At 43.1% G+C, this 121,896-nt stretch overlaps 4 protein-coding genes across 7 annotated transcripts in view; 1 reads left to right on the forward strand and 3 right to left on the reverse strand.

Annotated features, from left to right (window-relative positions):
* The window catches only part of spg11 (SPG11 vesicle trafficking associated, spatacsin), a 57,509-nt gene extending 21,898 nt beyond the window's left edge, over positions 1–35,611 (reverse strand). The window contains exons 1-25 of the mRNA XM_062963181.1: positions 35,365–35,611; positions 33,305–33,489; positions 32,555–32,785; positions 31,148–31,343; positions 30,527–30,664; positions 25,767–26,215; positions 24,416–24,561; positions 24,058–24,190; positions 22,966–23,121; positions 21,372–21,550; positions 20,539–20,715; positions 19,618–19,689; positions 18,872–18,999; positions 18,391–18,563; positions 16,582–16,780; positions 16,287–16,490; positions 15,914–16,020; positions 14,079–14,224; positions 11,117–11,269; positions 9,454–9,520; positions 7,059–7,224; positions 4,352–4,557; positions 3,009–3,117; positions 1,414–1,573; positions 578–832 (exon numbers count right to left, since the gene is read on the reverse strand). Coding sequence (XP_062819251.1) covers positions 578–832; positions 1,414–1,573; positions 3,009–3,117; positions 4,352–4,557; positions 7,059–7,224; positions 9,454–9,520; positions 11,117–11,269; positions 14,079–14,224; positions 15,914–16,020; positions 16,287–16,490; positions 16,582–16,780; positions 18,391–18,563; positions 18,872–18,999; positions 19,618–19,689; positions 20,539–20,715; positions 21,372–21,550; positions 22,966–23,121; positions 24,058–24,190; positions 24,416–24,561; positions 25,767–26,215; positions 30,527–30,664; positions 31,148–31,343; positions 32,555–32,785; positions 33,305–33,489; positions 35,365–35,534 — 4,305 coding nt within the window. The 5' untranslated portion in view covers positions 35,535–35,611. The remainder of the gene's footprint in view (positions 1–577; positions 833–1,413; positions 1,574–3,008; positions 3,118–4,351; positions 4,558–7,058; positions 7,225–9,453; positions 9,521–11,116; positions 11,270–14,078; positions 14,225–15,913; positions 16,021–16,286; positions 16,491–16,581; positions 16,781–18,390; positions 18,564–18,871; positions 19,000–19,617; positions 19,690–20,538; positions 20,716–21,371; positions 21,551–22,965; positions 23,122–24,057; positions 24,191–24,415; positions 24,562–25,766; positions 26,216–30,526; positions 30,665–31,147; positions 31,344–32,554; positions 32,786–33,304; positions 33,490–35,364) is intronic.
* On the reverse strand, positions 26,368–29,751 carry LOC134293938 (uncharacterized). Its single transcript, XM_062963162.1, has 2 exons — positions 27,984–29,751; positions 26,368–26,647 (listed from the first exon to the last, which is right to left on the reverse strand). Exons 1-2 carry the CDS (start codon positions 29,529–29,531, stop codon positions 26,606–26,608), a joined length of 1,590 nt encoding a protein of 529 aa, XP_062819232.1. The 5' UTR covers positions 29,532–29,751; the 3' UTR covers positions 26,368–26,605.
* Positions 35,612–35,642: 31 nt separating the features above from the next.
* ciao2a (cytosolic iron-sulfur assembly component 2A) lies at positions 35,643–46,299 on the forward strand. 4 transcript variants are annotated; one of them, XM_062963179.1, is made up of 5 exons: positions 35,648–35,928; positions 39,263–39,427; positions 40,079–40,128; positions 40,774–40,819; positions 45,237–46,299. In XM_062963179.1, the coding sequence occupies exons 1-5, from the start codon at positions 35,784–35,786 to the stop codon at positions 45,242–45,244; spliced, it is 414 nt and encodes a 137-aa protein (XP_062819249.1). In that variant the 5' UTR covers positions 35,648–35,783; the 3' UTR covers positions 45,245–46,299. The 4 variants fall into 4 exon arrangements, with proteins under 4 accessions (XP_062819248.1, XP_062819249.1, XP_008120271.1 ...); XM_003228417.4 differs by lacking the exon at positions 45,237–46,299 and adding an exon at positions 42,859–43,356 and having other exon boundaries at positions 35,653–35,928; XM_062963178.1 differs by lacking the exon at positions 40,774–40,819 and having other exon boundaries at positions 35,643–35,928.
* A 6,421-nt stretch (positions 46,300–52,720) lies between these two features.
* On the reverse strand, positions 52,721–121,007 carry adamts7 (ADAM metallopeptidase with thrombospondin type 1 motif 7). Its single transcript, XM_062963154.1, has 24 exons — positions 120,806–121,007; positions 118,296–118,675; positions 117,028–117,214; positions 114,306–114,493; positions 111,837–111,920; positions 109,699–109,823; positions 107,567–107,716; positions 106,405–106,548; positions 101,430–101,574; positions 95,916–96,008; positions 93,946–94,091; positions 90,647–90,816; positions 90,281–90,414; positions 88,327–88,447; positions 87,206–87,450; positions 77,841–77,982; positions 68,741–68,867; positions 67,582–67,795; positions 62,120–63,538; positions 60,497–60,649; positions 59,647–59,820; positions 58,125–58,271; positions 56,733–56,892; positions 52,721–55,486 (listed from the first exon to the last, which is right to left on the reverse strand). The coding sequence occupies exons 1-24, from the start codon at positions 120,867–120,869 to the stop codon at positions 55,329–55,331; spliced, it is 5,070 nt and encodes a 1,689-aa protein (XP_062819224.1). The 5' UTR covers positions 120,870–121,007; the 3' UTR covers positions 52,721–55,328.
* Positions 121,008–121,896: the final 889 nt, after the last annotated feature.

The following is a 121,896-nucleotide window of genomic DNA, read 5'->3' on the forward strand; positions in this document are numbered from 1 at the left end:
GCTGCCACAAACTAGGTTGAAGTGTAATAAATGTAATAGTAGCAACAATAATAGAGTACAATAATAAATATAATAATAATAGAGTAAAATAATAAATGTAATAATACCAATAATAATAACAGCAGAATTGCAATATGAATATATGACTCATTGACAGACCCCCACCTCGACATGAAATATGCGCCTGAAATGTATATTTAGATGTATAATTATGCTGGTTTTTAATTTATATTTTAATTTTTATTGTAATTTTTAATCTTGGATGATTTTTAACTGTGTTTCCGATGTATATTGTAAGCCGCCCTGAGTCCCCTGATGGGTGAGAAGGGCGGGGTAGAAATGATGTAATAAAATAAATAAATAAATAAATAATAGAGAAAAATAATAAATGTACCATATATTCTCAAGTATAAGCTGACCCAAATATAAGCCAACCAGGATCCTCACCCGAGTACAAGCCGAGGAGGGCTTTTTTTAGTCTTAAAAAAGGGCTGAAAAACTAGGCTTATATTCGAGTATATACAGTACTTACTTTCTAATGGCACGTTGCACTGCCTTAGCAAGAGGGAAGACATACCTGGAAGCATGCGGCCAGCGTACTCAGGACGGGCGCATGGTGCTCCACGGCTTCTCCCAGAAGGTAGCGCCAGGGCTGCGCCTGTTCCTGGCACTGCAGCAAAATGTGGAAGAGCTCCCCACAGCTGGGCTTGGGCTCCTGCTTGAGTGGGTTGGCACTGCCTGCTTGGCTTCCGTCCGAGGGTCGCAGAGACTCCAGGGCCAGCCGCACGTGATCCTGCAGAGGACGGGGGAACTCCCCGAGGAGGGGGCTGACCTGGAGGTGGGAAGAACCCCAATTCAAGAGGGAGACTGACTCTATTATTATTATTATTATTATTATTATTATTATTATTATTAAACTTTATTTGTACCCCGCTAGCATCTCCCGAAGGACTCGATGCGGCTTACAAAGGCCAAGGCCTCAACACACAATATAACAATACAAACAAAGGCAAATTAAAAGAATTAAAACAGTATAAACCACAAGCAATAACAATACGCTAAAACACAATAGAACTGGGCCGGGCCAGAGTAATGGGTACAAGATTAAAAGTGCTGATGTGACAGGTGATATATAAGGCTTATAGGGCAAGTGCAGAGTGCGATATGCGATCTTAATTCTAATAAAGTGCTTATAGGACTTGGTATTGGAGATTTCCTATTAATCTAGGAAGGCACATTGGAACAGCCAGGTCTTCAAGTTTTTTCTGAAGACTGCCAGTGTAGGGGCCTGTCTGAGATCCTTGGGGAGGGTGTTCCAGAGTCGAATCAAAACAGGATCGTGTGGCACAACTCCCTTTGATTTGGACACTATGTAGGATCAATATCTCCGTCCCCTCCCAAATAGCTCCTCACCTCACTTGGGGGGTAACTGTACATCTGAGCCTCAATGAGAAACTGCAGCCACTCGTTGGCCCTGGCGCATACTTTCAGGTACGACGTGCTCAGCTTGATGTCGTGGAGCCTGCAGAACTGGATCACCAAAGACCACTGCTCTCTGGCATCACTGGACGTCCTGCGAAGGAAAGCTGCACTCAGGTCGGGCTGTGGCGCAGGCTGGTTAGCAGCCAGCTGCAACAAATCACTCATGAGTTCGAGACCAGCCAGTGTCTGTGTCTGTCTCTGTTCTATGTTATGGCATTGAATGTTTGCCTTATATGTGTGCACTGTGATCCGCCCCGAGTCCCCTTCGGTGTGAGAAAGAAGGGCGGAATATAAATACAGTAGAGTCTCACTTATCCAACACTCGCTTATCCAATGTTCTGGATTATCCAACGCATTTTTGTAGTCAATATTTTCAATACATCGTGATATTTTGGTGCTAAATTCGTAAATATCGTAATTACTACATAGCATTACTGCGTATTGAACTACCTTTTCTGTCAAATTTGTTGTACAGTAGAGTCTCACTTATCCAACATAAACGGGCCGGCAGAACGTTGGATAAGCGAAAATGTTGGATAATAAGGAGAGATTAAGAAAAAACCTATTAAACATCAAAATAGATTATGATTTTACAAATTAAGCACCAAATCATCATGTTATACAACAAATTTGACAGAAAAAAGTAGTTCATTACACATTAATGCTATGTAGTAATTACTGTATTTATGAATTTAGCACCAAAATATCACAATGCATTGAAAACATTGACTATAAAAATGCGTTGGATAATCCAGAACGTTGGATAAGTGAGACTCTACTGTATAACATGATGTTTTGGTGCTTAATTTGTAAAATCATAACCTAATTTGATGTTTAATAGGCTTTTCCTTAATCTCTCCTTATTATCCAACATATTCGCTTATCCAACATTCCGCCGGCCCGTTTATGTTGGATAAGTGAGACTCTACTGTACTGTAAATAAATACATTGCCTAATTTCCAACAGACTTCACCTCTGAGGATGCCTGCCATAGGTGTGAGCAAAACATCAGGACAAAATGCTTCTGGAACATGGCCATACAGCCCAAAAAACTCACAGCAACCCAGTGATTCTGGCCGTGAAAGCCTTCGACAACACAAAGTATCCCAGACTGATGGTCATCCAGCCTCTGTTTAAAAGCCTCCAAAGAAGGATTTTCCCAAGGCAGAGAGTTCCACTGCTGAAGCTACACAGTTAACATGATGCTCCACCGCTTTACCCCCATCAGGAAGTTGTTCTTAATTAATCTTCCGGTGGGATCTCCTTCCCTGCCATTTGAAGCCATGGCTCAACTGAGTCCTACTCTTCAGGGCAGCAGGAAACAAGCCTTGCCCCCTTCTCAACATGGCATCCTTTCCAAATATTTAAACATAACTATCAGCCTTCTCTACTTAAGGCTAACCAGACCGAGATCTTTAGGCCGCTCCTCCTCAGAGGGATCCATGGTTTCCAGACCTCTGACCTTTTTAGTCACCCTCATTGTGCTATGAATCTAACTTTCTGGCAAGCTCTACTTGGCCACTTACTTTTCTATCTCCTGGTGCTCAATTTTATCCCAGACAGCTTCCTCTAAGCACAGAAGGAGCTCCTCCGCTGCAGTCTTCTGTCCACTAGCGAGCTCTGCTAGCTTTTCAACTGCAAAGAGAAAGCATTTCAGTGCTGCTGCATTGGTAAAACAGACATTGGAAGCGGTCCTTTCTTCAAGCAGACCTATAGCAGTTCTGACCCCATTTGTTGTTGTTTTGTTTGTTGTTTTGCACAGAGGCTCCACACACAACAACAGGACAGTGGGGTCTTGTGTGGTTTCCGGGCTGTATGGTCATGTTCTCTCAGCGTCTTCTCCTGACATTTCGCCTGCATCTGTGGCTGGTATCTTAAGAGGACCCGATGGCAGTCAAGCAAGTGGAGTATATATACTTGCGGAATGTCCAAGGTGTCAGAAAGAGCAAGTATTGAAAAACCAGAATCAAGGCATATTTAATGAACGCCACCCAGACACAGGAGGTCTCCAGACAGGAAGCAATCAAGGGCCAGTGAACACCATCCAGACAAAGAATGTGTCAAAAATATTACAAATTAATGGGGCACACTCGAAATGAACCTAAATGTATATTTATATGTGTATTTTATGAATGTTTCAATGTAATCTAATTTTTAAATGAATTGAAATGTTACTGGGCTTTGGCGCAGACGGGAGAGCAAGCCAGTGCAATTAACTGCTATGAATCACTGACCAGGAGGTCATAAGTTTGAGGCCCACTTGGAGCTATGTTGTTGTTTGTCTTTGTCCTATGTTAAAAGGCATTGAATGTTTGCCTAATATGTGTAATGTGATCCGCCCTGAGTCCCCTTCGGGGTGAGAGGGGCGAAATATAAATGCTGTAAATAAAATACTGTAATTGTTATATAAGGTAAAGGTAAAGGTTTCCCCTGATGTTAAGTCCAGTCGTGTCTGACTCTGGGGGTTGGTGCTCATCTCCAATTCTAAGACAAAGAGCCAGCGTTGTCAGTAGACACCTCCAAGGTCATGTGGCCATTGGCATGACTGCATGGAGTGCCGTTACCTTCCCGCTCTATTGATTTACTCACATGTTTTCGAACTGCTAGGTTGGCAGAAGCTGGAGCTAACAGTGGGCGCTCAAGCCGCTCCCGGGATTTGAACCTGGGACCTTTCGGTCTGCAAGTTCAGCAGCTCAGTGCTTTAACACACTGCGCCACTGGGGGCTCATTCTGTCAGCCATAGATGCACTCAAAATGAAAAAAAAAGAGAAAATGCTGCTAGAACACAGCCCAGAAACCACACAACGACACCCCAGGACAACCACAAAATACAAAGCTTGCAAGATAAAAACAAGAGAGGAAGGGCTACCCAAGGACTGTCGGATGGAGTTGTGTTGAGGTTCCTCCCTTCTGGACATGAAGCTCAAGATGACCCCGGCCGCCTTGACATCCACCCGTAGTTTGAGGCTCTCCAGGCCCAGCAGCTCCAGGAAGCAGGCGCAGGACGCAGCAACCGAAGGGACGTAGAAGGAAGAGAGGGCCAACGCGTAGGCCTCAGCACCTGCTTGCTGGATACTAAGGAAGGAAGGAAGGAAGGAAGGAAGGAAGGAAGGAAGGAAGGAAAGAAAGAAAGAAAGAAAGAAAGAAAGAAAGAAAGAGAGAGACATAAGGAAGCAAGTAAAGTAAGGTAAAGGTTTCCCCTGACGTTAAGTCCAGTTCTGTCCCACTCTGGGGGTTGGTGTTCATCTCCATTTCTAAGACCAAGAGCCGGCGTTGTCCATAGACACCTCCAAGGTCATGTGGCCAATGCCATGACTGCATGGAGCGCCATTACCTTCCCGCCGGAGCAGTACCTATTGATCTACTCACATTTGCATGTTTTCAAACTGCTAGGTTGGCAGAAGCTGGAGCTAACAGCAGGCGCTCACTCCACTCCCCGGATTTGAACCTGGGACCTTTTGGTTTGCAAGTTTTAACCTAGTGTTCATGTGGCCCACCCTTGGTTTTATTGTTCTTTTGATCTTGTTTAATGTAATGTATATTATTATTTATTGTATTGTTCATTGTGTTGTGATGTGTTGTTCTATTATATTTTGTTATATTGTATTGTTCTAGGCATGGCCCCATGTAAGCCGCCCCGAGTCCCCGTTGGGGAGATGGTGGCGGGGTATAAATAAAGTTTATTATTATTATTATTAAGTTCAGCAGCTCAGCGCTTTAACACACTGAGACTGAAACCCAAGAGCCCAACTGAGCACATACTTGAAATCCCAGTCATCATTATTATTATGTTTATTTATACCCCACCTTTTCTCTCCACAAGGAGATTCAAAGTGGTTTACATTAAAAGCATTTCAATCCAGTTTGACAGCTATAAATAAACAAAAATTAAAACAGAATTAAATATCAATGTGTTTTCGAAGGATTTCATGGCCAGAATCACTGGGCTGCTGTGAGTTTTCCAGGCTGTATGGACATGTTCCAGAAACATTCTCTCTTGACGTTTCACCCACATCTATGGTAGGCATTCTGTGTTTTAACTGTAATTGAATTATTTAATTGTTTATTTTATTAATTGTTGTGTTGACAATGATTTTAGTTATTGATACTTGTTTTAACTTATGTTTTGTTTCTATTCTGGGCTTGGCCCCATGTTAGCCACCTTGAGTCCCTTTGGGGAGATGGTGGCGGGATAGAAAAATAATTTATTATTATTATTATTGGGAGGTATATTGGAAACTAGGCAAGTGGGATTTATATATCTGTGGAATGGGAGAATGTTGCAATTGATCACCTTGATTAGCATTGAATGGCCTTGCTGATTCAAAGCCTGGCTGCTTCCTGCCTGAGGGAATCCTTTGTTGGGAGGTGTTAGCTGGCCCTGATTGTTCCCCTATTTTCAGAGAGTTGTTCCTTATTTACTGCCCTGATTTTAGAATTTTTTTAAATACTGGGAGTCAGATTCTGTTCATTTTCATGGTTTCCTCCTTTCTGTTGAAATTGTCCACATGGATTCCCTCAGGCAGGGAGCAGCCAGGCTTTGAATCTGCAAGGCCATTAAATGCCAATCAAGCTGGCCAATTGCAACATTAACACTTGCCTCCAACAGACGAGAGTTCTTTCTCCCAACCTGGACATTATTCCAGATATCAACCCCTCTTGCTTAGTTTCCAACAGACCTCACAACCTCGGAGGATGCCTGCAATAGACGTGGGTGAAACATCAGAAGATAATGCTTCTCGAACATGGCCATGAAGCCTGGAAAACTCACAGCAACCCAGAACAAAATGTAGCTGGGGTATTTTTGAAAAAGACTTTATAGAAATACATTTTTAATATGTGTATTTGTGGTATTTTTACAGTGCTTACAATTATTCTATAACCCGCCTCGAGCCACGAGGAGAGGCGGGTAAGAAATAAAATTATTATTATTATTATTATTATTATTATTATTATTATTATTATTATTATTATAAAAACATTAAAACCTAAAAACCATAGCAGCTCCTGACTTGATCTTAAAAACTTTCTTCTTTAAAAGGCTGCCTGAATATTTTTTTTATATTCAGCTATTTATTTTATATTCAGTTATTTTATAGCTTTATATCCAGTCATTCTTGCTAACTCTTTAGGTCAGAGCTTTACGAACTGTGCATTGCGACACATTTGTGTGTCGGCTGCAGCGCGTAGGTGTGTCATGCAAACGTAACAATAAACCTCTGAATCTATGTGAAATAGCAATAAGCCATATATATATATATATATATATTGAAAAAATAAATGGAAGTTTTTCATGACACACAATATGTCCCCAGGCATTTTGTTATTGCAATGTTTGTATTCTAAAGGGTTGGACTTAATATTTGGTTTGCTAGTAAAGCTGGATGACTGTGTTGCGAAATCATGCACGCTTTGGTTTACAAATGTGCAAAGCAATTAAACAGGTTTATCCATCAAAATATTCCCCTTTTAACGGAAAAACTGGTGATATTGGTCCCCTTTTAACTTAAAATGCTGCCTGTGCTGCTGAGGTTGTGCATGCCTTTCCCGACCCTCGGTGTCTTCAAGATACTCACAGCTGCTTTGGGGTCTTGCTCTTCGCCAGCTGCTGAACTATAAGAGTCCCGAAAGCGAAAGAGGGGCGTTCGTGGCACAAGTAGTAGGAGAAATCCAGACGTTCGATAACGGCATATTTGTTGACGAGAGCCGGGCAGGAGAAGTGGGGGAGATCACTGCCAATATCTAGGCAGAAGAAACAGTGAGGCACATGCACCACTCTCCCCCAGGACCAATATATTTTTGTCATTTTCTGGGTGACAACTAGACTTCTCCTGTATCAAATGCCTTCTCTGCTTCTTGGGGAATATTCTACTCTAAGTCACTAGGGCTGGATCTACACTGCCACATATGTAGTGAATGTTGGAGATAGCAACCTTCTCAAGCCCCCTCTATTTGATGTTTTGTCTGTTTTATAATGTGTCAGTTTATTTCCTGAAGTGAATGTCTTCTTTGGTTTGCAGTTTTCCTAGCTCTATGTACTTGAAGCAGTGGGAGCATCTGCAGACCATGTGACTGGTTCAGTGACTGTTTAGAATGCAGGTTAAAAGCAATGATAGTTGAGGCTTGGGTCTGTTTGAGTACAAAAGCCAGTGTTAGGAATTAGAAGCCAGTTGAGGCTTGGGTCTGTTTGAGTACAAAAGCCAGTGTTAGGAATTAGAAGACAGTTGAGGCTTGGGACTGTTTGAGTACAGAAGTCAGTGTTAGGAATTAGAAGCCAGTTGATGCTTGGGTCTGTTTGAGTACAGAAGTCAGTATTGGGAGTTAGAAGACAGTTGAGGCTTGAGTCTGTTTGAGTACAGAAGCCAGTGTTAGGAATTAGAAGACAGTTGAGGCTTGGGTCTGTTTAAGTACAAAAGCCAGTATTAGGAATTAGAAGACAGTTGAGGCTTGGGGCTGTTTGAGTACAGAAGTCAGTGTTAGGAATGAGAAGACAGTTGAGGCTTTGGTCTGTTTGAGTACAGAAGTCAGTGTTAGGAATGAGAAGACAGTTGAGGCTTGTGTCTGTTTGAGTACAGAAGTCAGTGTTAGGAGTTAGAAGACAGTTGAGGCTTGGGTCTGTTTGAGTACAGAAGCCAGTGCTAGAAATTAGAAGAGAGTTGAGGCTTGGGTCTGTTTGAGTACAGAAGCCAGTGTTAGAAATTAGAAGAGAGTTGAGGCTTTGGTCTGAGTTTGGTTTGAGTACAGAAGCCAAAGTTAGGAGTTAGAAGACAGTTGAGGCTTGGGTCTGTTTGAGTACAGAAGCCAGTGCTAGAAATTAGAAGAGAGTTGAGGCTTGGGTCTGTTTGAGTACAGAAGCCAGTGTTAGAAATTAGAAGAGAGTTGAGGCTTTGGTCTGAGTTTGGTTTGAGTACAGAAGCCAAAGTTAGGAGTTAGAAGACAGTTGAAGCTTGGGACTGTTTGAGTACAGAACCAGTGTTAGGAATAAGAAGACAACTGAGGCTTGAGTCCCTTGGAAGTAGACTGTTATGAAAGACAGCTGTACAGAGCAATATAGTTTTGAAGAGACTATTAAAGACTATAAGGTAAAGATACAAACTAAAAAATTTAAAGTTTAACCTGACAAGAAATGTATCTGTATATTTAAATACATGAAGTTATGAGTAAGACAAACACATTATTTTAAAGAAGTCTACTTGAATCTTTGTCTGCTGAGAGCGTTAAATAGATGTTTATGTGCCCAGTGATCTTCCATTACCCAATAAACTAAAGGAACACTTCGGAAACACTGCTACCCAAAAGGTTATGATCCTAACAGGTCATAATCCCCATTAGGTTGTGATCCTAACAGGTCATAATCCAATAGTCCAATAGTGATCCCAATTATATGGCAGTGTAGAGTCATATAATCCAGTTCAATGCAATTAATCTGCATTCTGAAACTGCAGTGTAGTTAAGTCTTTCATGGGAATAGGCCAGGAAAATCATAGAATCATATAGAAGAGATTGTGCAGGAAAAGCACAATCAAAACCCTTCTGAACGCTGGCGTATTCCAAAGCCTCCAAGGAACGAGGTTCCACTGGATTCCAAAGCAGAGAGTTCCACTGCTGAATAGCAATTACACTCAGGAATTTCCTTTCCTCTCATTTGAACCCATGGCTCCATTGAGTCCTGGTCTCCAAGGCAGCAGAAAACGAGGTCTGCTCCCTCTTCCTTGTGGCATCCTTTCAAATACCATGGTGTTAAAGGGAAGTTCAGCTAGGATTATGCCACTCCTGGGCTCATCCTTTACAACAGCCCTGATGCTGAATGCTGCACACCACCAAGGTCATCTCTCAAGCGTCACCAACTCAAAGTTTGGACCAAAGAACCTTTTCCTTAAGCACCTTGAGTCTATTTACAGGGAAGTGATTCCCACTCTGTATGATCACCCGCCATGCATTTCATTGAGACACTGTGCGTTGGATACTTACCAGGAATGGCAAGCGCATTGGTTGACTGCCATCCAAACAATTTTGCAGGGTCAAACGGAGCTAACGACTGAAAAAAATGAAAGCAAGGCATTAACATTCCAGGGAGTTTAAAAACATAACAAGCAGGTGATAAGCCTCGATAGCACGGAGCTTCTGGCCCATCCTTGCTGTGTGCTGCTGTAAAGTCTAGGTCTCTCACACAAGAAGGAGGCCCACTGTGGGCTTAGCCCCAGGAGACCAGAAATACTCAGGGTTTTTGTCTCAAATTGAGTTATTTTGGAACTGCTCTCTGCTCCTAGTTTTAAATTGTTATTTCCTGTTTAATTGTGCGGTCCTTACTTTGAAAGTAGTTGTTATCCTCCAGAAACTTTATTTTTGTGGCTGCCACAAGCTAGGTTGAATTGGTTGAGACCCTATGAGATATTCATTGAAAAGCTATAGCAAAATATGCTGCAGGATGTCCCTCCCACAAATAAACTTTCCCCATATTTTCATGATAGAATAATTTAGGAAGTGACATTTATAACCCAGAACAAAAATCGTGTTGACAGCGTGGTGGAGGTCAGGGTGCGTGTAGGGTGGGTTTCTTCAAAACACCACTAATCATCTTCTCCAGCACCCTGATGAATTGGTTGCAATCGTCTGCCACACCAATTCCTCTGTTCAAATGTCAGACTCAAACAAATCCGTAGTCTGAAGTCCAAACATTTATTTCAACATCTATAAACATATTTACAAAGCATAGCAAAAGCCATCGCTCGGAGCTAGCATTTCTCTTTAGCCTCTCGCCTCGGCAAGCACAGCTCAACACACACAAAGATAAGAAGGTACATTCCTCAGTACGAAGGAAGTTGCCGACCTCCAAGGCTGGAAATCATGCCTGATAGGTCAACAGCAGTCACAACAGGCTGTCAGTCAAAACTAGCCTGCTGTTAACTGTTTCATTGCTAAAACACACACTCTTGCACAACAGCAGAAAAAACACTTGATTTACATTTCATACACATACAACCATAATCCAACATGTGTTACATAATGCTATTAAGTGTGTCATAAAATGTGTTGTCGAAGGCTTTCATGGCCAGGATCACAGGGTTGTTGTATGTATTCCGGGCTGTATGGCCATGTTCCTGACGTTTCGCCCACATCTATGGCAAGCATCCTCAGAGAGATCTGGACCACACTTGGTACACAGACCCAACATGGCCAATTGTGCATACAGGCCTGCTTTGGGGGTGATTCTCCTGGGTATCTGGAAGTTTTAGTTCACCCTTATCCAGACACCACTGAACCCAGCCAACGACGGATCTGGACCAAACTTAAGTGATATTTCCTAACATCCCAAAACAAACAGTGCCTTCTTCTAATAATCCGGGCACTGCCAGGTCCCCGAGCTAGTATTGCTATATAAGAGACCTCCTAATATTTCAAAACTGTGGCAGAACGGAGGAGTTTGGTCACCCGCTATGCTCTACTGGAAGAGATGGTGTACCTTGGGAGTGTCAGATCTGCTGTGGGAAAGCAGGAGTCTGGTCATTTGCTCCTTTTTTCAGGGGAAGATAAAGAAGTGTGATTTTGGGGTCATGATTTGTTTACAGGAAGTCAGTATCTGCTGTAGGGAAAACAGTGGAAGGCAGGGTATACATGATGATGATGACGATACCTGAAGAAGGTGGTAGAGGGAGATGTCTGACGGGAGGAGTCCATGCGCAGCGCACTGGGGAAAGAGGGCCGCCCGGAGCTTTGGATACGGAGCAAGGGCCATCCGGAACAGCTGCGTGTCCACCTTCTCCCCTCGGTCTCCATTCTGAACCACCTGCAACAAAGAAGAGAGAGGAAATGCCATTGAAGCAAAGTGTGTAAGGGTATAATGAAGCTCTGTATGTGTTAACGAAAAAACTGCACTGCTGATAATAACATGCAGAAGCTAATCTAGGCCAGCAGGCAAACAATTAAGTTTGGACCACACCCGGTGGAGTGTAACTGTGTGTGTGTGTATTAGTTTCTTGTCCTGCTTTTGGGTTCGCTTTTGCTTTTTGGATCTCTCTCTTGGAAGAAGAGGCCGGAGAAGCCATGCTCTTTGTTTTGCAATGCTTTGCATCTTAAAATTTATTTATTTATTTATTTGTTTTTCTTTACAGTATTTATATTCCTCCCTTCTTTCTCATCCCGAAGGGGACTCAGGGTCACATTGTACACATATAAGGCAAACATTCAATGCCATTTAACATAGAACAGAGACAGACGCAGAGGCAATTTAAACCTTCTTCAGCTTCCAGCTTCCTGAGGGGATGCTTGATTCCAGCCGTATCTGCTTCATCATCCACTGCAACGGCAACTTCCTTATCCAACGGTGACTGGGTGATATTTATGGTGTTGTAAATTAGCCTCCCCACATATAAGTGGTACCTAAATTTCCTACTTGATAGATGCAACTATCTTTCAGGTTGCATAGGTCAACAACGAGCAGGGGCTATTTTTTATTTTAATTGTTGGGTGCTCACCCCGACACGGGCTGGTCTCGAACTCATGACCTCTTGGTCAGAGTGATTTATTGTAGCTGGCTGCTAACCAGCCTGCACCACAGCCCAGCCCCAGTGCTTCCAAGGACTATGTAAGTTTGTTTTACTATAAGATTTATGTTTTGATGCAACACTGCAAGTTTATTTTTGGACTCTGCTGTAAAGGAAAACGTTTATTTTATTTTCCTTTTGCAACTGTGCAAAGTTATTGTGTCTTTGCTGGATTAGACTGAATTCCGCTTGAAGCGCAACTGCAACAAAGTGTGTGACACAAGGACCAGGATTTAACACACAGATTAAACCAGCAGCTGGAGTAAATATTGTCAGTCGAAAGGTTGACAGTTCGAAGCCTGGGTCACGGTAAGCTCAAGGCCTTTAGCAGTTCGAAAGCAAATGTGAGTAGATAAATAGGTACCGCTTAAAAGCAGGAAGGTATTTTAAGGCACCCATAAGGAAATGCCGGCAATTAGATCAAGGTGGAAGATTACAAACAAAACTCTTCGTCAGAGAGATGGAGCGACAGCACTCCCGTGGCCGGACCAAGCACAAGCATCCAAGACGTCGAAAATGGGAAAAAGCCTATATATACACCTCTTTCTATGTACAGCTGTCTGTCTTGTCAGTGTATAAGCGGCATTGAATGTTTGCCACATATGTATGTTCTGTGATCCGCCCTGGGTCCCCTTCGGGGTGAGAAGGGCGGAATATAAATACTGCAAGTAAGTAAATAAATAAATAAATAAAATTGCATTTGGGATTAAGGGGACACGCTTTGTCTTTTTCAAGACAGTTGAACTGTCAGTGTAAAATATTATTATTAATACATCTATTTCTTCCTATCAATTACAAGAATTACCTAAAATACCAAAAACTCTGTTATATCAAAAAGAGGAGTAATACTGTCACCAAATCTTAAGTACAATAGCCGTTATCTTCTTCTTTGAGTCTTATCCCACAGTCTTCCAGTGTTCTCCCCAGCTCTTCCCCATTAAAAGTTCATCTTTATTATTATCGAATGATTTCTTTTAAATCCTTTATCTAATTTTAGTTACTACCAGATAAATCTAGAAATTAATCTGTTAGTAAATTAGTATTGTATAAAGCAGTGGTTCCCAACCTCTGGTCCATGGACCACCAGTGGTCTGCAAGAAATAAAATATGGTCCGCAGCCTCACCATTATTACCAAAAAAAATTTTCTTGGTGTCTTCATTTTTAGGCCTGTTCCTGGGGTTATCTGGGGTGCTAATTCAGAAAATTGCATTGGATAGACCTCATCAGCTCTAGATTATTAAATATGGTTTTCTGTGGGCAAGCAGATGGCGACTACTGGGTGGCATATGTTCTGTATCAGAAACTAGAGCTGATGTGGTCTATCCAATGCAGTTGTCTGAATCAGCACCCCAAATAACCAAACCAAATCTAAAGTTGACCAAAAACTGATTCGTAACAATTTTGGTCCTCAGGTTGGAGAGTGGTCCCTGGTCAAAGTGGTCCCTGGTCATAGTGATCTATAGAGTTGATGTGATCTATCCAAGGCAATTTTCTGAACCAGCACCCCAAATAATTAAACCAAACCTCTTCAAATTGCGCAGCACTGCTAGTCACAGCTGACCTCCATTCAGAGCACTCAAGGGCCTGGGCTTCCTAGTTCTCAGTGTCTCTGCCATAGTTTTTAAGGTTGGCTTGAAGCCCATTTTTAAATCTCTTTTTCTGTCCATCAACATTCTGTTTTCGTTCCCGAGTTGGGAGTATAAAAACTGCTTTGGGAGACAGTGATCGGTCATTTGGTCAACAGGACCAGTCTAGTGGAGTTAATGGAGTAGGAGCATTGCATCAATGCTGATGGTGTTTTCTTCTTTTTCCAGGATGCTGACCTTTGTTCGCCTGTCTTCCCAAGAGATTTGAAGGATTTTCTGGAGGCAACACTGATGGAATTGTTCCAGGAGTTGAGTGTGACGTCTATAGACCACCCACGTTTTGCAGACGTAGAACAGGGTTGAGAGGACAATAGCGTTATAAACAAGCACCTTGGTATCCCTACGGATGTCCCGATACTCAAACACTCTTATTTAAAAAACCACCTTTAAAAAACCACCACTCACCTGGTCGATCCCTCCAGGGCTGTACATGGTTGTGGCAAGAGCGAGCAGCGTCCGGCCCTCCAGCAGCATCGTGCTCACGCTGGCCTGGTTGCTGGGAATCAGGATCTGGGCATTTGCCAGGCTGGCCTGGAAAATCAACGCTGCATCTGGGGAAGAGAAGGAGAAATGCAACACGGGAAATGCAGACAATGAACAGAATTGGAAGAATTAAGAATACAATTAAAGCAGAATGGTACAGCTGAAGTAACAAAAGGATTAATGAGTAAAAATTATAAAATAATGACAGGAAGGGATCCAATACAATTTGGAATGAAAAATTAATGGGAAAGGGACTTGGGAATCAATATTACAATATTAAAATTTGGAAACAAAGAATTATGAAAAATATGTTGGTGAGAATTAAAAAGAACTGTTACAAAAACAATGTGGAGATGGTGCATGACTCCAATAATGTTAAGTTATTATAATAGAAACAATCTACAAAATTGTTGGAGGTGCAATAAAAAAACTGGGACTTATATACATTTATGATGGGAATGTGAAAATATGAAGGTACTGTGGTTTTTAATTTTGAATATGTTTAATGGATTTTAATTGTGAATTTTAAAATACTGTTTATATTTAATTCTGTTTTAATGTTTGCATATTTGTACATTTGTGTATCTTTCGTTCAGGAGAGATAAAGCAGGGTATAAATAAATATAATAATGTGCTGTCGAAGGCTTTCGTGGCCAGAATCACTGGGTTGCTGTGAGTTTTCCGGGCCGTATGGCCATGCTCCAGAAGCATTCTCTCCTGACATTTCACCCACATCTATGGCAGGCATCCTCAGAAGTTGTGAGGTCTGCTGGAAACTAGGCAAGTGGGGTTTATATATCTGTGGAAAGTCCAGGGTGGGAGAAAGAACTCTTGCCTGTTGGAGGCAAGTGTGAATGTTGCCATTAGGTGATTTCCAACAGGAAATAATCAGGGCCAAATAATCAGCTAACATCTCCCAACAAAGGATTCCCCTAGGCAGGAAGCAGCCAGGCTTTGAAACTGCCAGGCCATTTCATGCCAGTCAAGCTGGCCAATGGCAACATTCCCATTTGCCGCAAACAGACAAGAGTTCCTTCTTTCTCCCACTCTGGACACTATTCCACAGATAATATAAACTCCACTTGCCTGGTTTCCAACAGACTTCACAACCTCTGAGGATGCCTGACATACATGTGGGACAAAAATCAGAAGAGAATGTTTCTGGAACATGGTCATATAACCCGAAAAACTTACAACAATCCAAATATAATAATAATAATAATAATAATAATAATAATAATAATAATAATAATAATGATAATGTGGAACACTACACTTGACTATAGTGCATCATGCGTTTTATAATCCCAGATTCACAGATCAAACTTCCTTTTTCCTCTCTTTCCAGTCTGTAATTTTCCCTCAGCTTTATCCTTCAGCTCAGCATCTCTGTCTCTCTCTGTGTTATGTAAACAATCCTGTGTTCTGAAAACCATATTGTTTAGGAAAACATTTCCTGTGCATTTCCCCCTCCTAAGCAATGCTTATCTCTCCCAAATTCCTTTACTCTTCACTCATTTTTGCTTCCTCCTCCCCCCAATTTAACATCTTTTTCCTTATGAAATTCACCTTACATTTCCTGGCCCCAACACTGGTAAAAAGCTATTTCCGCTCACAAAACCCCAAAAGCAAAGGCAGTTCCAGATGAGGCGGATTTCCCTCTGGGGTGTCTGCAGACTCGCCATCCTCTCTATTCCACCAGAACTGCATTAGGAATATTTTAAAAATACAACCAAGTTACCAACGCAGTCTCCTACCTTCAGGGCTGCTGGCAATGCTCCGGCACTGCACTAGAAATTCGAACCAAGGATGAGCTTCGTGCAAGGCTTTATCATTCAAAACGGGGCAGTTTGAAGGATATAAACTAAAAAAAAATGAAGGGGAAAGCATCTGTTTTGTGCAACATAGAGAAAAACCAAACACTCTCCTTTCCCAACCAACCAGGGGACCAATGCGACTTTTTCTATGTTGAAAAGGATGGTTGTGTTAAGCCCACCAAACCCCAATTTCTGGAGCCCCTTTGGTTCTGAATTCAGCATGGAAGCTGGTTGAAGAGAGAGACACGTGAAAGGATCTTTGTTTCACAAGTTCGATGTTTTGTGTAAGAGATACACAAACATGCGTTCCTACCTATAGAAGTCCAAATAAGTGTAGAGAAGGTGATCCAGCCCATGATCTAAACAGTAGAGGATGAAACGGCCATGGAAATCCCTGCCATCCAGAGCAGTGTATCGTGGGACTGGGTGCGGATTCTGCATCACTCCTCCCACAAGGGTCAGCCTTTGCAGGAGGCATTCAAAACTGTCCAGTTCTGTCGGCACAAAAGTCCCATTTCTAAGCAAGACAAAACAGAGCGAGAGTTGCATGCAAAGTAAGTGATGGGGTGCCAAATAAGACTAATAATCTGCATGAAAAGGGCACAAACCTGGCCAGGTTATCCAAGATTTCATTTTGCATGTAGGGACTGCACAACGTGCTCTGATTTATGGTCTCGATAGTCAGCTGGGGCCATTTCGTGCTCCTCTCTTGCTGCTGAGACTCCGCCATCCATGAGCTAATATTTGCCCAGTCCTGCCAAGATGACAGATACATCCACAGCACCTCCGGATTACAGGACTTGAGTTCTGCGTTTTCAAACATCCAAGACATGTCGTCAGTGTGAACGCTTGTACTCGGCCTACCAGAAAATACCTATGTAGAATGACACTCCTTGCCACCAGAGCCAAATAAAATATTCCTAACTTGGAATCAAATATGAATACAGTAGAGTCTCAGTTATCCGAAATAAACTGGAGGGCAGAATGTCGAATCAGCGAAACTGTTGGATAATAGGGAGGGTTGCAGAAAAAGGCTCCTCCTCTTCCTCAGCAGGCTAGCCATCGAGGAAGAGGAAGAGAAGGAGGAAGAGGACAAGCGGCGGGGGCAGTGCAGTCCCCAAAGCGAGGTTTGCAGGCTGCTCCCGCCGCTGTTCCTGGTGATTTGTTTATTTATTTATTTACAGTATTTATATTCCGCCCTTTTTTCTCACCCCGAAGGGGACTCAGGGCGGATCACATTATACACACATAGGGAAACATTCAATGCCCATAAACACATCAAACAGAGACAGACAGAGACAGACGCAGAGGCAATTTAACCTTCTCCTGAGGGGATGTTCGATTCTGGCCACAGGGGGGAGCAGCTGCTTCATCATCCACTCTGACGGCACTTCCTCATTCCAAGTTGTAAATTAGTTAAACTTGCCTCCCCACTTTTATAAGTGGTACCTTATTTCCTACTTAATAGATGCAACTATCTTTCGGGTTGCTAGGTGAGCAAGAAGCAGGGGCTATTTTTTTTTTTAATTGACGGGTGCTCACCCCGCCATGGGCTGGCCTCGAACTCATGACCTCATGGTCAGAGTGATTTATTGCAGCAGGCTGCTCAACAACCTGCGCCACAGACTCTTCCTCGGCAGGCTGGCCATCGAGAAAGGGAAGAGGAGGAGGAGGAGGAGGAGGAGGAGGAGGAGGAGGAGGAAGAGGACAAGTGGCAGGGGAAGTGCAGCCCCCAAGCGAGGTTTGCAGACTACCCCTGCCGCTGTTCCTGGTGACCCTCCCCCTCCTCTTCCTTGGCAGGCTGGCCATCGAGGAAGAGGAGGAAGCTTCTGTTGCCGCTGCTCCTTTGCTGCCCGTCAGCCCTCGCTCACTCGCTGCTCACTCACCAGGCCGGGTCTCTGCAGCAACAGCAGAACCAGGACCCAGCCCGGTGAGTGAGCGAGCAAGAGCAAGCAAAGGTGGGCCGCAAAGGCTCTCCCTCCCTCCCTTCCTCACTCACTCACTCACCAGGCCGGGTCCCGGCAGCAACGGTAGCAGTGGCAGCAGAACCAGGATCTGGCATGGTGAGTGAGCAAGGGAGCAAGGGAAAACGGCAAAGCTGGCCGCTGCCGCCACCTCTGCTGCTGAAAGGAGCAGGGTAGGGAGTCAGGGTCCGGATGAGGCAGGAAGGGGAGGACAGGCTCCTGCTTCTGCCACCGCTGCTGCCTTTGCCACCCGCCCTCCCTCGCTCACGCAGAACCAGGACCCGGATGGCCTGGGAGGGCGAGCGAGAGAGGGAGAGTGGCCCGGGCGTCGGATAATACGGTGTGTCGGATGAGCGGAAGTCGGATAAGCGGGACTCTAATGTACTATACAAGGAAAAGAGTAAAGGTTCCCTCAACGTCATCTTTAGACCAGAGTATGGAAATGCTTCCTACCTTCAAGAGATCTCTTGGGGAGAAGAATCATCTCTTGCGCAACCTGATCCCACCATTGGGCCCAGTTGAGCATCAGCTTATGTTCCCCTTTGCGCGCACTGTCTTCATTGCAAGTCAAAAGGGTGTCTAAAGCATTGGTGTGGATAGAAAGGTCTTGATCTCTCCTCCAATGCCTAGAAAAGAAAACAGAACAGCTTTGCAAATGATTTGTTTCTCGGGGGGAGGAGAGGCCTTTCAAGAAGAGAAGAAGATAAAGAAAGAGGGTCATGAGGTTTTTATGGAGGAAGCGAGAGAGAGAGAGAAGGAAATAGGCACCTGTGCTGTTGCCCTCACCCTCGCCAGGGCTTTCTCGCCCTTGCAGAGGAACCTTCAACCCCACAGAAGCCGCAGCAAGAGACAACCAGGGCCCCCACTTCTTCAAAGATAAGCTAAAATCCAGAAATCCATGCAGAAGTCATGACTTTGGATAAATATACCTTACCTGGACTGGGCTGGACTCTCTCTATTTTCCTGAACAGTTCCAGAATAAACACCTTCCACCTGATGCACAAAGTCTATCATTTCCTTCTCGGCATCAGAGAAGACCTTTTTCTCTTGAAGCCTCTCCACCTTAGGAGTCAGATCAAAACGGGATGCATTTTAAAAGCCGTAAGGTAAAGGTAAAGGTTTCCCCTGACGTTAAGTCCAGTCATGTCTAAGCCGAAGAGCCGGCGTTGTCCGTAGACACCTCCAAGGTCATGTGGCTGGCATGACTGCATGGAGCGCAGTTACCTTCCCACCAGAGCGCTACCTATTGATCTACTCACATTTGCATGTTTTCGAACTGCTAGGTTGGCAGGAGCTGGAGCTAACAGTAGGCGCTCAAGCCGCTCCTGGAATTTGAACCTGGGACCTTTCGGTCGGCAAGTTCAGCAGCTCAGCGTTTTAACACACTTCGCCACCAGGACTCCATTTAAAAGCCATAGGATAACACAAACTTTCCAAGGAGGGGTGTTATGAAATCCCAGATATGGCCAGGATAAACTAGAGCATGGAGATCTCATCCTCGCTTATTGTAACAGACACTGATATCTCCATTCAGGATTTCTGCTTTAGATACTAAAGAGAAAGCTCAGCCCTCACTGAGGCTTTGGTGAAAGCTAACAGAGTGAAACACACTAGCATCTGGCTAGACCCAAAAATTATATGTACAGACAGGAAACACACCAAGGTTTTTCCTGTACTCACCAAGTAGTCTCGGACATGCTGATCGGTCACGTAGAAGCAAATTTTGTGCAGTTGCTCCGCCACATTGAAGCCCTTACAAAGGTAAAAAGAAATTATGATGTGTCAGAGCATGTTTTTTATATAATGGTGTGTTTTGATCTATGTATTTTTTCTACTTTATATATTATTATTATTTAACATATATATTTTAGACAACATCGAGCAACAATCAGACTGTACAGAAACAGAGAGAGTAGTAAGTGTACATGTTTGCACAATTAACAGAAGATGAAAGGTTAAAGTTGAATACATTGAAACACTAAATGCTACACCTATAACACTAAGTTACTGTATATACTCGAGTATAAGCCTAGTTTTTCAGCCCTCTTTTTAAGACTGAAAAAGCCCCCCTCAGCTTATACTCAGGTGAGGGTCCTGGTTGGCTTATATTTGGGTCAGCTTATACTCGAGAATATATAGTACATTTATTATTTTTCTCTATTATTATTGGTATTATTACATTTATTATTTTTCTCTATTATTGTTGCTACTATTACATTTATTTTACTCTATTTTTATTATTATTATTATTATTAATACATTTATTTCACTCTGATTTATTATTATTATTGCATTTATTATTTTGCTCTATTTATTATTACTTGTATCATTTTCCTGTATTTATTATTATTATTATTATTATTATTATTATTATTACATGTATTATTTTACTCTATTATTATTAAAAGGATACATAAGCACATTTACATGGCCGAACAGGACAACGATACATGAAATTACAAAGTGGCTCAAGGGGCATTATGAATTTCTAAACTCGCCAGTAACTGCTTGTTTGCCTTGTGAGGACCAACCCACCCCTCGCTTTGCATGGACACAAACAGAGCAAAACACCCACTTCCAATGCAAACGTGCCCTACTCACCATGTTTCTTAAGAGCCTGGAGGCTTCCTTTATGTCGTTTTTCAGCAGGCTTTTATAAACCAGATCAAGCCCAATTCGGGTCAACTCCTTGAGCTGCTGGGCAGGGTTGCGAGTCAGACGGAAAAAAGTCTGAGCCTCTGGTAACTTGTTGTTCAGGATGGCTTCGGCAACAATGCTCTGGAAAAAAACAAAGAACATTTGCATTTTGAGAAAAATATTCTAAGAATCAAATACCTCTTCCACCTGAACATTAGGAAGAACTTCCTGACAGTACGAGCTGTTCAATAGTGGAACTCTCTGCCTTGGAGTGTGGTGGAAACTCCTTCCTTGGAAACTTTTAAACAGAGGCTAGATGGCCATCTACCAGGGATACTTTGATTGTGCTTTTCCTGCATAGCAGGGTGTTGTACTAGATGGCCCGTGTAGTCTCTTCCAACTTTATGATTCTATGATTCTTGAGGTTCAAAAAAAGGGTTAGATGGGGAATAGCATTTAGAGACCTGGCATGAGGAGCTGGACTGCTTTGGGGCAATTACATCTCAGGACTTGAAACGAAAGCTCCGGTGGTTATTATTATTATTATTATTATTATTATTATTATTATTATTATTATTTACAGTATTTATATTCCGCCCTTCTTTCTCACCCCGAAGGGGACTCAGGGCGGATCACATTACACATATAGGCAAACATTCAATGCCTTTTAACATAGAACAAAGACAAGACAAACACGGGGATCCGAGCTGGCCTCGAATTCATGACCTCTTGGTCAGAGTGATTTGTTGCACTGGCTGCAGCTGGTTGCTCAACAGCCTGCACCACAGCCCAGTTACCTCTGTATCCAATGCTTCCCACGCATGGCTTTGCTCTATTGGGGGCACATCCTCTTCCGGGTCACAAAGCAGGGTCACAGCACTGGTTGTCTTGGGAGGGAACTTCATCATGAACGTCCTGAGTCTGGTGATGTAGCTGGTTAACATATCAACACATCTGTCCAGATTGTCATCCAATTCTGGGAAGAGCAAGAGGCACATCTGGATGAAATGATGCATCATGATGTCAAGAATATATTTTGAACCTTAAAAATGTTTTTCAATCTGTTTTCAGTGGGACAGATTGCATTAGGCACTTTCAGAGAGAGAAGTAGTCTCACAGACCCAGTACTGGTTTCATAATACAGTAGAGTCTTGTTTATCCAACATAAACCGGCCGGCAGAACGTTGGCTAAGCGAAAATGTTGGATAATAAGGAGGGATTAAGGAAAAGCCTATTAAACATCAAATTAGGTTATGATTTTACAAATTAAGCACCGAAACATCATGTCATACAACAAATTTGACAGAAAAAGTAGATCAATACGCAGTAATGCTATGTAGTAATTACTGTATTTACAAATTTAGCACCAAAATATCACGATGTATTGAAAACATTGACTACAAAAATGCGTTGGATAATCCAGAATGTTGGATAAGTGAGACTCTACTGTATTACTAATAATATTATGGTATAGTGGTATAATACAATATAGTAATATCTAATGCTAATATTGTGCAATGCTAATAATATAATATATTGTATGTACATATAATATTGATACTAACATTATAATGTCATACAATACGAATAATAATGCAACATAATAATATTAATTATACATTATATATTAAATGTAATATTACTAACAGTATTACAGTACAGTAGTATAATACAATATAGTAACATATAATGCTAATATTGTGCTATGCCATTAATATAATATATTGTGTGTACATATAATATTGATACTAATATTATAATGTCATACAATACTAATAATAATAATGCAACATAATAATATTAATTATACATTATATATTAAATGTAATATTACTAACAATATTACAGTATAGTGGTATAATACAATATAGTAATATATCATGCTAATATTATGCTATGCCATTAATATAATATATTGTATATACATACAACTTGTAAGCCACTCTTGAGTCCCCTTCGGGGCAAGAGAGGGCAGGGTATAAATGTAGTAAATAAACAAATAAATAATTGTTGTTGGGAGGAGTTGTTTTGCACTACAAATAAGACATGTGCAGTGTGCATAAGAATTTGTTCGTATTTTTTTTCAAAATGATAATTCGGCCCCTCAACCATCTCAGGGACTATGAACTGGCCCTCTACTTTAAACGTTTGAGGACCCCTGCCTTAGGTAGTACCTATTTATCTACTAATAGCTGCTTTCGATCTGCTAGGTGAGCAGTGAGTTGGGCTGAAGGTCGGACGCTCAGCCCAACCCTGGCTTTGAACTGTTGCATGTAAATATTGCACATGCTGGTGAAAGGAAATGAATCAAGGAAAGGGAACATTTCATAGTGAGTGCAGACTGAAGGGCTGAGTCAAACACTATAGCTATTCACATACAAACAGATCTACCTTCTCGGTGCACAAAAATCTCACAAAGCTGTTTGTTGAGGAAAGACAGGGTGAGATTGAGCAGCTGCTCAGAGAAATGCTTGCTCTGCGCTTCTAAATCACTTTCTTGGATTGCCACGCACAACAGGTCCAAAGCCGGCCTCAACTCTTTCATGCCTGCAACAGAAGGGGCAAAAACATTAAAACAGAGAAATTACCTTTTCAAAGGTATTTTCCGAGTCTTGATCATGTCGTCCTATCTAGAAATGCCCACATAATGTGTTCTGTAAACACAGGGCACAACCCACGTCCAGCAGCCACCAAACAGAGCTCCTGTTCTTTTCAATGTGGCTTTGTGCTGAATTAATTCCATTAAAATGGTCCTGTTATAAATACATTTATTAAAAGGTCTTGTAACTACAGTAGTCTCTCACTTATCCAACATAAACGGGCCGGCAGAACGTTGGATAAGTGAATATGTTGGATAATAAAGAAGGAAAAGCCTATTAAACATCAAATTAGGTTATGATTTTACAAATTAAGCACCAAAACATCATGTTATACAACAAATTTGACAGAAAAAGTAGTTCAATACGCAATAATGTTATGTTGTAATTACTGTATTTACGAATTTAGCACCAAAATATCATGATATATTGAAAACATTGACTACAAAAATGCATTGGATAATCCAGAACATTGGATAAACGAGTGTTGGATAAGTGAGACTCTACTGTATATACTTTTGCATTTTTTGACTCGACCGCCCCCATTCTATCCATTAGTGGTGGTGTTTGTTTTATAATTTTACCATTTTATTTTTATATTATTGTGCTATATTGTATTACTGTGTTTTAATCTGTTTTATTTTATTTGATCTGTTTTGTTGATAGTGTTTGTTTATGTTTTAACTCTGTTCATGTTTTGTTTTTGGGCTTGGCCCCATGTTAGCCGCCCCGAGTCCCTTCGGGGAGATGGAGGCAGGATAGAAAAATAAAGTTATTATTATTATTATTATTATTATTATTATTATTATTATTATTATTATTATCATCTCAACCTTGCCACAGCACAATCACATTCCCAGTGTCTTACGCCCACAGTTTCACTGACTTTTCAAGTACATTTCCGACCCAACGCTTGCTGGCTGGTCTTGCGCTGAGCAAGATGGGGGAGGGCTGAAAAGGTTCTCCTTGTTCTTTAGAAAGAAGTTCACGGTGTCCAGCTGACGGTTCTCCAAACCTGCCTAAACAAAGACAGGATGCCTATCAAACAACAAAGACTCACCCAGAAGCTCTCCCTTTTCTGCTTCATATTGTGGCTGAAGCAGAGACAGAACTGCCACAGGAGGGGTTAAGTCAGTTTCAGGAGATTCTTTTTTTAAAAAGAGAGAGACTCCGGTGATTGAAAGAAGCAGTCCCACAAAAGCCAGAAAGCAGCAGAATCTGAAGGCCCAGGTTATTCAATTTACCTCCAAGGTGTGTATAGGAATGGAGCACCTTCCCCATCCATTGAGACGGCAAAGGGAATCCACGGTGCCTGCACTTCCATGGATTATCAGTCGGTTCAGAAATTCCTCTTGAGTCAAGCCAAACAGAAACAAGGAGAGACCAGGCTCTAAGGAGTCAGAGAGAATGAGAGAGAGATGCATGCTCTTCACATCTCTGCCACAATGTTTTTTGGGGGTTTTTTGCAATATATTTTATTGTGAAGTTTATAAGCAACTTCAACATTTCTTATTACAGTAAATATTTTCTTTTCTCAATATAATATATGACATCTTGACACCAAACTACCAGGGTAATTGGGGGGGGGGGGGGGGAGTGGGTATCAGGAAGATGGGAAATAGGGAGGGAATATGTGACCTTAAAACACAGAGTGACTAACAATCTTAAATAGGAAAAGAAAATATGTATATAGATATACACACACACACACAGTAGAGTCTCACTTATCCAACGTAAACGGGCCAGCAGAATGTTGGATAAGCGACTATGTTGGATAATGAGGGATTAAGGAAAAGCCTATTACACATCAAATTAGGTTATGATTTTACAAATTAAGCACCAAAACATCACGTTTAACAACAAATTTGACAGAAAAAGTAGTTCAATAGGCAGTAATGCTATCTAGTAATTACTGTATTTATGAATTTAGCACCAAAATATCACGATGTATTGAAAACATTGACTACAAAAATGCGTTGGATAAGCGAGTGTTGGATAAGTGAGATTCTACTGTATATATATAAACCGACAGCATCAACACCAAACACACGTACATGTACACACACACACACACACAAACCAGCAACAACAACTCATGATTAACATGTATACAGTTGCTATAATGTCCTTATTACTTCCAGAGCTCTGGATATGGTCCTATTATTATTATTATTATTATTATTATTATTATTATTATTATTATTTTCCCCTTCATTTCTTTTAGCTTTGTAGTTACACATATTTAACTACCTTTACTTTATATTATTTTCCCAGGAAATTTCCTTAGCCCAACTTTATATAGAAATTAATTTTCTCTTTTTCTAAGTATTCTTTCATCGGTTTCCAATCCGTTTTAATGTTTGATGCTCTATCCTGCGCTAGTTTTTGTGTTAGTAAGTCCATATTCATCACGTCCATTACTTTATTGAGCCATTTCTCCATACTGGGTATTTCTTCTGATTCCCATAGTTGTGCCACAATGCTTTGTGAAACTGAAGAAAACATCCTCGAATCACTTTCATGCCATCACTTACAAAGACCTGAAACATTCCCAGGCTGCAGCCATAGGTTATCAGTGACAGGAAAGATGCTCACCTGAAAGGATGAGGCACAACTGCTCCTCTCTGCCACATTCCACAAAACAGGCATTTTTCCCCACATGAGAACGCACCATCTCCCGAGTCTCCAAATCCCACAGCACAACAGTCAGTCCTTCGCTCTCGCTCAAGATTGTGAACAATGCGCTGAAGCCTGTCACCGATTTGCACTCCAGTTCCAACCCATCTTCTGGGTCTCCTGAATATATGTTTTTCCACTGTCTATCTACTTGGTTTCTGGTTGTCATTCCCTTCCCCCTTGAATCTGAAAGGATGTAAGCAGCATCTTGAAGAAGGGATGTCTCAGAAAGTTCACAAGTTGCACAGTCAGGCTGCTCTGGGTGCAGAAAGGACTGGTACCAAAGCAAGGAACTCTCCGGGAGCAAATAGGGAGAATAGCATTGTTCCGTTGTGTCGCGCAAAGACAACAAATGCGCCTTCCAGGACCTGGGAAAAGAAGGGAGAATTGTGCCAATGTAAACTCATTCAGGTGACTCTACTTGATGCAGTTGCATTAATACAAAGATACACGAACCAAAAATCAATAATATTATTGTCAGCTCACCACAGCCGCTCCTGAATGAACACACGAGACTCTCTGTGGTATCACCAGGAACTTTTACTGTAGGAAACATGAACATCAGAAAAGCCAAGAATGGGAGGCTCCGGCCAACCCTTCTTTATATACCCTCCCCCTCATTTGAACAGTCTCTTCCCGCTCAGTAAAACCCCGCGCAAATTCCCCGCCAAGTCCATCAGCCGTTTCTCCTCCGAGTCCTGGGACGCAGGTGTCTTATCAATGTCAGTGACCCTGAAACTCAGAGCCACATCCAGGCTCTAGTAGCAGGGTTCTGACATGGCGTCCTCCTCCCCTTCGTCCTGGAAGGAAAAGATTAAACACAACTATTGTTCTCCGCTGTCTAGAGTTCCTTTATACTTTTTTAACAGGCTGCAATGGAATACCGGGTGTACCTTTCCTAGGTCCTTTGGTAGCCTCAGCTCATAGGTCACTTCGTTTATTCTTTTTGCTACCCTGAATGGCCCTATATAGCGTGGAGCCAATTTCTTGGATGGGAACCCCAATTTCAGGTTTTTTGTGCTCAGCCAAACCAGATCTCCTTCGCCCAATTTGTCCCCCTCTCGGCGCCTACGATCCGCAAAGAGCTTGTACTTCTTTTGTGTTTCCCGCAATGCCTCTACCACGGTTTGCCACCCTTGCTTGATTTTGGCCGGCCATTCCTCGTCGGTCTGGCCCTCCCCTTCCTTCCACTCGGGTAGCCTGGGGAAAGGTGCCACCTCCTGTCCGTATACTATTTCGAATGGGGCACGACCTGTGGCCGAATGTACGGCCCCGTTAAAAGCCATCTCAGCAAACGGAAGAAGGTCCGCCCAATCATCCTGTCTATAATTGGTGTACATCCTTAAGAATTGGCACATTGTCTGTTGGGTACGTTCGACCCCCCCGTTGGTCGCGGGATGAAAGGCCGAGCTCAGGTTCCTTTCTGCTCCTAACAGCTGTAAGAATTTTCCCCAAAATTTTGCAGTAAATTGGACTCCCCGGTCACTAATTATCTTGTCGGGACACCCATGTAGGCGATATACATGCTTCACATACAAATCAGCAAGTTTTTCAGCTGAAGGGAGTTTTGGCAGAGCCACAAAGTGTGCCTGTTTTGAGAATAGGTCCAATATTGTCCAAATGTATCTGTGGCCTTTGCTGGGGGGTAGTTCGCCTACAAAATCCATGGCTACGCATTCCCATGGCCTCATGGGCTCCACCACCTTCTGCAATAGCCCCTGGGGCTTCCCCGGTGGTGTTTTTCCCTCTGCACATAATTCACACTGCGTGACGTATCCCCTGGCGTCTTTCCTCATTCCGGGCCACCAGCATTGTTTGGCCAACAGTTTAATAGTCCTGGTGGGGCCTAGATGACCCGCACCCTTGTTATCATGGTACTTCCTTAACATTTCTCGTCTTACACTTTACATCTTCGGCACTGTACTTAGCTAATGATCCCGATGCTGTGGATCCGTCCAACTGCGAAAAAGCTATTGGGGATTCTAGGTTCGTTCTTTCGCATCCCAATCCCTCGGCTAATTCAGGGGAGATGATGTTCCTGGAACATCCACAATCCACAAATGCTTTGCAGGTTGCTTGTTTGCTGCCACTTTCCAGCTGAATGGGGACCACTATCATGGCTTTGTCCTGACTTACCAACCCCCCCGAGTGGTGCCTCATCGGTGGTTCTTCCTCGGCGCGTTTCCCTGCCACGGCTCTTGGTTTGGGCGGGCCTCCGCCTTCCCCTTTTCTCTGCCAGCACTCGGCAGCCCTGTGGCCCAAACGGCCGCACACGAAGCAGCCCCTCCTGCTGGTGCTCACGTTCCCTGTCGGCTCCGTTCTCCTCCCGGCTGGGGTTGATCCCTCCTTCCGGCTCCCCTCTTTCATCTGCGGCCGCTGCTGTAGCCCTCCTCGGTGCCTCCTCGCCTGGGCCAGCGATGTCTCGATGCGCCCCGCCAGCTGAATCCATCCGCGCAGTGTGTCAGGCTCATCACGATGCACCGCCCAGGAGAGGATCTCCCGTCTGAGCCCCTCTTTGAAGAGTTCTATCTTTGTCACTGCAGACCATTCCGGCACCTTTTCAGCGAGGCATTGGAACTCCTCCGCATACTCAGATACCGACCTCTGCCCCTGGGAGACGGTCTTCAACTCCTCCCTCGCCCGGATCTGCTCCAGTGGATCTCGGAAACGGGTCTCCAGGGCCCCCATAAAGCGTCGGAGTGACCCCAGACATGGGTCGCGCCGCGCGTGTAGTTGAACGTACCAGCTGGCCGCTCCCCTCTTCAACACTGCACCAATGGCCCGTACCCGGCTGGATTCCGTTCTAAAAGTGTGGGCATTGTCCTCCATATAGCCCCTCACCGTGGTCAGGAAAAAATCCAGTTCAGAGGACTCTCCCCCAAACTCGATCCTTAGTTCCTCTCGTCTCGGTAGGGGTCCCTGTGGTGGCAATCCCCAATTCTCCGCCCGTCGCAAGCCCCCTTGCGGGCCAGTGGGCCCCGCTGCTGCTTCCCTTTGTCCTGTGCCACGCCCGGCATTCGCCAGGGGCACCAGGGTCTCAGTTGGGAGCGTAGCCGGGATTCTCGGAGGCTTTTCCCCTTCGTCGTCACTCTCCTCCACCCGCGTCAGGCTCGTTTGGATCTTGGGCCGGGCACCGGGCTCCTTTCGCATTTCCCTTCCCTTCGGTGCTGGGAGGTCTGCAAAGCCCTGGCTGCTTCCCATGCTCACGTCCCACATTGAGCTAGCCCGGAGTTCCCTTCCTCGCTCCGGCTCCGCCAAAACCGCCAGGCGCTCCATCGCCCTCGACATCACTGCCAGGGTGGTCTCCATCGCCGACATCCTCTCCTCCAGAAACACCATCTTTTGCGGGCCTGGGGAAGGTGAACCTTCCTCTCCTCCGGTGCTATCTCCCCGCACCACTCCGCGCCTCTGGGTTACCCCATTTGGCTGGGCATAAGCGGTGGATGACGCCAGGGCCGCCAGCTGGTGGAACTCAGCGTCCGTCTCGGGAGTGGCCCTTTCCGACCTTCCTCCTCCGGCGCCCAAGAGCTCTTCATCCTCCACTTGCATGTTACACCTCACCGCTACAGCGGGATGGTGTCCGTATTCTTGGCTTAGTGTCAGCTCACCACAGCCGCTCCTGAATGAACACACGAGACTCTCTGTGGTATCACCAGGAACTTTTACTGTAGGAAACATGAACATCAGAAAAGCCAAGAATGGGAGGCTCCGGCCAACCCTTCTTTATATACCCTCCCCCTCATTTGAACAGTCTCTTCCCGCTCAGTAAAACCCCGCGCAAATTCCCCGCCAAGTCCATCAGCCGTTTCTCCTCCGAGTCCTGGGACGCAGGTGTCTTATCAATGTCAGTGACCCTGAAACTCAGAGCCACATCCAGGCTCTAGTAGCAGGGTTCTGACAATTATACAGTAAGTCTCACTGAAAGTGTCCGGATACAACAGTAATGTAGCCAGTTTCACAGAAGCTGGAACAGCCCATAAATTTCATAGTTAACTTGAAACTGTTTTAAAGTAAACAAAACCTCTGAGGGCTTGGAACTATAAAGAAAGGCAAAGAGCCCACAAGCTATACACAGATACATTTAAATTAGTTAAAGGTAAAGGTTTCCCCTGACGTTAAGTCCAGTCATGTCCAACTCTAGGGGTTGGTGCTTATTTCCATTTCTAAGCCAAAGAGCCGGCGTTGTCCATAGACACCTCCAAGGTCATGTGGCCGGCATGACTGCATGGAGCGCTGTTACCTTCCTGCCAGAGCGGTACCTATTGATCTACTCACATTGGCATGTTTTCGAACTGCTAGGGTGGCAGAAGCTGGGGCTAACAGCGGGCGCTCATTCCGCTTCCCGGATTCAAACCTGCAACCTTTTGGTCCACAAGGTCAGCAGCTCAGCACTTTAAGACACTGCACCACCAGAGTGAATTACAATGAATTAATTCACAAAAACGTACAAATAACATCAAGTTATAGACTCTTAGGAACTGGGGTCTGTATTTCTTGGGGCTACGGCTGTGATATATGCACCACTTCTTGAATTTCCATACCAGGAGGCAAGCACTTCTGGTATGGAAAAGTTACTTTTCCTTTGATGGCAGAAATAATAGCTTGGACCATATAAGGGCAGCCCTATTTGCTTCCTCCAGTTTCACTTATTAGGCACAATACCCACTCTACCACCTTACCTGTCTGTTCGGAATGCTCCCTGCACAAATGCCATGCTGTACTCTGAACTTCTGAGGTCATCCTCATCTGTTCCTTCCCACGGCTTTATGGGACTGCTGTCTGTATTTCTCTTGCAAAGCAAGTGGTCAGGATACTGTCTGCGGGCAGAATCCGTTGTTTCTCATTATTCACCTCATTGCTGGCACCAACATCACTCAGAAGTATAAGTTTTACTGTCCTCCATCAGAGAGGAACATCCACTGAAACTTTCGCTGTACAATCTGATGCAAATAGCTTCTGATGCAAACAGCTAACAGGTATCGGCCACTAAGAAGACAGTTCTCTCAGCAAAAGCCAGATACCGTATAAGGCAGTACATAATTCTGGATGGTTTTGGGGTATACTCTTAGCATTCCTGAACAAAGTAAATATTTCGCTTCACAAAAAACTGTCAGAGACTTAGAACCAAGGGCAACGCTTAATTTTTTTCAAGGAAGCAACATTGGCCCAGATGAAAACCAGTCAGTGCTGCCAGCAATGGTGGGCAGTGCCAGGCCCCAGTAGGCAAGGTGGCAGTATTGTCAGAAATATTTAAAATTAACTATTTACAAAGACATGGTTCCAACCTGAGTTCAGCTTACCTGAAGTATACATTGAGGTCAACTGATGCAACAGAATGGCAGCAACTGACGATCACAGCAACACTAAGATCATGGGATACATTTAACCGGATAAGCGGAGGCAGTGTGTCTGCATTCTCCTCCTCTTGCCCTTCTGATAGGTAAAGGGAGATATCAACATAGGCCAGGTACGTTCCATCCGTAGCATCAAAGAAATCTTTGCAGCCATGTTAAAGAAAGGCACTAACTCAGATGTGTAATAGGTATACATGCATTGTACGAGAGTTATCCAGAAAGTAGATTACGTTTTGGAATTAAAAATGAACAAAGTATAGGAGAAAACATTTACCATATGGAGTTGAAAGCCACACCCAAATACCACTTCTCAACATAGTCGCCATTCAAATCTAGGCACTTATCATAGCGATGAATGAGCTTGGCAACTCCTTCCCCACAAAACTCTGCTGCTTGCATCCTCAACCAGCCGGTCACCCCTTCCTGCAGCTGCGTAACGTCGCCAAAGAGCTGCATTGAGGACGCAAGCAGCAGAGTTTGGTGGGGAAGGAGTTGCCAAGCTCATTCATCGCTATGATAAGTGCCTAGATTTGAATGGCGACTATGTTGAGAAGTGGTATTTGGGTGTGGCTTTCAACTGCATATGGTAAATGTTTCCTTCTATACTTTGTTCATTTTAAATTCCAAAACGTAATCTACTTTCTGGATAACCCTCGTATTTAGTATTACAATATAAGGCACTATGGGTCTCGTTTTAAAGCGAAACGGTGGGATAAAAATAATAAATAAATAGCAAGTACATAAATAATACATTAACAAATATTGAAGCATCCTCCCTCCACTTTGTTGTTTCCATTTAAAGCACAAGTGGGGAACATTTTCAAATAAGCACTGCTATACCGAAGGGCTGCACAGGATTCAGATGGGGCCAAGGCCAAAAACGAGTAGGACATATATCCTTTCCTACTTATGAATAGACTCTTGTTCTTTAAGCAGAGGTTGGATGGCCATCTTCTTTGGGAAGGTTTAGTCATGTATTTCTATACGGCCGAGTGTTAAAAGTTGGAAGGAACCACAAGGACCCCTTAAGTTTATGAGTCACCCTCCAACCCACCCATTCCTTTGAAATCTAGCCTCCCCAGCACAAACAGCTGAGATAAAGAAAATGTTATCTGCACTCCTTTCTTACTGGTCAGATATCTATTTTATCAGGAATGACCACAGAGAGGGTTTCCATGCAGAGCAAATAATAAAACGAGGAAGAAAAAATGATCAGTAAGTTTTAATAGAGGGAGAAGGCTATGACAAAACAGGAATAAACAGGAGCAGGTTATTAAGGGTAGTAAGTCAGACACAAATCACTTTGCCTAGACAGCTGGCCATCAGTTTCAGACACACAACTTCAAAGGATACAGATCCAACCAGACTCGTCTAACAAGAAGACAATGCCTCTGCAAAGGGTCACATCCACTATCCTCTCTGCTGCTTGTGGTGACAGATGGAGAACAAAGCAATCCTTCAGGGTTATGGCTGCCGGTTCTCCCGCAGGAAAAGAAAGACGTGCGAGAATAATTTTGTTGAGCAGCACTAAAGCTTTGCCATTTTCAAATGACAGCAGCCTCAACGAGGAGAGCGAAGAGAAACCTGCACGATTATGACAAACGGCACCTTTTCACAATCTCAGAGGGGAACAACGAAGCACACAGAGAGACAATAGGCTTTACTTTTTGTGAAAGATAAATGACAACACACAAAGGTACACCTCATTCCTGGATAAGTCATTGGACACATCTTCAGAAGAATGGAAACCGTTTTAGCAATACATATCGAAAGGAAATACCTTATATGCAGATCTGGAGACATAAAGCATTGGGATATTGACTTGTAAATATTAAAACAAACAAAAGTAAGCCATTTGCTGGACATAAAGTGGAACAAAACATGTTAAATGTATAGAGAAACCGACAAAAAAGAAGCTGGAAACCCATGTTCAAAACTAATTTCTGTATATATTGATAGTTTTAGAGTTACAGATAGAAATGTACGATTGTCAAGCTATCATTGTCGAAGTTTGTCTATGTTTATGTACTTATAAGTATTGTTGCGTTTCCTTTTGTGTGCTTCTTCTTGTCAAAATTGTAATTAAAAATATTGGCCACTCACTCTTATCCTTAGAAGCAACCAGCCTTGTCAGTCTGTCTTCGGGAAGACTTTCCCAGAGCACGGCTTCACATTTTCCAGCCTCCAGAGTTACTTCATATATGAAAAGATTGTGGCTCTTGCTGAGAGCAAGGAGCCTGGGTCCCTCCGCTGTAGGATCCTCTTCTTCGACACTCTCCCATAGAAAGCTGAAATGACAACATTTTCATAGATATGACCTTTCATATCTACCTGAACTTGTTTCAGGTAGAGGATGCAATTCTCTATTTGGTCATGGTCAAGAGACACAGGCACTGACTCCAGGTCCAAAACTTCAGCTTTTGGGTTTTCTGTCATGATGGTCAACAGAGTTGTGCATGGAATTCGTCTCTCCCGCTTCCTTCATTTAATAATACAGTAGAGTCTCACTTATCCAACATAAACGGGCCAGCAGAACGTTGGATAAGCGAATATGTTGGATAAGAAAAAGCCTATTAAACATCAAAATAGGTTATGATTTTACAAATTAAGAACCAAAACATCATGTTATACAACAAATTTGACAGAAAAAGTAGTTCAATACACATTAATGCTATGTAGTAATTACTGTATTTACGAATTTAGCACCAAAATATCACAGTATATTGAAAACATTAACTACAAAAATGCATTGGATAATCCAGAACGCTGGATAAGTGAGTGTTGGATAAGTGAGACTCTACTGTATTAGTATAGTATAACATTATTATATATTATTATATCGTTAAATTGACATAGGAGGCATGGTGGAAAGATGTCTTCCTGGTTGGGGGAAACAATCAGGGCCATCTAACAAACTCCCCAAAATGGATGCTCCCAGGCAGGAAGCAGCCAGGCTTTGAAGCTGCAAGACTAATCGATGCTAATCAGGCTGGATAATTGCAACATTCACACTTGCTTCCAATAGACAAGAGTTCTTTCTCCCAGCCTGGGCATCATTCCACAGATAGGTAAAGGTAACGGTTTCCCCTTGACATTTGGTCGTGTCTAACTCTAGGGGTTCGTGCTCATCTCCATTTCTAAACCAAAGAGCCAGCATTGTTCGTAGACACCTCAAAAGTTATGTGGCCAGCATGACTGCATGGAGCGCCATTACCTTCCCGCCAGAGCGGTATCTATTGATCTACCTACATCTGCATGTTTTCGAACTGCTAGATTGGCAGAAGCTGGTGCTAACAGCGGGCGCTCACTGCCTTTCAGGTCAGCAAGTTTCAGGTCTAACTAATGTTTTAATTGATGTGGTACTGTTTTATTGTTTATTAAGATGCCGTTGTTTTATTGAATGTATTTCGGGCAATGTAATTTGCCGACTGTTGTAAGCTGCCCTGAGTCCCTCCAGGTGAGAAGGGCGGAGTAAGAATGATGCAAATAAATAAATAAATAAATAAGTTCAACAGCTCGGCGGTTTAACCCACTGCACCAACAAGGGCTCCTCATATATTGCATAGATGTAGAGTCTCACTTATCCAACGTTCTGGATTATCCAACGCATTTTTGTAGTCAATGTTTTCAATACATCGTGATATTTGGGTGCTAAATTCGTAAATACAGCAATTACTACATAGCATTACTGCATACTGAACTACTTTTTCAGTCAAATTTGTTGTATAACATGATGTTTTGGTGCTTAATTTGTAAAATCATAATGTAATTTGATGTTTAATAGGCTTTTCCTTAATGCTACCTTATTGTCCAACATATTCGCTTATCCAACATTCTGTTGGCCCGTTTATGTTGGATAAGCGAGACTCTACTGTACTGCACAGATATATATATATATATATATATATATATATATATATACACACACCCCACTTGCATAGTTTCCAACAGTTCTCACAACCTCTGAGGATGCTTGTCATAATGTGGGCGAAACGTCAGGAGAGAATGCTTCTGGAACATGGCCAGACAGCTCGAAAGACATGCAACAACCCAAAATCCACATTGAACTGGAATATATGTCAGTGTGGACTCATATAAGCCAGATATTGTGGGATTTTGTGGTGATATGGCTGTGTGGAAGGGCCCGAATTGGGAAGGCTTACTCTTCCCAGCGGCCCGGCAGCAGCGCGGCCTCCTCCCCGGACACGCGTAGCCCCGTCCTCGTCACGCTCGCCAGCACTTCTCGGGCTCCACGGCTCAGCTTGGCCCGGCTCGTCTTCTCCTCCGGGAAGTCCCGGGACGGAAGCAGCAGCACTCTCAGCGGGGCCGCCATCCCGCTTTGATTTCCTTTCCTTCAAGAACCGGAAGCCGCCATCTTGGAAAACGTTCCCTCAGAGAGAGAGGACTCCATCTCCCGACACGCCTCGCGCGGGGGATTCCGGCCAGGCTGAAGGGCGGGCGCGTCGCGGGCGTCGCCGGGAGATGTAGTGTGAGGCTCTTTCGGGCCTTGCTGCGGCCTTGGTGAGGCAGATGGAGCCTTCGGAGCGGGCGAAGGGCAGTCGCGGGGCTCCTCGGGGGCGGGATGCTGTCGCTGGGGCTGCTGTGGCGGGCGCTGGCGGGCGGAGGCCATGAGAAGAAGGAGGAGAAGGGGAAAGAGGACGAGGAGAAGAAGCCGCCGCGGAGCCGGGCCCGGGCCATGGAGCAGGAGCGGGCGCTCGAAGTCTACGGTCAGTGGCCTTGGGACGGGGCCTAACCCTAACCTTTCCTCAGGGAGCCAGGCATGGGCAAATTTGGGCCTTCCAGGGGTTTTGGACTTCATCTCCCATCATTCCTCACAGCCTCAGGCCCCTTCCTTTTCCCCCTCAGCCGCTTAAGTGAGTACACATTGAACTAGAATATACAGTAGAGTCTCACTTATCCAACACTCGCTTATCCAACGTTCTGGATTATCCAACGCATTTTTGTAGTCAATGTTTTCAATATATCGTGATATTTTGATGCTAAATTCGTAAATACAGTAATTACTACATAGCATTACTGCATATTGAACTACTTTTTCTGTCAAATTTGTTGTATAACATGATGTTTTGGTGCTTAATTTGTAAAATCATAACCTAATTTGATGTTTAACAGGCTTTTCCTTAAACTCTCCTTATTATCCAACATATTCGCTTATCCAACGTTCTGCCGGCCCGTTTACGTTGGATAAGTGAGACTCTACTGTATATAAGTGTCGACTTAGATAAGCCAGTTCAACACATATATTGTGGGATTTTCTGCCTTGAGTACTGAAATACTGAAAACACTATACTTCTAGAATAAGACTGGAGGACAAGACGAATAAGAATAATGAATTAGAACTGAAGGAGCAATGTCATTTAACGCTAAACCTATATTTATTTATTTATTTATTCAAAACATTTATATTCCGCCCTTCTCACCCCGATGGGGACTCAGGGCAGAGCACAACATATATATGGCAAACATTCAATGCCAGGACATAAAATAATCCATAAATATACATAAACACTAAAATCAGTTACCCGTATATACTCGAGTATAAGCCGACCCGAATATAAGCCGAGGCACCTAATTTTACCACAAAAAAATTGCGAAAACATTGACTCCAGTATAAGCCAAGGGTGGTAAATTTCAGAAATAAAAATAGATACCAATAAAATTACATTAATTGAGGCATCAGTAGGTTAAATGTTTTTGAATGTTTACATAAAGCTCAGATTTAAGATAAGTGTCCAACTCTGATCAAATCATTATTCTTATCTTCAATGTAAATGTGCTTATGTATCCTTTTAATAATAATAGAGTAAAATAATACATGTAATAATAATAATAATAAATACAGGAAAATAATACATGTAATAATAAATAGAGTAAATAGAGCACCCATTTGTATTTTAGAATGTTTTTATGTATGTTGATGTACCGTAAGTTAATAATTTTAATCTGATTTTAGTGTATTGTATAATTTTTATATGTGTGTTTATTGTAAGCCGCCCTGAGTCCCCTCTCGGGTGAGAAGGGCGGGATATAAATGTTGTAATAAATTGTAATAATAAAAATAAAATAATAAATGCAATAATAAAAATAAGATCAGAGTGAAATAATAAATGTATAATAATAATAATAATAATAATAATAATAATAATAGAGTAAAATAAATGTAATAGGAGCAACAATAATAGAGTAAAATAATACATGTAATAATAATAATAATAAATACAGGAAAATAATACATGTAATAATAAATAGAGTAAATAGAGCACCCATTTGTATTTTAGAATGTTTTTATGTATGTTGATGTACCGTAAGTTAATAATTTTAATCTGATTTTAGTGTATTGTATAATTTTTATATGTGTGTTTATTGTAAGCCGCCCTGAGTCCCCTCTCGGGTGAGAAGGGCGGGATATAAATGTTGTAATAAATTGTAATAATAAAAATAAAATAATAAATGCAATAATAAAAATAAGATCAGAGTGAAATAATAAATGTATAATAATAATAATAATAATAGAGTAAAATAAATGTAATAGGAGCAACAATAATAGAGTAAAATAATACATGTAATAATAATAATAATAAATACAGGAAAATAATACATGTAATAATAAATAGAGTAAATAGAGCACCCATTTGTATTTTAGAATGTTTTTATGTATGTTGATGTACCGTAAGTTAATAATTTTAATCTGATTTTAGTGTATTGTATAATTTTTATATGTGTGTTTATTGTAAGCCGCCCTGAGTCCCCTCTCGGGTGAGAAGGGCGGGATATAAATGTTGTAATAAATTGTAATAATAAAAATAAAATAATAAATGCAATAATAAAAATAAGATCAGAGTGAAATAATAAATGTATAATAATAATAATAATAATAGAGTAAAATAAATGTAATAGGAGCAACAATAATAGAGAAAAATAATAAATGTAATAATACCAATAATAATAGAGAAAAATAATAAATGTACCAAATATTCTCGAGTATAAGCTGACCTAAATATAAGCCAACCAGGACCCTCACCCGAGTATAAGCCGAGGGGGGCTTTTTCAGTCTTAAAAAAGGGCTGAAAAACTAGGCTTATACTCGAGTATATACAGTATATTCTCTGTTTTAAGGGGGAAATGCAGAGGGCGTGTGCCTTGCTGTTGCATTGGTTGCACAATGTGCTCTGGGTTGTGCAAATTTTGCAGTTCACTAGCAAGGCCATGTTGCACAACTTAGGCTCAGACGGCCTCTTAATCTGTTAAATGATATTAGAGCAGTGATATTTGAAAGAACAAGGGGCCACTCTCCTCCTGAAACAGGCATCCACAGCTATTGTTATTAAAGGCAATTCCCAAGTTACAGACAAGATACATACAAGCATTACAACAGAATTAAATATTAACAGTATTCAAAATCAGAGTTAGAACCCTTAAAACCGATTAAGCTCTGGTCAGATCGCAAATAGGAAGGAAGCGTGGGAACCCTCCTTTATTATACTGTCACAGGGCAAGAACACAAATGTGAACGTGAAGCTTATGAAATGAGTTTGCAGAATACATGTCCACAGATGGAACAGTAAAGGTGACAGCACCACCATGCCACACAATGTGGATCCATGAAACGATCCCAAAGAGTGCTGTTTCTGCAGTGATGCCAAGGCACCACAGCACAGAAAAGCAAATCCTTGGGCTCTAGAACCAGGCTTGATCTTCCCAGTGGTTTTGCAGCTGCATAGAATCAAACTTTTTTTAATCGTGTCAAAAGCAACTTGAGAACATATTGCAAGTTGCTTCTGGTGTGAAAGAATTGGCCATCTACAGAGACGTTGCCCAGGGGACATCCGAATGTGTTATCATTCTGCTGGGAGGCTTCTCTCATGTCCCCACAAGCTAGAGCTGACAGATGGGAGCGCAACTCATCTCATGGATTCGAGACACCAACCTTCTGGTCAGCAGTTCAGTCGGCACAAGGGTTTAACCCATTGCGCCACCATGGATCGAACTTAATTTTCCACTTATAATCAAATAATTGTGATGTCTTTGCACCTGTTGTAGATATAATTCGAACCATCCGGGACCCAGAAAAGCCCAACACTTTAGAAGAGTTAGACGTGGTGACGGAAAGCTGCGTTGAAGTGCATGAAACCAGCGAAGATGAATATTTGGTTACTATCAGGTTTACGCCAACTGTACCTCATTGTTCTTTGGCCACTCTCATTGGTAAGGTCTTGGTGTATTTATGTCTGTATTTTCCTGCTGCTTGGTTCAAAATTTAGACATTGTATTCCTTAACGAAAAATAAACCTTAGAAAAGAAACAAGTAGCAAACCACGTTTAAAAATGCATGCTATTTGCCATGTTTACAAACAAAATGTATGAACAGGCTATGCAAGGCTGCTTGCTAAATAGATACAGTATATGGAAGATAGTTCCATCTTGTCTCTTGTGCCATAGCAACATGCTATGCTAATTTTATATACATATATATAAAATATAATTTATAATTTATATATATATATATATATATATATATTTATAATAATTTATAAATATATAATATATTGTATATACTAATAATATTGATAATAATATTATAATGGAACACAAAATTATACTACTAATAATACAATATAATAATATTAATTATATATTATATATTAAATGTAATATTACTAATAATATTACCATATAATGATATAGTACAATATAGTAATTTAATGCTTATATTGAGCTATTCTAATAATATATTGTATGTTCATTTGATTTGTAAGCCGCTTTGAGTCCCCTTCAGGGTGAGAAGAATGGGATATAAATATAGTAAATAAATAAATATGCAGAAAGAAATCTGAAATACTTTTTGTTAAAATGTAGGGCTGTGTTTGAGGATCAAGCTTCAGAGATGTTTACCTTTTAAACACAAGGTATGTCATTTGCACGCTTCATTTCTATATCTAAAACGTACTGTATAATGAAATCCAAAAGGCCAGTGGGTTTGTAAATCACAAAGGGAGATTCTGCTTCCCCAAATGTGAGTTAATTACAGCCAGAATTGGCTTTCCAAAGATACAATTATTGTGTGACTTCAGACACTCACAAAAATTGAAAGTGTATACACATAGAGGCCCAAGGGAGGAAAGAAATGGAAATGCTCATATTTGAGACTTACGGGGTTTTCTGGTGTTTAATTAAACACATTTGGGAGAAAGGGAACATGCTACCCCTGTTTTCTTACTCGGTTTTACCACACACAAGTGATGAGTCTGAAGGAGAAAGCCTATTTTATTCCTGTGAGCCAGAATTTGGAACATCCAGGCCTTGTGGCTTTCATGGAAAACCTTCATAGATAGAGTCTCCTCCTCCTCCTCAAACACATTTATGCACATGAGCAAAGTATGTATGAAGATGGTAAAGTTGGAATGCCGTTTTCTTACGTGGAGCAGTTGTGGTTTTTTGTCCACAACAATAGGGCCTTTTCCATCACAGATAGCTGTCCTTATAGCAGTGTGCATTTTGTTGTGATGTGGGAACGAAATATATCTAAGGGGACAATTTTGTGTCTCATTTAGCTAGAAATCTTCATATCTGAGGGAGCACATTCCATCGAGGAGGACAGTAAGTATATCTCCAGGTTATTATTTCACACAAAGGTGCGTTTCCTCATGTGGTGGATGCAGGAGGGTGGTTTTCTCCAAGGAGGATAGTACCAGATGCAAATGAGAGTGTTCTTTGTTTTTGAGAAGCTTTAGTTTGTGAACATGTGACACATTGAGGACATGGTGAAGTTAAGTCACTGCAGCTGCAAAAAAAAACTGTCTTGGAAAACAGTTCAAAATCTCTGTCCTTAGATAGCTGAGACTGAGGAGCCTGTATTTTCTGAGTTTGCAAAATGTTTTTAATGTTTTTTCATTCCTTTGGTGTATTTACATGAGGCCAAAACAAATAGAGATCACTGGGACATTTTTAAAATGGGTGTTAAGGCGCTAGACCAGGAGCATTCCTCTTTTCCCCTTGTTGCCCCTTGTTGCATGGGAAAGGTTCAGAGTTACTGCATGGGAGGCAGTTTTCCAGTTAAGACTGGTTTAAGGGTATCAATTATGGCAGGCCAGCCTATAAGATCCAGCATTTTGAACCAAGTCAGAAGTGATAGCAAGGAAGAAGACACCATGAAAGCAAAGCATGAAGGAAGACATTGGCTCATGTATTCCTGTTGAAATTATCATTTGCACCTCAGCATTGTATTTGTGCCACATTGTATTGTACTACAAATAAGCATTAGACCCAGGCTTATAATATTTCATTCCTGACAGATACTAAAACATGGGGTGGAGGAATGCAACTAGCTGGTTCCTTAAACACACATTTCAACAAGACATATACCACTACCAGCTTTTTTCTTCCAGACTAATCTACATGGAGGCATACAAATATATTTCTGTCAGTAATTTATCTACTGTATATACTCGAAGATAAGCTAAGTTTTTCAGCCCTTTTTTTTTAGCTGAAAAAGCCTCCCTCGGCTTATAATGGGGTCAAAGTCAAGGCCGGGCAACAGAACCTGGAGGCCATTGCTTGCAATATATGATATATTTCTCTCTTACCCTCCCTTATCAATGTGTTCTCCAAAGCCTCCCTCGCTCTTAACCAAGGGAATCTTTCAAAAAGATGCCCTTGCAAGTCAGGAAGAAGAAAAAATATATATCCATTAATCTTATGAAAGCATTTTCTCCTGAAATACAGTGTTCCCTCACTTATCGCTGGGGTTAGGTTCCAGGACCACCCGCAATGTGAAAATCTGCGAAGTAGGAACGCTATATTTATTTTAATATTTATACATTATTTTAGTAGTTATACACTATTTTAAGTCTTTATCAACCAATTGTGTGTTGATAAATTGCCTCTTTCTCCTGCCATTGCCGCTTGGGCTCCTTTACTCTCCCTTTGGCTTCTCCTTCTTCCCTTCCTTAGGCTGTAAATTGTACTTTTTAAAGATTTATAATAGTCTTTTAGAGTTTATTTAAAACCGCGAAACAGTGAATCCACGAAAAGTGAACCGCGAAGCAGTGAGGGAACACTGTATTTGTTAAACTCTCCTATAGATTTGCAATCCCTATGTACTTATATATCTGTATCTATATACATTAATTTTATATATGAATTTTCCCCTCGTATGTTTGCAGGTCCTTGCAAATCCTATATACATATAGATCCATGTACCTGTATATCTGTATCCATATATATACATTATTTAACCTACTGATGCCTCGATTAATGTAATTTTATTGGTATCTATTTTTATTTTGAAATTTACCCATAGCTGCTTCATTTCCCACCCTTGGCTTATACTCGGGTCAATAAGTTATCCCAGTTTTTCGCGGTAAAATTAGGTGACTCGGTTTATATTTGGGTCAGCTTATACTCGAGTATATACAGTATATACCTTATGTACCTGGTGTTGCTCAGGTTTGCATTGGTATTTTTAAGAGTATTCATTAGTAAAAGATAGTGGTTAGTCTTATGATTGAAGGGATGGTTCTATCACCAGAGTGAAACACAAGCAGGACTTTCTGCAAACCCGAGCAATGCCAGGAGCCTAAGCTGATTATTAATAAAAGCCTCCTTGTTTGTTTTCATCCCTGTCCTGCATACTGCAGTCAACAAGCAAATCAATGATAAGGAGAGAGTGGCAGCTGCCATGGAGAACCCCAATCTGCGGGAGATTGTGGAACAGTGCGTCCTGGAACCGGACTAGTTCCCATGATGGCCACCGACAAGGGACTTTGCTGGCACATGGGTATTAATGTCTTTGTATAAAAGATGGAGGCCTTGGATTTAATATTGTAGAGTACTTTATACCTCTGCATATTTTTAAAGAATCATTTTATTAAAAAACATTTAATATAAGAGAGCGAGAGAGAGCAGTGTGTGGCTCAATCGTAAGTGAACCTCAAATGATTGTGGGAAACTCACAGTCCTTATGGAAAATTGATTTTACAAAAAAAAAAAAAAGATTTATCGGCTCGGTCTGTCGTCTTCTCATGTATATAAGCATCACATTTTTAAAAGTCTGATTGTGAGTTAATTTTTGATCTTGTGGAATGTATTTGGACTGCAGCAATGTGAAAGATGAATAAAACGCTGATTTCCTCAAACCAGAGTTATTTAAATGTTGTTAAAATAAAGCTAGGTGGAAGCAGGCTAAGAAGAGTGTATTTTAGATCTGTCTCAAGGAAAGTGTGACACAAATCCCACATTTTCTTTATCATTGTTAGAAGCGACTTGAGGACATAATGCAAGTCGCTTCTGGTGTGAGAGAATTGGCTATCTATTTATTTATAATTGACATTATTTAAGTTGTCCAGGGGGCACTGGGTTGTGATAGCTGGGAGGCTTCTCTTGTATCCCCGCAAGCTAGAGCTAACATATGGGAGCTCACCTCATCTGGCGGCCTTCTGATCAGCAACCCAACCTTGAGGTCAGCAGTTCAGCTGGCACAAGGGTTTAACCCACTTAAATCCCACATGATGGCTGCAATCAACAAATATTTGTTGAGTCAACCCACTGAGCTCAGTAGAAGGGATACATGGAATCCCTCCATGTGTTTATAAACATGCATAATATAAACATAAGCACATTCAGGCCTTTCTTCCCCATCTTTTAATTTCTTCATTTCAACTTCTTGATAAAAGTTCTGGCTTTTCTGAAGAGCTTGCATGAGTCATCTTGTCGTATGACATTATATAAATTCCAACACAGGCTTCCAGTAATGTTTCCTTTCCGTTTTCTGTTGTCTTCTTGCATTGCCTTCTCGATAAAACCCAAGTGTTACGTGAAGTGAATTATGAGGTCTGTGTTATCAATAAAAATGTCAAGATTCAACCTTTCCTTCTTTTAATCATGGTTCATTTGCAAAAGTTGAAGGACATTGGGCACCAGAGGCCAGAAGATAACAGTTCCACGTGTTTTGCTCAACATTGACCAGGAGGTGGCTGTGGAGCTCTTTCCCCGCACTAGGAAAGAGAAGCACACAGTTCCAGATACAAAGGAAAACAAGAGGTTTCAGGACAGATACAACTTTCAAGAGAAGGCAGTGTGCAGATTTTATTTGGCACAAGCTTTTGTGGGCTGGAAACCATCTGAAACATCTGAGGCTGTGCCTTTTGGTGGAATTAATCCAGGAAAAAGCTTGATGCCAGACCAAATGTGTTTGAGAGAAAGTGGATGAGCCTCAGAAATGTAAGAAGATCGGATTTTTTGTTTTTTTGCAAAAGCTCTGTATGTTTTGGATGAAATATGTCAGGACTTTTTTTTTAGAAAATCAGAAACATCTTTTTAGCATGTGTCTCCTTAGAATCCGTGTCTCCTTTTCTCCCTTAGAATCCATTGCTTGGCTTCTTTGAGATGTCACAACTCTTTGCTGCCATCGCTGTAACAGAACATAGAGCAAAATATGCTGCAGAAACAAAGTTTTTGCGGTTCAATTTTCCCATGTTTTTATGATAAAATCAATAAGGATATGACATTTGTAACCCAGGAACAAAAATTGTGTTACATAGAGTGGTTATTATTTGATGCACAACAAGATTAGTACACAGCAAACAAGATCACTATTCTGGCTGTTGTATGTCGGACACTTTCCAAGTGTCTAGGACTATGATGTATCAGCGAATAATGTGTGCAGACCCAAGTAGGGTGGCCTTTTGCAGCTGGCAGATGGTGATTTTGTCAGCACTGATGGTTTTCAAGTGCAGGCCAAGGTCTTTAGGCACTGCACCCAGTGTGCCGATCACCACTGGGACCGCCTTGACTGGCTTGTGCCAGAGTCTTTGCAGTTTGATCTTTAAATCCTCGTATCGCTTAAGCTTTTCTAATTGCTTCTCGTCAATTTTGCTGTTGTTGCAACATCAACGATCCATACTTTGTTTTTTTAACATGATGGTGAGGTCAGGAGTCTTGTGCTCCAAAATCCTGTCAGTCTGAATTCAGAAGTCCCAGAGTAGTTTAATGTGTTCATTTTCTCTAACTCTTTCAGGCTTGTGATCCCACCAGTTCTTTGTCACAGGCAGATGGTTTTTGTGGCACAAGTTCCAATGGATCATCTTATGCCTCTGCTTGTAGTCCGTCTGCACGATCTTGCAGCAGCTGAGTATGTCATCCATCCTTTCATCTGCTTCCTTGCAGAATCTACGCTTGGGATCTGTAGTTGACTTTTCAATTCTGGCTTTGATGGCATTGGTTCTAATGGCTTGTTCTTAGGCTGAAAAAAGAGACGGAGGGCCTGATTCTTGCAAAGTTCCATTTATGAGCCACATCCATGTTTTTTCCTTGTCAATTTTGCTCTCAATTTTTCCCAGGAACTGCCCATGGAGAGCCTTCTTTCACCAGTTTTCTCTTCTGCACTGGATTATGTTTTTACGGTATTCACCCTTTGTCTTTTGCACTTGAAGCAGTTTACTACTATTGACTTCCATCCATGTTGGTTCTTTCACATAATCTGCCAATGATGATGATGATGATGATTATTATTATTATGAGATAGAGCAGTGTGATTTTCTAAAGCCAAACTCTGTTTCTTCCATGTAGGATCTCAACCCCATTAGTTAACCAGAGTAGACCCATTGAATCAATTGCTTTGCAAATTGCTACAGTAGAGTCTCACTTATCCAAGCCTCGCTTATCCAAGCCTCTGGATAATCCAAACCATTTTTGTAGTCAATGTTTTCAATATATTGTGATATTTTGGTGCTAAATTCGTAAATACAGTAATTACAACATAACATTACTGCATATTGAACTACCTTTTCTGTCAAATTTGTTGTATGACATGAAGTTTTGGTGCTTAATTTGTGAAATCATAACCTAATTTGATGTTTAATAGGCTTTTCCTTAATCCTTCCTTATTATCCAAGTTATTCACTTATCCAAGCTTCTGCCGGCCCGTTTAGCTTGGATAAGTGAGACTCTACTGTATGTTTAAATGTTTATATATTTGTAGATTTCAAACTACTGAAAGGCTTTGAATGTAAGCCGCTTTGTGTCTCCTTGTTGGAGAGAAAAGTGGGGTATAAATAAACATAATAATGTGGGAATGGAAATCCCAATGATTTGGTGGTTCCTTGCATCGAGATGCCGGAAGCCCTTAAAGCCCATGGCTTGGAGCTCCTCAAATTAAACAGATGGGGTCCAGAGGGAGAGGGTGGGTTTCCTTCTGGAGTTCGAAGTCTTTGGTTTTGGCCCAGTGGCGGCTTTCCAGACACACTTTTCCGCTGGAAACATCTGCTGAAGGTGCTTCCTTCGGACGGAAGCCCCTGCCGCAAAGGGCTCCTTGTTGTGGCAGTTGTTGCTTACTCAAACCAGTGGTTGCTGTTGCTGGGAAAGTCATTTCCTCCATAGAAGAAGCATCTGGGTTTCAGTCTGCCTTTTCTGTCTGGGATTTTGCATGAAAATCAAAGAATGGCAGCATGGCCTGCAAATCCCGTGAGTCTCACTCTTGGAAGGCAACACGAAATACAGTGAAGATTCAATATTCATTTTTGGAACGACTGCATGGCTGGGAGTCTTTAGAATCACTGAGCTGGAAGGGGCACCCATAAGGCCATCCAGTCCAACTCCATTCTGGGGCCGGGCTGTGGCGCAGCTGTTGAGCAGCTGCCTTAAATCACTCTGACCATGAGGTCATGAGTTCGAGGCCAGCCCGTGGCGGGGTGAGCACCCGTCAATTAAAAATAAAAAAAAATAGCCCCTGCTCGTTGCTGACCTAGCAACCCGAAAGATAGTTGCATCTATCAAGTAGGAGATAAGGTACCACTTTAAAGTGGGGAGGCAAGATTAACTAATTTACGACCTGGAATGAGGAAGTGCCGTCAGTGTGGATGATGAAGCAGCTGCTCCCCCCTGTGGCCAGAATCGAACATCCCCTCAGAAGAAGGTTAACTTGCCTCTGCGTGTGTCTCTCAGTCTCTGTTTGATGTGTTTATGGGCATTGAATGTTTGCCCTATGTGTGTTATAATGTGATCCACCCTGAGTCCCCTTCGGGGTGAGAAGGGCGGAATATAAATACTGTAAATAAAATAAATAAAAATAAATTCTGCTAGAAAGGGAAAAAAACATAATCCAAGCCCTCCCAGCACAATGCCCATCCAACCCCAGAGAAGATGACTCCAATGGATTCCCAGGCAGTCTATATTTCACCAAAGTTGCAAGGGATCTCCAAAGTGTTGTTGCATGTCTTTCGGGCTATGTGGCCATGTTCCAGAAGTATTCTCTCCTGACGTTTCGCCCACATCTATGGCAGGCAATCCTCTGAGGATGCCTGCCATAGATGTGTGTGAAACGTCAGGAGAGAATACTTCTGGAACATGGCCACATAGCCCGAAAGACATACAACAACCCTGTGATCCTGGCCATGAAAGCCTTCGACAACACATTGAAGATCTCCAAAGTCCATCCAATCCAACCCCCTTCTTTCTTCCAGGCCAGGGAACACAATCCGAGCACTCCCAACAGATCGCCATCCAGCTTCTGCTTAATCGCCTTCAGAAACTACCTAGAGTCAACACATTGAATCAGTTTTTAGTGAGTCATTCGGTTGATATATCCAGTGTATTCTATTTGCATTGGAATGATCAGAAAGCGCGAGCCCATCCTGCTTACACAACTATGAACACAACATGCCGGGCCGGGCTGTGGCGCAGCTGGCTAGTAACCAGCTGCTATAAATCACTACTGACCGAGAGGTCATGAGTTTGAAGCCCGGGTCGGGTTAAGCCTCTGACCATTAAAAAAAAAAAAGCCCAGGCTTGCTGTTGACCTATGCAGCCCTGAAAGACAGTTGCATCTGTCAAGTAGGGAAAATGTATGTACGCTTTATGCGGGAGGCTAATTTAACTAATCTACAACACCATAAAACTGCTCACGAGGAAAAGAATGAGGAAGAACAGCCACCAATGGACGGTGAAGCAACAGCTCCCCCTGTGGCCGGAATCGTGAAGCTGGAAAGATGTTATAATGCCTCTGTGTCTGTCTAAAACTGAATGTTGTTTGTCTGTTGGCATTGAATGTTTGCCATATATGTGTTCATTGTAATCCACCCTGAGTCCCCTGTTGTGCTCATTGCACAACAGCCCCAAACAAGTCTAGGGCACCAAATTATCTCGGTTGTGAACATTTGCATTTTTAAACCCAGCAACATCTGGGTTTAAAATTGCAGTCATTTCAAGAAAACGACCAGCTGGACTGATGAGATTTTCAGCAGAGTCAGAATGGTATTTCCAGACATTTCTACAAAGTGGCTGAATGTAGAGAAAGGAACCTAGAGGATGCCTGTCATAGATGTGGGTGAAACGTCAGGAGAGAATGTTTCTAGAACCAAACAGCCTGGAAAACTCAGAACAACCCAGTGATTCTGGCCATGAAAACCTTCAATGGCAAATTCATCTTAGTTTCAACAAAGTTTCTGGAGTATATCAACTCACTTATTGCGGGGGTTACATTCCAGGACCACCAGCAATAAGTGAAAATCTGTGAAGTAGGGACACTATATTTATTTTAATATTTATACATTATTTTAGTAGTTGTATACTATTTTAAGTCTTTATCAATCAATTATGTGTTGATAAATCGCCTCCCGTTGCCGCTTGGGCTCCTTTTCTCTCCCTTTGGATTCTCCTTCTTGAGACTGTAAATTGTAATTTTTTATGATTTATAATATTATTGTACAGTTTATTAAAAAACCGCGAAACAGCAAATCCGCAAAAAGGGAACCGCGAAGTAGTGAGGGAACGCTGTATCTCACAACCGGAAACAGTTTTGTTTTCTTTCAAATTTGGTGACCTAGCATTTATATTTGCAGATTGCAATCCATTGGTAGATGTATGTGCAAAGAGTTCTCATTACATAGAAGGAAAATAATGTTCTCAGAAAAAAAAATGTTTTGGATCCAAGGAAGTATGTCTTTCACAAGATCTGTTTCACATTACACACGTTGGAAATGTAAGGCTAGGAGCATGTTTTGCACCTTCAAAGCATTTCCCACTGGAAGAAACGGGTCGTATTTTGTTCTGAATTTTTTGCAGCAAAATGGTAGAGCAGGCATGGGCAAGCTTCGGCTCTCCAGGTGTTTTGGACTGCAACTCCCACAATTCCTAACAGCCTACCGGCTGTTAGGAATTGTGGGAGTTGCAGTCCAAAACACCTGGAGAGCTGAAGTTTGCTCATGGCTGTGGTAGGCCTTGTGCATCTTGTCTGACCCAAAAACAGATTTAGGGTTTTGACTCCAGACGTTGCTCATTCCAATGTTTCTCGACTTTTGAAGCAAAGGGAGGCCGTCCTTTGTTCTGGGCAAATATAAGACCCATGGCCAAGAAACCCCAAATGGACATTGGTTGCCACGGGGACCAGATGTGAGTCAGTGTTTACAGGAAACAAACTTCTTCTTCGGAGAGGCATCTCATGAGAGAAACAACGGAGGGTGGTGCCACTTTTTCCAGCCACGTGCCTCACCGGAAAGGAGCAGAAAATCCATGCATTGGGGGGATATTATTATTCATTTCGGCAGTGGCTTGCATCCGCTTTCCTGAGCCTAAGATCCCTGGGAAAACGGTTCCTTCCCAACCCCCCAGTACGGGTCCAGCTTCAAACTGGTTCCAGGGGACCTTTGGGTTGGGATTGAGTGGAACATGTTGTTTTAGAGGCATTCAATGCGCTTTGCTTGGCTAAAGGGAGGGCTTTGGAAAATAATAGTCAAACAACGATTTCATTCACACATTGTGATGGTTTTTAGTGTTAGTTTCTGTGAGTCTCCTTTGGCAGAGAAACATGGATTATTATTATTATTATTGACACAACGACGTTGTATGACACAGCAAACAAGATAGATATGCTGGATTTCGTATCACAAAATCACAAGTCAAACACTTCCCAAGTGTCTAGGACTGTGTGATAATAATAATAATAATAATAATTAATATTTTATGACACAGCAAACAAGATAGATATGCTGGATTTCGTATCACAAAATCTCAAGTCAAACACTTCCCAATTGTCTAGGACTGTGTGATAATAATAATAATAATTATTATTATTATTATTATATTTTATGACACAGCAAACAAGATAGATATGCTGGACTTCGTATCACAGAATCACAAGTCGAACACTTCCCAAGTGTCTAGGACTGTGTGATCTATTTTCGGATGATGCGCGCAGATCCCAGCAGGGTGGCCTTTTGCAGTTGGCAGATGGTGATTTTGTCAATGTCTATTGTTTCCAAATGCCGGCTGAGATCTTTTGGCACGGCACCCAGTGTGCCCATCACCACCGGGACCACCTGCACTGGTTTCTGCCAGAGTCTTTGAAGTTCAATCTTGAGGTCCTGATAGCGGCTGAGTTTTTCCTGTTGTTTTTTGTCACCTGGGATGGCAACATCAATGATCCAAACCTTTTTCTTTTCCACAACTGTGATGTCTGGTGTGTTGTGTTCCAGAACTTTGTCAGTCTGGATTTGGAAGTCCCACAGTATCTTTGCGTGCTCATTTTCCAATACTTTTGCAGGTTTGTGATCCCACCAGTTCTTTGCTGCTGGGAGGTGGTACTTGAGGCATAAGTTCCAATGGATCATTTGGGCCACATAGTTGTGCCTCTGTTTGTAGTCTGTGTGTGCGATTTTCTTACAGCAGCTGAGGATATGATCCATGGTTTTGTCGGTTTCCTTGCACAGTCTGCATTTTGGGTCATCAGCTGATTTTTCAATCTTGGCCTGAATTGCCTTTGTCCTGATGTCTTGCTCCTGGGCTGCAAGGATCAGGCCTTCTGTCTCCTTCTTCAGGGTCCCATTCGTGAGCCAGAGCCAGGTCTTCTATTATTATTATTATTATTATTATTATTATTATTATTATTATTATTATTATTATTATTTGTCCTGATGTCTTGCTCCTGGGCTGCAAGGATCAGGCCTTCTGTCTCCTTCTTCAGGGTCCCATTCGTGAGCCAGAGCCAGGTCTTCTATTATTATTATTATTATTATTATTATTATTATTATTATTATTATTTGTCCTGATGTCTTGCTCCTGGGCTGCAAGGATCAGGCCTTCTGTCTCCTTCTTCAGGGTCCCATTCGTGAGCCAGAGCCAGGTCTTCTATTATTATTATTATTATTATTATTATTATTATTATTATTATTATTATTATTATTTGTCCTGATGTCTTGCTCCTGGGCTGCAAGGATCAGGCCTTCTGTCTCCTTCTTCAGGGTCCCATTCGTGAGCCAGAGCCAGGTCTTCTATTATTATTATTATTATTATTATTATTATTTGTCCTGATGTCTTGCTCCTGGGCTGCAAGGATCAGGCCTTCTGTCTCCTTCTTCAGGGTCCCATTCGTGAGCCAGAGCCAGGTCTTCTATTATTATTATTATTATTATTATTATTATTATTATTTGTCCTGATGTCTTGCTCCTGGGCTGCAAGGATCAGGCCTTCTGTCTCCTTCTTCAGGGTCCCATTCGTGAGCCAGAGCCAGGTCTTCTATTATTATTATTATTATTATTATTATTATTTGTCCTGATGTCTTGCTCCTGGGTTGCAAGGATCAGGCCTTCTGTCTCCTTCTTCAGGGTCCCATTCGTGAGCCAGAGCCAGGTCTTCTCCTTGTCAGCTTTTCCTTCAATTTTGTCAAGGAACTTTCCATGCAATGTTTTGTTGTGCCAGCTGTCAACTCTAGTTTGTAGTGCGGTTTTCTTGTACTGGTTTTTTGTCTGCTGTGCTTTGAGGAGTTTCTGATTGTTGACTTCAATCAAAGCAGGTTCTTCACTTTGCTTTACATCTTCTGCCAGGGCATGTTCTTCTTCTTTGACTGCTTGTTTGACTTGTAAGAGTCCTCTGCCCCCTGATCTTCTATTATTATTATTATTATTATTATTATTATTATTATTATTATTATTATTATTATTATTATTATTAGGCCCCTGGTGGCACAGTGTGTTAAAGCTCTTTATTAATTAATGATGCGGTCAGAAGTTGGGAGCTGTAAGTTCCAATTGATTAAATAGTTGTGAGGATTTCTTAGGGAGAAAAGTTGATCCGTTGGTAATAGTGTTCAGAGCTGGGTTGAATGAGAATCTGTAACTTCTTAAAATTGATTCAATTAGAGTGATAATTTGTCGATATAAAATTCAGTTGCAGGGTAATCAGGGATGATAGAGCAACTGCTTATAATTAATTGAGTGAAAAGAATAGTTGATAGGTGGATAGATTAATTTACAGTGATTTGATTACTAAGATCGATATTTGCCAAATTTCTCACGTTTTGTACTTGTTTAGGATTCTTTCAGCAGCGGTCTGTATTATGCAGTTACTTGCTCTCCTCCGGCTACAGTGTTATTCTTGCTCCGTTCTTACTTTGCCAGTTTATGCAGCTTTCAGTCGCCCAGAGAGCTATCAATGCCTTAAAGCTTTCCCAGTTGTTGTTGTTGTTATAAGAGAGAAGATAGGAAAGCTGTGGAGGAAAACACACAACTCTTTGTTTGTTATAAGAATTTAATTTAACACACTTGAGAGCTATAGTCATTTAAAAAAAATAGAAACCAAAATGACAGCCATAGTCTTGTAAGTAACTCGGTGCCAAAAGGGGAGGCGTTTGCGTTCCCGTTCTGTCTTTGCCTGGAGACATTTCATATCTGATACATCAAACAGACGTTGGAAATTATAGGCAACCCAGAAACCGGGACATTTGGAGCATTCCGTGGCTTGTTTTGGAGCCTCGGCGAAGGAATACATGTGATAACAAACCCAAAGTATGCAATCTTCATTTCCCAAAATAGAGCCAGACCAATGTATATTAGGGAGAGAAAGGAAATCCGGCTCAATGGTGGTGTTAATATGGAAAGGCAGACGTTTTTCCTGAGTCAAGAGAGGAAAGGAGAAGACCTTGGGCCTCTTGTTTGGCTGAAGGACGGTGTTGAGGAGAGACCCTCAAAGGTCCCATTAAAAGGAATGAATTTGGTTCTGAGACCCAAAACCATGAATGGTGCTGGGTTGCAACTCCCATCAGTCCTGGCCAGTTGTAACGGGTCTGGCGAGCGGATCTGTTCAACCTGTTTTATAGCGGAGCAAAGCCATGGCTGCAATCCTTGCACAGAGATGCTAAATAAAGGGACAAGGCAATGCATCCTCAAGGCAAAGGCTCTCTCTAGGTGCATCCACATGGAATTAATGCGGTTTGGCACCACGTTAGCTGCCATGGCCCAATACTATGAAATTCTGGGAGTTAGCACCATGGCAGACCTTACAAAACTATAAGAAAAAATGGGTTCCCAAGAGCTTGAACTAACAAGTACCCACTATTGGAAAAATAACAATGTATTAGATGTCATTACACATTGTATTATGTACAATAAATGCATATAAATCTATATATATAAAAAAGTGATGGCATCACGGCAGCGGACAAAACAACAAAAGTAAACACCCCACAACCTTGAAAATTGACAGCACAACCCCTCATCCATGCCTCTAGGTTGATACAACAAAAAGAAAAGAAAAATAGTCCTAATTAGAGGGAGAGGAATAATTGTTTTTATCCAATTGCTGCCAGTTAGAAGGCTAAGCTCCGCTCACTTGGTTTCCTAGCAACCCACTCAGCCCAAGGGACCCTTTACCTTAACTACCACCAATTCCTCAATACTTTATTTCCCATACCACCATACTTCGCCACAGCAACGCGTGGCCGGGCACAGCTAGTGTCAGATAAATCGTCACAGTATGATGAATGGTAGTTGCATTCACAATGGAGTAAACTTTCTTGTTTATTTTCTTGATTCTTCATAAAAGATGAGTAGACCCCTGATCCACAACCGGTTTCGACTAGTCATCACACTGTGAATGCAACAGTTTGTGATTTGTAACAATCTATTGTACTTAATACAATGTTTAATGACATCTAATACATTGTTATTACAGTAGAGTCTCACTTATCCAAGCTAAACAGGCCGGCAGAACATTGGATAAGCGAAAATGTTGGATAATAAGGAGGGATTAAGGAAAAGCCTATTAAACATTTACAAATTAAGCACCAAAACATCATGCTTTACAACAAATGGATAGAAAAAGCAGTTCAGTACATGATAACGTTATGTAATACAGTAGAGTCTCACTTATCCAACATAAATGGGCCGGCAGAATGTTGGATAAGCGAATATGTTGGATAATAAGGAGGGATAAAGGAAAAGCCTATTAAATATCAAATTAGGTTATGATTTTACAAATTAAGCACCAAAACATCATGTAATATAACAAATTTGACAGAAAAAGTAGTTCAATACGCAGTAATGCTATGTAGTAATTACTGTATTTACAAATTTAGCATCAAAATATCATGATGTATTGAAAACATTGACTACAAAAATGCGTTGGATAATCCAGAATGTTGGATAAGCGAATGTTGGATAAGTGAGACTCTACTGTAATTACTGTGTTTATGAATTTAGCACCAAAATTTCGCAAGTTATTGAAAAATTGACTACAAAAACATTGACTACTAAAAGGCAAAGTGTGTTGGATAATACAGAACCTTGGATAAACAGGACTCTACTGTATTCTATTAGTGGGTACTGGTTAGTTCAAGACCTTACAAAACGACAATTCTTGTGAAACCATAGCACTGAATCGTGGTGGAAGGCTCTATGCTAACGGATGGAGGGGATGATGGGAGTTGCAGTTCGACAACCGCCGGAGGCCCACCGGACAAGTGGAGTTTTCGAGTGGGGAGGTTTCATCTGAGGTGGTTTGACAACGAAAAAAGACCCATGCAATGAAACGTACACCGTTTGGAATGCTAGATGTTCAGTGGTATAAAATATTTCCAAAAATAACGTTTACAAACAACAAAAACAACAGCAGTCCAAAGAGTTTTGTGCTGGCCCGCCAACACCAAGAGAGAGACCTGAATGGAGCCAAATGCGGGATAGCACCAGAGAGCCTTTTGCGGCAGTTTCGGGGCCAAAGCCTCGTTCCCCGGATTCAAGGCATTCAAGGTGGCCCAGGAGAGAGCCAAGGGCCGGATGGGGAGGTGGGGCCTGCAAAAAAGGAAAGTGGTGAGGGGGGCCTGGACCTCAGGCGTCTCGTATCTTCACTTCCGGGAGGCGCGCTGCTCCCCGCGGCTTTGGTTGGTGGCCCGTTGGCAGGACTGGCAGCACTGGGCGCGGACGGTGGGCAAGGGGCACCTCCCCAGGAGACGCAGGGTCTGGCAGAAGCCCAAGGAGAGCCGGTCACGCTCGCAGGAGGCACCTGGGCAAGGAGAGAGAGAGAGAGAGAGAGAGAGAGGACAAGGCAGGGCTCGTTCGGCTGGGATTCTCTGTTCAGTCTATGGACAAAGAAGGCTACGTATCTACCCCAGAGTTCCTCAAACTTCTTAAGTGGAGGGTCGATTCACGATCCCTCAGACCATTGGGAGGCTGGACTAGGATGAAATAGTTCAAAATTAGGATTGATGTTGTGTGCCTTCAAATCATTTCACACTGTCATGATCTCCAATCTTTGACACGGTCAGCTGACAAAGAACAGATGCCAGCCATAAAACCTCAATTACCCTCTGGTATGTGAGAGCCCCTATATAAATGGGCCAAAGAGAAGGTTCTGGTATTCGGTACAATAAAACCTGTTGGAATCTACCAGTGTCTGTCTTGGTGCTTTTTCTGATGGAAGACTGACCCACAGCACAACTGGGAGAAGAGAACCTGACACAGACTTAGGTCAACCCTAAGTCTGAAGTTTAGGGCAGGGGCCAGGTCAATGACCTTGGAGGGCTGCATCCAGCCCATGGGCCTCAGTTTGGGGACCCCTGATCTAGACCATCTAGATGGTCTCATAAAACCATAGGTGATTAAAGGGACCCTCAAGGGCCAGCTAGATGACCTCATAAGGCCATCAGAAGACCATAGATAAGGGGTGCTCAAAGACCATCTAGATGATCTCAAAAGGCCATCAGAAGAGCATAAGTAAGGAAAGGGACCCTCAAAAACCATCTAGATGATCTCATAAGGCCACCAGAAGACCGTAGATAAGGAAAGGGACCTCAAAGACCACCTAGATGGTTTCATAAGACCATAGGTAAGGAAAGGCACCCTCAAAGGCCATCTAGACGGTCTCATATGACTATAGGTAAGGAAAGTGACCTCCAAAAGCCATCGAAATGATCTCATGAGGCCACAGCTAAGCAAAGAGACCTTCAAAGACAATCTAGATGATCTCACAAGACCATAGGTAAGCAAAGAGACCTCCAAAGACCAGGTAGACTTAGGTCAACCCTAAGTCTAAAGTTTAGGACGGGGGCCGGGTAAATGACCTTGGAGGGCTGTATCTGGCCCCCGGGCCTTAGTTTGGGGACCCCTGATCTACCTCATAGATCTCATAAGACTGGGATTTTGCACCATTTTTGCCCCAATGAACCCCCCAGAGAGGCCTGGAGGAGGCCAGCCTTGGGGTCCAGGTGACTCCATTCAAGAAACAACCCCACGGCCTCTGCTCCACTCACTCGGCTCGCTGAGGCCGCAGTCCTGTAGGCCGCACTTCTGGATGTTCTCTGGCCACTGTTGGTGGCCGCAGCGGCTCCGGTCCTCTTCCGCCTCCCCCGTCTTGGTGTTCACGCACTTCACTTGCCTCCGCTGGATGCCCCCGCCACACGAGACCGAGCACTGCAAGGCAGGGTGGGAACTGAGCCCCCAAGACTGGCTTCCGTGGGTCACGGATCTCCCAAAGATCACCGTCCATCGGTCCAGTGTTAGGTATTTTTTACTTTAACGTTCTGTCTGCTAGCACTGGTTATCTTATGCCCCTTCCACACAGCTGTATAAGATCTACATTGAACTGGATTATATGGCAGTGTGGACTCAGATAATCCAGTTCAAAGCAGATACTGGGTCGGGCTTTGACACAGAAAGTTAAACCACCAACTGCAGTAAATCTTGTCAATCAAGAGGTTGACAGTTTGAGGCCTGGGTCAGGGTGAGCTCCTGGCCTTTAGCTCAGCTTCCGCCTACCTAGCGGTTTGAAAGCAAAATGTGAGTAGATAAATAGGTAAAGGTAAAGGTTTCCCCTGACATTAAGTCCAGTCGTATCTGACTCTGGGGGTTGGTGCTCATCTCCATTTCTAAGCCGAAGAGCCGGCGTTGTCCATAGACACCTCCAGGTCATGTGGCCAGCATGACTGCATGGAGCGCTGGAGCGGTACCTATTGATCTACTCACATGTGCATGTTTTCGAACTCCTAGGTTGGCAGGAGAGTAGATAAATAAGTACCGCTTAAAAGCTGGGAGGAAGGCATTCATAAGGAAATGCCAGAAAAATGTCGGAAATTCGATCAAGGAGGAAGTTTACGAACAAAGCTCTTCTGCAGGGAGATGGAGTAACAGCACACACACACACACACACACACACACCGGAACCGAGCACAAGCCTTCAAGATACCGAAGATGGGAAAAGCCTATATATACCTCCGTCTATGTACAATTGTCTGTCTTGTCTGTGTATAAATGGCATTGAATGTTTTCTGCATATGTATGTTCTGTGATCTGCTCCGAGTCCCCTTCGGGGTGAGAAGGGCGGAATATAAATGCTGTAAGTAAGTAAATAAATATTGTGGATTATCTGCCTTGATATTCTGGGTTATATGGCTATGTGGAAGGACCCTTAGTAACTCTGGAGTTTACCTGATTTGAGCAGCAGAAGTCTCAAAATCAGGAAGGCTTTGACATGAACATGAACAAAACATGAACACTCTGCACAAAACACAACCTCTCTTTCTTTCCACTCGCAAGCAATTCAATGGTTACAATTGATTGTGAATATTTTGGACTTGTATACAAATCCTAACAGAACCCACAAACCACCCAGATTCCCTCTTATTGAGGGTTCAAGGCTGGCTTACCTGACCCCAGGGCCCCACTGTCCACCTGGCGCAGGGCTGGCCGTGGCACGGCCTGGTGGTGTTGGGCCGGAGGGCTTCGTCACACCTCCCGAACTCGGGGCAGGTGACCAGGCGCTCCTGCTCTCCGCCTCCGCACAGCTCAGAGCACTGGGTGGGAAAGAGACCATTAGCGGGAAAGACGGCACTTTGAGAGGTACTGGGAGGGCACCCCGAAGCAGAACGGAGATCAGGATTAGCACCCAGGATGGCACCTTCGGACTCAACATCGGAGCGGACCCCTCTGTAATGTTGGTGCTGTGAGGATTTGTAAAAGGGCACCATGATAGAATGGGTTGACTGGAAAGGCATGTGTCGGCAGCTGATTGGCTGAGCCAGCCAGGAGCCAGAATTCCAATTGGCTGCTGTCTCCAGCTTGCTGCTGAGACAAATGGCTTTAACTGCCACTTTCACCTCAAAGAAGGAAGAGAGCGCTGACTGAAAATGCTCAGGGAGGAAATGGCTGCCAACTCTCCGAAACCTGATTATTTATAATGAAATGAGGCATTTTATTATTATTATTATTATTATTATTATTATTATTATTATTATTATTATTATTATGACACAGCAAATGAAATCGATATCCTGGATTTCGTATCACAAAATCACAAGTCAAACACTTCCCAAGTGTCTAGGACTGTGTGATGTATTTTCGGATGATGTGTGCAGACCCCAGCAGGGTGGCCTTTTGCAGTTGGCAGATCGTAATTTTGTCAATGTCTATTGTTTCCAAACGCCGGCTAAATTATTATTATTATTATTATTATTATTATTATTATTATTATTATTATTATTATTATTAGAAACACAACAAGATGAGTCCACAGCAGACACTCTGCTGGCTGTTGTATTGGATCCCACACCGGTCCCTTCCCAAGTGTCTAGGACTGTGTGACGTATTGGTGAATAATGTGTGCAGATCCCAGTAAGGTGGCCTTTTGCAGATGATAGGTGGGGATTTTGTCAGCGCCGATTGTGTTCAAGGGCAGGCCAAGGTTTTGAGGCACTGCACCGATCACCACTGGGACCACCTTGACTGGATTTGCAAGAGTCTTTGCAATTCGATCTTTAAATCCTCATATTGTGCCAGCTTTTCCAGTTGTTTCTCTTCAATCCTGCCGTCCCCTGGGATTGCAACATCGACAATCCATACTTTTGCTTTTAACACAATTGTAAGGTCAGGAGTCTTGTGCTCCAAAACCCTGTCTGAATTCAGAAGTCCCAGAGTAGCTTGACATGTTCATTCTCTGTAACATCATCATCAACATCATCATCATCATCATCAAATTATAGATTAGGTCCTTCAAAGAGGACCTCCTGAAGCTGCTTCCCCTTAGGCTTTGGCTCTAGCTCAGCACTAAGGAAATGACACTAATGTTGACAAGGTCATTTAGCCACTAAAAAGATGAGCATTCGATTTGATCTGGATCTGGAAAACAGAAAATGTTGATGCCGCTCCCGCCCTTCCCAGCGCCCCACTCACCTCTCTCCAGGCGGACGTGTACCATCCGAGGCAGGGGTCCGTGTGGCAGGGCATGCGCGTGGGGGGCTTGGCGGGGAGGGCCTGGCAGTGGAAGGGGCGCAGAGGCCGCTGGTCCCGGGTGTCCACGCACTGGGCGTCCCGGACCTTCACTCCGCCTCCGCAGGCCTTGGAGCACTGAGGGGTCCATAAAGGTCATTTAGACAAACCCTTTACTGCAGACATGGGGCAACTTCAGCCCTCCCTCTTGGACTTCAACTCCCACAATTCCCAACAGCCGGTAGGGGGGACTGCAACTCCTTCTAGGCTGGCTAGCAAAGGGTGAGAGGGAACACTGGGAGATGCAGTATGAGAACCTTGGGGGTGCTTCCTTATGATGCCACGGGTGGCATTGGGGCCGGCCTGTGGCGCAGGCTGGTAAAGCGGCCTGCTGCAATAAATCACTCTGACCCCGTGGCGGGGTGAGCACCCGTCAATAAAAAATAAAAAATAGCCCCTGCTCGTTGCTGACCTAGCAACCCGAAAGATAGTCGCATCTATCAAGTAGGAGATAAGGTACCACTTATAAAAAAAAGTGGGGAGGCAAATTTAACTATTTTACAACGTTGGAATAAGGAAGTGCCATCAGAGTGGATGATGAAGCAGCTGCTCCCCCCTGTGGCCAGAATCGAACATCCCCTCAGGAGAAGGTTAAATTGCCTCTGCGTCTGTCTCTGTCTCGGTTCTATGTGTATATGGGCATTGAATGTTTGCCTATATGTATATAATGTGATCCGCTCTGAGTCCCCTTCGGGGTGAGAAAGAAGGGCGGAATATAAATACTGTAAATCAATCAATCAATCAATTGTCCTACCTTGCTCCAGTTTCCTACTCTCCAGGTGGAGCAGGGCCTCAGGTAGCACCTCCGGGCCGGAACGGGCCTCCTGGCCGCGCTGCAGTCCTCCTCTTTCCCGGCGCTGCAGCGCACGGTCCTCCACATGGCCCCCAGGCCGCAGGTGGTGGAGCACTACGGCCAAGAGGAGTTGGAATTCAGCCCCACTGCCCAAGTCTCACGTCCTCAGCGAGGAAGAAACTACTTGGCTGAGAATAGGATGAGGGTTTCTCAGTTTCTACTCTCATTCTAATAGGAGCCTCTGGTGGCCTAGAGGATAAAAGCCTCATGACTTGAAGGTTGGGTTGCTGACCTGAAGGCTGCCAGGTTCGAATCCCACCCAGCGAGAGCGCAGATGAGCTCCCTCTGTCAGCTCCAGCTCCATGCGGGGACATGAGAGAAGCCTCCCACAAAACATCAAAACATCCGGGCAATGTCCCCTGGGCAACGTCCCTGCAGACGGCCAATTCTCTCACTCCAGAAGCGACTCCGGTTGCTCCTGACACACACACAAAAATTCTAATTGGTTGTGTAGAATGAATATTTTTCTACTGCAAGCATTTACTTCTGACTTTAGCTTTTTACATCTGAGTGTATGCTGTGTGTTTGGAGATCTCTCTCCGCTTATGTGTCAGGAGAGATGTAATGATTGGTGTTTTATCCCTCTCTTGAAACCTTAGAAGAGATGGGTGTTAAGAATAGCTCAGACCCAGTTATTTAACTATTAAGAAACTCAGTTCTTATTTTTCTTGTAAATAAACCGGGCTGTGATGCAGTGGGTTAGTAGCCAGTTGCAATGAATCACTATTGAGTTTGAATCCAGCCCGGATTGGATTAAGCCCCCGACCATTAATAGCCTAGCTTGCTGTTGGCCTATGCAGCTCGAAAGACAGTTGCATCTGAGTAGAAAACTGAGGTACCACTCTACAAAATTATTACCAAAAGAGTTAGGAATCTGATTGTTGGGTTATTTGGGGTGCTGATTCAGAAAATTGCATTGGATAGACCACATCGGCTCTAGCTTCTGATACAGAACATATGCCATCCAGTAGTCACCATCTGCTCGCCCATAGAAAACCACATTTAATAATATAGAGCTGATGTGTTCTATCCAATGCAATGGTCAGCTCTGCAAAAAAGAGTGGAAACAAAATAAAATAAAGAGGAAGGAGATCTGCAGACCAGATTTTCATTCTCGTGGCTGCGGCCCACAGGTTGAGAATCATAGAGTTGGAAGAGACCTCATGGGCCATTCAATCCAACTCCCTGTCAAAAAGCAGGAAAATCACATTCAAAGGCAACCCTTGTAGGGGTCTACAACAGGCATGGGCCAACTCCGGCCCTCCAGATGTTTTGGACTTCAGCTCCCAAAAGGGCTGTTAGGAATTGTGGGAGTTGGAGTCCAAAACACCTGGAGGACTGAAGTTTGCCCATACCTGGTGGATGGTGCTCCTAGAAAGAAGCGAGGGCCCAGTTTTCTCCGTCTTCCTCCACCAACCCCACCCCTCTGACCCCAGAGCTGGCCATGATCTTGTGCTGGATCCCAAGGGGATGCTGGGAAGAGACAAGGACGAGGGTGGCCCTGGTTCCCGCCACAGAACTTGCCTCGCTCCAGTTCCCGGCTTCCCAGCTGGCGTTGAAGGCACCTGCCGCGAGAGAAGGCGGTTCCGACGAAGACGCCACTGGCTTTGCCGACGTGAGGTTGGGCTCAAGACCCGCGAAGGCCCAGTCGAGCCCGTTGGGTGCGCTTTCGTTCCTGCCGCCGAGGCTCTTGTTTCCCAAGCCCGCCTGCATCTCGCTGGGTTCCTTCCATCTCGGTGCAGCTGGCCTGGAAAGCAGAGGGCCGGGCGAAGCAGAGCCCTGAGCCACTGACGTTGGCGTAAGAGTTGGACTGTGGGACGGAAGCGGCTCTCTCGGGGTCCCAGGTGGGCCGGGATGGTCGGAAAGGGCAGGGGTCGTTCCTGCAAAATGCACGGCCTGGGAGGAGAGCGGGGAAGACCCCCGACTCGTCCTTGGAGCTCCGGTTGTGACCGAACTGAACTGAGGAGTGGCTGGATTGTCCCCATGTTCAGTTGAAACCTCGGCGGCAGTGCTTGCCTCCCCGGTGCCGCTCTCCGTCATCGTCCACAAGCCATTGGGAAACGCTGAGCTTCCGGGATCTTCCATCCTGCTTTCGGGAAGCTGTGTCATCCTGGATTCATCGCTATTATATTCTTTGCTCAAAGGCAAACTGGGATTCATCTCAGCCAAGGAAGGAAGGGAGGTTGGAGACATCTTGTCCTCTTCGGAAAGGTCTCCCGGGGTCTCTTGGGTGGAGGAACGGTCACTGTTTCTGGCAGGGAAATTCCTTATTGTTGTTGATGTGGGCGGATGAGGGCCTTCTCTTTGCTCTGGAATGGGGGGTCTGGTGGAGGTGTCAGCATTGATGTTGCTCCCCTCAACCGTGACAGCTTCTTGCTTGTTCTTTTGCTCGGGAGCTTCTGTTGGCGAGCTTCTGCTTCCCATTCCAACTTCTGGCTTCATGGTTGGGAAATAAGTGGGGGTGGGCCCCATTTCTGGAGAATCCTCCTTTGCATTGCTCACTGTCTTGACCTCCATGTCTGGGACGGTCTCTGTTTTCCTACTGTAATCTTCCCCGGCTGAGTCATAAGAGAGGTCTTCGTGGAAATTGATGAAATTATAGTCGTAGTAGAAGTCATCCACAAAGACGTTCCCCTTTGGACTGCCGTCGGGAGACGAAAAGTCCTCCTCGGTGATGACGTTGAGGTCTTCGGACCTGGGCGAGGAAGGGCTGAACCTGTGCATCGGGCCCTCGGGGATGAAGTTGATCTCGTTGGAGGAGCCGCTCCCGGACCAGTCTGGAACGGTGCTTTCCGCCTTATTATTATTATTACTATTTCGGCACGGCGGCTTCACGCAGGACGTTTCGGAGGCCGGCCTTTGCAAGGGGTCGCAGCCGGCCCTGGCGTCACGGGGGCAGAAGACGGGGCGCCTCTGGGCTCCACTTCCGCAGGTCACCGAACACTAGAATAATAATAATAACTTTATTTTTATACTCCGCCTCTATCTCCCCAAAGGGGACTCAGGGCAGCTTATATGGGGCCAAGCCCGAATAAAAACAATTGCAATATAAAACACAACAATAGACAAAAGACATGCACAGTTATAAAAATGTAAACATTAGCCAATAAAAACAAATGACAAGAACTAATAAAAACATGGATTAAAACGGAGAGGTTGTAAAAGTAGACTGGGTAAGGTGCACCATATAAATATTGTAAACACAAGGTGACTGGTAAAGTACTGCAAATTCTTGGAAGTGCAAATTGCACTTCCAAGTGCAAGTTTTATTGTTATTATTATTATTATTATTATTATTATTAATAATAATAATAATAATAATAAAACTTTATTAGAAAGGCAAGAGGAAGCGTAGCCACAAAGACCCTGAAAAATCATGCGAGGGCTTATTTTGGGGGTAGGTCTTATTTTTCCAAATTGGGATCCAAATATTTAATTGGTTTTTAATTTTTGCTTTTTGTTAGCCACCTTGAGTCCCTATAGAGAAAAAGGCAGGATAAAAATATAACAACAACAATAACAACAACAACTTGTAACCCTTTTGGTGCTAATGAGAGGGATCCCTGGTCAAAAAAAGGTAGAAGAACTTTCCCCAAACTGACAATGAAGAATTATTATTATTATTATTATTATTATTATTATTATTATTATTATTATAGTAGAGTCTCACTTATCCAACACTCACTTATCCAACGTTCTGGATTATCCAACGCATTTTTGTAGTCAATGTTTTCAATACATTGTGATATTTTGGTGCTAAATTCGTAAATACAGTAATTACTACATAGCATTACTGCGTATTGAACGGGCCGGCAGAATGTTGGATAAGTGAATATGTTTGATAATAAGGAGGCATTAAGGAAAAGCCTATTAAACATCAAATTAGGTTATGATTTTACAAATTAAGCACCAAAACATCATGTTAAACAACAAATTTGACAGAAAAAGTAGTTCAATACGCAGTAATGCTATGTAGTAATTACTGTATTTATGAATTTAGCACCAAAATATCATGATGTATTGAAAACATTGACTACAAAAATGCGTTGGATAATCCAGAACGTTGGATAAGTGAGTGTTGGATAAGTGAGACTCTACTGTAATAACAATATCCCCTTTTCCTCCAGTAAACAAGACTCAAAGCACCTCACAGCACTAAAAACAATAAAATCACAATTTAAAATCTATAACATATAAACATTACAATACAATTCTTAGATTTTGCCTCTGACATGTAGCTAACAGTCCCTGGTCTTCCTTGGCAGTTCCCCATCCAAGTCCTAACCAGGGCTGACCCTGCTTAGCTTCTAAAATCAGAGAGATCGGATGCCTTGAGGATATTTGAATGCCCGTGTTTCTTTGTTTTAATAACATGTCTTAAATTGTGCTCTCCTCGGGTTCCAATTGCCTCTGTTTTTACTTGAATTAAATTGCTCTTCGTTGCCCTGAGCGTCTCTTTCTATAACTAAATAACAAGTCTGATGCCCGGAGGCTTCCAAGGCCATCCATATGTTTGGTTTTTTTCCAACCGCAACAGGGAGGAGAGAGATTCCTCGTGGAGGCAGGAACGCAAGACTGGGGTTTGCCAACAAAGCACGACGGAGACCGTCTCTTGCGAAGAAAGGATATAAGGCGCTCGCTGGCCTTTCTGCAGCCGCAAAAACAACCCCCTGATCCCACAAGTGCATTCCACAGACCCACGTCTGAAAACAGCCCTTGCTTTTGCTCCATAGAAATCCCACTGGGCCTGGCTTTTTCCTCCCAAAATACTCTGATTCACACAGTTTGGGCAGAGGTAGAAAATCCTGGAAAATCATGCTAGGCCGTTTGAACTGAATTAATCCCACAGCACAGAGGCACCCGAAATAACAGAAAGCAACACAACAAAACCAAAGAACAAGATAAGAAGTTCCTTTTCCAACAAGGTTTCACATTCAAGGTTTCCCACCGGAGTATCGGACAGATGGCAAGCTATTTAACCTCAGCAGATTGAAAGCCAAAACCAAGGTCACAACAACTTTTGTTACAGAACTCCAATATGCCGATGATAGCGTAGTCTGTGCGCATTCAGAAGAAGGCCTACAAGCCACTCTAAACACCTTTGCAGAAGCAAACGAGAAGCTCGGCCTCACATTGAACATCAAGAAAACCAAAGTGCTCTTTCAGCAGTCACCAGCCAATCCCTCTGAAATGTCATAAATGCAGCTTAATGGTGTCACATTAGAAAACGTTGACAATTTCCGCTACCTTGGCAGCCATCTCTCCACAAAAGTCAACATCGACACTGAAATACAGCACCTCCTGAGCTCTGCGAGTGCAGCATTTTTCCGAATGAAGCAGAGAGTGTTTGAGGATCAGGACATCCGCAGGGAAACTAAGGGGCTTGTTTATAAAGCCATTGTCCTCCCAACCCTGCTCTACGCCTGAAAAATGTGGACTGTCCACAGATGTCACACTTAACTCCTGGAACGATTCCATTAGCGCTGCCTCTGAAAAATCCTGCAAATCTCTTGGGAAGACAGGCGGACAAATGTCAGCATACTGGAAGAAGCAAAGACCACCAGCATTGAAGCGATGTTCTTATGCCATCAACTCCGCTGGACTAGCCACATTGTCCAAATGCCCGATCACCATCTCCCAAAGCAGTTACTCTACTCCCAACTCAAGAATGGAAAACAAAATGTTGGTGGACAGGAAAAGAAATTTAAAGATGGGCTTAAAGGCAACCTTAAAAACTGTGGCATAGACACTGAGAACTGGGAAGCCCTGGCCCTTGAATGTTCTAACTGGAGGTCAGCTGTGACCAGCAGTGCTGTGGAATTCAAAGAGGCACGAATGGAGGGCTTAAGGGAGAAATAAGCCAAGAGGAAGGCGCGTCAAGCCAATCCTGACCGGGACCGCTTTCTGTCTGGAAACCGATGTCTTCACTGCAGGAGAACATGCGGATCAAGGATAGGGCTCCACATCCACTTACAGACCCACCGCCAAGACACTACACCTGGAGGACCATCATCCTCGGTCTATGAGGGGTTGCCCAGGTAAGTAAGTAAGTATACTCCAGAGCAGGTACACCTCTGACTTGATAACACCACACCAACTTGGTAAAATCAGCAAGCAGTTTATTGTAGAATGTATGTAGGCAAAGCAATGAAAAATAGTAAAAAAGTATAAGTCCAAAATCCAAGATAATCCATAAACTTCAGAAGGAAACCAGGTCCATAGTACATAGGAAACCATGAAGCAAAGCACATGAAAACAAGAAACCAAAACAGCAAGAACTTTCAAGCAAAAAGCTTAAACTTGGCAACAGCTTGATACATAGAACATGGAGCACTTAAAAATGGAACTAGCATGAATAAAAGACATTGATTCGACTGAGACACTAGTCTCCCATGAATCATTATAAACTGACAGGAAAGCATTCTTTCTCACTCTCCTACTAGATAATGGGTTGTTTCCTTTTGCTGTAAACGAGCAGAACGCCTGAGCTTCTGAAGGCTCTGCCTCTGTTTACTAAAACTTTGCTCTCTGTCCAAGGTTTCACTATCCTCTCCCTCAGCACCTGGCAAAGCCATCTCAGCCTCCTTTTCAAGCTGCTGCTCTGAGAAAATCGGTGAAAAGTCTTTCTTGCTCAGGCCTCTCTTCTGAACTTAACTCCGGCCTGAGCCCATCATCAGGATCATTATCCCCATTCCCATTATGCAAATCAACATGAACATCATTCCCATCATGAGCATTAGACACACTCACAGGCTGACATACAACACAAGGCAACCGGTAGCAGCTGATGCAGAGCTTTCCAAACTGGGTGTTGTGGCACATGAGTGTTATGGCGACAGGGTTCAACCCCTTGGACCTGAACAGTGTAGAAACAGTGTACGGCAGGCATGGGCAAACTTGGGCCCTCCGGGTGTTTTGGACTTCAACTCCCACAATTACCGGTAACAATGAGCTTTGCGACAGGAGCTGCTCTCAGCTTGTCTTACCTCGGACCAGTTTCCAGTGGCCCACTTTGCCGGGCAGGAGACCTCTCGGTTGCAGGGGGCCGTGGCGTCCGGCCGGGAGAGGTGCTGGCAGTGGCTGGGCGGCAGGGCCTTCTGCTCGTCCAAGGTGACACTCTGGATGCAGAGGACCGTCCTCTTGACCAGGCCGGAGTCCCCACAAGTGGCAGAACACGACTGCCATTCGCCCGTCCACCACCTGGCAACAGAGGAGAGCGAGAGTCAAGTTCTAGAGACTAAAAAAGAACCCTAGAGCTGGAAGAGACCGCATGCGCCGTCCAGTCCGGGCCCCTTTTGCCAAGCAGGAAAAGCACAAGCAAAGCCTGGAGACCTCCTGTGTCCGATGGCATTCATTAGTCACTGTCTTGATTCTGGTGTTGTTCAATACACATTTTGTCCATTTCCTTGCTTTCTGTTGAAACTGTCCACGGGCTATTGGATTTCAATGGCTTCTCTGTGTAGCCTGGCATAGTGGTTGCCAGAGTGGTTGAGGATTTATGTGTTTCACAGATATATAAACCCCACTTGCCTAGTTTCAAACAGACCTCACAACCTCTGAGGATGCCTGGGCAAAATGTCAGGAGAGAATGCTTCTGGAGCATGGCCATATAGCCTAGAAAACTCACAGCAACCCAATGATTCCCACCATGAAAGCCTTCGACGTCACAATTTCAGTGTTCTCAGATAATAATCTATATATATAAATGAGTGATGGCATCACAGCGACCAACAAAACAACAAAACTACAGGCCCCCCAACCTCGAAATTTGACAACACAACCCATCATCCACACCTCTAGGTTGATACAACAAAAAGAAAAGAAAAATAAAGTCCTAATTAGAGGGAGAGCAATAATTGTTTTTATCCAATTGCTGCCAGTTAGAAAGCTAAGCTCTGCCCACTTGGTCTCCTAGCAACCCACTCAGCCCAGGAGACAGGCAAAGTTAGGCCTCACTTAGGCCTCTTCCACACTGCCTATAAAATACAGACACCACCAGACAATGCCACAGCAACGCGTGGCCGGGCACAGCTAGTATCAAATATAGAACACACTGATTCTAGCCTTGGACAATACATTGATCTTTTCAGTGTTGGCAGGTTGACCGGAGGAGGCCAAGGCCTGCGAGGAGAGGAAGGGGCTGACCTGGCCGGGCAGGGGTCCTCGCTGCAACTCCTCTGCTTGTCGTCCGGCCGGCCGAGCCCCTGGCAGTAGCGCTCTTCCACGGCTCCGGCCACCTTCTCCACGCAGTGCACCATCTGCCTCTGGACCCCTGCGGAAGAGAAGGAAATGTTTTGGGTGCTGTTGGGTGTCATCCTGGATGGTCCACGAGTGCCTTGGACCTTGGCAAGGAGATCCAACCAGTCCGTCCTCCAGGAAAGAAAGCCCAGTGGCTGCTCACGGGAGGGAAGGAGATGAGAGGCAAAGAGGAAGGACTTTGGCCACAACATGAGGAGACAGGAAAGCTCAGAGAAGATCGTGATGCTGAGAAAAAGGGAAGGAAAAAGGAAGAGGGGCCGACCAAGGGCAGGATGGATGGATGGTATCCTTTTGTGAATCACATCAACAACTATCTAAGGGGGGATGACAAGTGTTAAGGGGTAAGGGGGAAATAATAATAATAATAATAATAATAATAATAATAATAATAATAATAATAATTTGGACAGAAAAACAAGAAAACTCATGACCATTCATCATTCCCTGCACCCTCACAGTGATGTTGACCGGCTATATCTGCCTAGAAGATCAGGGGGCAGAGGACTCTTACAAGTCAAACAAGCAGTTAAAGAAGAAGAACATTCCCTGGCAGAATATGGAAAGTAAAGTGAAGAACTTGCTTTGATTGAAGTCAAAAATCAGAAAGCACAGCAGACAAAGAATCAGTACAAGAAAACCGCACTACAAACTAGAGCTGACAGTTGGCACAACAAAACACTGCATGGAAAGTTCCTTGACAAAATTGAAGGAAAAGCTGACAAGGAGAAGACCTGGCTATGGCTCACGAATGGGACCCTGAAGAAGGAGACGGAAGGCCTGATCCTTGCAGCCCAGGAGCAAGACATCAGGACAAAGGCAATTAATAATAATAATAATAATAATAATAATAATAATAATAATAAGACCTGGCTCTGGCTCACGAATGGGACCCTGAAGAAGGAGACAGAAGGCCTGATCCTTGCAGCCCAGGAGCAAGACATCAGGACAAAGGCAATTAATAATAATAATAATAATAATAATAATAATAATAATAATAATAATAAGACCTGGCTCTGGCTCACGAATGGGACCCTGAAGAAGGAGACAGAAGGCCTGATCCTTGCAGCCCAGGAGCAAGACATCAGGACAAAGGCCATTCAGGCCAAGATCGAAAAATCAGCTGATGACCCAAAATGCAGACTGTGCAAGGAAACCGACGAAACCATGGATCATATCCTCAGCTGCTGTAAGAAAATTGCACAGACAGACTACAAACAGAGGCACAACTATGTGGCCCAAATGATTCATTGGAACTTATGCCTCAAGTACCACCTCCCAGCAGCAAAGAACTGGTGGGATCACAAACCTGCAAAAGTATTGGAAAATGAACACGCAAAGATACTGTGGGACTTCCGAATCCAGACTGACAAAGTTCTGGAACACAACACACCAGACATCACAGTTGTGGAAAAGAAAAAGGTTTGGATCATTGATGTCGCCATCCCAGGTGACAGTCGCATTGATGAAAAACAAGAGGAAAAACTCAGCCGCGATCAGGACCTCAAGATTGAACTTCAAAGACTCTGGCAGAAACCAGTGCAGGTGGTCCCGGGGGTGATGGGCACACTGGGTGCCGTGCCAAAAGATCTCAGCCAGCATTTGGAAACAATAGACATTGACAAAATCACCATCTGCCAACTGCAAAAGGCCACCCTACTGGGATCTGCACACATCATCAGAAAATACATCACACAGTCCTAGACACTTGGGAAGTGTTCGACTTATGATTTTGTGATACGAAATCCAGCATATCTATCTTGTTTGCTGTGTCATAAAATAATAATAATAATAATAATAATAATAATAATAATAATAATAATAATAATAATAATCAGGACCTCAAGATTGAACTTCAAAGACTCTGGCAGAAACCAGTGCAGGTGGTCCCAGTGGTGATAGGCACATTGGGTGCCATGCCAAAAGATCTCAGCCGGCATTTGGAAACAATAGACATGGACAAAATCACAACCTGCCAACTACAAAAGGCCACCCTACTGGGATCTGCACACATCATCTGAAAATGCATCACACAGTCCTAGACACTTGGGAAGTGTTTGACTTGTGATTATGTGATACGAAATCCAGCATATCTATCTTGTTTGCTGTGTCAAACAATAATAATAATAATAATAATAATAATAATAATAATAATAATAATACATCACACAGTCCTAGACACTTGGGAAGTGTTCGACTTGTGATTTTGTGAAACGAAATCCAGCATATCTATCTTGTTTGCTGTGTCATACAACGTCGTTGTGTCAATAATAATAATAATAATAATAATCAGGACCTCAAGATTGAACTTCAAAGACTCTGGCAGAAACCATTGCAGGTGGTCCCAGTGGTGATCGGCACATTGGGTGCCATGCCAAAAGATCTCAGCCGGCATTTGGAAACAATAGACATGGACAAAATCACAATCTGCCAACTGCAAAAGGCCACCTGACTGGGATCTGCGTGCATCATCCGAAAATACATCACACAGTCCTAGACACTTGGGAAGTGTTTGACTTGTGAGTTTGTGATACGAAATCCAGCATATCTATCTTGTTTGCTGTGTCATACAAAAATAATAATAATAGAAAGAAACCTTTTTGTATTAGATAACAATGGAAAAAGATAAAAGGTGCAAGATGTTTAAAATACCCCTGTTCTATATCCACTCTTGTACCCTTCCCATTCTTAATACCTTTGCAATAAAAAAATTATATGGAAAACAACAACAACAGAAAACTAAAATATTGCCCTTTGCACAGAGTGGCTTTTTTCGGAGCGAGGGAAAAGGTTAACGGCCGGCCGGGAAGTTTCTCCAAAGGGAGGCTGGAGGCTGAGCATTCCTGGGCGCAAGAGGCCGATGCGGAGGGAGGTCTGGAATGCGATAATTAAGGAACAAACGGCAGAGGAAGGAGGGAGGGCCGTGGGCAGTGGGGTCAAGTTGGAAATGCATGGGGCCAAGACGCACATACAGGCACACAGGGATCACACAAGACGCCACAAAGAGCGCTCTGTGTTTGTGAGCCAGCCGCCCTCTTCTTCCCAACTGGGCTCTCTTTCAGCCCCCTCCCCAAGAAAGGGCCAGGCTGCTGGAAATAATAACAACAATAATAACATGATGATGTGTTCCTGGGTTAGAAATGCCATTTCCTAATTAGTTCTATCATAAAAACATGCAAAAGGTTTATCACACTGCAACAACTTTGTTTTTGCAGGTGGGACATCCCGCATCACATTTTGCTATAGTTTTTCAATGATTATTATTATTTTATTATGACACAGCAAACAAGATAGACATGATGGATTTCGTATCACAAAATCACAGGTCGAACACTTCCCAAGTGTCTAGGACTGTGTGATGTATTTTCGGATGATGCGCGCAGATCCCAGTAGGGTGGCCTTCTGCAGTTGGCATATTATTATTTCCACAACTGTGATGTCTGGTTGTTGTTGTTGTTATTATCATTATTATTATTTTATTGTATGACACAGCAAACAAGATAGACATGCTGGATTTCATATCACAAAATCACAAGTCGAACACTTCCCAAGTGTCTAGGACTGTGTGGTGTATTTTCGGATGATGCATGCAGATCCCAGTAGGGTGGCCTTTTGCAGTTGGCAAAAGGCCACCCTACTGGGATCTGCACACATCATCATCATCATCATCATCATCATTATTATTATTATTATTATTATTATTATTATTATTATTATTATTTGAAACACAACAAGATGAGTCCACAGCAGACACTCTGCTGGCTATTGTATTGGATCACATGTCGGACACTTCCCAAGTGTCTAGGACTTATTACGGTACTTATTATTATTATTATTATTATTATTGACACAATGATGTTGTATGACACAGCAAACAAGATCTATATGCTGGATTTTGTTTCACAAAACCACAAGTCGAACACTTCCCAAGTGTCTAGGACTGTGTGATGTATTTTCGGATAATGGGCGCAGATCTCAGTCGGGTGGCCTTTTGCAGTTGGCAGATCGTGATTTTGTCAATGTCTATTGCTTCCAAATGCCGGCTGAGCTCTTTTGGCACGGCACCCAATGTCTCAAGCAATTCAACCTGTTTGTTGCAGTCACAAAACAGCAAAGTTTATGGAGTAGAACAACTATTTTCAAAGTAATGATCACACAGTTAAACAGGAAATAACACTTTCAAACCAGGAACAGATTTTTTTGCAATTTTGGTTACATTGTGTATAGGAAGGATGCCCCGTTGAGGAGGAATGGGCAAGCTTACAGTATTTCCAATTGGCCAAGAGACTAGGACACAATTGAGCCATGTGTTCAAATGGCAGAAGAACAGATTTCACCCGAAAATTAGAAGAAACGTCCTGACAATAAGAGCTGTTTGACAACAGAATGTGTTGCTGCCGGCACCTTGATGCACAGAAGTGCCAAATCAATGGGATTTCCATAAAAGTTGCCACTTTACATAGCAATCAATGCAACGTTTCTACTTTGGTTAGGCTGACTAATGGGGTTGAGATCCTACATGGAAGAAACAGGGTTCAGGGTTAGGAAATTACACATCTCCATCTCACAACAACAACAACAACAACAACAACAACAACAACCACAACACTATGTAACACGATATTTGTTCCTGGGTTATAAATGTCATTTCCTAATTGATTCTATCATCGAAACTTGGGGAAAAGTGTCCTAAACTGCACAAACTTTATTTCTGCAGAACATCCTGCTATACCGCATTTTGCTCTAGTTCATCTCTGAATACGTCAACCAATTGCAACCTAGTTTGTGGCAGCCACAAAAACAAAGTTCCTGGAGTAGAACAACAACTTCCAAAGTAAGGACTGCACCATTAAGCAATTTCAAATCAGGAACAGACTTTTTTTTTTTCAAATTTTCTTACATAGTGTACTAATAGTGTACAATAGTGGTGACTCTCTTGGAGGGGGGATCTAAAGGGAAAATCCAGGCTTTATTCATAAAAAATAGTTATAGTCCAACCCTGCAGTTTATTGCTCTGCTCCATATTGAGTGGCGGTTGCCTAGTGACTGGGATGCCCAGAGGGCCGGCCACGGACAAGGCCACGGATTGTCTGCTGCTCCTGCGAGAACAACAAAGGGTGCCTTTGTTTCCCCCGATGACGGTGGGAGAAGGGCATTCGAATTGCAGCTGGCATTTCTACTGGCTTGGAACAGAACTTCCTTCTTTGGAGGGTTGGAGTAGAGGCTGCACGGCCATCTGTTGGGAGGGCTTTGATTGTGTCTTCCTGCCTGGCAGACTAGTGCTCGACTGGATGGCCTCTGGGGGTCTCTTCCAACTATAGGATTCTATTATTATTATTATTATTATTATTATTATTATTATTATTATTATTATTGGGTTGTTGTATGTCTTTCGGGCTATTATTATTATTATTATTATTATTATTATTATTAGGGGGCTGCATGGCCATCTGTTGGGAGGGCTTTGATTGTGTCTTTCTGCCTGGCAGACTAGGGCTCGACTGGATGGCCTCTGGGGGTCCCTTCCAACTATAGGATTCTATTATTATTATTATTATTATTATTATTATTATTATTATTATTATTATTATTATTATAAGTAGGGGCTGCATGGCCATCTGTTGGGAGGGCTTTGATTGTGTCTTCCTGCCTGGCAGACTACGGCTCGACTGGATGGCCTCTGGGGGTCCCTTCCAACTATAGGATTCTATTATTATTATTATTATTATTATTATTATTATTATTATTATTTTAAGTAGGGGCTGCATGGCCATCTGTTGGGAGGGCTTTGATTGTGTCTTCCTGCCTGGCAGACTAGGGCTCGCCTAGATGGCCTCTGGGAGTCCCTTCCAACTATAGGATTCTATTATTGTTGTTGTTGTTGTTGTTGTTATTATTATTGTTATTATTATTATTATTATTATTATTATTATTATTATTAGTAGTAGGGGCTGCATGGCCATCTGTTGGGAGGGCTTTGTGTCTTCCTGCCTGGCAGACTAGGGCTCGCCTGGATGGCGTCTGGGGGTCCCTTCCAACTATAGGATTCTATTATTATTATCATCATCATCATCATCATCATCATCATCATCATCAGTAGGGACTGGATGTTCGTCTGCCGGGAAGGCTTTGATTGTGCCTGGCAGAATAGGGCTCGACTGGACAGCTTTTGGGGGTCCCTTCCAATGATAGGATTCTATTATTATTATTATTATTATTATTATTATTATTATTATTATTAGCAGGGGCTGGATGTTCGTCTGCCAGGAAGGCTTTGATTGTGTCTTCCTGCCTGGCAGAATAGGGCTGGACTAGATGGCCTTTGGGGGGTCCCTTCCAACTATAGGTAAAGGTAAATTTTTCCCCTGACATTAAGTCTAGTCGTGTCCAACTCCAACCATAGGTAAAAATTATAATGAGTAGTAGTAGTAGTATGGGGCAGGTAACAAATAATAAGAATAACCAGTAGTAGTAGCATTTGTAGTAGTATGAGGAAGGTAACTAATAATCATAACCATAATATATAGTAGCACCAGTAGTATGAGGCAGGTAAATGATAATGATAATAATAATCTATCTATATAAAAACGTAATATGCATAATTAGGACCGAGTTAACAACAAAACCACTGGGCCAAATCACACCAAATTTGGCCACAATACTCATCATTTTCCAAGGAGTGAACATAAAAAATAGCCTTGCAGCTTCAAAGCCAGGCTACTTCATACCTAGGGGACTCCATTGTTGACCGACTTGAATAGCATTGAATAGCCTTGCAGCCTCAAAGCCAGGCTGCTTCATACCTAGGAGATTCCATTATTGGCCAACTTGAATACCATTGAATAGCCTGGCAACTTCAAAGCCTGGCTGCTTCATACCTAGGGGATTCCATTGTTGGCCAACTTGAATACCATTGAATAGACTTGCAGCTTCAAAGCCTGGCTGCTTCATACCTAGGGGACTCCATTGTTGGCCAACTTGAATAGCATTGAACAGCCTTGCAGCTTCAAAGCCTGGCTGCTTCATACCTAGGAGATTCCATTATTGGCCAACTTGAATACCATTGAATAGCCTGGCAACTTCAAAGCCTGGCTGCTTCATACCTAGGGGACTCCATTGTTGGCCAACTTGAATACCATTGAATAGACTTGCAGCTTCAAAGCCTGGCTGCTTCATACCTAGGGGACTCCATTGTTGGCCAACTTGAATAGCATTGAACAGCCTTGCAGCTTCAAAGCCTGGCTGCTTCATACCTAGGGGACTCCATTGTTGGCCAACTTGAATACCATTGAATAGCCTTGCAACTTCAAAGCCAGGCTGCTTCATACCTAGGGGACTCCATTGTTGGCCAACTTGAATACCATTGAATAGACTTGCAGCTTCAAAGCCTGGCTGCTTCATACCTAGGGGACTCCATTGTTGGCCAACTTGAATAGCATTGAATAGACTTGCAGCTTCAAAGCCTGGCTGCTTCATACCTAGGGGACTCCATTGTTGGCCAACTTGAATACCATTGAATAGCCTTGCAACTTCAAAGCCAGGCTGCTTCATACCTAGGGGACTCCATTGTTGGCCAACTTGAATACCATTGAATAGACTTGCAGCTTCAAAGCCTGGCTGCTTCATACCTAGGGGACTCCATTGTTGGCCAACTTGAATACCATTGAATAGACTTGCAGCTTCAAAGCCTGGCTGCTTCATACCTAGGGGACTCCATTGTTGGCCAACTTGAATAGCATTGAACAGCCTTGCAGCTTCAAAGCCTGGCTGCTTCATACATAGGGGACTCCATTGTTGGCCAACTTGAATACCATTGAATAGCCTTGCAACTTCAAAGCCAGGCTGCTTCATACCTAGGGGACTCCATTGTTGGCCAACTTGAATAGCATTGAACAGCCTTGCAGCCTCAAAGTCTGGCTGGTTCATACCTAGGGGATTCCATTGTTGGCCAACTTGAATACCATTGAATAGCCTTGCAACTTCAAAGCCTGGCTGGTTCATACCTAGGGGACTCCATTGTTGGCCGACTTGAATAGCATTGAATAGCCTGGCAACTTCAAAGCCAGGCTGCTTCATACCTAGGGGACTCCATTGTTGGCCAACTTGAATACCATTGAATAGCCTTGCAACTTCAAAGCCTGGCTGGTTCATACCTAGGGGACTCCATTGTTGGTCAACTTGAATAGCATTGAATAGCCTTGCAGCCTCAAAGCCCGGCTGCTTCATACCTAGGGGACTCCATGGCTGGCCAACTTGAATAGCATTGAATAGCCTTGCAGCTTCAAAGCCTGGCTGCTTTATGCCCATGGGAATCCTTTCTAGGCTACTTTGAATGCCACGAAGAAAACCCCACTTAGGACTATGCCACAGCAACACGTGGCCGGGCACAGCTAATAATAATAATAATAATAATAATAATATGGAAACAATAGACATTGACAAAATCGCGATCTGCCAACTGCAAAAGGCCACCCTGCTGGGATCTGCACGCATCATCTGAAAATACATCACAGTCCTAGACACTTGGGAAGTGTTTGACTTGTGGTTTTGTGAAACGAAATCCAGCATGTCTATCTTGTTTGCTGTGTCATACAACGTCGTTGTGTCAATAATAATAATAATAATAATAATAATAATAATAATAATAATAATCAAATCAAGGAGTTACAGTTCCAAGAGGCAATAGAGGCAGGGACTGTATGTGTGTGTGAGAGAGGGGAAATGCAAGCGGGCCCTCCACGCTGCAAGGTCTGCATGAGGCTGGAGCCGAGGCTGCTCCCCCGGGCAGGCGCCGGCAGGATCTGAGACGCGCCTGGCAGCCTTTCGCTCTGGCAAGGAGCCCGGGAAGCGGCTCAGCCGGCCGACACTCTCTGCTCCCGGCCAGGATCGTGAAGGATCCTCCTCGAAGGCTGGTGGGGGAAACAACGGCACGCGAGGCATCACTGTTATTATCTGTCTGGCCACCCAACCGGGCCAGCGGTGAGGCTACCTGTGCCGCAGGTGGCGGTGCATTTGGTCCAGGGCCCGTATTTCCAGGAGAACTCGGCCGGCAGGATCTCGTTCTCGGCCTCCGATTCCCTCTGAATGGTGTACTGGTAGCGGACGCCCGGGTTCTTCTCCTGGAACAAGAGCTGAGAAGAGAGAGAATGGGGTCAGATGCTGTATTTCACTCAATTCTAATGCTCACCCTTGCCAAAATATGATGCCATACGGTGGTCTTAGTGCTGAGCCAAAGCCAAAGGGGAGGCTGCTTCCGGAGCTCCTCTTTGAGGGAACTCATTTCTAAGTCAACTAACTGTGCCCGGCCACACGTTGCTGTGGCATAGTCTGGTGGTTAGGATCCCTCTGGTTAGGAAGCAGCCTGGCTTTGAAGCTGCAAGGCTGTTCCATCATGGCAGCGTTTTTTAAAAGTGGTGTTAGGCTCCACGCACAGCTATGAGGTCTTCTGAGTGATGTAGTTGTTTCAGTTCCCTCATACGTGGTAAGCAATTTGGGCGTTTTCTGTTATTTGGACTTTATTTTTCTAGGGTTTTTTTATGGAAAGACATAGATTGGATGACTATGTCTTTTGTGGCCAAATTTCGTGTGATTTGGTTTGGTGGTTTTGTCGTTTACTCCATGGGAAAAACACACATTACATTTTTATATATATAGACTAGCTGTGCCCAGCCACGCGTTGCTGTGGCGAAGTCTGGTGGTCTGGGAAATAAAGTATAGAGGAACTGGTGGTAGTTAAGGTAAAGGGTAAAGGTTTTCCCGTGATATTAAATCCAGTCGTGTCTGATTCTGGAGGTTGGTGCTCATCTCCATTTCTAAGCCAAAGAGCTGGCGTTGTCCATAGACACCTCCTCATGTGGCCACTGGCATGACTGCATGGAGCGCCATTACCTTCCCGCCAGAGCAGTACCTATTGATCTACTCACATTGGCATGTTTTCGAACTGCTAGGTTGGCAGGAGCTGGGGCTAACAGCGGGCGCTCACTCTGCTCCCAGGATTTGAACCTGGGACCTTTTGGTCCGCAAGTTCAGCAGCTCAGCACTTTAACACACTGTGCCATCAGGGCCCCCCTTTACACTGCCATATAATCCAGTAAAAACCAGATAATCTGTATTTTATAGGCAGTGTGGAAGAGGCCTAACTCTGCCTGTGCCCTGGGCTGAGTGGATTGCTAGGAGACCAAGGGGTGCTTTGAATGCGATTTCCTGCTTCTTAGCGGGGGGTTGGACTGGATGGCCCATGAGGTCTCTTCCAACTCTACTATTCTATGATTCTATGATTCTAAGTGGGCGGAGCATAGCCTTCTAACTGGCAGCAATTGGATAAACACAATTATTCCTCTCCCTCTAATTAGGATTTTTATTTTTCTTCTCTTTTTGTTGTATGAACGTAGAGGCATGGATGAGGGGTTGTGCTGCCAAGTTGAGTGTTTCTGGGATGTGTAGTTTTGTTGTTTTGTCCTAGGCCGAAATTTCATTAGCCTTTTATATATATAGATAGATGGCCAGGGCTCAATGCTATGGGGTCCTGGGATTTGTAGTTTGGTGAGGTATCAGCATCCTTTGGCAGAGAAAGCCTTAGTAAACGATAGCCCCGATGACTCCATAGCACTGAACTTCCAAAAGTTCCTTCTCCACAGTAGAAGGAATGCCGTTTGACTTCACTTGAGCTGCCATGGCTGAATACTACGGAAGCAAGCCAAAAAGTGCCATCGCCTCACCAAACTACAAATCCCAGGCAGTCATGACAGTAATAGTTATTGCTTGAGGTGCATCTATGGAATCCTGGGAGTTATAGTTTGGCACATCCTGGGCAGAGGAGGCTAAAACTACATTATAAAACTACAAATCCCAGGATTCAATAGCATTCAGCCATGGCAGTTCAAATGTATCCATTCTACACTCGAGGTAAGCACGAGGAAAGGTGGGTAAGAAATAATAATAATAATAATAATAATAATAATAATAATAATAATAATAATTACACTATGTAACAGCATTTGAATAAAATTTCTGTTCCTGGTTTGAAAGTGTTAGTTCCTGTTTCATTGTGTGGTTCTGACTTTGAAAGTAGTTGTTCTACTCCAGAAAATTTGTTTTTCTGACTGCCACAAACTAGGTTCAATTGGTTAAGACTCGGTGATAAGATATTCATTGGAAAACTAGAGCAAAACATGCTGTTGCAGGATGTCCCTCTCACGAAAACAAAAATTTTGCAGTTTAATAAACTTTTCCCATGGTTTTATGACAGAACCAATTCGGAAAAGACATTTATAACCCAGGAACAAAATTCATGTTACATAGTGTAATTATGTAACGCCAGAAATGCAGCTTAATGGTGTAACATTAGAAAATATCAACCATTTCCGCTCTCTTGGCAGCCACCTCTCCACAAAATTCAACATTGACACTGAAATACAACTCAGACTGAGCTCTGCGAGTGCAGCATTTTTTCTGAATGAAGCAGAGAGTGTTTGAGGATTGGGACATCCACAGGGATATCAAGGAGCTTGTTTATAAAGTTATTGTCCTCCCAACGCTGCTATATGCCTGCGAAACATGGACTGTTTACAAACATCACACTCAACTCCTGGAATGAGTCCATCAGCGTTGCCTCCGAAAAATCCTGCAAATCTCTTGGGGAGACAGGCGGACAAATTTCAGTGTGATGGAAGAAGCAAAAACCACTAGCATTGAAATAATAATAATAATAATAATAATAATAATAATAATAATAATAATAATTATTATTATTATTTTATTTTTATGACATTTTATGAATGATGCTCCTTCGCCATCAACTCCACTGGACTGAAGGCCACGTTGTTCGAATGCCCAAAGATCATCATCTCCCAAAGCAGTTACTATACTCCCTATTCAAGAGTGGAAAATGGAATATTGGTGGACAGGAAAAGAGACTGAAAGATGGGCTTAAAGCTAACCTTAAAAACTGTGGCATTGACACAGAGAGAGAACAGAGCAGCCCTGGCCCTTGAGCAGTCTGATTGGAGGTCAGCTGTGACCAGTAGTGCTGTGGAATTCGAAGAGGCACAAATGGAGGGAGAAAGGGAGAAAAATGCGAAGAGGAAGGAAGCGCGTCAAGCCAACCCTGACTGGGAACGCCTTCCGTCTGGAAGGTCAATAATAGGAGTCAACTGTCATCTACGTATCCATCACCAAGACACTACATCTGGAAGACCATCCTACTCGGACAATGAGGGATTGCCTAAGTAAATACAGTAGAGTCTCACTTATCCAACATAAACGGGCCGGCAGAATGTTGGATAAGCAAATATGTTGGATAATAAGGAGACATTAAGGAAAAGCCTACTAAACATCAAATTAGGTTATGATTTTACAAATGAAGCACCAAAACATCATGTTAGACAACAAATTTGGCAGAAAAAGTAGTTCAATATGCAGTAATGCTATGTAGTCATTACTGTATTTATGAATTTAGCACCAAAATATCACGATATATTGAAAACATTGACTACAAAATTGCGTTGGATAATCCAGAACATTGGATAAGCGAGTGTTGGATAAGTGAGACTCTACTGTATCTATATAGAATCATAGAATCATAGAATAGTAGAGTTGGAAGAGACCACATGGGCCATCCAGTCCAACCCCCTGCTAAAAAGCAGGAAATCGCATTCAAAGCACCCCCGACAGATGGCCATCCAGCCTCTGCTTAAAAGCCTCCAAGGAAGGAGCCTCCACCACGGCCCCGGGGAGAGAGTTCCACTGCCGAACAGCCTTTCTCACAGTGAGGAAGTTCTTCCTGATGTTCAAGTGGAATCTCCTTTCCTGTAGTTTGAAGCCATTGTTCTGCGTCCTAGTCTGCAGGGCAGCAGAAAACAAGCTTGCTCCCTCCTCCCTAGGACTTCCCTTCACGTATTTGTACATGGCTATCATGTCTCCTCTCAGCCTTCTCTTTTGCAGGCTAAACATGCCTAGTTCTTTAAGCCGCTCCTCATAGGGCTTGTTCTCCAGACCCTTAATCATTTTAGTCGCCCTCCTCTGGACGCTCTCCAGCTTGTCAACATCTCCCTTCAACTGTGGTGCCCAAAATTGGACACAGTGTGATTCCAGGTGTGGTCTGACCAAGGCAGAAGAGAATAAGGGGGAGCAGGACTTCCCTGGATCTAGACGCTATTCCCCTCTTGATGCAGGACAGAATCCCATTGGCTTTTTTAGCAGCCGCATCACATTGTTGGCTCATGTTCCCCTTCCTCCCCACGAGGACTCCAAGGTCTTTTTCGCACACACTGCTGTCTAGCCAGGGATCGTCCCCCGTTCTGTATCTTTGATTTCCATTTTTTCTGCCGAAGTGAAGTATCTTGCATTTGTCCCTGTTGAACTTCATTTTGTTAGTTTTGGCCCATCTCTCTAGTCTGTCAAGATCGTATATCTGCGAAAGTGGGGAAACTGGCTGGCGGATGGAGAGATGAGTGCGAGTTAGAACGAACTGCCGGAGGGAACGTGTCAAGTTCCCTTCTTGCTCCTTTCGAAAGATTATCGCATCTGTGTTAACAGCTTGGAGGAGCCTCACACCAGATAATCCCTTGGCAAGCTCGGTGAGATTTGTAGTTGAAAAAACTCATTTTTTTAAATAAAGGGAAGAGGAAGAGAAGTGTGGGATATCCATCAAGGGCTCTTTGGCGCCGCGCCATCGTTCCTTCCAAGATCAACAAGGCTTTGGCCGAAAGGGAAGCCTGGGGAGCGTTGGCGGGGCTCAGCCCATCTGGAGTCAAACCAGTTTGGGAAGGCCGCTTGGAGCTGTTCTAAATGCAGCCAAGGCCAGGAGGAAATCTGGTGCATGGTTTTGGCACGCCTTCACAGACTGGCTGATGCCGGGAGTCACTTTATTGTCGCTTTGCTACTCAGGGGCCATTGGCTACACATTCCTTGTTCATTTCCATATTGAAAGAGAAATTGCTCTCCCTGCAAATGCAATAGCATGGGACGTAGTGCTTGGGCAAACTGGGTGCCTCAATAATAATAACAACAATAATATTAATAACTAGCTGTGCCCGGCCACGCGTTGCTGTGGCGAAGTATGGTGGTATATATTACAGTAGAATCTCACTTATCCAACATTCGCTTATCCAATGTTCTGGATTATCCAACGCAGTCTGCCTTTTAGTAGTCAATGTTTTATAGTCAGTGTTTTAAATTCATTTTGATATTTTGGTGGTAAATTTGTAATACAGTAATTACAACATAACATTACTGCGTATTGAACTACTTTTTCTGTCAAATGTTTTGGTGCTTGATTTGTATAATGATGACCTAATTTGATTTTTGATCGGCTTTTCCTGAATCCCTTATTATCCAACATATTCACTTAGCCAACGTTCTGCCGGCCTGTTTATGTTGGATAAGTGAGACTACTGTACATTTATAATCTTATATTATCTGCTTAGAACTGGATTATATGAGGCCCCTTCTACACAGTTGTATAAAATGCACACTGAAGTGGATTATATGGCAGTGTGGAGTCAAGATAATCCAGTTCAAAGCAGATAATATAAGATTATAAATGGGTTATATAGCTGTGTGGAAAGGCCTTGTGTCTACACTGCCATATAATCCAGTGCAAATTAGATAATCCGTGGAAGAGGCCTAAGTGAGGCCTAACTCTGCCTGTCCCCTGGGCTGAGTGAGTTGCTAGGAGACCAAGTGGGTGGAGCTTAGCCTTTTAACTGGCAGAAATTGGATAAAAACAATTATTGCTCTCCCTCTAATTAGGACTTAATTTTTCTTTTCTTTTTGTTGTATCAACCTAGAGGCGTGGATGATGGGTTGTGTTGTCAAATTTTGAGGTTGGGGGGCCTGTAGTTTTGTTGATTTGTCGGTCGCCAGGATTCCATCACTCTTTTATATATATAGATTATTAGTATTATACTGTATTACATTAAAATATTATTATCAATATTATATGTACATACAGTCTATTATATTATTATGTATTATGGTATATTATTTAGAGCATCAGTCGGAGATGGCTATAATATGGATATAAACTGTGGTGGTGTGTCTCTTGCTCTCTGGTTTTGGCACCAAAATTACCGATCCCGATTGGCCCTCGATCCCATCCTCCCCGGGGTCCCTGAAGCCCCTCATTCCTATGTTTTGGGCTTGGATGCATCTGGAGGAGAGAGGCCTTTCCTGCCGCTCATCAAGGGGGAAAAAAGGCAAAGAATGCCTTGGCTGGAAGGGGAAAGACTGCTAAAGTAAACACCTTCCTGCAAGGATAAATAAACCCCAAAGAAACTCATTAACTCCTAAGTGCTTTCCTGGGAAATCTGGCTGACTCCAAAGCTGGAGGGCTTTTCAAGGAGCCGCCCTCATTCCTCTCCAAAAGCTAGACACGGTCTCTCTCTCTCTCTCTTTGTCCAGAAATCCAGGATTCTGGGCTGGAAAGAGGCCCTTGCAAAAGGTCTTCCCGCCTGCGTGGGAGTGGCCGCTTGGGCGTATCTTTAAGAGTGTTGCTACTGTCCTGCCATAACCAAGGACGGAGAGTGTCCAAAGCAAGAGTCAAAAGGGAGCTGGCCACCCAGAGCTTTTGGACGCCAGCCTTGGCCAGGGCCACACTGGCAGGTGTCTATGGACAACGCCGGCTCTTCAGCTTAGAAATGGAGATGAGCACCAACCCCCAGAGTGTGAGTAGATCAATAGGTACTGCTCTGGTGGGAAGGTAACGGCGCTCCATGCAGTCATGTCAGTGGCCACATGACCTTGGAGGTGTCTGCGGACAACGCTGGCTCTTTGGCTTAGAAATGGAGATGAGCACCAACCCCCAGAGTGTGAGTACAGTAATAGGTACTGCTCTGGTGGGAAGGTAACAACGCTCCATACAGTCATGCCAGTGGCCACATGGCCTTGGAGGTGTCTATGAACAATGCCGGTTCTTCGTCTTAGAAATGGAGATGAGCACCAACCCCCAGAGTGTGAGTAGAGCAATAGGTACTGCTCTGGTGGGAGGGTAACGGCGCTCCATGCAGTCATGCCAGTGGCCACATGACCTTGGAGGTGTCTACGGACAATGCCGGCTCTTTGGCTTAGAAATGGAGATGAGCACCAACCCCCAGAGTGTGAGTAGAGCAATAGGTACTGCTCTGGTGGGAGGGTAACAGCGCTCCATGCAGTCATGCCAGTGGCCACATGACCTTGGAGGTGTCTACGGACAACGCCGGCTCTTTGGCTTAGAAATGGAGATAAACACCAACCCCCAGAGTCATTGGACACGACTGGACTTAACGTCACGGAAAACCTTTACCTTTACCTAAGTCATAGCAACCCAAGAGTGCTGGTGCCTTGCCAAACTACAATTCCCAGGGTTCAACAGCATTCGATGGCAATTAAAGTGGTGTCAAACTGCATTAATTCTAAAATGCGGATGCAGCCTAACAGCCATTTCTTAGAATACCACTATTTTGGAAACTACAGCTGTCAAAATGCCCATTTCCCCCACTAAATTTAACTTTGCTACAAACATGAATTGCTTGAAACAAACTGAGCATTTATAGTGGTGATAGAGTTTACAAACAAGTAAGCGATAAAGATACATATGTTAACTGATAACTGATTTTAGTGTTTATGTATATTTATGGTTTATTTTATGCTCCCGCATTGAATGTTTGCCGTATAGATGTTGTGCTCCGCCCTGAGTCCCCTTCGGAGTGAGAAAGGGCGCAATATAAATGTTTAAATAAATAAATAATAAATATGTTTGTCACAGAGGAATAATAACAAGATATAAACACGTTAAGTATAAGCTGGACGTGGCTTTTAATGTGTTGAATGGTTTCTATGTTTGGGGATTGGTTTGATTGTGTGTGATTAGAGTTTTGTCCTGCTTTGTTTGCTTTGTTTATTACGGTCCATTTGGTTTGTTATTGTGATTCTTTCCCATAATAATAACAACAACAACCTGCCTCTATTTTTGGCTGAATAGAATCTATTAAACCACAACCAAGTCAAAGAACAACCATAAAAGCATGTATTAAAATATATTTTAAAAAATGGCACTGCAGCATTGAGTGATTTATGATAGTGTAGTTTAGACCCTAGACCAGTGATGGCCAACCTATGACACGTGTGTCAGCACTGACACGCCTAGCCATTGTTGCTGACACGCTGCTGCATGCAGATTGATTGGGTGACTATGTCTTTTGTGGCCAAATTTGGTGTGATTTGGTCCAGTGGTTTTGTTGTTTACTCCATGGGAATTATGCACATTACATTTATATATATATATATATATATATATATATATATATATATATATATACACACACACACACACACACACACACACACACACACACACACTAGCTGTGCCCGGCCACGCATTGCTGTGGTGAAGTCTGGTGGTATGGGAAATAAAGTATTGAGGAATTGGTGGTAGTTAAGGTAAAGGGTAAAGGTTTTCCCCTGACATTAAGCCCATTATAAATGGGTTATATAACTGTGTGGAAGGGCCTTGAGTCTACATTGCCATATAATCCAGTTAAAATCAGATAAGCTGTATTTTATAGGCAGTGTGGAAGAGGCCTAAGTGAGGCCTAACTCTGCCTGTCCCCTGGGCTGAGTAGGTTGCTAGGAGACCAAGTGGGCAGAGCTTAGCCTTCTAACTGGCAGCAATTGGATAAAAACAATTATTCCCCTCCCTCTAATTAGGACTTAATTTTTCTTTCCTTTTTGTTGTATGAACGTAGAGGCATGGATGAGGGGTTGTGCTGCCAAGTTTAGTGTTTCAGGGATGTGTAGTTTTGTTGTTTTGTCCTAGGCCAAAATTTCATTACCCTTTTATATAAATAGATAGATATATAGATATAAAATTATATCATTCTATTATTATTGTAGTATATTATCATATTATTACTATTATATTATTATTATATTATTCATGACTACATTGAAACTAGAATAGAGAGAAATCAGCGTGGAAACTGCAAGAGGTACCATAGATTGTTGTACATGGAAATAATGGTAGTAAATAGTTTTTGATTTATTAAATACAGTTATATATTACAATTATATATTTTTGTTATTTAAGCTATACATATTGTGAAATTATGGTTTTTTTCTCCAAGTGACACGCCATCCAAGTCATGTTAGGTTTTTTGGTGGGTGAATTTTGACACACCAAGCGCAAAAGGTTGCCCATCATTGCCCTAGATACATGGGCAGAATGGTTAGTTCTTGTATTTTGAACAATAAAGATTGGTGGCAACTTTAGCCGCGGTATGTCTTGGCGCATCCTTTCCAGTGAAGTCTAACCCATAGCAACACAGCTGGAGCAAAGAACCCCGACAATGGTGCAAAGAGTGTGCAACGAGCGAGTACCTGTATCCAGACGGGCTCTCGTGTGGGTCCCGGGGAGGTGAGGTTCTCCCAGTTCCCCATCCGTTCGTAGGTGAAGGTGGTCCCGGCCACCTTGTACTCGCCGTTCCATTGGATGGTCCAGCCACCATTCAGGAAATACTTCTCCGGATCCTCGCTCCTTAAAGCCAGAAAGTTCTCCGCTTCGGCCACTTCCTCGATCTGGATCACCCGGGCTCCGGCCGGGATCAGCCCCACGTCGACGTAGCCTTGGTCAAGACATTTATTATTTATTTATTTGTTTGTTTACAGTATTTATATTCCGCCCTTCTTTCTCATCCCGAAGGGGACTCAGGGCGGATTACAATGAACACATATATGGCAAACATTCAAAGACAAACAACATACATTAGACAAACTCAGAGGCACTTTTAACATTTTTCCAGCTTCACGATTCCGGCCACAGGGGGAGCTGTTGCTTCACCGTCCAGTAGAGGCTGTACTTCCTCATTCCTTTCCTCGTGTTTTGCTGGCAGTTTTGTGGTGTTGTTAATTATCCTCCCGCATAAAGCGTCCCTAAATTTCCCTAATTGACAGGTGCAACTGTCTTTCGGGGCTGCATAGGTCAACAGCAGGCCTGTAGCGAGGGGGCGGTTTTAGGGGTTCAACCCCCCCCCCGAAATTTTTCAGGTTATAAAAAAACCCTGGTTTACTCATGAATTTTAACTGGTTAACCAAATCCCCATGCTAAGTCTATGAGACGCAAAACATTAAGAGTCCCTCCAGGCACTATTTCAAGCAGATATTGACAAGTTTGTAGCGGGGAGAGGTATGTGCTAGGGGTTCAACCCCCCCCCCCCCCCCGAAATTTTCAAAACCCCTCCCGAATTTTTTTTCTGGCTACGGCCCTGGTCAACAGCAAGCCGGGCTATTAATGGTCGGAGGCTTAACCCGACCCGGGCTTCGAACTCACGACCTCTCGGTCAGTAGTGATTTATAGCAGCTGGTTACTAGCCAGCTGCGCCACAGCTCGGCCCTCGATGGCACCAAAAAAAAACTTTCCCATCGTTGTAAGGTCCTCCTGGGGTCTGACCCTTTCCCAGGAGGCCCCGGTCCCAACTCTGCAAGGCACAGGCAGGCCTCACCCAGTCCCTCGTATTCCTCAAAGGTCTTGGTCACCGTCTGGCAGGTGGAGCCGTCTCCTCGGCACACGCCGCACCGGTCTTCTTCTGCGTAGGAGTCGATTTCATAGTCACAGCCCACATTCTGGGAGGAGGAGGAGGAAGAAAGGAGAATGAGATGGAGATGGGAACGGGAGAAAGAGACGGTGAAGGTGAAGATGAAGTCAGGCAGGCTCCCTCCCTCCTATCCTTCCGTAGGAAGGTTAAAACTTGGTTATGGGGCCAGGCTTTTGAATAATAATTGGCAGCGTTAATTATTATCGTGTACACTGAACTCAGTCAACAGACCCAGGTTTTTTTTGAACTGAACACGTCTACCTATATTTTATAATGTGTTTTATCTTATAATGTGTAATCTAATCTCACATATCAACTAGGCATGTCCGATCGATGAAAAAAATGTTTCAATTCTCGTTTCTAAAGTAGGGGGTGCTGGCGCTTCGATATAGAAAGTATTTCCGATTTTTTCACCCAAAATTTGTGGATATTTCAGAAAATTTGTAATGATTCTAAATGTTTCTAAAATGGCGGACACGCATGCACAATCGCTACACACTGGGCTTGTATGGCAATGTGGACGCAGAGGACGCTTCTGATTGGCCGGGGAGCGGTAGCCATGTTAGGCTGCGCTAAGCTCCCATTCAAGGTAGGTTGCAGAAACAATTTTTTAAAAAAAATATTTTTTTAAATATATTTTTTAAAAAAATTGGGGGGGGGGAATTAACGAAACATTAAGAGACAATTAGAGAATGGGTCAACAATGGTTCGAATTACATTGCTGGTTGCGCTGTGAGACAATGTCTCAGAATGTGTATCAAAAAGCGAGAACAATCCGAAATAATTCCGATATACGATTCAAAATGATTTTTTGGACATGTCTAATATCTACACTGTACATTTTATAATGTGTTTTTATCAGTTATAATTTTTTAAACTGATTTATATTGTACTGTATAATTTTTTTATATATGCGTTTTATTGTAAGCCGCCCTGAGTCCCCTGTTGGGTGAGAAGGGCGGGATATAAATATTGTAATAAATAAAAAATAAATAAGGAGGCGGAGAAGAAAGGAAATTGAGAAGGTAAAGGAGAAGATGGAGAAGGAGAAGACGGAGAAGGGGAAGGGAAATGGAGAAGATGGACAGGATGGAGAAGACAGAAAAGGTAAAGGAGAAAGGGAAGGAGAAAAGAGGTGGAGAAGGGAAAAAGAGATGGAGGAGGAGGAGAGAGATGGAGATGGGAGATGGAGAAGATGAAGGAGAAGGTGAAGGAGAAGGGAGAAGGAGGCAGAGAAGAAAGGAAATTGAGAAGGTAAAGGAGAAGACGGACAAGGGGAAAGGAAATGGAGAAGATGAAGGAGAAAATGGAGAAGACAGAGAAGGTAAAGGAGAAAGGGAAGGAGAAAAGGGGTGGAGAAAGTGAAGAAGGCAGAGAAGGGAGAAGGAGACGGAGAAGAAGAAGAGAGATGGAGATGGGAGAAGGAGAAAGGAGAAGGAGACAGGAGATGGAGAAGGTGAAGGAGGAGAAGGAAGGAGAAGGGAGAAGGTGAAGGAGAAGGAGGCAGGAGACAGAGAAGGTGAATGAGGAGAAGGAAAAAGATGTAAATGGAGAAGGGAGATGGAGAAGGTGAAGAATAAGGCAAGGAGGTGGAAGAAATAGAGGAGGAGGAGGAAGAAAAAGAGGAAGAAGAGGAAGAGAATGATTCAGAAGAAGTAGAATGAGATGAAGAGGAGGAGGAGGAGGAAGGTGAGTTATCTGGAATTGATGGGATGACTATTTGGATCCTTGCCTAACAGGCGGAGACCCATATTACCACCGTTGCTTCCGCCAGTTATCAAATGACTGGTTTCCGCCCAAGGTTTCCACCACGTCCCACCTCTGTATCTCCTGCCAAAGGGACCCCAAGGCCTCTGCTCACCTTGCAGATCCCATTGATGCACAAATCCCGGCTGGTGGTCCCTTCATAGCAGGGGGTTCCGTCCAAGACGGCGTCCCGGAGCTTCTCGGCAAAATACTCTTTCTCCGGACGGCAGTGCAGTTCGCAGGGGCTACCTGCCAAGGCAGAGAAGGCCACGGGGAAGTTCACAGGACCAACGGCATTGCCACAAGCCAAGCCACATCTCAGCAAGATCAAGAGGCAACAAGGAAGCTCTTTCCCTTCACGCAGCGCATAGTTCAACTGTGGCCCCCAGTCTGATACCTGGCCAAGCGGGACTGGGCAAGTGCCATGTCCACTGGTGCCACAGCTGCGTGCAAGCTGGAGAACGAAGGCAGAGGGACTTACTGTTATGAGGAACTGGAGTCCACTTGTAGAACTTCCCCTTGTAGGGCCGGGCGTCGAAGCGGCTGCACTGAATCTGCCGGAAAGAAGGCCTCTCCGCTGGGCAGAGCTGGGTGCTGCAGACCCGGAAACGCTTCCGCTCTCCCAGGCAATACTTTCCGCCGTATTTTGGCCTTGGGAGCGAGGAAGAAAAAGAGGAGGGAAAAGCTGTCAGAGTAATGCGTGTCTCTGGTCACACTCTCCACTCCAAACTCCAGAACTCCGGTACTGGCATCTGGGAACTGGTCAGTCTGGTCAAACTGGTCTGGAATCTGGGCCCATAACCAATTGTCAGAGTAATGCGCGCCGCGTAGTAGCAGATGAATGATGTCAGTTGAGCGCAGAACGAAGAGACGATCAGAGACGATGTTAAAAAGTATTTACAAAGTTTTACCGAACAAAACAAACAGACTTGCAGACAATGGACATAAGACTTTCAATCTAGACAAACAGCACAGATCTTCTCAGCAGGCAGAAAAAAAACCTCATCTGATGCAATCAGCTATATACAAACACACTTGTAGTCTGGACACTCCTATCTGGCTCCAGCCACATATCCAAGGTCAATACAGCTTCTTACCAAATTAGCTCTTTACACACTATAGCATTTCTTGGATGATGCAATACATGCCAGACACAAATTTCATTTAAACACTACTAATACACAAATCCCACATTAACAAAAGCAACCTCAACCCTCCGAGCCATGGAGATCACCCTCCCTGCCTTCTGTCGGGAGGGGAGAGGCTGACTACCCACAAAAGGCAGGCCCGACAACAAGCCTCCTGACTGCCGCTTCTCCTCCTCCTCCCTCCCCTTGAACGGGAAGCAGAGGAGCCTTGGGGTCTTCCTGGAGCCCCTGTTAGCACAGTGGGTTAAACCACTGAGCTGCTGAACTTGTTGACCAAAAGGTTGGTGATTCGAATCTGGGGAGCGGGGTGAGCTCCCACTGTTAGCCCCAGTTTCTCCCAATCTAGCAGTTCAAAAACATGCCAATGTTGAGTAGATCAATAGGTACTGCTCCGGCGGGAAGGTAACGGCGCTCCATGCAGTCATGCCACTGGCCACATGACCTTGGAGGTGTCCACGGAAATACAAACGTGAGTAGATCAATAGGTACTGCTCCGGCGGGAAGGTAACGGCGCTCCATGCAGTCATGCCAGTGGCCACATGACCTTGGAGGTGTCTACGGACAACACCGGCTCTTTGGCTTAGAAGTGGAGATGAGCACCAACGGCCAGAATCGGACATGACTAGACTTAGTGTCAGGGGAAACCTTTAGGAAGAGCCTTAAAACCTGGCTTTTGGATAAAAACTCCCCATCTCCATGATACATTTGGCTTCGGTGTCATTTTCTGATTGGATGCACCTTATGTTGTTAATTTTTTGCTATAACCACAGGGTTTACCCCACTTCAACTCTTCCACGATTTTGTAGCACTTTATCAACTACATCAGGTTTACAAAACTCACTTAGTGCACTTTGCCTAGTTCGTTTTTTATGATTCTGTCGTATTTTAATATGTTTTTTACTAATGTTTTTGTTATCTTTATGTTAATTGTTTATTCCCATTCGCGCATGGTTTTTGTTCATTGCCGTATTTTATGTTTCATATTATATTTGCCTGGGCTGTTGCCCCATGTAAGCCGCCCTGAGTCCCTTTGGGGAGATGGAGGCGAGGTATAAGAATAAAGATTATTATTATTAGATTTATTGTATATGTTTGAGTATAAGCCTAGTTTTTCAGCCCTTTTTTTAAGACTGAAAAAGCCCCCCTCGGCTTATACTCGGGTGAGGGTCCTGGTTGGCTTATATTTGGGTCAGCTTATACTCAAGTATATATGGTACATTTAATATTTTTCTCTATTATTGTTGCTACTATTACATTTATTTTACTCTATTTTTATTATTATTAATACATTTATTATTTCACTCTGATCTTATTATTAATACATTTATTATTTTACTCTATTATTGCAGTAGAGTCTCACTTATCCAACATAAATGGACCGGCAGAATGTTGGATAAGCGAAAATGTTGGATAATAAGGAGGCATTAAGGAAAAGCCTATTAAACATCAAATTAGGTTATCATTTTACAAACTAAGCACTAAAACATCATGTTATACAACAAATTTGACAGAAAAAGTAGTTCAATATGCAGCAGTGCTATGTAGTAATTACTGTATTTACGAATTTAGCACCAAAATATCACGATGCATTGAAAACATTGACTACGTTGGATAAGCGAGTGTTGGATAAGTGAGACTCTACTGTCCTGTATTTATTATTATTATTATTACATGTATTATTTTACTCTATTATTATTAAAAGGATACATAAGCACAATTGACTTTGAAGAAGATGAGAATAATGATTTAATCAGAGTCGGGCAGTCTTATCTTAAGTTAGAGTTTTATGCAAATACAGTAGAGTCTCACTTATCCAACACTCACTTATCCAACGTTCTGGATTATCCAACGCATTTTTATAGTCAATGTTTTCAATATATCATGATATTTTGGTGCTAAATTCGTAAATACAGTAATTACTACATATCATTAATGCATAATGAACTACTTTTTCTGTCAAATTTGTTGTATATCATGATGTTTTGGTGCTTAATTTGTAAAATCATAACCTAATTTGATGTTTAATAGGCTTTTCCTTAATGCCTCCTTATTATCCAACATATTCGCTTATCCAACATTCTGCCGGCCCATTTATGTTGGATAAGTGAGACTCTACTGTACTTGTATTTTCCTATATTTATTATTATTATTATTACATGTATTATTTCACTCTATTATTATTAAAAGGATACATAAGCACATTGAAGAAGATGAGAATAATGATTTAATCAGAGTCAGACAGTCTTATCTTAAGTTAAGAGTTTTATGTAAATATTCAAAAACATGCAACCACTGATTCATGTAACCTACTCAATTAATGTAATGTTATTGGTATCTGTTTTTATTTCTGAAATTTACCTCTCTCGGCTTATACTGGAGTCAATGTTTTCCCAGTTTTTTTGTGGTAAAATTAGGTGCCTCGGCTTATATTCAGGTCGGCTTATACTCGAGTATATACGGTACCTTTACCTATGTTTCAACAGGCATTTCATGACTATGAACCCTGCCTCACCTAAGTGATGCACTGGATCCTGCTAGTGGTTGCGTTGTTGTGTGCGCATGTTGCCATGTTTGCTCCTACTTGCACCCAACACCCCGAGACCCCCTCCGCGCACCACATCCGGACACTCACATGGGGCTGTCGCACTGCCTTTCCGCGCTCTGCACTCCGGCTCCGCAGGTCCGTGAGCAGCTGGCCCAGGAGCCCCAGGCTGACCAGCCTCCGTGCGTGGACTCTGGCCGGTAGCCCACGTGGACACAGTCGCCATCGAAGCACCACTGAGGATGAAAGGCACACCTTTAGCGCATCCAATGAACATAAAAGTGAGGGGAAATCTTCTGAACGAGGCACAGGTAGCAACATGAACGTCACCGGGATATTCACCCTTCCTTATGCGATCCAAAGTTTTAAAATACAGTAGAGTCTCACTTATCCAACACTCGCTTATCCAACGTTCTGGATTATCCAACGCATTCTTGTAGTCAATGTTTTCAATATATCATGATATTTTGATGCGAAATTTTTAAATACAGTAATTACTACGTAGCATTACTGCGTATTGAACTACTTTTTCTGCCAGATTTGTTGTATAACATGATGTTTGGGTGCTTAATTGATAAAATCATAACCTAATTTGATGTTTAATAGGCTTCTTCTTAATTTCTCCTTATTATCCAACATATTCGCTTATCCAACATTCTGCCGGCCCGTTTATGTTGGATAAGTGAGACTCTACTGTATATACATTTGGAGGGAATTACATTTAAAAATGTGTTCCAACTTATGAATAAATTTATTTATTATTTACAGCATTTATATTCCGCCCTTCTTTCTCACCCCGAAGGGGACTCAGGGCGGATCACATTACACATATCAGGCAAACAGGGCCTGGGCTGTGGCGCAGACGGGAGAGCAAGCCAGTGTGATTAACTGCAATGAATCACTCTGACCCAGGAGGTCATGAGTTCGAGCCCCGCTCGGAGCCTATGTTTGTTTGTCTTTGTTCTATGTTAAAAGGCATTGAATCGGGCCTGGCCCCATGTAAGCCGCCCCGAGTCCCTTCGGGGAGATGGGGCGGGGTATAAAAATAAAGTTGTTATTATTATTATATTATAATGTTTGCCTATATGTGTAATGTGATCCGCCCTGAGTCCCCTTCGGGGTGAGAAGGGCGGAATATAAATGCTGTAAATAAAATAAAATAATAACATTCAATGCCTTTTAACATAGAGCAAAGACAAGACAAACATAGGCTCCGAGCGGGCCTCGAACTCATGACCTCCTGGTCAGAGTGATTCATTGCAGCTGGTTGCAGCTGGCTTGCTCTCCCGCCTGCGCCACAGCCCATGAACAACGATTTACGAACAATCAGCTGTGGCGCAATAAATCACGAATGACCGAGGGGCCATGAGTTCGAAGCCAGGTTGGACTGGGCACCCGACTATTAATAGCCTAGCTCGCTGTTAACCTAAGCAACTCGAAAGACAGTTGCATCTGTTGAATAGAAAATTTAGGTACCGCTTTATGTGGGGAGCCTAATTTAACTAATTTACGACACCATAAAAAAAGTCCAGCTGTGTGTTGGAAGAATGAGGAAGTATTCCATCAAGGACTCGGTGTCACAAGTGGATGATGAAGTGACAGCCCCCCCCTCCCCCGGTGGCTGGAATCGAGCACACCCTCATGAAGCCAGAAGCTGGAAAATGTTAAATTGCCTCTGTGTCTGTGTGTCATGTGTCTAATGGCATTGAACGTTTGCCATGTATATCTGCATTGTGGAGAAAGAAGGGCGGAATAGAAATACTGTAAATAAATAAATAAACTTAAGAACAAATCTACAGAACCTCTCTTGTTCATAACTTGGTGAGTGCCTATAGTCAATCGGGTAGGGTTACTTAGGGGAAACTATGACTAAATCAGGTCTTTGACATTTTGGGACATTTTGGGACAAAAAAGAGGTTCCGATTAATCACTTGGAGGAGGAATTTCCCAGAATCTCATTGGGTTGGAATGTGGCCCAGAGGCCATCTAGTCCAACCCCCACCCTCCCATTCAACCGAGGAAACCCAGCCGTAGCAAGGGCACCCGAGGCATGCACGTACCTTGTTCTCGTCGCATTTGGTGCCATCGACAGCGGCGTCCAGCTTGGAGTGGCAGGTGTTCCCCACGGAGCACCAGAGAGTGTTGCAGACGCTCTGTGGGGAGGAAGGGGAAGGAGGGTGACCCACTCAGGAGTCCAGATTGACAGGAAAAAGGGGAGAGTTTTGTTGTGGTCATCTCTGAGCGGTTAGACTCAATTCAACCCTCTCTGGGGGAGATTCCACCAAAAGGCTGCAGAGTAGCAAAAGCAAAGCTTTCAAATGCAGCAGTTACTTACACGGGGCGAGCAAAGAGAAGCCTTTCAACTTAAGATGGCAATGGAGTGCAGAGTCTCAGTAAAAGTTCAAAAAGTATTTATTCAGGTAAAAAGAACTCCATTGTAGATAGAAAGGCTTGGGAGCTGAGTAGTCTACTCTAGACTGGTTTCTAAGGAGAAATAAGAAAGGAAAAATAACAAACATCTAAATAGTCACATCTTGCCAGGAGAGATGGCAGGACGTGTTGTTAGCTTGAAGAACAAAAGGAGAAGAGACTGAACCAAAATGGTTCCAACTTCATGGTCTAGTTCAGGGGTCCCCAAACTTTTTAAACTGGGGGCCAGTTCACGATCCTTCGGACCATTGGAGGGCTGGACTATAGTTGGCCACCAAGCAATAATAACAATAACAATAACAATAATAATAATAATAAAGAGGGTTGGAAGAGACCCTTTGGGCCATTGAGTCCAATCCCCTTCTGCCTCTGTGCACCAAAAGCACTAGCAAAGCACCCCTGACAGATGGCCACCCAGCCTCAATGTTAATAATAATAATAATAATAATAATAATAATAATAATAATAATAATAATAAAGAGGGTTAGAAGAGACCCCTTGGGCCATTGAGTCCAATCCCCTTCTGCCTCTGTGCACCAAAAGCACTAGCAAAGCACCCCTGACAGATGGCCACCCAGCCTCAATGTTAATAATAATAATAATAATAATAATAATAATAATAATAATAATAATAATAATAAAGAGGGTTAGAAGAGACCCCTTGGGCCATTGAGTCCAATCCCCTTCTGCCTCTGTGCACCAAAAGCACTAGCAAAGCACCCCTGACAGATGGCCACCCAGCCTCAATGTTAATAATAATAATAATAATAATAATAATAATAATAATAATAATAAAGAGGGTTAGAAGAGACCCCTTGGGCCATTTAGTCCAACCCCTTCTGCCTCTGTGCACCAAAAGCACTAGCAAAGCACCCCTGACAGATGGCATCCCAGCCTCAATGTTAATAATAATAATAATAATAATAATAATAATAATAATAATAATAATAATAATAAAGAGGGTTGGAAGAGACCCTTTGGGCCATTTAGTCCAACCCCTTCTGCCTCTGTGCACCAAAAGCACTAGCAAAGCACCCCTGACAGATGGCATCCCAGCCTCAAAGATAATAATAATAATAATAATAATAATAATAATAATAATAATAATAATAATAATAATAATAATAAAGGCCACCCTACTGGGATCTGCGTGCATCACCCGAAAATACATCACACAGTCCTAGACACTTGGGAAGTGTTCGACTTGTGATTTTGTGATACAAAATCCAGCATGTTTATCTTGTTTGCTGTGTCATACAATAAAATAATAATAATAATAATAATAGTAATAATAATAATAATAATAATAATAATAATAATAATAATAATAATAATAATAAAGGCCACCCTACTGGGATCTGCATGCATCACCCGAAAATACATCACACAGTCCTAGACACTTGGGAAGTTTTCAACTTGTGATTTTGTGATACAAAATCCAGCATGTTTATCTTGTTTGCTGTGTCATACAATAAAATAATAATAATAATAATAATAATAATAATAATAATAATAATAATAATAGGAAGAGAAGAAGAGAACCCTTGGGTCATTTAGACCAACTCCCTTCTTTTGTGCCATGGGGGCCGGATAAATGGCTTCGATGGGCCGCAAATGGCCCCCGGGCCTTAGTTTGGGGACCCCTGGTCTAGTTTATTGGGGCCATAAAAGACATTCTGACCAATGAGAAATTAGTGTCCCTGGAGATTCACATTTCTACTAACTTCAAAGTAAGGGATGTGACGTACACAGGACAGAGTGAAACACAGTGAAGCCTGTCTAGGCCTGCTTTGGAAACAGGATAAGGATTCCCTCAATCCAACTCTATCATCTGTCTGACTACATTTAGACTTGAGTCCTCCAGGGTGATTCCCAACAAGTTTCACCCCATCACTTGGCCTTTGGACCTTTTGGTTCTCCCCAGAAGCCAGGAGCCATGGAGAAACATAACACTATGCAACACCATTCTTGTTCCTGGGTTATCAATGCCATTTCCTCATTGGTTCTATCACAAAAACATTGGAAAAGTTTATTAAACTCCACAAACTTTGTCTTTGCGGGAGGGGCATCTTGCAGCACCTGTGGCTCTAGCTTTTCAATGGATATCTCATCATCGAGTCTCAACCAATTCAACAGAGTTTGTGGCAGTCACAAAAACAACGTTTCTGGAGCAGAACAATGACTTTCAATGCATTATCCTGTATCAATTTAATTATATAATAATATATAATAATATTCTACTATACTAATACAGTAGAGTCTCGCTGTTGGATAAGCGAGTGTTGGATAAGTGAGACTCTACTGTATTATAATATATTGTATATACAGTAGAGTCTTGCTTATCCAAGTTTCTGGATTATCTAAGCCATTTTTGTAGTCAATGTTTTCAATATATCGTGATATTTTGGTGCTAAATTCGTAAATACAGTAATTACAACATAGCATTACTGCATATTGAACTACTTTTTCTGTCAAGTTTGTTGTATAACATGATGTTTTGGTGCTTAATTTGTAAAATCATAAACTAATTGGATGTTTAATAGGCTTCTCCTTAATCCCTCCTTATTATCCAACATATTAGCTTATCCAAGCTTCTGCCGGCCCATTTAGCTTGGATAAGTGAGACTCGACTGTACATTTAATATTAATAATAATAATAATAATAATATGATGTAATACAATGTAATAATAATTATAATTCACTATTATAATTGTATATTTATATTACATGCATTATTACTAATAATATTGCAATATAGTCGTATAATATAATATATTGTATGTATATATACTTGTAAACCGCCCTGAGTCCCCTTCGGGGTGAGAAGGGCGGGATATAAATGTCGCTAATAAATAAATAAAATAAATAATTGAATTAAACAGGAAATGACACTTTCAAACCAGGAACAAAACTTTTTCCCCCCAAATTTGTTACAAAATTCTGTGGCTTCTGTATTGGGAAGGTGGTGAATCCAGTCTGGGATTATTCTGACCTGCAAAAGGAGCTCTCCAAGGTGCTCCAAGCAGGATCGGTCTTTCGAAAGGTCCAAGGAAAGTAGGCCAGTGGATTCATTATCACACATACACGCTCTGTGTGATAAGGTGATGTTGGGTGCCTCTCTACACTGTAGAATTAATTCACTTCAATGCCACTTGGCTCAATGCTATAGAACAGGGGTCCCCAAACTTTTTAAACAGGGGGGCAGTTCACAATCCTTCGGACCATTGGAGGGCCAACTATAGTTGGCCACCGAGCAATAATAATAATAATAATAATAATAATAATAATAATAATAATAATAGCAATAATAAAAAAAGAGATTTGGAAGAGACCCTTTGGGCCATTGAGTCCAATCCCCTTCTGCCTTTGTGCACCGAAAGCACAAGCAAAGCACCCCTGACAGATGGCCACCCAGCCTTAATGTTAATAATAATAATAATAATAATAATAATAATAATAACAATAACAGCAATAATAATAAAAAGAGATTTGGAAGAGACCCTTTGGGCCATTGAGTCCAATCCCCTTCTGCCTTTGTGCACCGAAAGCACAAGCAAAGCACCCCTGACAGATGGCCACCCGGCCTCAATGTTAATAATAATAATAATAATAATAATAATAACAATAACAGCAATAATAATAAAAAGAGATTTGGAAGAGACCCTTTGGGCCATTGAGTCCAATCCCCTTCTGCCTTTGTGCACCGAAAGCACAAGCAAAGCACCCCTGACAGATGGCCACCCAGCCTTAATGTTAATAATAATAATAATAATAATAATAATAATAATAACAATAACAGCAATAATAATAAAAAGAGATTTGGAAGAGACCCTTTGGGCCATTGAGTCCAATCCCCTTCTGCCTTTGTGCACCGAAAGCACAAGCAAAGCACCCCTGACAGATGGCCACCCAGCCTCAATGTTAATAATAATAATAATAATAATAATAATAATAATAATAATGGTTGTAAGAGAAGAAGAGACCCCTTGGGTCATTTAGCCCAACCCCCTTCTGCCCTTGTGCCGTGGGGGCCGGATAAATGGCTTCGGTGGGCCGCATCCGGCCCCTGGGCCTGAGTTTGGGGACCCCTGCTATAGAATTACAAGGTCTTGTAATTCTACTCTGCTAAAGAGGGCTGGTACCTCCTCAACAAACGGCAACTTCCACGATTGCATAGCATTGAGTTGCGGCAGCTAAAGTCGTGTTGAACTGCATTTACTCTACCATGTAATGCACCCATTGGCACCATATTTGGGTCCCTTGGCTACAACTGCTTCTCACTGGAAGCTGATCAGGGTTCTGTATCTCCACCAGGCTTTGAGTAGCATATATGCGGCAGGTTGCATTTTGCCCAAAGGACTACGACTATGGCTTTCTTCCCTTTGCTTCTCCGGGTCCCATTTGTTGGGATTCACCCTGGACTACTCAAGTCTAAATATAGTCAGATAGATGATAGAGTTAGATTGAGAGAATCCTTTCCCTGTTTCCAAAGCATGCCGAGACAGGCTTTACTGTGTTTCACTCTCTCCTGTGTACGTCACATCCCTTACTTTGAAGTTAGTAGAAATGTGACTCTCCAGGGACACTAACTTCTCATTGGTCAGAATGTCTTTTATGGACCATGAGGTTGGAACCATTTTGGTTCAGTCTCTTCTCCCTTTGTTCTTCTAGCTCACAAGAAGCATCTCGCCATCCCTCCTGACAAGATGTAACTATTTAGATGTTTGTTATTTTTCCTTTCTTATTTTCTCCTTAGAAACCAGTCTAGAGTAGACTAGACAGCTCCCAAGCCTTTCTATCTACAATGGAATTCTTTTTACCTGAATAAATGTTTTTTGAACTTTTATTGAGACTCTGCAGTCCATTGCCATCCTAAATAGACAAAGGCTTCTCTTGCTCGCCCCGTGTAAGTAACTGTTGCATTTGAAAGCTTTGCTTTTGCTACTCTGCTGATTTTTGGTGGAATCTCCCCCAGAGAGGGTTAAATTGAGTCTAACCGCTCAGAGATGACCACAACACCATTTGCAATGGGCTCCTGCCCATGCCAGTATGCTCGCTTACTGGGAGTGGGAGCAGCCCCCTCCCCGCACCCCTCTTTCGTGGCTCCCCAAAAAGGGGCCCCAGACCCCCACCCGCTCCTTACGTCCATGTCGTCGCAGTAAGTGGAGTAGGGGCCGTACTGGAGGCGGCACTGGTGGCCGACGTCGTAAAGGACCCCCGGCGGGACGGAGGGGAAGTCGATGACGTCTTTGGCGGGAGGGTCATCCAGGCAGAGCCCCCAGCCCCGGCTGCAAAGACACCCACAAACAGAGGCAAGCATCAGGGTGAGAGCCCACGGCAGGAACAACCACAGCACCTTCCAAAAGGTGGAAGATCAAATACAAAATCCATCCATCCACCCATCAGTCCATTTAGCCACCCATCCATCAGTCTAGCTATCCATCTATATCAGCCATGGGCAAACTTTTTTGTTTTGTGGCCGCATTGTGCGTCTGGCCAGAAGGGCTGGGAGAGAGGACGCCTGGACACATTTATTTATTTTATTTATTTACAGTATTTCTATTCCGCCCTTCTTTCTCACCCCGAAGGGGACTCAGGGCGGATTACAATGAACACATATATGGCAAACATTCAATGCCAACAGACAAACAACATTCAGTTTAGACAGACACAGAGGCATTTAACATTTTTTTCCAGCTTCACGATTCCGGCCACAGGGGGAGCTGTTGCTTCACCGTCCACTAGTGGCTGTTCTTCCTCATTCTTTTTCCTCGTGTTTTGCCAGCAGTTTTTATGGTGTTGTAAATTAGTTAAATTAGCCTCCCGCATAAAGCGTCCCTAAATTTTCCCTACTTGACAGATGCAACTGTCTTTCGGGGCTGCATAGGTCAACAGCAAGCCGGGGCTATATATTTTTTTTAATGGTCGGAGGCTTAACCCGACCCGGGCTTCGAACTCATGACCTCTCGGTCAGTAGTGATTTATAGCAGCTGGTTACTAGCCAGCTGCGCCACAGCCCGGCCCCTCTCCTTATGCCAGGAGGACAAAATGTGTTCCCTAGACACCTCCACGGTCATATGGCCATTGGCATGACTACATGGAGCGCTCTTACCTTCCCGCCAAAGCGGTACCTAATGATCTACTCACATTTGTATGTTTTTGAACTGCTAGTTTGGCAGAAGCTGGGGCTAACAGCTGGAGCTCACTCTGCTCCCGGGATTAGAAACGCCAACCTTTCAGTCAGCAAGTTCAGCAGCTCAGCGGTTTAACTCGCTGCACCACCGGGGGCACCATCAGATCACGAGACAATATTCTTTTCTGCACAGAAAACGTTTCCTTCACCGAGACCGGATACGAATTTTGCACGGAATGTGTCCTAAACCGTGATAAGTCTTCTATATTTGAAGTCTTTCTTGCAATGATGGGAGGGAAAATGCTAAAATTGGGACTCTTTTCTGCCTTTCCGTTGTTGTATATGGATAAAGCAGGAGGATATTGGACGAACGGATTTTAAGCATGTTTTATGTTTTATACTGTACTAGCTGTGCCCGGCCACGCGTTGCTGTGGCAAAGTGGTGGTGGTATTGGTTAAAAATTGTTGTGTAATTTTTATTTGACATTATTTGCATTTTTTAATTAATTTTCTTGTAAGTTATATTTTTATTTATTATATTTTATTATTTTCTTGTATTATTTTTAGTTATTTTCTGTTATTATAGTATTTTATTGTATCATTTTTTTTAGTGTTTTTTATTATTTTTTATTGGGTTGCTAGGAGACCAAGTTGGAGGAGCTTAGCCTTCTAACTGGCAGCAATTGGATAAAAGCAATTATTCCTCTCCCTCTAATTAGGACTTTATTTTTCTTTTCTTTTTGTTGTATCAACCTAGAGGCATGGATGATGGGTTGTGTTGTCAAATTTCAAGGTTGGGGGGCCTGTAGTTTTGTTGTTTTGTGGGTCACCGTGATGCCATCACTCTTTTATATATATAGATTTAATTGGGTGTAATACATTTTTATATGTTGGTGTTTTTAATGATGTGTCGGCATCGAATTGTTGCCAATTGTACGCCGCCCTGAGTCCCTTCGGGGGAGAAGGGCGGGATAGAAATATTGGAAATAAATAGAATAAATAACTTGCACTGTGTCGTATTGATCCTGAGCTGCCTGGAGTCCCTCCATCGTGGGATGAAAACTAAGTAAATAAACATCCCGGAAACAACAACAACAACAACAACAACAACAACAAAGGAGGATGCTCAATGGAAGCAGCCAAAAGGAAATCCACTTTTGGAACTTAAGAATGGATGTCAAGGGAAGGGAGAGAGCTGTCCGAGGCTGGGTCTTTACCGACCCTTTCAAACTGCATTATCCGGCAGTGCAGACAGGGGCCTAAGTGACTGTATTATGGCCGGAAGAAGGTGGTCTTGGGGGGCGCATGGAAGGGATGCCATTGGTGGAGGGAGAGCACATTTTGGGCAACCCCCTCCTTTTCCTGCTCCAGTGGAGATGGGCATTTGGGGCCTCTTTTTCCTTCCTTGCGATGAAGGAGAGAAGGAGACGTCTGGCGCGTCATTATTCGCCTGGCTGTGATGAACATGGGACCCGGCTGTGTTTATTCCGGGAGCGTTTAAGACATGAAAAGGCCCAGCTGTCCCTCCAGAAAGTCCAGCTGCGGAGAGGAAGCCGCTCGCGGTCACCAAGAGGCAAAGTCCGGGGCTGTGGCGCAGACGGGAGAGCAAGCCAGTTCAATTAACTGCAATGGATCACTGACCAGGAGGTCATAAGTTCGAGGCCCGCTCGGAGCTACGTTGTTGTTTGTCTTTGTCCTATGTTAAAAAGGCATTGAATGTTTGCCTAATATGTGTAATGTGATCCGCCCTGAGTCCCCTTCGGGGTGAGAAAGAAGGGCGGAATAGAAATGCTGTAAATAAATAAATATAAATAAAGTTGGCCAAGAGGCAAGGGACCGGCAGCGGACGGATGGACGGACGGATGGAAGGAGAAGGCCAAACGCATACAGCAGACGGCCCTTCTTTCCTCCACTTCCCAGCGATGGACCCTGGGGTCTCCTCCATGTGAAACTGACCACCAAGCTGCCCCATCCCACCCCCACCCAGAAACCACATTGCGGCTGCAGCAATGCTGTGCGCACATCCAGCCCCGGCCAGAGTGAGAGTACATGGGGGGGGGGGGCACTGTCAGAAATATTAAAAATTAACTAGGTATTTTTAATGCACTGAAAGGGTTAAATAAGCTGCAGAGAGTGAGTAGGCCGGAGACTGTTAGAGATAGTGGGCCAAAGTTAGTGTGATGGTCCAGCATTTCTGTGTTCTCAACTGTGATAAAACAGACTAGCAGTGAAGCAGACGTCAGTGATAAGGGTGACCTTTCACAGGATTCAGAGCATCAACAAACCAGCCCGGACACAGTATATTATTTGAGGACACAGAAATGCTTGACCACTCCAACAACTATCATGTCAGACGACACAGAGAAGCCATTGAAATCCACAACTTCAACAGAAAGGAGGAAACCATGAAAATGAACAAAATCTGGCTACCAGTATTAAAAAACTCTAAGATCAAAACAGTAGCTGGGAACCAACACTCTGAGGGCAGAGGAGCCCCAAGGACGGCTAATGACTGAACAAAGGATGCCCCCCAGGCAAGAGACAAAACCTTTCCAATGCTAATTATGGTCATGAAGGCCTTCGACAACTAATTAGGGTGATTAACTTAAACATTAATGCTGGCTTCCCAGTGACAAAGGACTCTTGCCACACCTTGGACTCTCCACAGATATATATATTTTTCCTTTCCTTGCCTAGTTTATCCATACCTCACAACCTCCGAGGATGCCTACCATAGATGTGGGCGAAACGTCAGGAGACAATACTTCTGGAACATGGCCACACAGCCCAAAAGACATAAAACAACCCTCTCCTTGTTGTTGTTCAGTCTGATGATGAAGGGGTGGGTTTATGCAGGCTGACCAAGGAAATGCTGATGAGAGAAATGTTGAAGGCTCTGAATTGTTAGAGAGGCCGCATACTAGCAGTGAAGCCCGGGGCTGTGGCGCAGACGGGAGAGCAAGCCAGTGCAATTAACTGCAATGAATCACTGACCAGGAGGTCATAAGTTCGAGGCCCGCTCGGAGCTATGTTGTTTGTCTTTGTCCTATGTTAAAAGGCATTGAATGTTTGCCTATATGTGTAATGTGATCCGCCCTGAGTCCCCTTCGGGGTGAGAAGGGCAGAATATAAATGCTGTAAATAAATAAATAAATAAACAGACTAGCAGTGAAGCAGAAGTCAGTGATAAGGGTGACCTTTCACAGGATTCAGAGCATCAACAAGTCCCAGGTGTCTCTGGCAGCGAGTCAGAGGAGTCTTCCTTAGATAGGGATACAAGGTTAAGGTTAAAAGTTCATTGTCCCAGACCGTCTCTTAGGATTGCTGGTAAACGTGTGGGAACCCAAGGACAAAGGAATGCTTTCTTAGCCCGTAAGCATGGTTAAATAAGGGAGAAACAGGGAAAGATTTCAGACGAAGCAACGTTGATTATGGAAGCTAAGTTCCTGTCTTGTCTATGCTCATGGAAAAGGATTCTTGCTTTTGCTTATGCCTGGATCCTGGGTTTTTGATTGTATTTTGGAGTTCATGCTGCCTTGTTTTCAGGACTGATTTGCTACATTAGCCTTTGCATTTGGATTATTGCTTTCTTACTGCTTTTTATCCAGACTTTGCTACCTTTTATCACTAAACGGTTAAAACCAAGTCTGCTGTGGTGGAGTGTGTGTTAAGAGCAAGGCGAACCAGCGCTGAGGTGCAACACTGCTCCCCTCAAACCCCACCTTCCCAGCTGAAAACAACCTTGATTGTCTCGTGCGGAAGTTCCCAAGGTTCATATGCCCAGAGAGAGAGAGAGGAAAGTGAGGAAAGTTACATCCTTCTTTTCTACGTCCCCAAAATGTTTGCCCACGTTTCTTCAGTGCCACGACTCTCCTGCCCCTTCCGCTGACCCCAACCAAGCCCTCTCCCCATCCCGTGCCCCAAAGAAGAGACCTGGAAGCATGTGGCACCCGGTCCCTTCGGCGGGGCTGAACGGGGGACTTACTCGAGGAAGCGGGTGATGTACTGGCGGCTGCAGTGGGACCAGGTGAGGGGCGAGGTGTCGTACAGGAGCTGTGGAGACATGATGAAAGGTCTTTTCCCCACTGGCTCACAGTCATTGCCGCTTCCGTCATGCTGAATCCCAAAACTGCAAGAGCACAGCCCCCCAAGGGGAAGGTGAGCCGCACGCAGGGAGGGCGCTGCAGAGGGGCTTCGCGCAGGGGCCGCTCGCTCGCTCGGTCCAGGGGCCACAACAGGCACCCCGAGAAGGGCCAGGCTGCCCAGGAGGGTTTGCAAATGGGCAAGGAGTGGTCTTTTCATTGCAACAGATACACAACAGGGCCCCCCATATCCACGAGGTTTGCAGATACCCCAGCAGATACCAAAACCTATGGAAACTACCATTCTGCTGTACACAACAGTGGAGGAAAATGGGGTCCCTGATCTAATGGCCAAAATCACGGTTGCCTTTTTGGATTTTTATTTTGACTGTTTCCAAGTCATATAGTTGGTGGAATCTGTGGATACAGAATCCATGGAAACGGAGGGAGGACTGTACTATTTTTAATTTCCCTCCTCCAAGAGATGTGTTTTGTATTTTTTTAAAAAAATCAGAATTGTACGACTGAAAAACAAACAAACAGAAGAATTTCTTGTATAGCCATGTTCCAGAAGCATTCTTTCCTGCTGTTTCGCCCACAGCTAGCACCTCCCAACAAAGGATTCCCCCAGGCAGGAATCAGCCAGGCTTCGAAGCTGCAAGGCTATTCAATGCTAATCAAAGTCATTAATCGCAACACTCACGCTTGCCTCAGGCAGACAAGAGTTCTTTCTCCCACCCTGGACCTTCCACAGATATATAAACCCCACTTGGCTAGTTTCCAACAGACCTCACAATCTGTGAGGATGCCTGCCATAGATGTGGGCAAAGTGTCAGGAGAGAATGCTTCTGGAACACGGCCATGCAGCCTGGAAAAGTCACAGCAACAAACTGTTTGCAGTGCCTCATTCCAGGGTGCAGAGGCAGCAATGGTTCTGCAAGGCAAGTTTTGCAAGTATTTGTTTCAGTTTCCATGCCTTCTGTGTTGTGGCCAGGGTAGCAATCGTGCCTTCCTTTGCATGGTATTGTATTGCAGCTCCCATCATCCCCCGCCTTTGGTTCTCACCTGTGTCCCAGTTCGTGCGCCACAGTGAAGGCCAGCGGGAGCCCCGTGTCCTCGTTGATGTTGCAGCTCCGGTGCGGCTGGCACATGCCAGAGACGTGCGACAGGCCCAGCGTCTCACAAGGCTGGTTCATGGCGGTGCAGAGATCCTTCCTTGTTCAGACGGGAGGACAAGACACAAAGAAAGAGAAAGAGAAGATGGTGACAAGTGCCCCATTGTCATGATCTCCAATCTTTGACATCTCCGGTCGGCTGACAAAGAACAGATGCCAGCCATAAAACGGGCCAGCCATAAAACTTCAATTACCCTCTGGTATGTGAGAGCCCCTATATAAATGGGCCAAAGAGAAGATTCTGGTATTCGGTACAATAAAATCTGTTGGAAGCTACCAGGGTGTGTCTTGGTGCTTTTTCCGGTGGAAGACTGACCCACAGCACAACTGGGAGAAGAGAACCCGACCCCCATGCGCACTGGGCAGATTTTCCAAAAACAACTAAACAGAAGTTGAGGATCAGTGATGGATTTGGGACTATTTAAAGTGATGAGGCCCCTTCCTTATTCCTGGAGGAAGGAAGCCGACCTTCTTGGTGACACACTCCCATGTGCTGCAGGATGTTCCTCCCACAAAGACAAAGTTTCTGCATTTTAATAAACCTTTTCCATGTTTTTATGATAGAACCAATTAGGAATGACATTTATAACCCAAGAACAAAAATCATGTTACATAGTGTTGTTGTTGTTGTTGTTATTATTATTATTATTATTATTATGACACAGCAAACAAGATAAATATGCTGGATTTCGTATCACAAAATCACAAGTCAAACACTTCCCAAGTGTCTAGGACTGTGTGATGTATTATTATTATTATTATTATTATTATTATTATTATTATTATTATTATTATTATTATTATTATTATTATTATATTATTATTGTATGACACAGCAAACAAGATAAATATGCTGGATTTCATATCACAAAATCTCAAGTTGAACACTTCCCAAGTGTCTAGGACTGTGTGATGTATTTTCAGATGATGCGTGGAGATCCCAGTCGGGTGGCCTTTTGCAGTTGACAGATCGTGACTTTGTCAATGTCTATTGTTTCCAAATGCCGGCTGAGATCTTTTGGCACGGCACCCAGTGTGCCCATCACCACTGGGACCACCTGCACTGGTTTCTGCCAGAGTCTTTGAAGTTCGATCTTGAGGTCCTGATAGCGGCTGAGTTTTTCCTGTTGTTTTTCGTCAATGTGACTGTCACCTGGGATGGCAACATCAATGATCCAAACCTTTTTCTTTTCCACAACTGTGATGTCTGGTGTGTTGTGTTCCAGAACTTTGTCAGTCTGGATTCGGAAGTCCCACAGTATCTTTGCGTGCTCATTTTCCAATACTTTTGCAGGTTTGTGATCCCACCAGTTCTTTGCTGCTGGGAGGTGGGACTTGAGGCATAAGTTCCAATGGATCATTTGGGCCACATAGTTGTGCCTCTGTTTGTAGTCTGTCTGTGCAATTTTCTTACAGCAGCTGAGGATATGATCCACGGTTTTGTCAGCTTCCTTGCACAATCTGCATTTTGGGTCATCAGCTGATTTTTCGATCTTGGTCTTAATTGCATTTGTTCTGATGGCTTATTATTATTGGGATTTGCTCGCATTATTTGCCGATACATCACACAGTCCTAGACACTTGGGAAGTGTCCAACGTGTGATCCAGTACAACAGCCAGCAGAGTGTCTGCTGTGGACTCATCGTGTTGTGTTTCAAATAATAATAATAATAATAATAATAATAATAATAATAATAATAATAATAATAATAATAATAATAATTGGGTGCTGTGCCAAAAGATCTCAGCCGGCATTTGGAAACAATAGACATTGACAAAATTACAATCTGCCAACTGCAAAAGGCCACCCGACTGGGATCTGCACACATCATCCGAAAATACATCACACAGTCCTAGACACTTGGGAAGTGTTCGACTTGTGATTTTGTGATACGAAATCCACCATATCTATCTTGTTTGCTGTCATATAATAATAATAATAATAATAATAATAATAATAATAATAATAATAATAATGGCACCATATTGCCAGGCAAAGCCACCCATGGGGAGCAGGGCTACCTGGTTAGCAGGATGGCCACGTCGTGGTGCAGCGGGTGAGCGTCCCCTTTGACGTTGATGGCTTTTTGCCACTTGCAGAAGCTTCTCAAGGTGTTGTCTGCGTGGTGGGTGATTTTGAGGTCCTCCTACAGAAACAGAAATCGAGACCCAAACTGTGGGATGTGATACTCCACGATGCCAAGGACGTGAGAGAAGAAGGTGGCCAAAAGAATATCCCAAAATCATCAAAAGGAGTGCAGCATCAAGGCTAAAAGGAATCATGTTCCCATCATACTATGCGAGACTTGTCCCGTTTTCAGCCCTGAGTTCCCACCACGGCACTTATCCTTTGGAAAGAGCAGAAATCTGAGGAGGAAAACTGAACCAACTGCTGGAATTGCTCAAGGGAGAAAAAAAAACCCAGCTGCTGTTTGTGGGGTTTTATCCGCAGGATGAGAAGGAAATCTTACCAAGTGGCTGGAAGCAACACCACAAACCCAATATGCTTGGTGTACAAAGACCCTACTATTTGTGGTGAAGAGAGTAAGGCAAAGAGATATAGAAAATGACCAAGACAGGAAAGGTTTAGAACAGTGGTTCCCAACCTCTTTTTGACCAGGGACCCCTCCAACGTCAGTACCAAAAAGGTTATGAATCAGTTTTTGGTCAACTTTAGATTCAGTTTGGCTATTTGGGGTTCAGAAAATTGCATTGGATAGACCACATCAGCAATAGTTTCTGATACAGAACATATGCCATTCAATAGTTGTCATCTGCTCACCCACAGAAAACCATATTTAATAATCTACAGTTGATGTGGTCTATCCAATACAATTTTCTGAATCAGCACCCCAAATAACCCCAGAATGGTAAGGTAAAGGTTTTTTCCTTTAAGGTTTTAATCACATAGAGCTGATTTTCCCCACATCTATGACAGACCTTATTTTAGGTCTGTCTCACAGGTTCGGAACCACTGGTTTAGACAAAGAAACTTTCTAGCCAAAGCAACAAGGAAAGTTAGATGGAAGAGGAGAAAGTTCAAAGGACAGAACTTGATGACTTGCAAGCCAAGAAGAGGGGGAAATTGTTGTTGTGAATTGCTGATAAGGAGAAACCAGAAGAAAACAAAGAGGAAAGAGAAGTATTAATTAAATAGTTTGTGTGCACATGCTTACAACCTTTTGACTATAAAATACCCTGAGCTGCGTCTCAGAAGGGTGGCACTTTCTTCCTTGCCGATCCGACAGAGAGCTTTGTTTGAATAAATCTGTTGCACCCAATCTCCTCGCTTCATAGTGTCTAATTCAGGGGCCCTCAAACTTTTTAAGCAAAGGGCCGGTCTACAATCCTTCAGACTGTTGAGGGGCCGAATTATCATTTGAAAAAAAATATATGAACCAATTCCTATGCACACTGCACATGTCTTATTTGTAGTGCCAAACAACAACAACAACAACGAGAGAACAATACAATATTTAAAAATGAAAACAATCTTAACCAACATAAACCTATCAGGATTTCAATGGAAAGTATGGGCCTGCTACTGGCCAATGAGATAGTCAAGTTAATTCGGATTGTTGTTTGTTGTTGTTGTGTGCCTTCAAGTCATTTCAGAATTTGGGTGAGCCTAAGTCTAAAATTAATTATTTATTTACTTACTACATTTATTTACTACATTTATATCCCACCCTTCTTACCCCGAAGGGGACTCAGAGCAGCTGTATGTACATACAATATATTATATTATTAGCATAGCACAATATTAGCATTATATATTACTATATTGAACTATACCACTATACTGTAATACTATATGTAATATATAACATATAATTAATATTATTATATGGTAGTATTATTATTAGTATTATATTGTATAACATTATAATAATTTTATCAATATTATATGTATATACAATATATTATATTATTAAAACTGATATAAATATGTACTATAAAACTGAGGGTGGGGGCCAGGTAAATGACCTTGGAGGGCCGCATCCGGCCCCCGGGCCTTAGTTTGGGGACCCCTGGTCTAATTGAATAGAGACCCTCGCGGTTTTGGGGTTGCCTTTTAAAAGCGACACAGCAGTGGGTCTCAAGTTGACGGGTTGTACCAATTCCAGATCTGCGTTGCAATTCTCTCCCCATTTTCTTACCTCCTCCTCTTCCAGAAAGATCAGGCGCACAACGGAGATGTGGATCGGGTTCCCGATGCTGGCGTCGTGGAACAAACCGGCCACCTGGGTCGTGGAATAAAGGAAAACAGTGGAGGGAAAGATCACTCGACTCTCCAGCACACACACACACAAAAGGCTTGGAGAGGTTACTTTTGGTGGACTGCAACTCCCAAGATCCCCCAGCATTCTGAGGACTCCAACTCCAATAATTTTTTTCTCCCCTTCCAAAGCTCTGAGCATTAGTTATAGGTTATTTATTATTATTATTATTATTATTATTATTATTATTATTATTATTATTATTATTATTATTAGTTGATTTCTATCCTGCTTTTCTCCCGTGGGTGGGATTGAGAGTTGAATTGCAAAGCCTGACTTTCCTCTCCTGACCTTTGGTGGTTGAAGCTAATATTGTTTTTAAAACTTTTTATCTTGTTTTATGTATCTGTTAAAATTGTGCCTGAACTTGTTTGTGTTTTATACTGCTGTTACTTGTTTTATTGTCTTGTTTTATATTTTATCTTGTTTACATTATGTCTTTTGGGCTTGGCTCCGTGTTAGCCGCCCCGAGTCCCTTCGGGTAGATGGTGGGAGGATACAAAAATAAATAATAATAATAATAATAATAATAATAATAATTATTATTATTATTATTATAGATAGATATGCTGGATTTCGTATAAAAAAATCACAAGTCGAACACTTCCCAAGTGTATAGGACTGTGTGATGTATTTTCAGATGATGCGTGCAGATCCCAGTCGGGTGGCCTTTTGCAGTTGGCAGATCATAATTTTGTCAATGTCTATTGTTTCCAAATGCCGGCTGAGATCTTTTGGCACGGCACCCAGTGTGCCCATCACCACCGGGACCACCTGCACTGGTTTCTGCCAGAGTCTTTGAAGTTCAATCTTGAGGTCCTGATAGCGGCTGAGTTTTTCCTGTTGTTTTTCGTCAATGCGACTGTCATCATTATTATTATTATTATTATTATTATTATTATTATTATTATTATTATTATTATTATTAAATGACCACACATAATTGGTGAGATTTATTGTTGGTAAACGGATGCCGAATGTGGTCTTCAACAGATGGAAATACCCCAAGGCTTCATTTGATGAGTCCTGGCATCCCTCCATTGGAATCGGGCCCTTAAACAATACATTTTCTTCAAACTATTCTGGGACCAATGCTCCATATATCAGGCCTGAATGTAATAGAAGGCTGCTGGGAAATAGATCCAAAACAAGGTGAAACGAGCCAAGGAAAGGGAACCGCTCAGATCCATCGTAATAGATAAGAGCATAGTAGAAGCCAATACCTGCCACTTGGGGACTACTCCCAGCCACCTAAAGCATATGCTTTATAATACTAATAATAAAATATAATAATACAATATAATAATACAATATATATATATGGTAATGAAATTCCGGCCTAGGACAAAACAACAAAACTACCCATCCCAGAAACACTAAACTTGGCAGCACAACCCCTCATCCATGCCTCTACGTTCATAAAACAAAAATAAAATAAAAATAAAATCCTAATTAGAGGGAGAAGAATAATTGTTTTTATCCAATTGCTGCTAGTTAAAAGGCTACGCTCCTAGCAACCCATTCAGCCCAGGGGACAGGCAGAGTTAGGCCTCACTTAGGCCTCTTCCACACTATCTATAAAATACAGATTATCTGATTTGAACTGGATTATATGGAAGTGTAAAAGGGGCCCCTGATGGCACAGTGTGTTAAAGCGCTGAGCTGCTGAACTTGCGGACCAAAAGGTCCCAGGTTCAAATCCTGGGAGCGGAGTGAGCACCCGCTGTTAGCCCCAGCTCCTGCCAACCTAGCAGTTTGAAAAGATGCCAATGTGAGTAGATCAATAGGTACCACTCCAGCGGGAAGGTAACGGTGTTCCATACAGTCATGCCAATGGCCACATGACCTTGGAGGTGTCTATGGACAACGCTGGCTCTTCGGCTTAGAAATGGAGATAAACACCAACCCCCAGAGTCAGACACGACTGGATTTAATGTCAGGAGAAAACCTTTACCCTTTACCTTAACTACCACCAATTCCTCAATACTTTATTTCCCCCAATACTTTATTTCGCCTGGGATCTACGAATTAGTCGCCTGTTTTAAACACTGTATCCTGCTTGTTGATTTTAATGATTGTTTTTATTGATGTTGGTGTCTTTTACTGGGATAATTGTTTTATTGCTTTGTTACTGTTATTTGTTTGTTTTATCGGGCCAGGCCCCATGTAAGCCGCCCCGAGTCCCTTCGGGGAGATGGGGCGGGGTATAAAAATAAAGTTATTATTATATTATTATTATACCACCAGACTTCGCCACAGCAACGCGTGGCCGGGCACAGCTAGTCCTTTCTATATCCCTGCCTCTTGTCCCCTCTGCACGCAAACACAGACACGGAACCCCCTTCTCACCATGTTCATGATGGTCAGGACGTATTTCTCGACGTGGTCGGCGCCGTGGTACTCCACCATCTTGGTGTCGGCCACCACCAGCGTCTCCACCCATTTCTCCTTGCTGACCGAGCGCGGCCTGATCCGCCGCTTGCGCCGCTGCTTCTCCTCCCACTTCTCTCTCCGCTTCTCCGAATCCTGGAGGCTTTCTTGGGAGGAGAGAAGAACGGCAGGCGTTTTGGAGTTGTAGGTACTGGGATGTATAGTTCACCTGCAGTCATTGAGCACTACGGGCTCCACCAATGATGGAATTGGGCCAAACTTGGAACACAGAACCCCAACGATGAGCAAAAATACGGGAGGTCTTTGGGAAAATTCACCTTGATTTGGGAGTTGTAGTTCACCTACATCCAGAGAGCCAAACACTGATGGATCTGGACCAAACTTGGCATACTGAACCACCATGACTAACTCAAGCTAGTGGGGTGTTTGGGGGTGAACTGACCTTCCTTTCTGGGAGTTATAGTTCACCCACAACCAGGGAAACTGTGACTTCCACCAATGATGGATCTGGACCAAGCCTGGCATACAGAACCACCATGACTAACTCAAGCTAGTGGGGTGTTTGGGGGTGAACTGACCTTCCTTTCTGGGAGTTGTAGTTCACCCACAACCAGGGAAACTGTGACTTCCACCAATGATGGATCTGGACCGAACTTGGTATACAGAACCACCATGACTAACTCAACCTACTGGGGTGTTTGGGGGTGAACTGACCTTCCTTTCTGGGAGTTGTAGTTCACCCACAACCAGGGAAACTGTGACTTCCACCAATGATGGATCTGGACCGAACTTGGTATACAGAACCACCATGACTAACTCAAGCTAGTGGGGTGTTTGGGGGTGAACTGACCTTCCTTTCTGGGAGTTGTAGTTCACCCACAACCAGGGAAACTGTGACTTCCACCAATGATGGATCTGGACCGAACTTGGTATACAGAACCACCATGACTAACTCAACCTACTGGGGTGTTTGGGGGTGAACTGACCTTCCTTTCTGGGAGTTGTAGTTCACCCACAACCAGGGAAACTGTGACTTCCACCAATGATGGATCTGGACCGAACTTGGTATACAGAACCACCATGACTAACTCAACCTACTGGGGTGTTTGGGGGTGAACTGACCTTCCTTTCTGGGAGTTGTAGTTCACCCACAACCAGGGAAACTGTGACTTCCACCAATGATGGATCTGGACCGAACTTGGTATACAGAACCACCATGACTAACTCAACCTACTGGGGTGTTTGGGGGTGAACTGACCTTCCTTTCTGGGAGTTGTAGTTCACCCACAACCAGGGAAACTGTGACTTCCACCAATGATGGATCTGGACCGAACTTGGCACCCAGAACCCCCATGACAAACTCAACCTAATTAAGAGGTTTGAGGGGACTGACTCACCATAGTGGGAGTTGTAGTTTACCCTCCAGCCAAGGACCACACTGAACCCCACCCATGATGCATCTAGAGCAAACTTGCCCAACATAATAAGCTTTAAATACTGATTGAGTTTCTGGGGGTTAACCTGGCATGGTGTGAGCTGTAGTTCAATCACAATCTGATGCATTTTGTTTAATTGATAATTGGCTTTTTCAAACAACCCAGGCAACAATGGGTACCCAAGCAAGTAGTGTAATAAATAGTAGTTTTTTATATATGTATATAATAATAATAATAATAATAATAATAATAATAATAATAATAACTTTATTGTTATACCCCACCTCTATCTCCCCAAAGGGGACTCAGGGTGGCTTACATGGGGCCAATATATATGCAGTATTATATATATGTAGTTTTATATATATGTATATATGTGTATATATATATATACACACACACACACACAATATAATTTACAATAATATATAATAATTATAACATATAATATTCATAATATTACAGTAGAGTCTCACTTATCCAACGTTCTGGATTATCCAACGCATTTTTATAGTCAATGTTTTTAATACATCGTGATATTTTGGTGCAAAATTTGTAAATCCAGTAATTACTACATAGCATTACTGTGTATTGAACTACTTTTTCTGTCAAATTTGTTGAATAATATGATGTTTTGGTGCTTAATTTGTAAAATCATAACCTATTTTGATGTTTAATAGGCTTTTTCTTAATCCCTCCTTATTATCCAACATATTTGCTTATCCAACATTCTGCCGGCCCGTTTATGTTGGATAAGTGAGACTCTACTATATATATATATATATATATATATATACACACACACACATATATATACACACACACACATATATGTGTGTGTTTATATATATATACACACACAATATAATTTACAATAATATATAATAATTATAACATATAATATTCATATTATATTGTAATACGATATAATACTAATAATACAATAATATTAACCATATATTATATTTTACATGTAATATTACTAATAATATTACAATATATTGATACAGTACAATATAGTAATGTATTACCAAGTGTTGTACTATGCTAATAATATAATATTGTATGTCAATTTAATTTGTAAGCCGCTCTGAGTCCCCTTCGGGGTGAGAAGGGCGGCATATAAATTTAGCAAATAAATAATAAATAAACAAATGAATATTCAGACTCAGGATCCTGTAAAGAAGTCCCAGGTAGAGTAAAACATGCACATAAGTCATTATTTCATAATGGAGAAAAATTACCTCGGGCCCCGCACTTCCAGGCCAAAGCGGGTGACGTCCGGCTGGCCACCGAAATGAGCTCTTCGGCCTCGAACTCGGGAGCATGGCGCCTGTATATCCTGTGCGGACGGACCGAGTTCCCCCCTGGTTTGCTTGCGGCCAGAGGCTCAATGAAGAAGTCTTCGTTCCCCAGCCGGAATATGCCTTTCTGGAAGGAAGAAATGGGCAACAGACCATCAATCCCACTGGATTCGATATGGAGAGCGGTTGTCCAATCGAACCCCCTTTTTGCAAGTCAGGAAGACACCATCCAAGCCTTCTTGACAGATGACCACCCATCCACTGGAATCCCAGGAGTCGGAATAATAATTTCTGAATAACTGTCTGGAAGTTCTTCCTCACATTTATTATTCCAGGTGAAGAGGTCTGACCAAAGCGGTAGAGATGGGACTATGACTTTCCTCGATATAGACACTAGACTCCTATTGATGCAGCCCAGGATCACATTCGCCTTTCTAGCCGCTGCATCGCACTCTTGGCTCATGATTAGCCTACAGTCTACTACTACAGTAGAGTCTCACTAATCCAAGCTAAACGAGCCGGAAGAAGCTTGGATAAGCGAATATCTTGGATAATAAGGAGGGATTAAGGAAAAGCCTATTAAACATCAAATTAGGTTATGATTTTACAAATTAAGCACCAAAACATCACGTTATACAACACATTTGACAGAAAAAGTAGTTCAATATGCAGTAATGATATGTTGTAATTACCGTATTTACGACTTTAGCACCAAAATATCACAATATATTGAAAACATTGACTACAAAAATGGCCTGGATTATCCAGAGGCTTGGAAAAGCGAGGTTGGATAAGTAAGACTCTACTGTATATGGCTTTTGCAAGCCTAGAGTCACATTGGCCTTTTCAGCTGCTGCATCACACTATTGGCTAATGTTCAGCTTGCGGTCTACTACTACTTGGCTTTCACATGGAATGTTTACAATGCAGGTGTCACTTATCTATATGTTATTTTACTTCCCTTGATATAGACACTAAGCCTAGAATCGCATTGGCCTTTTCAGCTGCTGCATCACACTGTCCAGCTTGCGGTCTACTTCTAGATGGCTTTCGCATGGACTGTTTACAATGTAGGTGTCACTTATCTATATGCTATATTACTTCCCTTGACTCCATTAGACTCCTATTGATGCAGCCTAGTATCACATTGGCCTTTTCAGCTGCCGCATCACACTTGGCTCAGTCTCCCCGGCCGGTTATGGGCTTACCATGACTCCGCCGCAGGTGCTGAGGGCGGCCATCCCGCCTCCCCGGCCCTGGCCGCGCACCTTCCCGGTCATGTGGCAGGGGTTGGGGCCGGGGGCCCGGATCCTGGCCTGGGAGAGGCCCCCACGGCGCCGCCTCTCGCTGAGGAATCCCGGGGCCAAGAGGCGTCCATTGAGGCCGAGGGCGAAGCGCAGGGTCTGCCCGCCCAGGGAGAGCCGGTAGAAGGCCGAGGGGCGGCTCTGCGGGGAGGAGGCCTCCCGCTTGGAGAGCAGCCGGGGGGTCAGGTCGAAGGAGACAAAGCGCCCGCCCGCGTCCACCTTCACCGGGAAGACCACCTCCCCGTCATCCTCAGCATCGCCATCCTCTCCCGGGAGGAGGGACCCTGCAGCACAGACATCATCATCATCATCATCATCATCATCATCATCATCATCATCATCATCATCATCTGTATCCCATTGCTCTCAAGGGGCTATTATTATTATTATTGCAGCCTGCTGCAATAAATCACTCTGGCCATGAGGTCATGAGTTCGAGGCCAGCCCGTGGCGGGGTTGAGCACCCGTCAATTAAAAATAAAAAATAAAAAACAGCCCCTGCTCGTTGCTGACCTAGCAACCCGAAAGATAGTTGCATCTATCAAGTAGGAAATAAGGTACCACTTATAAAGTGGGGAGGCTAATTTAACTAATTTACGACGTTGGAATGAGGTAGTGCTGTCACAGTGGATGATGAAGCAGCTGCTCCCCCCTGTGGCCAGAATCGAACATCCCCTCAGGAGAAGGTTAAATTGCCTCTGTGTCTGTCTCTGTTCTATGTGTATATGGGCATTGAATGTTTGCCCTATATGTATATAATGTGATCCGCCCTGAGTCCCCTTCAGGGTGAGAATAATTGTTAATAATTGTTTTATTGCTTTGTTACTGTTATTTGTTTGTTTTATTGGGCCAGGCCCCATGTAAGCCGCCCCGAGATGGGGCGGGGTATAAAAATAAAGTTATTATTATTATTATTATTATTATTATTATTATTATTATTATTAGAAAGAAGGGCGGAATATAAATACTGTAAATAAAATAAAATACATAAATTGCTCTTCAGATGTGTCCATTATTATTAGTTTTATAGTTATCATTTGTATCCCATTGCTCTCAAGGGGCTATTGTTGTTGTTGTTATTGTAGTTATTATTATTGGTATCCAATTGCTCTTCAGGGGCTTCTATTATTATTATTATTATTATTATTATTATTATTATTATTATTATTATTTGTATCTCATTGCTCTCAAAGAGCTATTATTATTATTATTATTATTATTAAAGATATTGTCCTCTGGGCAATATCTTTGTAGACGGCCAATGATTTATAGGAGTTGTAAATATTCAAGTCAGCCTTGGCAAGCATGTATCTCTCTCTCTCTCTGCTTACAAACTATATATATATATATATATATATATTCAAGTCAACCTTCGCAAGCATGTATCTCTCTCTCTGTTTGCAAACTAGTTATCTATATATTACAATAATATTATAATATAATAATTTAATATAAATATTCAAGTCAGCCTTGGCAAGCATATATCTCTCTCTCTGTTTGCAAACTAGTTATCTATATATTATAACAATATAATAATATAATATAAATATTCAAGTCAGCCTGGGCAAGCATGTATCTCTTGCTCTGCTTGCAAGCTAGTTATCTATATATTACAATAATATAATAATATAAATATTCAAGTCAGCCTTGGCAAGCATATATCTCTCTCTCTGTTTGCAAACTAGTTATCTATATATTATAACAATATAATAATATAATATAAATATTCAAGTCAGCCTGGGCAAGCATGTATCTCTTGCTCTGCTTGCAAGCTAGTTATCTATATATTACAATAATATAATAATATAAATATTCTAGTCAGCCTGGGCAAGCATGTATCTCTCTCTCTGCTTGCAAGCTAGTTATCTATATATTATAACAATATAATAATATTATCATTTAATATGAATATCCAAGTCAGCTTTGGCAAGCATGTACTTCTCTCTGCTTGCAAGCTAGTTATCTATATATTATAATATTATCATTTAATATGAATATCCAAGTGTGCTTTGGCAAGCATGTGTGTGTGTGTCTCTCTGCTTGCAAGCTGCTTTGTGTTGCGATTTCCCAAAGAGAAGAAAGAGATGGAAGTTTCGGTCTGGAGTGAAGAAAGAGACCCCTCTCCGTGGCCCCAAACTTGAGGGAGGAATGGAGAGCAATGCATATGGGGAAGGGAGTTGAGGAGTCTCTTGGCAAAGCTTCAAGTCGGTGTGAAGAAGGGAAGGCGAGGGGTGCAGCCCAGAGCCCCGAACTTCAGGGAAGAATGTTTGAAAAGGGCTGCAGTGCAAGAAGCGGAGGGATTCAAGGGGCTTCTATGGGAAAGGCTTCCCCCACTCCCCCCACCCCGCTCTCTGCGCATGCTCCGGGGACCCCTTGCCCCCCAGCCCAGCCCCACATCTCCCCCCTGGACCCACCGAAAGAGGCGGCGAAGGCGAAGGCGGCCAGGAGGAGCGCCGGGAGGAGGCGTGGGTGGGCCATGGCCGGGTGGGTCTGGGGTCTCCCTCTCTCTCTTCTAGCTGCTGGACCCAGGAAGGAGGAGAAGAGGAGGAGGAGGAGGAAGACCCCCGGCCCCCTCCATGCCGGCCAGGCACGGCTCTGCCAGGGGGGAGGAGGAGGAGGAGGAGGAAGGCTCCTTCGGAAAGGGGAGGGGCCAAAGAGGAAGGAGGGAGGGGCCAAGTGGGACCAACTGAACGTCCTGGAAGGGTTTGGGGAGCTGATCCATCCATGTGAGATTTGTAGTTCACCCTTCATCCAGAGAGCATTCTGAACCCCACTAATGACAGATCTGGGCCTTTTTCAAATAATCTGGACATCTCCCAGTAGCCAAGCTCGTGATATCCAATGCTTTTGGGTTGGATATTACGAGCTTGGCTACTGGGAGATGTCCAGATTATTTGGGGGAAAAAGGCAGCGTTCTTGCCCCGACCTTATTTAATATCTTCACGAACAATGATCAGCCACAACCACCACTCACAAAGAGCTTTATATATGCTGATGACCTTGGCCTTACAACACAAGCCAAAGATTTTGAAACAGTTGAAAACCAGCTCACCAATGCCTTGAAAGATCTCTCCAGCTACTACAAGGAGAACCACCTGAAGCCTAACCCTGCCAAGACACAAGTGTGCTTTCCACCTACATAACTGTGAAGCCAACAGGAAACTGAAAGTGACTTGGGAAGGCCAAGAGCTTGAACACTGTTTCCATCCTAAATACCTTGGTGTCACCTTAGATCGAACATTAACATATAGGAAACACTACATGAACACCAAGCACAAAGTAGCTGCACGCAATAACATCCTGCGGAAACTGACTGGCAGCGCATGGGGAGCAGACCCACAAGTAATAAGAACATCAGCCCTGGCCTTGTCTTTCTCAACTGCAGAGTCTGCCTGTCCTGTTTGGCACAAGTCTGCCCATGCAAAGCAGGTGGACATAGCACTGAAGGAAACATGCAGAATCATCACGGGATGCCTTAAACCGACACCTGTTGATAAACTCTACA

The sequence above is a fragment of the Anolis carolinensis genome, unplaced genomic scaffold (genome assembly GCF_035594765.1).
Source record: "Anolis carolinensis isolate JA03-04 unplaced genomic scaffold, rAnoCar3.1.pri scaffold_11, whole genome shotgun sequence".
Taxonomy (NCBI): domain Eukaryota; kingdom Metazoa; phylum Chordata; class Lepidosauria; order Squamata; family Dactyloidae; genus Anolis; species Anolis carolinensis.

Bases quoted from the DNA above. Each gene is read 5' to 3' on its own strand.
- LOC134293938 (XM_062963162.1), bottom strand. From the start codon at position 29,531: ATGTTCATGTTTCCTACAGTAAAAGTTCCTGGTGATACCACAGAGAGT. The intron at 26,648-27,983 runs GTAAGTCAGGAC...TTTTCCTTCCAG, and splicing joins GGCACCACTCGGGGGGGTTG to GACGAAGGGGAGGAGGACGC.
- ciao2a (XM_008122064.2), top strand. From the start codon at position 35,784: ATGCTGTCGCTGGGGCTGCTGTGGCGGGCGCTGGCGGGCGGAGGCCAT. The intron at 35,929-39,262 runs GTCAGTGGCCTT...CACCTGTTGTAG, and splicing joins GCGGGCGCTCGAAGTCTACG to ATATAATTCGAACCATCCGG. The intron at 40,129-42,858 runs GTATGTCATTTG...TGCATACTGCAG, and splicing joins GTTTACCTTTTAAACACAAG to TCAACAAGCAAATCAATGAT.
- adamts7 (XM_062963154.1), bottom strand. From the start codon at position 120,869: ATGGCCCACCCACGCCTCCTCCCGGCGCTCCTCCTGGCCGCCTTCGCC. The intron at 114,494-117,027 runs GTAATTTTTCTC...TCTCCTCCCAAG, and splicing joins CTGGAAGTGCGGGGCCCGAG to AAAGCCTCCAGGATTCGGAG. The intron at 94,092-95,915 runs GTACGTGCATGC...TTTCATCCTCAG, and splicing joins CCAAATGCGACGAGAACAAG to TGGTGCTTCGATGGCGACTG.